The sequence below is a fragment of the Ostrea edulis genome, chromosome 7 (assembly GCF_947568905.1).
Source record: "Ostrea edulis chromosome 7, xbOstEdul1.1, whole genome shotgun sequence".
NCBI lineage: Eukaryota > Metazoa > Mollusca > Bivalvia > Ostreida > Ostreidae > Ostrea > Ostrea edulis.
Genome location: NC_079170.1, coordinates 12,086,993 through 12,189,989, shown reverse-complemented (window position 1 = coordinate 12,189,989; position 102,997 = coordinate 12,086,993). Strand labels below are relative to the sequence as shown.

The window sequence follows — 102,997 nt, the reverse complement described above, 5'->3', positions numbered from 1 at the left end:
GTGATCAATCTTATAACTCCTATAAAGGTGAAGATAACGAACAGTGATCAATCTCATAACTCCTACAAGCAATACAAAACAGAGACTGAGAGTTGGGCAAACACGGACCCCTGGATATACACTTTAAATAGATGATTTCATTAGTAAAATTCAGGAGCTGCCGGAGGTTTTGCCACCTGGGCCCCCGCCATGGACCCACTGGGGGCCCTAAGACCCCTGCCGTACTTTGCGTGCAAATGTAATAATTGTGAGTTCGATATTACCGTTTTATGAATTTAATGAAATTAAATGTGAACATAGTTCCAATGTATATATACCGGTAAATTGGAGATAGACAATCTTTCCGTTTAAGAATTGTGTTACATTATTACGCTGTTTTGCTTTTATAATAAGACATGTATATATCATCATATATTCTCGAAGTAGTGATTTATTCTCGAAGCATAAATCAAATACAATCATGTAGCCAGCCAATTTTTCAATAAATCACAAGTTTTAGAATGTACACACCTAGGCCTATAGTGTTAATCAATGCAGGGGAAATATGTTACATAGTGCTCGAGGATTTCTTATTTCCAACTGTCAGCCATTAAAATATCGATTTATTTCCCGCTTCTCTGTAAGCGTCGACTAAAAGGACAATTATGTGTACAGCGTACGTAGAATAATGAAATAATTTCCTGATTTATCTCACATTCCATGTGACCTTCAACAATGGAATTCACAATGTCTAGGGAGGTGTCTGATTTTAGTTTGTATGTCGTTTGACATCCCATTTGAGAAAGTCACAATTTTTAACCCATGCATAGCGTTCAGGACCGTAGCAGTAAGGGTTAGCTTTCGTTTCCGCACCTATCGCGGCTTGTGACTTCAGTTGTTAAGGTGGAACAGCAAATAAATCCTTTCCTTTTACAACAGTTTTTATAAACATTCTAGTTGTAAATCCTTGAGCTTAAACGGCAAATTCAATCTATTACGGTCGTTATTTTGGAAGTATGTTGAATCAACCAATCAAATTAAATACCGTTATTTTGGTAAGCCTCGTTCTGACGTTACAAACGTTATCGCGTTATACGAGGGCTGCGTTCAAGGTCGGAGCTGCTAGCTTATGGGCTAGGCATGGTGGTTGATTTGTGCCATTATAAAGTCGGTATAACGTAGCGTTGAGATCGAGAATGAAACCTGGGTCTCCCGAAGCGAACGCCCAAACCACAAGGTCACCACGGCCGGTCCTCCTAACACCGTGCTTTATCAGTAGACTACCAAAGAAAAATCTTCATAACATACCATTTCCCATTTTGCAAAACACTAATCAAATGCAGGACTTTGAATGGGTATAAATGAATTCGCCCGATAGCTTGTTTTATTTGATAAATATTGTTCTTTAAATACTTCATACAAAGATATTGTAATTATCGTTATCATAACACTACTCGTATAAGTGTCCCGATACAGCCTTTTATTGTTTTTTTTTTTTTTTTTTTTTTAAAGATGCACAAACATGCGCACATCATCATGCCACATGTAACATTGTGATCAGGTAGACTGACAATCAGTGCCACTCTTTGTAAAGTCATAGTAGCGTGATGTCAAATAAGAAGGATGCATGGATGCATTTTAGAATGTTTCCTCCTGAAGTGTCGGGGGGGGGGGGGGGGGGGGGGGGGAAATCGGTTTAATTCTACGTTATAAGTTGTTTTCCACACATCCTGTGAGTGGTTATAGATGGAAACTTTTAAGGGGATATACTACGTTATAACGACTGACTTCCTTTTAAAACATGAATGGAAATGTAAATATCTGCAATAGTTGTCTATTCTGTTTATATTGTATTGCCTAGCAGAGTAGCTATGTAGGCTAGCGAATCGATTGATGATCTGTAGATCACAGGTTCAAATCCAGCGGGGTTTTAGATGTTTTTCACATTTATTTTCTACTTAAGTTTTATTTTTTGACGAAATAAAGTGAAAGCACCTACGTGTATTTTTTTCTGGCTTAATCGGCTCAGAATCAAGTGTGTCGCCGGTTTACCCGAGTGCGCCGGATCGTTCGAATCACGCATGCTAATAGATCCACTTGATAGTGTTTGTGTACAGGGAATTTACCACTTCCTTTCACTTAAGGAGGCACTCTACATCGTCATAATGGTTGACTTACATGGATGAAAATATTAGTAGTATAACGCGGCTAGATAGGCGGTTCAACTAAGTGCAGTTTTGAGTGCGGGCCGATAGGCGGTTCAGCTGAGTGCAGTTTTGAGTGTAGTTTGGAGTGCGGGGTTTTATAGAGGGGTCAAGCAGTTGGCCAGGGCCACCTGGCGCGGTCAAGCGGGGTTGGCGCGGTCAAGCTGGGGAGGTGGGGAGAGCTGGCGATGTGCAGCAGGCGAGGTGGGGGGGGGGGGGGATAGCGTGTGAACGTTTTGTATTCCTGGTGTATTCCTTTATGTTAAATTTTCAAATAAAAAGAATTAAAGAACAATGGTTGAAAGTTTACACATTTATTCAATGAACAATTAAAAGTTTACACAAACACAATTTGTAAAGTCCCTAGAACGGGGCACTTTCGTTTTCATTTCTCGGAAACGCGGCTATTTTCTGAAAATCGCTTTGACTTTGTTTTGTAAACAATGAGCTCAGCTATTCGGTAGTTCTATAAAACTGAATTCGGCTATCATGCAAAGAGTTTATGCATATGTTCACTATATTGTGGGGTTTGAGTCAGATCTTTCTGCAGGAGACATCATTACTGCCCGTGAAGGACTGCAAAATTTAGGCCGATGCTCGGCGCTTACGGCCTTTGAGCAGGGAGGGATCTTTATCGTGCCACACCTGCCGTGACACGGGACCTCGGTTTTTGCGATCTCATCCGTAAGACCGCCCCATATTTAGTCGCCTCTGACGATAAGCAAGGGGAAGTGAGGACTTATTCTAACCTGGATCCCATATAGTTTTACGCTATATATTTAAAAATAATTCATTTTTACTCTAAAAGTACTTTGGACATCACCTCTATTATGGATATAGCAGAACAGTTTTATAGTATATAAAAACAACTAAATAGGGCCCTATCTCTGTGCACTTCCCACCCTATGAGATCACAACGAAAAAGTACGTCACGACGTACATCTTACAATTCATGTCTATATGTTGTCGTTATATTGACAGGCGTTATCAAGTGATAACCCGTATACGTGAAAAATGTTCTTGTCAAATAATGTATTATTTCAATTTCGTATCAAATCACTCAACATTTTTATATTTGCGCGAAGGTCATAATTCACATTGTGACCTTGAAATCGCCCCTCTATTTTCTCCCGATCCCGATCATCACTACGTTATATGTAAGGAAATCTAATTCTACATAATTATTGCGAGCAGAGTGTAAAGGGGTGACGATATACGGTGTATGGTGGTGTATAAAGTGTATATATATATTTATATTCCTGTTACCAAAGGAAGAGTTAGCACACACTTCTGACACATAAAGAACCCCCCCTCCCTTTCCGCATTTGATTATGTCTGGCCTACTCTTGAAAATGAAAAAAGAGTATCCTGCATTAGCTGCATTTTAAACTTCCCTTTATCGGAGCACTTGGTCTCTCTATAGATCTGGGTTTTTACTATATCAACTATCTTTTTTTCCCCTTTTTTTTTAATATAGGAAGTCTCATAATTGTTCATGAAAAAGTGAAGATAATGAACAATCTTATAATGATTACACAATTGAGAGTAGGGTAAACACGGATCCTTGTTAAAGTAAATATGAGTGGTGGCAACTGCGGTGGCAGTAGTCGTGTTCATGAGAATGTGAGGGGTGGTATGTGGTACATAATTGGTGGTATATGGTGTGAATGAAAATTTGGGTGGTAGTGTGTGGTGTTAACGAAAATGTGAGCGGTGTTATGGTGGTGAAACATGCAAACTAATAAAACTAAATCAATCTCTTTAATTAATATTATGGAAAGAAATGCAAAATTAAGGACCTAAAAAGATAATAGTGTGTGTAGTGTTAAAGAAACCCAAAGTCATGGGAACTGGTGTGCCGATAGTGGGGAGTAGGTGTTATTTAGCGTACAAGTGGTGGTATGTGGTGTTAATAAAATGTGGGTGGTAGTATGGTGGTGACACGCAATTTAATATCGGTAGATCAATCTCTTTCATTAATATTGTTTTGCTAAGAAATGCATAACTTAAAGTGATGGCATGTGGTGTGCCAGTAGTGGTGTACAGTTGGTGGTATGGGGTGTATAGGTGGTGGTATGTGGTGTTTGAGTGGTGGTATGTGGTGTATAGATGGTGTATGAGTGGTGGTATGTGGTGTATAGGTGATGGTATGTGGTGTTTATGGAAATGTGAGTGATTGTATGGTGGTGACACATGCAAACTAAAAACGGTAGATCAATCTCTTTAATTAATATTGCTATGCCAAGAAATGCAAAACTATATAGGTAATGTTGTGAGTAATGTTAAAGAAGATGTAAGTGATGACATGTGCCAGTAGTGGTGTACAGGTGGCGGTATGGGTTGTATAGGTGGTGGTATGTGGTGTATAGGTGGTGGTAAGTGGTGTATGAGTGGTGGTATGTGGTGTATAGGTGGTGGTATGTGGTGTTAATGGAAATGTGAGTGGTGGTATGGTGGTGTGAGTAATGTTAAAGAAGATGTAAGTGATGGCATCTGCTGTGCCAGTAGTGGTGTACAGGTGGTGGTGGTGTTATGTAGTGTATAGGTGGTGGTAAGTGGTGTGTGAGTGGTGGTATGTGGTGTATAGGTGGTGGTAAGTGGTGTGTGAGTGGTGGTATGTGGTGTATAGGTGGTGTTAATGGAAATGTGAGTGGTAGTATGGTGGTGGTAATGGAAATGTGAGTGGTAGTATGATGGTGATACATGCAAACTAATAACGGTAGATCTATCTCTTTCGTTGATATTGATATGTAAAACTATCAATTCTCAGACCTGTATAGGTAGTGGTGTGATTGGTGTAGAACAAAAAGGTGTTAAAACACATGTGTTAGCATCTGATGTGGCATTAGCTGTGTGTAAATGGTGTTTATGGAAATGTGAATGGTGGTACGTGGTGTATAAGTGGTGGTATGCGATGTTAATGAAAATAAGGGTTGTGGTTATGTGGTGTTAACGAAAGTGAAGGTAGGGTGTGTGTGATGTTAACGAAAGTGTGGATGGTAATAGTTGGCTGGTTATTTCACGTCTCCCGAGAAATTTTCACCCTTATATACACCACTTGTGGATGAAATACTATGCTTGGTGGTTCTTCCCGTAGCATTGATGGCTCTTTAGCCAGCAAACGCCTACCACCATAAGGCCTTCCGAAAGACCCGTAAATGCGGTGCATCTGGAGGACCAATCACTACCAATGTTTACGTCTGAGGTTGGCGATGGCATGAGGAGGAATCGAATTCATGAACTTCCGGTTAGGAAACAAACACTCTATCATTGAGCAATGCGACCGGTAATTGCGTGGTGGTGGTGGTGGTGGTGGAAGTATATAAAGAACCTAAAAGCCAGGAATTATTCATTCACTTTTATGCATTCGAGCAGTTAACATGATTGAGTGCTCAGATTGTCATGCTTTATTTTCCCGCAAAGATGCCATGATGCGTCACAAAAGACTAAAACACGGGGACAGCGATCAGGAAGAGGATATTGACATGAGTGATGTCTCTCCAACACAGAGTGATACTGACAGTGACGCAGAGGAAGAGAATATCGTCTTTCGCCAAATGGCACATAAAGCGCGAAAACATATTGCCGGAGAGTGGCAGAAGAGATACGAGAAATACTTGAACCAAAATATGTCAGAAAAGAAAGCTAGTAAGAAAGCAGACGAAAAGACCAAAGGAGAAACTTACCAACAGTTTAAAAGGAGAAACTTACCAACAGTTTAGAAAACTGTATGAGCGGTTCCTTTACGATCAGTATCAGTTACAAGAAGACACAACGCACGAACAGGTGACGGACGCCATCGATGAATTTGTGTCCGACAATCATGGATTAAAGAAATCCATCAAGATGGCTCTTCGCAAACACAAATATTTACTTGAATCTTACCTAGATAAGTATGACAATGATGAAGACGAGGAGGAGGAAGACGAGGAGGAGGAGGAGGAGGAAGACTAACCGATGCGACAGGTGTGATTCTGTCGCATCGGTTAGTCTTCCTCCTCCTCCACGTCTTCCTCCTCAGCATAGGGTGGGAAGTGCACAGAGATAGGGCTCTATTTAGTTGTTTTTATATACTATAAAACTGTTCTGCTATATCCATAATAGAGATGATGTCCAAAGTACTTTTAGAGTAAAAATGAATTATTTTTAAATATATAGCGTAAAACTATATGGGATACGGGTTAGAATAAGTCCTCACTTCCCCTTGCTTGTCGTCAGAGGCCACTAAATATGGGGCGGTCTTACGGATGAGATCGCAAAAACCGAGGTCCCGTGTCACGGTAGGTGTGGCACGATAAAGATCCCTCGCTAGCCTACATAGCTACTCTGCTAGGCAATACAATATAAACAGAATAGACAACTATTGAAGATATTTACATTTCCATTCATGTTTTAAAAGGAAGTCAGTCGTTATAACGTAGTATACCCCCTTAAAAGTTTCCATCTATATCCACTCACAGGATGTGTGGAAAACAACTTATAACGTAGAAATAAACCGATTTAACCCCCCCCCCCCCCCACACACACACACTTCAGGAGGAAACATTCTAAAATGCGTCCTTCTTATTTGACATCACGCTACTATGACTTTACAAAGAGTGGCACTGATTGTCAGTCTACCTGATCACAATGTTACATGTGGCATGATGATGTGCGCATGTTTGTGCATCTTTAAAAAAAAAACAATAAAAGGCTGTATCGGGACACTTATACGAGTAGTGTTATGATAACGATAATTACAATATCTTTGTATGTGGCACGCTAAAGAACCTTCACTGCTCAATGGCCGTAAGCGCCGAGCATAGGCCTAAATTTGAAGCCCTTCACCGGTATTGGTGATGTCTCCTTATAAGTGAAAAAATTCTCGAGTGGGACGTTTAACAGGATATGTACAATCAATCAATCGAATCCAGAAGGAGCTCTACATTTTTCAGATTGCTTCCTACTAAAACTGCATTTTTTTTGACAAAATAAAGTAATTTGAAAGTTTTCAATTTTAAAATATTGTTGCACATAACCTCCACTTTTCATCCATATCAAATCTGGTGTAGCATTCCCCCTTAAATGCCTTTTATATGAAGAACGAACATGCATTATGACTACATGAAGATTATTCAAGGAAATTATACACATTTGTATACAAAATGTTGTTTTAAAAAGTGATGAAAAGACGAAATCTAAATCAAAATGTAAAAGTGTGGTATCGAACCGTGACAAACGAGAGACCCATGAGCCACATTATTCACCTGAATCACCTTGGCTCATATTTAAAGATTTCCCCTATATATTCGCCTGTAAAACTTTGATCCCTATTGTGGCCCCAACCTGGGGGGTGGGGGGGGTGGGGGGGGGGCATGATTTTAACAAACCTGAATCTGAACTATGTCAGGAAGCTTTTATGTAAATGTAAACTTTTCTGGCACATTGATTCTTTACAAGAAGCTTTTTAATCATTTTCCTTATATATTTGTATGTAAAACTTTGATCTCCTATTATGATCCCACCCTACCCACGGGGACCATGAATTAAACAAACTTGAATCAGCACTATGTCAGGAAGCGTTCTTGTAAATGGAAACCTTTCTGGACCAGTTATTCTTTACAAGAAGATTTTTAATGATTTTACATGTATCTATATATTTGTATGTAAAATTTTGATCCCCTATTGTGGCCCCACCCTACCCTCGGGAGCCATGGTTTTAACTGACGTGAATCTGTACTATGTCAAAAAGCTTTCATGTAAATTTGTACTTTTCTGGGCCAGTGGTTCTTAAGAATAAGATTTTTAAATGACCCGACCCTATTTTGCATTTATGTGACTATCTCCTATTTTGAAGTGAGCATGACCCTTCATTTGAACAAATTTGAAAGCCCTTCACCCAACGTTGCATTTTGACAAGTTTGGTTGAAAAAGGCCCAGTGGCTCTGGAGAAGAAGTCGAAAATGTATAAAGTTTAAAGACAGAGAGACGACGGACAATAGGCGATCAGAAGTTTTCAGCTCAGGTGAGCTAAAATGACGGAACCTTGGTATACAATCACGGCAGTATTTATCCAATCTGTGAAAAAATATATGAATATACGTGAAGATGATGAAGTTAAAACATGAATCAGGCTTTCAAAAACAGGTTCCTTAAGTTTTTATTTAGTGAATTTCGACCCCGGGATAGGGGTCACTAAAGATCCTGAATTGTTTTTCAGATTGCAACCTATCAAAATATCATAACTTCATTTAGGGACAGGCCTGTTATGAAGGACTTCAGGGTCAACATCGGTGCTAAAATATGGAAACACTGTTTAAATCAACTTTGGAGATTAATTTCAGCTTCGCAAATAATGAATTTCAGGTTCAAATTGTAAATTTGAAAACTTCACGCATATATTCGTAAAAAACACAATGAAATCATGGGACTTTTTTCGGGAAATTTGTTCTCCCTATAGATGGTTTCTTTCATTATATGTATTGAAAGTCGTCCCATACGGAAAATACCGACCAAAGATTCTAAATTTCGCCATAATGGATTTAATTTGTTGAATCAAAGTAAAATAATTATTATGTAGGAAGGGCATATAGCATGCAAAGGCGTGTGTACAGCTTTCTGGTATATGCTATAAGTAGAAACTTATCACTATTAGTACTCCTTAGTTATGACATACTATATTTCTCCTTAGTTATGACATGATATATTTCCCTCGTGTGTATACACGGGTCTATGATATAAACGGGTTTTATTGTATAAGATCCTGTAATACCGTGTTTTCCGGTTGACTAGCTGTGATCGACCAACCTAGAAAAATAAAATGTTGTATTCACTTGTACCGTCCTTCGAAGTGAACATTTGATTCACCTAAGATTAGGAATTTCAAATGACACAATTGATTGTTATTATTTTGGTTGATCGATGAAAACACGCGTAGCTGCTTGTCTTCATGTTCCACTATCGTGTACACTTGTACTATAAATTGTAAAGAAAGGCTGGCTTCTGTAACAATCTGGAGTAACAATTGTTGAGTTATGGATACACCGAACCCGATCTTAAGGTGACTGATCAGCCATCGTTTGGTAAGATATGCTTGATCTAGCAGAAGATTGTAATGCTTTAAAACATTTAGTCATATAATAAACAAAAACTCGCGTCTTTAATCACTGTTACCTGGGTCTTAAATGCTGTCTAGTTGGCTGTATACAAAGATGGCTGACAAGGCGTTGTTTGGTAAGGTCAAGTAGCCACCAGACGTTGTTAAATTCTAGTAGCCAACAGGCGTTGTTTGTTAAGGTATATTGGCCACCACTCATTGTTTGTTAAGGTATAGTGGCCACCAGACATTGTTTGGTAAGGTCTAGTAGCCACCACGCATTGTTTGTTAAGTTCTACTGGCCATCAGGCATTGTTTGTTAAGTTCTACTGGCCATCAGGCATTGTTTGTTAAGTTCTAGTAACCACCAGCCATTGTTTAAGTTCTAGTGGCCACCATACATTGTTTGTTAAGTTATACTGGCCACCATACATTGTTTGTTAAGTTATACTGGCCACCATACATTGTTTATTAAGTTCTACTGGCCACCATACATTGTTTGTTAAGTTCTAGTGGCCTCCATACATTGTTTGTGAAGTTCTAGTAGCCACCATACATTGTTTGTGAAGTTCTAGTAGCCACCAGGCATTGTTTGTGAAGTTCTAGTAGCCAGCGTTGATGCTTTAAATTATTCAATCTGTATAATAAAACAAATACATGTATTGACATTTTCACGTTTCAACAGCATTCTTAGAGCTTGTTACGAGGAAATTACATGCAATATTATCACGAAATGTCAGTTGGATTTTAAATGTCAAGAAAATACGGACTCCTCTAGAATTGAATCATTTATGGTGCGAACATTTCCCAAATATCAACACGCATATGATAATATTGTAAACATTTATCATGTTCACAATCAACATGTGTAACGCATCTGTATAACGGCCGACTTCCTTAGGAAACTTGAATGAAAATATAAATATCAGCAATACATGCATATTTCTTTTAATTCTAGCCTAGTTAGGTATATCTATCTCAGTAGTGTGTCGACTGCTGATCTTTAAATTGTCTAGCTGGGTAGCTCAGTAGGTTAATGTGTCGATTGTTGATCTGTAGATTGTCTAGCCGGGTAACTCAGTAGGTTAACATGTCGACTGCTGATCTGTAGATTGTCTAGCCGGGTAGCTCAGTAGGTTAACATGTCGACTGCTGATCTTTATATTGTCTAGCCGGGTATCTCAGTAGGTTAATGTGTCGATTGTTGATCTGTAGATTGTCTAGCCGGGTAACTCAGTAGGTTAACATGTCGACTGCTGATCTGTAGATTGTCTAGCCGGGTAGCTCAGTAGGTTAACATGTCGACTGCTGATCTTTAGATTGTCTAGCCGGGTAGCTCAGTAGGTTAATGTGTCAATTGTTGATCTGTAGATTGTCTAGCCGGGTAACTCAGTAGGTTAACATGTCGACTGCTCATCTGTAGATTGTCTAGCCGGGTAACTCAGTAGGTTAATGTGTCGATTGTTGATCTGTAGATTGTCTAGCCGGGTAACTCAGTAGGTTAATGTGTCGACTGCTGATCTGCAGATTGTCTAGCTGGGTACCGGTAGCTCAGTAGGTTAACGTGCCGACTGCTGATCTGTAGATTGTCTAGCCGGGTAGCTCAGTAGGTTAACATGTCGACTGCTGATCTTTAGATTGTCTAGCCGGGTAGCTCAGTAGGTTAATGTGTCGATTGTTGTGTTGATCTGTAGATTGTCTAGCCGGGTAACTCAGTAGGTTAACATGTCGACTGCTGATCTGTAGATTGTCTAGCCGGGTAACTCAGTAGGTTAAAGTGTCGATTGTTGATCTGTAGATTGTCTAGCTGGGTAACTCAGTAGGTTAATGTGTCGACTGCTGATCTGCAGATTGTCTAGCTGGGTACCGGTAGCTCAGTAGGTTAACGTGCCGACTGCTGATCTGTAGATTGTCTAGCCGGGTAACTCAGTAGGTTAACATGTCGACTGTTGATCTGTAGATTGTCTAGCTCAGTCGGTTAACGTGCCGACTTCTGATCTGTAGATTGTCTAGCCGGGTAACTCAGTAGGTTAACATGTCGACTGCTGATCTGTAGATTGTCTAGCCGGGTAACTCAGTAGGTTAACGCGTTGACTGTTGATCTGTAGATTGTCTAGCTGGGTACCGGTAGCTCAGTAGGTTAACGTGACGACTGCTGATCTGTAGATTGCCTAGCCCGGTAGCTCAATAGGTTAACGTGTTGACCGCTGATTCGAGTTCATGCTTTCAAGTCCAGTTTAATTTTTTTCCCGGATTACCTTCCATTAAAACAACAGCATTCTTTTAACTGAATGAGGTAAATTTGAAATATCACTGTATATATATACCCCACTTTCCATCCCTATCAGATTTCTCTGGTGTTAATCATCCTTAACGGTATCGATATCCTAATAGATAGAACTCGAGCTTTTCCACCCGGAGATTGCCAGTTCAATTCACAAGTCGGGGTAGCCAAGGGTGACGCTCCATGGTGTGAAAAGTTTTTCAAAAGTTGGTCAAACCCCAAGATCAAGGTCGCAAGGTCAAATATTTTGGTACCATACGAGGGGTGTCACCACAAAAAATACACATGTGTAATATGAAAACATATCACGATACATTCAAAAGTTGTGGCTAGGGTTCAAGTTTTTGCGGACAAACAGACCAAAAACTACAATTACCGTACCCCGAATCTCCGAAAATGTCAGTGACATACATGTAAAAGATGTAGGACAGATTTGATTGTTTTATGTTAAGATAATGAGATTGGTGAACTGATTTTCAATTTTACTTTTTCTTTTACCGTTATGTTTTTGTGTATTTATGTTTGTTTCCTTATATGTGTACATTATTTGTCTACAGATATTGGGACTATCAAGAACCCTCACTGCTTTGGTCTTGACCGCCATGCATATGCCAACATTTTACAAATTCGATATTGTCAACATCGCGATGTCAACTATGTTAATTCGATACTGTGTTTATATCGCGTAAACTGTTGAAATTCGATTCTGATATGTAGACATCGGAATGTCCAAAATGTTGATTCGACATCGTGTTGACGTGGTCTGCATTGTTATCACTTCTACATTATAGAGATTGTCGACATCACGTTATCGACCCGACATCACGTTATCGACTCGACATCTCAATATCGACTCGACATCACAATATCGACTCGATCGACATCAGGATATCGACTCGACATCACAATATCGACTCAACATGATGTTATCGACTCGACATCAAGTTATCGACTCGACATCACAATATCGACTCGACATTACGATATCGACTCGACATCACAATATCGACTCAACATCACAATATCGACTCGACATCACAATATCGACTCAACATGATGTTATCGACTCGACATCAAGTTATCGACTCGACATCACAATATCGACTCGATATCACAATATGGACTCGATCTACATCACGATATCGACTCGACATCACAATATCGACTCGACATCACGTTATCGACTCGACATCAAGTTATCGACTCGACATCACGATATCGACTCGATCGACATCACGATATCGACTCGACATCAAGTTTTCGACTCAACATCACAATATCGACCCGACATTACGATATCGACTCGACATCACGATATCGACTCGATATCACAATATCGACTCGACATCACAATATGGACTCGACATCATGATATCGACTCGACATCATGATATCGACTCGACATCACAATATTGACTCAACATCACAATATCGACTCGACATCACAATATCGACTCGACATCACAATATCGACTCAACATGATGATATCGACTCGACATCACAATATCGACTCGACATCATGATATCGACTCGACATCACGATATCGACAATGCTGATTCAACACCGTGTTTATTTTTAAAAATCATTTTCTCTGATGACAACACGATGGTTTCCGAAATTTCTTCTTGTAAACATAAAAGTCATTATTTTAGAAAATTATATCTTTTTATTGATACATATGAGTAGAACAATTGCTATAATTAGAATAAAAATTGTCAAACACCTGATTCTTAACATTGTACCAGATCACAAATAATGTGCATTTCATTGTGATTTTGCGCCTGTTTTAGATATCAAATCATAACATGGGTTATATAAAAAAAATCATGTTGCTATTTACAAGAACCCTTTACATTATAATACCTTCATTCTTTATCATAAGACGGGATCCCCCTCCCATAATTTAGGGGATTTTCGTAACTTTGGTATCCGTGATTTTTAGAATCTATCCGATATCATACTGTCTAACATTTTGATATTGCAACGTGTAGCGGTCACCCAGCTAAGTGCTGATCACGCTCACCGTTGCTTAACTTACGTGATCAAGAGAGAGACACTCTAGCACATCAGTAGAAAAGCTAGCTCTCTAGCGAGGCAGTATAAGTTCCCTCCTACACTGACCGCTACATGGTTGACATGATGTAGATGCATGGTCCACGAAGTAAACAGGGTAGGGGGTACATCATTGTACAATGTCGATTCCATATCGTTTAACATTGCGATTATAGATGTCGAAGATGTGATCGATAAAAACAGGATAGTATGTTGTCAAGACAACAAAGATGTTATATACACATCGATGTCGACGATATCGAAAATACATCGTGCACTGGACATACAATGTACCTTGGTAATTCGCCCAAAAGTTGTGACATCTTTATCATGAGTGAACAATTCGATATAACAAAAAACATTTCTATAAAGAATACAAAATTAAGAGTTAGGCAAACACGTACCCTGGACACACCTGAGGTGGGGTGAGGTACAGTACCTAAGAGATGTAAGCATGCCCTGTCGGCTGGCCACACCCACCGTGAGCCCTATATCTAATTAAAAGACTAAACAAAATCTAAACCTTCTTTGCATCAACGTCTTATCGAAAGTTTGCATACAAGCCAATCTGCAGGAGTATGCATGCACTTAAACGGTGTCTGAACATTACGTATTAAAATAGAAACGATAAGGCCTACTCTATTTTCTCTCAAAGCTGCAAATCCCGCTATCCCTGGTGTTTGTTATAAGGAAACTACTGTTATCGTGCAATGACAGAAGGATTATAAATGTCACGAAGGAACTAACTTACAAGGGATTAAATTGTATCTATGTTACGCACATTTGTCAACCCACTGGGTTTTTTTTTTTTTTGGTTGTTGCTTTTCTAAATTGATTAATTTATCTATCTTATGTTATTACTACCATTATTTTGCTTCAGCGTTACATTTATAGATTTTGCACAGAGCTTCTAGAACGATTTATACAAGTAGATAATTTAACATCGTCGGAAACCCACGGTTGATTACGATTCGTTCTTCTCTCCATCTGATGGAGAGAGGAACGAAGCGTAATCAACGGTGGGTTTCCTACAGTGATATTTTAAAAGATCTATTTTATCAACTGTGTTGAAATATGAAGGAGAGGGACCAATCATGGTGTTTGTTGGTTTTACTCGTGGTCTGTACTGTAGATCTAAAGTGGTACTTCACCTACAGCTGGTGATGTCTCAATATGAGTGGAAAATTATCAAAGGGACATAAAATAGAGAAATAAACAAAATAAAACCGCCTTCTGACCCAGTATCATCATTAAAAATCATTTCAGTCATTTTCATAAGACACAAATTCTCATTTTTGTAAAACAGAAAATGACGGGTACTTATAGTTAAAAACTATTCCTTGCCACCTACATACAGTTTGTTCAGGCTGGAACTTATTTACAAAATCCGAATCTTATATCGATCCGTTGACGGGAACGCCCATAACTGCTATCTCTGTATAAAAGTACTCATAATTCTCAACATATTCCTATTGGATATCTCAACAAGATATTACATATACATCTGGATCACATCTCGTTTCATGGCGAAGAATTCTGCACGGATACTCTAGTAATCGAACGTGTTTTATTATTTTGTTGTTCTCGTTTAACGAGCTACACCATTTGACGGACTTTAAAAACGCAACAGCAATTGTTCATAACGTATATTATGGATGAATTATGAGTTACGAATGTTTGCACACTAACAGTATCCCTTTAATGGTGTGTTGTCCTGATGCGTCCTAGTGGTGAAAAGCAGGGCCGTAAATTACATGGAGGCGGAGGAGGCAGCTGCCTCCTCCAACTTTTGAGCCAAAAAAAATTAAAATTTAAAGTTCATTAGAATTTATGTTGTTTCCAATAACTAAGAACATGATACCTCCCTTAAAAAGCATTCCAAATCTTTCTTTTAGAATGAGTTAGTCAAGTAACATCTTAGAAGGCCCTAGAATCAAGGATTTTGCACGAAACGTGTTCAGTGTGCACAAAATGTGCTCAGCGTCTGGGGGCCTGGGCGGCCCCCAGACCCCCGCCTAATTTCCTGCCTCCTCCAAATTGAAGGTTAATTTACGGCCCTGAAAAGTGAAGATAACGAACAGTGATCAATCCCATAACTCCTATAAGCAATACAAAATAGATAGTTGGGCAAACACGGAGACCTTGACACACCAGAGAGGGGCCAGGTGCCTAGAAGGAGTAAACATCCCGTCGACTGTTCACTACCGCCGTGAGCCCTATATCTTTATCAGACAAACAGTTATCCGTAGTCGAAATCAGTGTGCCAAGAACGGTCTAACAATCCGTATGAAAAACATCAGACAGTTTTTGACCCACTGATAAGTTGTATTGGCAACTAGATTGTTATAACGACCATAGAATTTGGGAAATGCTTACTATAAACGAGATTGTTGAAACCCCTGTACCATCAACTTGTTTAGCAGTAGCCTGCCACGATTTAAAAACTAACAGAACAAGCTAATTAATGCGTATCGAATCAGTTGAGAGATATAAACACCATATGCAGGTGATTATGGAATGTTGCTGCATAAATATGGGAAGTTGACGATGGAGAAACTGAAACCATCCCGTCTGAGATTTAAGTTTGAGGTTTAAGATCGTTCGTATAACTATTGACGTTTGTCATCTAGTTAGTTATGTCCATTTAAGGAGGAATGCTATAAACCAGAAAAAATTTATTTGGATGAAAAGAGGAGGTTATGTACAATAATATTTTCAAGTTGACAACTTTCACATTTACTTTATTTAGCCAATAAATGCAGCTTTAGTAGAAAGCATTTTACAAAATTTAAAACCCGGCTAAACTCGAACTCGTGACGTGCTAACATACCGAGCTACTCAAGTAGGCATTGCTATTTTTAATGAATTTAAAAATATTACTGAAATTTATGTTTTCATTTAAGGAATGAAGTTAATTTTGACCTACCGGGGTATGTTATACGATATAATGTAACTTGGTGCAGTTTACGCTTAATAATCCGGAAGTCAGCCATTATGACAATGTAGAGTACCCCCTTAACTTCTTCAATTACTTGACTTGAAACTATTTTTCTTTAAAAAAAACAAAAAATATTTTCAACAAAAGTTGGTTAAATAAATTTTTGAGAGGAGAAAAAAAAACCCAACAATTTTTAATTTTCAATAATCGGACAAAAAAAAAAAACCCTTTCGTCATACAAGTTTACCTTTCTTGTCAGTAAGATAAATGCAAGAGTGGTAATCCAGATTACTAAAACTAAGAGAAATATACATGTATTGTTAATTGCCTGTGTTTACAGCAACAAAAGCCCCACGATTCCAGTCAGTAAATGTTTGCCCAATGCGACGATTCCTTTGCATATCAAGTTACTAAGAGAGCTATTTCTTTTCGATAGTTCTTTCCGGGCCATTGATCTCGGGTGCGCTCTATGTTGCTTCTTGGATAAGCGAGCCCTTCGTTCCTGAATTTGTCCATGCTGTTTTTCAATCATCACCAAGTCCTTATGTTTTATTTTCTCCATCTCAATCTTAAGAAATTTGACTTCTCGTTCTAGATTAGACTCTGCTGAACCACATCTAGATGGCGGTTTTGAATTTCTACTGACGCGCTTCCCCTCCGTTGATTGGTCCAGTTCTTCAATTCTTCTTTCGATGTCTTTTAATCTCCATTCTTTCGATCCCTTTTCCTTCTGAATGTGCTCTTCGCGTATTTTCAAATACCTCATTTCATTTTCATTTTCTTTTTGATCTTTCAATAGTTCCTCCTCTCTCTTTTTCATCATTCTCTCGGCCTCCGTGTATAACGCGTTTGTATAATAACTGATACAACCATTTTCCTCTACGGTCCTCGCAACCAAACTAAGAAGTGATTGAACCTGTTTGTGTGCTCCCATACCACTGAGTGTGTTATCAAACCAGCATATTCTCCATTTACAATTGTTTAAAAATTCTCTAAATTTAGGAGATATACTGGAGAGGTACTTCGTGGGTGAAGTTGAGCACCGTTGTAAATCGTCATATCGTGTGAATATAACCATCATGTAATCGAAGACTCGCTCCCCGAAATTTTCCACAAATTGATTGATTGAATCTTCCTCTTCTTTGGTGAACCTTGATAGCGCATTGAAAACATAAATAAATACGTGGGGACCAGGAGCTGACAACGCCAAACAACGCGTCACTTCCTTCATGATGACGTCATTGGCTGTAGCTGTATCGAAAGATCCCGGGGTGTCTACTATACTCAGTTCATAACCGAAACGACACGTTTCAGCATACTGGCAGGTCTTAGTGACAGACGATTCAGACACGCTTGAACAGAAAACATCTCGATCACAAACAACATTTGCTGTCGTGCTTTTTCCAGAACCCGTCTTCCCCAGAAGCACAATTCGATACTCACTGGTGGTTTTGTCGTCTGAAATAATAATGTAAAAAATAATAATCTTGAATTGAATCTTATTCTACGCAAGTATGAGGTTAAAACCTTTAAGGTTGATAGCCTTTAATTCTACATCCTTAATCTTTACCTTTTGTGAGTTCTGCCATATCTTCATTCGAGAAGTTAAAACACCATGTTCCTTACGGTGTCAGTTGCAATCTGGTCTTTAACACGCTCATGATAAAACGCGTGACTGTTTTAACATCGTCTTTATTTCCTGCTGTATTCTCTATATACTGTAGTATCTTCCTTGTTTTGAAACCCAGCAATCGAAGCTATTTATTATATACTTGTATTTAGTGATGGCGCATGTTTCTAACGTTTGTTTATGAATTAACATATTTTCAACTGCTTCTAACGTAACTAGTAAAACGGAATAAATGGTATTTTAATCAATAGTTGAATGAAATGAAATCTGTAACAGGATACTAGTCTTATAGTTTACCCTGGGTGATCCCTTGTAACAACATTTTTCTGTTTTGTCTCGGACTATAATGCCGCTCCGTCATTTTTCTGTTTTGTCTCGGACTATAATGTCGTTCCGTCATTTTTCTGTTTTGTCTCGGACTATAATGACGTTCCGTTATTTTTCTGTTTTGTCTCGGACTATAATGCCGTTCCGTCATTTTTCTGTTTTGTTTCGGACTATAATGACGTCATTGAATTAATTTCTTTTGACAACGAGTAGCAAACATTTAGACGGCATCCCGGAGTCCGGAACGTCGTGTGTTTTAAATCCCGGCGTCCGGAACGTCGTGTGTTTGTTTAACATCCCGGAGTCCGGAACGTCGTGTGTTTAACATCCCGGAGTCCGGAACGTCGTGTTTGTTTTACATCCCGGAGTCCGGAACGTCGTGTTTGTTTTACATCCCGGAGTCCGGAACGTCGTGTTTGTTTTACATCCCGGAGTCCGGAACGTCGTGTTTGTTTAACATCCCGGAGTCCGGGACGTCGTGTTTGTTTAACATCCCGGAGTCCGGAACGTCGTGTTTGTTTTACATCCCGGAGTCCGGAACGTCGTGTTTGTTTTACATCCCGGAGTCCGGAACGTCGTGTTTGTTTTACATCCCGGAGTCCGGAACGTGGGGTTTGTTTAACATCCCGGAGTCCGGAACGTCGTGTGTTTAACATCCCGGAGTCCGGAACGTCGTGTTTGTTTTACATCCCGGAGTCCGGAACGTCGTGTTTGTTTTACATCCCGGAGTCCGGAACGTCGTGTTTGTTTTACATCCCGGAGTCCGGAACGTCGTGTTTGTTTTACATCCCGGAGTCCGGAACGTGGGGTTTGTTTTACATCCCGTCGAGAATTTTTTTTTTACTTATATTGAGACGTCGCCAGTTATAGGTGAAGTACCACAATGAATAATACATTCTATATGATATATATTTCCCATGGTTCCATACAATTTGTTAAATCATTCAATTTTACATAAACAGCGTAGGCTTATCATTAACTCTAAACAGCTACTTGAATTCACAATGTTATCTCTTCATACAGGTATATCCGTACCATGTACCAACCTTGGCGGAGGCAGCGATGAACGTTATCCTACTCTTCCGTTATAGTAGTAATTGATATAAGATATTCTATAAATTCTACAAATGCTATAAATACACATGCATGTCCAAAACCACTAGAATATATACGTCTTATTTTGGACTCAGTAGCCCCCCCCCCCACCCCCCGGGCTCCCACCAGGACATCTGCATAGACCCACCTACTGGGACTTCAAAGCAAACCCGGCTTATTACTGCGCCCTCTTCAGAACTTTCTAGATTCGCCAATGTACTTTATCAGTAGTAAACAAATTAATAATTAGCAAACTAAAACGTTACGTTACAATAGCCGTTTTGGTTTGACAATAGATATTCGTGGTTGTGGAAGACGTGAGGGAAGTTCTGATTTGAGACAAAAGCGTAACGCCTGCAGTGGTTAAAAACGTTCCAACAGTCTTGGTGTTTTTGAAAAACCCCAACATACAACAGTCATGTGACCTTTGTTTCAAAAATCAAAACAATTTCCGTCAGTACAAACACTACAGCTGTCTAGATCTCATGTCAATTATTTCAATGACACGACCTAATATACACTTAAGCGTTTCCGCCCATCAGTTTATGTACTTGTATGGGTGTCAATCACTGAGAATAGTTTGTTTTGTATATATTGTTTTATTTCCCCTTCGATGTGGTACATTAAGCAATGTCTCATGTTATGTACATTGTTTAAGTTCATACTACTAGTATTACTGTATATTATGTGTGAACCATATCAAACCATATTGCACATATGCACTCATTATAAACATGACATGTTAATCTAGTACCAATGCAGCGTCCCGTGGTATCTTTTGCATTACAGTGGAGTTAATCATATGTACTTATACTACCTTTACTATTATTACATGTAGAGTTGTCATGTACATGTATATATGCAAGGTGAACATAACGAACAGTGATCAATTTCATAACTCCTACAAGCAATACAAAATAGATAGTCGGGCAAACACGGACCCCTGGACACACCAGAGGTGGGATCAGGTGCCTAGGAGGAGTATATATATATATATATATATATATATATATATATATATTCCCTATGTGTATTTCTGACTGTTTTGCATTAGGATACACGGTGGTACTTACATATAATACAAATAAGTATTATCATGTTCAAAATGTCTCATGTATGAACATTGCTCATACTAATAGTGCATATTTTACTCTTGTTTTGTTCTTTTCTTTTTATCGTCATTGCACATTGAAATGTTAACAATCATGTATGCTGTATGCCCGAGAGGGCCCTAATTTGGAAATAAATCATATTCTATTCTATTCATGTAAAGATACATGTAATACCAGCTTTAGGTGTGTGTTTTCCAATACGTGTAGTTGGTTGGTTGTGTATTGCTTAACGTCCCACTCAAAGATTTTTTTCCCCACTCATATGGAGACGTCACCATTGCTGTTGAAGGACTATAAAATTTATGCCTATACTCGGTGCTCATGGACATTGAGCAGGGAGGGGCCTTTATCGTGCCACACCTGCTGTGACACGTGGCCTTGGTTTTTGCGGTGTCATCCGAAGGACCGCCCCCATTTAGTCGCCTCTCACAGCAAGCAAGGGGTACCGAGGACCTATTCTAACCCGGATGCCAACTACGCGTAAGAATCTGTCATGGAACTACGTGTCTTCATTACAGGCCATCTGTTGGCCACAATCTCCAATTTCACGGCACCGGAGAACTACAATTCCAACACGGACGCTTTTTGCCTTCTTTTTCGTTTATTCAAATTGATAGTGCATTTGGATGACATTTGCTGATGAAAATGGGTAACAATCATGACGTAGCGTATCAGGCTTTAATGAATAAATACCAGAAGCCTTGTCCACAATGGATGACGTTGTATCCATGACAGGTGTGTACGGCAATCGTCTTGAACGCGGAGCCACTTCCGTTTTGGTGTGGATTGATAGGTGTATAGATCTTTATTAACCATACAGTTTATAGATTCACAAAACTTAACATCATAATATACATGACATTGTAACAATACAGATGAAAAATCATACCTGATGTACAAGATTCAATGGGAAAGAGATTCTATCTGTTCACAATTTGTTTTTTGAACTTTTACAGTATAATATTGATTTTGGTGACATTGATAAGCTCTTGAAACCAACAGAAACAAACATATCTATTTTCCTCCCTCTGGGGGATATTTTTCTGGAGCTGCGAATATGATAACAATCTCCTTATAAGACTTAACACAGATGATCGACATTTTATATATGTATGCGTCAATGTAAGGTAAACACAAGTCTTTATACATCTGGGTGATTATTTAGGATTTATATATAAGCTATACAATAATCAACAGTGGCTCTATGTTGGCATGGAAAGCCAGGTACCAAACAAAACTAGAAATCTGTACAATTTTGTTTTTCTTAGTTCTTCATATTTGCGTTTTACAAGACATTGTATTAACTATGAATCCAAAAAGGTCATAATTGATATTCAAATGATTAGTATGCATTCTTTCGTAAATAACCCGAAACCGTTCGAATAAATGCTCACTACATTCTTACAAATTTTGCCAAAATGTCCTAGAAATTATCTGTTAAATGTCCACAGATCGTCCGCTAAAATGTCCATAGAGACGATATGCAACTATTTCCCTCAATATACAAATAATATAATATTCCTTTCCGGTGAATAAGATATGCTTTGTGATATATGAATGTTACTATATTTTCGATTTCCGGGAATTGACAAGATCCACAACCAACGCCGCGGCATCATTTGCACAACCCCAAAAAATGGTCAGACCGGCTCCACCGTGCCCGTAGTTATGGACAATCTTAAAAAGAAATAAAACGCATAGAGAGAGAGAGAGAGAGAGAGAGAGAGAGAGAGAGAGAGAGAGAGAGAGAGAGAGAGAGAGGTTTACACTTATCATTTCAGAAAAATGTTGCAAATGCATGTCATAATTCACGAAAAATGTTTCAAATCAACATTGCACACTATAAATTCACTTAAGGTGTTCCCCAGTATCCCCTCGCAGCATATAGTTGTGGAAGGATGCAGTAACACTTATTAGATTTATACAATAAAATGACAATGTTGGAAAACAGAAAATGTCACCATAATGATGAATGCAAATAAATGTAAATGAACTGATTGGTTGAGAGATACATTAACATGTATATGAACTGATTGGTTGATTGATTGAGAGGTACACTTACTTTGGCCTTTGAGTTGTCTGTGTCTCTGTCAATTTCTAACCGTACGGATTCGCGATAAGGACGGAGTCCTGCCCAAGCACCCTGTCTTTTACTGTCCTGAAACCAGGAAACAGAACATGCGGTTACATGTAATTTAACAACCATTCCCTGTGACGATTGAATGAGTATATAGTCAGTCAAGTAGTACTCACAGTCGGTATTTTCTTCCAACCCCATACACGGAGAGAAGTTGGTGCTAACAATAACATTTACCACAAACTTTACTATTCACCTTATCTACACAAACTTTACTATTCACCTTATCTACACAAACTTTACTATTCACCTTATCTACACAAACTTTACTATTCACCTTATCTACACAAACTTTACAATTCACCTTATCTACCATCATGATGACAATTGATCGAAAAGATTGAAAACAGTGCTTTCGAGCTATATTGAATATTCTTTACAAACAGTGCTTTTAGCTATATTGAATATTTTTTATGTCTTTCTGCAGAAATATAGAAGAGTTATCAATCGTTGTTTATTCTCGAGATGGAAGAACTAGTATCACAAGCAGCTTAACAAGAGGCTCATGGGCCTAAAATCGCTCTTCTGATCCATTGTAGAACAGGCAAAAATTCTCACTAACCAAGATTTATCAATTAACAAAGTTTGATGATGTGAAGTCAAATAGTACCTGGAAATTTAAATGTAACTGTCCAAATGTAGGTCACAGTGACCTACTTTTGGTCGACACACAGAAGACTCAAGATGCATCAACTGACAAGTCAAATAGTATCCAAATATAGCCGTCAAATTCCAAAAGAAGGCCACAGTGACGTACTGTTTGGTTGACACACTCCAAAGACTCAAGATGCATCAACTGACAAAGTTTGATAATTGAAGTCAAATAGTATCTGAAATATTCAAATATAGTCGTCAAATTCCAAAAGTAGGTCACGGTGACCTACTTTTTGGTCAACAAACTATGAAGACTCAAGATGCATCAACTGACAAAGTTTGATGATCCTAGCTTTCATAGTGTCCAAAATATGCATCTAAAATTGAAAATGTGAAATTTAAATGTCTGCAAAATTCAAAAAGTAGGTCACTGTGACTTTTTTTTTTATAAATATGTTTCGAGGTTTGATGATTCTAAACGTCTCGGTATCTGAAATAACAACCTAAAATGTATTCATAAATGATTAGCCATAAAATTCAGAAAGTAGGTCATGGTGACATACTTTTTACATGACGCAGTTCAAGGTCCCATGATCCATCAACTGACAACTTTTGATGATCATAGGCTCAAACGTGTCCAATATATGCATCAAAATCCATTTAATAATAATTACCTGCAAAATTAAAAAAAAAAGGTCACCATGACCTACTTTTGAGACAACATGATATTAGGTCCTAAGATGCATCAACTGACAAAATTTGATGATCCTAGTCCTTATACTAAGCAAAATATCAAAGTTTTAACAAAACAAAATTTAAGGTCAACTTTGAAGTGACCTTGAGACCACACCCTTTGCCCCAGGATGATGCCTTGCACAATTTTTTTTTATCTACAACCTATCCTTATCCTTATGCATAAGTTTGGTGATAATTTGCCCAATGGTTCTTGAGAAGAAGATTTTTTAGCAATCACTACTTTTGTTTGCATTTTCCTAATTATCTCCCCTTGTTAAAAGGTCACAACCCTAGTTTTATTACAAATGAAAGCCCTTTGGCCAAGGATACCCTGTGACAAATTTGACAAAAATTGGCAAAGGGGTTCTTGAGATATAGCCCTTTTCCCAAAAAAGTTGACGCACACCGCACGTCAGACATATGGTCATAAGATTCTTCGGCTTCGGCTCAGAAGAGCTAAAAATCTACGAAAGACAACTACAATTTAATTGCAGATGTAATAATGAAAATTATATTGACATATATTTCCAAACCAAGAAAAACAAACTAAAAACGAAACAATAAACCAAGCCAAAAAAACAAAAAACAAAAACAAAAACAAAAAAAAACCCCAACAGGACATATGATCAAAACGTTCACCTGAGTCACCTTAGTTTTCAATAAGATATTTCCCTCTTTTAATCCCTTGATACATTTTGACCCCAACCCAGCCGCATATACGACTATACATTATAACTCCCATGCCGTTTCTAAAATAGTTTTCTTGCGCTTCCGCGCAAAACCACGTCACTACTTCATAAATATGCATTAGAAAATCACCCTTTTCTCCTCACATTGAGTTGACCGGTACTCCTCTACGTTCTTTGTAAGACTTGACATAATTATCCTTCTAGGTGCACCTTTCTAAAGGCTTTGTATATCCTTCCGTCTGTGTATCTCAAGTTGAGAGTTTGACATAATCTTTAAATCAATATCTACTTTTACCTTTAGATTTGGTTTAACCAATATTATTGCCAGACATGTTGACATATACGTCTGATAAACCTCTCTGAGATATAATTCTAGCAGACTTGCCTTTAAACTTGGCATGACCTTGAGACATCGCTCCATGATGCCGTCAATGTCGGCTTGATCGTCCTCCGTGTTCCAGTCCCCGTCCTGTGCTGTTCCTCCTAACACCACCGTCTCAATCCTACGAAATTCCCCACATCATGTCAAATACAATCAATATCATGCAATATATTTGTAACTGGGTTATTTAAAGGGTTTTTAATTTGCTAAAGTCAATGTTTAAATCATGTAATAAAAAAGAAATCAACCATAAAGTTGGCTGCACATAAAAACAACAGCATTTCAGTTTCTTGTTGAATATATTTAAACCTCGGTTTCACAAAAACCCAGTCTTATCATATTCTAAGTTACAAATAAATAATATAATCCACGGGCATTTTTTTTTTTTTTTTTATCTTTGTTTGCTTTTGGATCTTTGATATTGAAAATATTTCAAATTTATGTTTATAAGATTATCACTGCAAACGAATATTGGTTTTCTTTATTTTTAAATACAGGCATATACAAGTAAAATTAAATGTATGGAAAAGCAATGGCAGACCTATGCAAGATAAAAGGTAGCTATAGGACATGCGGGAAAAATGACCTTGAGTAAGAACAAAATACCCTTGTATGAGAAAAATCACCTTGAAACCATAATATAACAATAACAACAGCAAAAGAACAGACAATGGAACTACGAGAGCTGTTCGATGTTTAATGTGTATTGTACCACAGCGCGATAACGCTTTGCACGATTTTGTGGATGATGATACACTTGAATAGTTCTATTTCATTACCTTTCCAACGGTATAAACACGAGCCTTCAGCTCCACATAGTTTTAAACTTATAGTCATTTCGATAGAGCCAGTCTTTGACCATTGTTGTAAAAATGGTTGGGAAACGGGTTGAGAATATTGAAGAAATTAGAGCTTATATAAATGTTCGCACAAAACTCGGTCATTCGGTAATGCAGATTTTTACTGAATCGGGGTAAGTTTATAGGTCTGATAAGGTATCTTACGAGACAGTTCGTAGGTGGAGAAAGAAATTTCGGACTGGCACAGAGTCCGTCAAAGATGCAGCAAAATCTGGTCGACCTGTGACTGTAACAGGCAAGGTAAATGTCTCAAAAGTCAGGGAAATAATTAAAAGTGATGGCAAATACACGATTCGTGATATTGCCAAAGCTGTTGGTATATCGCTATCGTGGGTGTATTTCAATTTGAAGCGTATTTTTAAAGTACGAAAGGTTTATGCCAGATGGATACCGCATATATTGACAGAAGACCATAAACAGGTACGAGTACAAACCGCTAAGCAACTGCTCCAAATGTTCCCCAAATTCAATCAAAGACAATTTGCAAACATTGATACTGGTGACGAAACATGGGTTCACTATTCCACCAGTAAGAAAAATTGGAAACAAAATATGGCTAACTAAACACGGTAGAAGGCCTGTAGTTGCAGCACAAAGAAGGTTCTTTATTGCATATTCTTCTCATGTGATGGTATATCCGTACACATTCCGGTGCCGAAGGGCAAAAATGTTACCGAGATGTTATACAAAAAGGCTCAAGAAATATTATCATAAACGATGCCCTGTGTCAGGATTTAGGCATGTTCGCCAACTTCATGATAATGCTCTATCACATACATCTAAGCTAGTGAAACAACTTTTAAAGTCGGAAGGTTACCGTCTTGCCACACCCACCCATCTTCACAAGTCAAGGGTTATTGATTCGTTACCTCGCACTAACCCTTGACATCAGTCGCTATATAAAAGTTGGGCTCATTAGACCATTACGCAATCTACTACAAATAAAACATCCAATGGAATCACTGCATACATGGATATAAATGACGCGATCTCATACTGCTGTATTGATAAACACACACAGTCGTAATATTTACACCTCTAATTACGTTTATTGATAGTAGTTAAGTTTGGAAACCATTTTGCCTAAGACAATATTGCTTAAACGATTGAAATAGCCATAACTGTATCAATACAAGTGTTTTTATTTGAATTTCTCGCTTCGCGTTGTTAGAAATAGAATCGCATTCTCATTGGCCCCCACTCTTTTGTGGAACCAATCAGAACGAGCCCTACTTTTTGACAAGGGTTATATTAGTGTGAGGTAACGAATCAATAACCCTTGTCTTGTGAAGATGGCACCCACCATACTCTCCAGATCTAGCCCCATGCGACTTTTTCCTTTTTCCAAAACTTAAAAAGTTCTTATCTGGTCGTCGTTACACGTCCGACAAGCCCTTGGCTCAGTCATCAGTTAGTGCCTCAGAGGTCTACCTAAATCAGCGTACCGTGACCTCAGCCATCAGTTAGTGCCTCAGAGGTCTACCTAAATCAGCGTACCGTGACGCATTTCAGAAATGAATTCAGAGATTGAACTTATGTATTTCAAACAGCGAGAATACATTGAAGGGATGCAATGTTCATTTCAGTATATGAGTGGAAGGCTTTTGAGATATCGTACAATACACATTACATATCGAACAGCCATCGTATATCTAATTCATCATATATTTCCCCCAACTCGAGGTTCTTCAAAAACTTACCCAGGCAGTATATATGTGACGTCATTATTCCTATCTATGTCGATGTAGAAGTGCTTAATCCAGGGCGCCTTTACCTGAAATGTTTCAATATATTCACGTTAGCTGTGCTATTATAAGATTTACTGGTGTTATAATTTAAGAATCAAATTTGCTAAATGTCTCGATGAATTTACTTTGTTGTAAGAATTGTACAAAGAACTGCAGGGGGGGGGGGGGGGGGGGGGGATAGCAAGAGCCTGGCTTGAACATATTCTGAACGGAGTTTAAAAAACGGAGCGAATTCAAAGTTTTTTATACAGTATATGCTTGAAATAATTCATAATCCTAGGAAAGAGGCGGACTTCTTAACTGTGACGTCATACCCTGATCACTTGCCCCCTCTTGGACTTAATTTTCGTGTCGTTGAGAAGTTCTGCAGCACCTATACCGACACAGTTCACGATGATGTCATACGACGATTCGATCTAGATAAGAAAATAATTATCGATATCAATCCAATTTCCCCGAAATTCATATATCTAGAACCACCAACATAATCATAATGACAATTACAATCGACGTGTCATTCTTTTTGACCTATATTACTTAGCTATGTCCAATAGATTATTTTTCGTGGTACATGTATGTTTGAAAAGAAATGAACAAACTTAAACTTTTAAACAATTGCGCGTATTACTATATATCATATTATGTAAGCAGCTCATGAATTAAATTCTGATTTTTAGTCATAAGTCAATACAGCATATTCAATCAGATTGGATTTTTTCATAAGATTTGAAATACAGTTTCGTACTACTACAGATATACTGAAAGCAATCTGAAATGGTCTTTCCAAACGTGGGGAGAGATTCTACAACACAATTGTACATACCTCCTGCAAGGACTTTAATTTCTTTGGAATCACAAACCCCCCTCGATCCCGGAATCTGAAAGTGTCGTTTGTAAAAGAAAATCGTTTTCTTCTCTATATTGTCCTTGAAATGAATACGCGTGAACTGTGTTTTGTACATATTTTTGTAATGCTAGCCGTGTAATAAAATAGACTTACGTTCTCATGTAAGAAGACAATAGGCTTGGAACATCAAGTGTGAAAGCTGTATAGAATATGCCAAACCTGCATTTACAAATCAAAGAAAGGTTTCTCATCTTTATATAATGTGCTCATGTAACAGTATGTAAATGGCAATTCAGAGTCTTCGTTTCCATGTACTTCTTGTATACGTATAGAAATAAGTGAAATTAACCAACATATTGTAGATTTGTCCTGTAAAACTTACTCCTTCCCCGGGTAGTCCTGCAGTTCTTCTTCTTCTAGTCGTCTGAACCCTATCACATCTTTGCACCATGGCGGATCCTGGAGCAAGACGAAAACGCTATACATGTAACATATCAAAATATCAATATTCATTATGTGTATTTTGCTTAACTTCTATTGAAATCCAACCTTTGTCATTTGCAGCTATGAAGACACATTTTATTTCAATCTATATATACTTAGATCCGGTTCTTTAGAACTGTTTGTCCTCGTGTGAATATTGGCGTTCCACGAGCTCCGCGATCTATTTTGCGACACTGTTGGAAAATATGTTTTTTCTGGTTTATATTTTCCCCTTTATTTAAATTTAGCACAATAAATGATGCTGACCTATTTTATACGATTGTTTCTTTTATGACTTTGAACTATTTCTCTTCACTAACGTTCAGATTTGGAAATCATTACCAAATATGGAGGTGAGTCAAGGTCCGGTGACTTTCAGCTGTTACGTTTACATAACTTACAAGTCAATAATATATATTTTTGCGTACTTGAAAATATCTATATTTAACAGAATGACAGAAACAATTTTAATATGATAGAAATAATAAAATGACTTTCTTTGGTTTGTTAAACGGGAGACAATGCAGAAAAAATAATGCGGTTTTGCATTTTCCGCAATGTTTGCAACCTTGCTGTCCTGCTGTTTAAAAAACCCACAGAAAGCATTTTGTTATTTAAATGGTACTCAACATCAACATATTTGATATGCCGTGCATGTGTATTTAACTCAGTCTTACTGCATATATGATGAGGGATCAATATTTCGCTGCTTTAAATTTGACAGACTTTGTCCCTCCGTTAGAAACCAATATAGAATTGTTCGTCAGGATTTTGCACCGTTTGGTGAACACTATGAAGTATAGTTTATATATTAATGTAGACAATCACAACATTTCTTACATTTAAGGTCATATGATACTCAAGAATTTGGACACATCAAATGCAGTACGATTTTGCTGCGTTTATGTTGGATTTTTGTTTTAATTATTTGATCAAACAGCAACAATGTAAATCGGTCACCGATACACGAACTGAACCAATCAAAACACGCGATACACGAACTGAACCAATCAAAAGACGCTTCTGAAGGATTTCAATTTTTGAGCAATGTTAGAACATTTCCAAATAGTTAAAGAAAACTCTAACTAATTCTGTTATTGGACATCCTATGTTCAACACTAGACTCCCGTGGGGATCCGGGTTAAAACCGAGGTCCCGTGTCACAGCAGGTGTGGCACGATAAAGATCCCTTCCTGCTCAATGACCAAAAGCGCCCAGCATAGGCCTAAATTTTGCAGCCCTTCTCCGGCAGTGGTGACATCTCCATATGAGTGAAATATTCTCGAGAGCGACGTTAAACAACATTCAATCAATCAATCAACACTAGAAACTCGTCATTCTCCATCAGCCATTCTGCTGTTTGGCAATCTTGTTGATACTCACAGTTTTCACCTCCTGGCAAAAGTTGAACCCGGAAATAAGCTGAACCCCGTCTCTGTAGGCGGTCTCGGACCGGAACAACCCCAGTAGATATCTGTACGTGTCCATACTCCAACGTCTGTGGGAAGAAACCTCAAATGTGGATCTCTGATGGCTTAAAGATACTTGAGGGATATGAATGGTGTTTAAGTTTTGCCTCAATCACACTGTCCGTCGAATGAATTTGAATTACAGCATGGCACTATACAATATATATTTGAATAAGATGTTTCCTATACGTCATCCTCTTTGTAAGTCACTGACCTAGGGGGCCAAGTTAAGATTTTCATCGACCGATGCTTTCTAAGTTAAAAAAATGTCATTTCATTGTCTTCACCAGTAATTCTCGATGAGAGTAGTCAACAATCAACTTGACATTAAAACCTACAGATTTCGAAGAAGAAACAATCTGAATTTCAGCCTACAAATGTAAGGTATAAAACCATTGGTTGTTTTAAGTATTGTGTGGGTATCAAAACAACTGGCCTAGATAGTACACACTGTCAGCTTTCCTTTTTATTTTCATACAAAAGTTTTAATGATACAAATAACCTATACATGTGGATATATGAATTCAGAATTTAGAATACGCGTTTCTGGGTATGTATTGATCACTCCAGCAACATTATGGTTTCTAAGGACTCGCTACCACAGGATGAAACTAAGATAGAATGTTCTGTCGTTAGAGTCTCGGTTAGATAGAATGTGCTGTTGTTAGAGTCTCGGTTAGATAGAATGTTCTGTCGTTAGAGTCTCGGTTAGATAGAATGTTCTATCGTTAAAGTATCGGTTAAATAGAATGTTCTGTCGTTAGAGTCTCGGTTATATAGAATGTTCTGTCCTTAGAGTCTCGGTTAGATAGAATGTTCTATCGTTAGAGTCTCGGTTAGATAGAATGTTCTGTCGTTAGAATCTCGGTTATATAGAATGTTCTGTTGTTAGAGTCTCGGTTAGATAGAATGTTCTATCATTAGAGTCTCGGTTAGATAGAATGTTCTGTCGTTAGAGTCTTGGTTAGATAGAATGTTCTGTCGTTAGAGTCTTGGTTAGATAGAATGTTCTGTCGTTAGAGTCTCGGTTAAATAGAATGTTCTGTCGTTAGAGTCTCGGTTAGATAGAATGTTCTGTCGTTAGAGTCTTGGTTAGATAGAATGTGCTGTCGCTAGAGTCTCGGTTAGATAGAATGTTCTGTTGTTAGAGTCTCGGTTAGATAGAATGTTCTATCGTTAGAGTCTCGGTTAGATAGAATGTTCTATCGTTAGAGTCTCGGTTAGATAGAATGTTCTGTTGTCAGAGTCTCGGTTAGATAGAATGTTCTGTTGTTAGAGTCTCGGTTAGATAGAATGTTCTGTCGTTAGAGTCTCGGTTAGATAGAATATTCTGTCGTTAGAGTCTCGGTTAGATAGAATGTTCTGTTGTTAGAGTCTCGGTTAAATAGAATGTTCTGTCGTTAGAGTCTTGGTTAGATAGAATGTTCTGTCGTTAGAGTCTTGGTTAGATAGAATGTGCTGTCGCTAGAGTCTCGGTTAGATAGAATGTTCTGTTGTTAGAGTCTCGGTTAGATAGAATGTTCTATCGTTAGAGTCTCGGTTAGATAGAATGTTCTATCGTTAGAGTCTCGGTTAGATAGAATGTTCTGTTGTCAGAGTCTCGGTTAGATAGAATGTTCTGTTGTTAGAGTCTCGGTTAGATAGAATGTTCTGTCGTTAGAGTCTCGGTTAGATAGAATATTCTGTCGTTAGAGTCTCGGTTAGATAGAATGTTCTGTTGTTAGAATCTCGGTTAGATAGAATGTTCTGTTGTTAGAGTCTCGGTTAGATAGAATGTTCTGTTGTTAGAGTCTCGGTTAGATAGAATGTTCTGTCGTTAGAGTCTCGGTTAGATAGAATGTTCTGTCATTAAAGTATCGGTTAGATAGAATGTTCTGTTGTTTGAGTCTCGGTTAGATAGAATGTTCTATCGTTAGAGTCTCGGTTAGATAGAATGTTCTGTCGTTAGAGTCTCGGTTAGATAGAATGTTCTGTTGTTAGAGTCTTGGTTAGATAGAATGTTCTGTCGTTAGAGTCTCGGTTAGATAGAATGTTCTGTCATTAGAGTCTCGGTTAGATAGAATGTTCTGTTGTTTGAGTCTCGGTTAGATAGAATGTTCTATCATTAGAGTCTCGGTTAGATAGAATGTGCTGTTGTTAGAGTCTCGGTTAGATAGAATGTTCTATCGTTAGAGTCTCAGTTAGATAGAATGTTCTGTAGATAGAGTCCCGGTTAGATAGAATGTGCTGTTGTTAGAGTCTCGGTTAGATAGAATGTTCTATCGTTAGAGTCTCGGTTAGATAGAATGTTCTGTCGTTAGAGTGCCGGTTAGATAGAATGTTCTGTTGTTAGAGTCTTGGTTAGATAGAATGTTTTGTTGTTAGAGTCTCGGTTAGAGTCTCGGTTAGATAGAATGTTCTGTCGTTAGAGTCTTGGTTAGATAGAATGTTCTGTTGTTAAAGTCTCGGTTAGAGTCTCGGTTAGATAGAATGTTTTGTTGTTAGAGTCTCGGTTAGATAGAATGTTCTATCGTTAGAGTCTCGGTTATATAGAATGTTCTATCATTAGAGTCTCGGTTAGATAGAATGTTCTGTCGTTAGAGTCTCGGTTAGATAGAATGTTCTGTTGTTAGAGTCTCGGTTAGATAGAATGTTCTGTCGTTAGAGTCTCGGTTAAATAGAATGTTCTGTTGTTAGAGTCTTGGTTAGATAGAATGTTCTGTCGTTAGAGTCTCGGTTAGATAGAATGTTCTGTCATTAGAGTCTCGGTTAGATAGAATGTTCTGTTGTTAGAGTCTCGGTTAGATATAATGTTCTATCATTAGAGTCTCGGTTAGATAGAATGTGCTGTTGTTAGAGTCTCGGTTAGATAGAATGTTCTATCGTTAGAGTCTCGGTTAGATAGAATGTTCTGTCGTTAGAGTCCCGGTTAGATAGAATGTTCTGTTGTTAGAGTCTTGGTTAGATAGAATGTTTTGTTGTTAGAGTCTCGGTTAGAGTCTCGGTTAGATAGAATGTTCTGTCGTTAGAGTCTTGGTTAGATAGAATGTTCTGTTGTTAAAGTCTCGGTTAGAGTCTCGGTTAGATAGAATGTTCTATCGATAGAATCTCGGTTAGATAGAATGTTCTGTCGTTAAAGTCTCGGTTAGATAGAATGTTCTGTCGTTAATGTGATAATGTCCTACGGAGGTGGTGAGGGCCTGTCCTGAGACACAGTCAGATTATTATAACTGGATGAAACTAAATGCCATCAGTGAGGTGAAAGGTGACTAAATATGGTTACTTAAAGAGGACTGAAAGACAGAACTCTGTCGCCTTTCCCGACTGTGTGCTCGATCATATAGATATATCTCGATGAAAGTCATGACTTTAAGAATCGCTGTCTAGTTTGTCGGGTATGTTAGGTGATTATAACTACAATGGAAAACCTGGTAATCTGCATCATGGTGAAGCTGTTACGCAAAACTTATCGTGTTTTCTTTTGTAGATAATCACCTCATATACCCAACAAACGATTCTTTATATTCAAAAGAAAAATGAAAATATAATTTAGTGACGTATGAAAAGTACACAAAGTGAAAGCATCCCATGTTAATTCTCATAGTCCCCGCCCACTGTCTTCTCATTTTTACTTGAACTGAAAAATTTACATAATTTGCAAGTTGTGAGGAAATTAAAACATTGGCGCTTCAGGGGGTTATCATAGGAAACAGTTGGAATTATAAATATTTAGAGGTATAGTTACATATATGTACCTAATCTATGGTTACATATAATAATAGTAAGATTTAGTTCTGCATTGTGGGAGTGGGGGGGGGGGGGGGGTGAGGGGGAGGGGTGCTGACTGGGTTAGGCTTGGTGTTAAACTCCCACTCACGTGACGATGTCTATTTGGTCCTGTGGCACCAGGAAAGGTGTCCACAGGCCAGCGGATCCATCTGAGGTGGTACTCGGTGAAAACTTCTCGGCGATGATATGAACATCACAGTTCCGGATGCGGTCCTGTATACAGAGAGCTGTCGAGAGTCCGACTGCTCCGGCTCCTACCACAGCGATCCGGACAGGTTTCATATTCTCCTCGTCACTAGAACAAAATGCATCAGTAACCATGGCTAACTCTAAATTAATAATGGTGTCATTAAATAAGTCCATGTTGATACTTAGAATATTTAGAAAATTGCAACATAGCGACTGGTATATGTATACATCTCGCATATATAAAATGTACGTGTAAATATTCCTTCAAAAATGTTTTAGCTTTTTCAAAAAGTCTTTTTTTTAAAAGAATGTTTTCTCTATAATCGAATTGTGACTGAATATGATATACATAATGAAGTGGTATAAAGAATACCACCTATATCTACGCTGTGTGATGAAAACGAAATCCAGAATGCTTGCATGTCTCATGCAGACAGGAAATTAAATCGTGCATTATCAGGATTAAAAACTATACCTGTACAGAACAAAAGGTGAACTGGTTTTAAAACGAGGCAATGTTATAGCAACACATTCATAAAAACATAATAATGTGCAACATAAAACTCCACAGTCAAAAATTCGAGATTTATTGATAAATTTAAACACACTTTGTATTAAAACATGCATAAGATTCCAAGCGAGCGTTAACTATTTTTTAAGAACTGAAGTGCAGCCTATTTTGATTAAGTACCAGCCATTTAATTCATTTATAATCGGTACATGTTGCTCATAGAAAGATCTTAATCAAGTACATACACTGTGCATTTAAGAATTCCCCTCTGTACTTCAAAGTTCGCAATTCTAAAGAAATGCCATGATTGCTATCGATATGAAGAGGACAAAGTTCAACATACAGTTTGATAATTAAAACGAAGCACAAGAGAGTTATTGACAAACAAAATTCAACAGACACAACACTTCTGAAAATCTCTTACGCGCCACACCAAACTGAGTTCCATCTCGACGGTCGAAATTTAGACGAGACAGAGTAGAGGATCTTATCGCCACATGGAATCGAATTCGATCGAAAGCAGCGATATAGCAATCGAATCATTTGGAGAAGCTAAAAAATCAAATCTTAAAGCATCACTCCTTTTATAGTATCAGTAAAATGGTAAATTTAACGAGTATATATGAAACGTTTTCATTGTACAGAAGAAATCAGTGCATGGATGTTCTCTCTCTCTCTCTCTCTCTCGTCATAACGCGATCGATTCTCTCTCCCTCACTGTCTCTTTCTCTCTCTCCCATACATAATGGTATAAATGTACATGGACATTTAAACATCAATATCAGTAAGTTAGTATAGAAGTTTTAAATAATTACGTATATGATATATCGTTTTATAATACATGAAAGTTTCACATACCCCATTTCTGAAAGTCAACTAAACCGAAAGTAGGCCTTTACATATTGTGTATTTATATCACTGCACTGATGCGCATGAATGCACGTGTCATGTTTGAATTCTTTAAAAGCTTTTCAATAGCCCGATTTCAACAGCATTATACCTGACGATGGTGTAGGTTTAAATGACAATGCAATTTTCGCTACGACATGCTTTAGATTGATGTAATTACTAAAATTTTAGAGCAAATCATTGAATGGAAGAAGAACGACCTATCTCCCCCCGATTCTTGGTCGATAGTACGTGTAGTAGTAAATGTAGTAGTATAGTAGTAATAATGATAGTAGTAGTACATGTAGCAGTAGTAGTGATAGTAGTAGTAGTAGTATATGTAGTAGTAGTAGTAGTGATAATAGTAGTAGTAGTAGTAGTAATGGTAGTAGTAGTAGTATTAGTAGTAATGGTGGGAGAGAGACAGCGAGAGATCATACCACAGAAGTATGTAGAACAAGTACATGTATCTCTCTAGAAAAAAAGGGTCGGTCTCAATTTCCCCCAAGCTGCAGAAATGTAGCTCTCTGAAAAAATGTTTTGACGGAACAGAGATCTCTGTTTCGAGGAAAGAACGATGTTTGTTGTGTCTCTTTTAATAAAAAAAAAAATATCAAGAAAATTAAGCAAAACTGCATGTATTTTCTTCAACTTTGTAAAGTATGATACAACATTTTTAACATATATACTGAGCAACATGTGAATTTAATGGCCTTCGGAAGGTGCTACACTCCATATATCACGATTTCAAAAATACACCAGCTTCCGAGGGCCTTCGCCCTCCCCTGGACCCCCACTTTGCCATGGACGTACCCCCTCCCCCGCCCGAAATGAACGCCACACCGCCTCCCACAATTCAAGGGTTGCAGGGGCGGATCCAGGAATTGTAGTTAGGAGGGGGGGGGGGGCGCCACTTTATGAGGCAGTGGGTCCAGGGGGCGAAACCCCCGAAAGCTCCTGGATTTTACAGATTTTATGGGGCTTGAAATATTTCTCCTATTAAGTCATTTGTACTATTTTTTATCATTTTAATAAGGTGAAATTAATAAAATGACCCAAATTTTAAGGGGTTTTAGGGAAAAATTAAGTTCTCCCAATAAAGTAATTCAAGAAATCGAAGGATTTTGTCATATATTTTTCCGGGAGTGGAAGAAATTATTGCTTCTTTTATCGTTTAGTACACTTTCCGAAACAAGATACCGCGATTTACCTTAAATTTGAAAATTGTAAGGGGGGGGGGGGGGCGCCCCCTCTAAATTCGCCACTGGGTTGGGGAGTGGAGTAGACCGAAATCCCTAGACTTGCGAAGATGAAATGATTTGATAGCATACCATGGTATGACAACTATTTTATATTTTATCTATAAATTGTGAAGTGTTTTTTCCTGCAGTGAAGGACATCGATACTTACAAATAATTCTCTGTCAATGTTGTAGCATATTCATTTTACAAAAATCTAAGCTTGAAGGAATTGTAATTTTAATTTTGTTTAAACATGACACTGTTACTGTGCTGAAACAATGTATAAGTGGATTAAAGTACATTGTAATGCAAAAACCTCGAATATATTTCCAAAGAAGAAGAAATATATATCAATTCAAAAGAACTGAGATTAACGTCAAAGTAATCGCTAACACCAATTACAAAGCTCGAACCCGTAATCAACCGAGTCTGAAGAAAGGACAAATCGTGAAGCAGAAATTGGCGGATAGTACTTAAAGAGATGCCAACGGATGGACACGTAAAAACAAGCTATCGCGTAAACGAGATGGCTGGTACCAGGGGCGGATCATGCAGTAATTGTGGTTACGGGGGCGCCACTTTATAAGGCAGGAGGTCTGGGGACCGCTTTGAGGTGAAAATAATAAAATGACGCTAATTTTAAGAGTTTTGGAAACAATTAAGTTCTCCAAATAAAGCAATTCAAGAAATCAAAAGATTTTGTCATTTATTTCTCCGGGAGTGGAAGAAATTATCGCTTCTTTTATTGTTTAGTACATTTTTCTAAACAAGATACCACGATTTACCTTAACTTTGAAATTTTTATGGGAGGGGGGGGGGGGGGTCTGCGCCCCCTTTAAATCCGCCACTGGGTACCTTCTTAGTATTGTGTTCTGCGAGTAAATCTCACTGTCACACTTTGCAATAATTGATGGTACTGCAAATGTATCTGAAATACATTAAATTCCATTTGAAATACGTTCATATGAAAAAAAAAGTTTTTAAAGCATTGAAAGTTATTCTATCGTGTTTTTACTCTATGAAATGTTATATGTGGGGAGACAAAGACTACTGGAGTTAGAATTGGATAGAATAACATTGTAAGGGGCGAGATGTTGAATAAAAGTATACTTTCAAATAGGTAGGAGGAGGGGGTTAAAACTTCCGTAAGTTTCTGTCATCCGACATCAATTACACTTTCGTGGGAAATGAAAAAAGACAAATGACTGTTAAAAACCACATACTATTACATTATTATGGACACATACACTTTCAATTGTAAATAAACAGTAGAAAAGGTGTTCTTACTTGTTGATCAATTACTTTCAACATTCATCATATTTATGTTTAATGGGGGGGGGGGGGGGGGGGGGGTTCTTGGTAAAACGTATGTGACTAGGTTTTTGTCAGACATTGAACATTTGATCTCGCCCCTAAGGGTAGAAGGGGAACTTTTTAACCGGTCATGACAGGATGTTAAAAGGTTTGTAAGATTTGAATGTTAACTTCTTACGACATGCAAGGGGTACCGAGAACTTATTCTAAACCGGATCCCCACAGGACTCTGTCATTTGATCTGTGACGGTTGACGTCTAATATATTCAGCGAATGCGGTATGAATGTTGAATATATATCATATATATTGTGTACAAGTACTTTATTTTGATTTACAGAGCTAATTCATGCATCATTATGTTTTAATTTAGATCAACAGTGACAGACAGTCACATAGCTTTCAAACATCGCTGCCGTGCAAATCGGTCACCAATTCATGAAATGCATAAATAAAAAGGTGCGTTTTTGAAGGATTTGAAGTTTGGGGTAATGATTTTCCATTGAATTTTTAAGATTAGTGAATAATGTAAAAATAAAGGTGATTTCAAAGTAAAATGTTTGAAGTAAATATGGGATTTATAAATATTTCAAACATTTACAAATAGTTTTTCAAAAATTTTACAATAAAATGTTTTTCATCTGATTATATCCTATGTCGGTGACCTCTGTCCTTAAAATGCATGATGGTCAAATGACTAGAAATTGGCCCCCTCTCTATATCTTTCCCCTTTACTATCATACCGTAGATTGCATCTTCCCAAGTCAAGGGTTTCTGATCCGCACCGCTCCACATTTATAAACGATCAGAAACCCTTGACTTGGGAATATTAAGTATTCCGGAACTTAGGTATGTTATCCCTATTTGGTTTTTTGTTATAGACGCAACAATGGCGCTGAAAATGAAAATAACATCAATGATGCATTAATGTGTTGGAGTTCATAAGAAACACAGCATGTTCGAGCTTCCAGATGACGATGATAATTTCTGGGAGGTATGATCTAAAATATCGCTTCATGTTTACAAAGCAAACATGAATAACGAATGAACTTGCAGGATGTTTAATAGCCTTTACAAATTACAGCATGCAACAGCTGTGCAACACGGAAAAAACCTGCAAATAATTGCTAAACCATTTCGTAAATGATATGGAATTCATTTTCATATTCCGTAATTTAAGATAGGATCGAGTTATTATAGATTTATCTGATTCAAACAATAATGCAACAACATGGCTGGCAGTTGCGGAAGTTTATATTCAAGTTTCGATTTCTTGTCGCATCGTCTCGAACTCACTGTAGTGTAGGTGAGGACAGGGCTATCGTTTGTTTGACAATTCGTCTCACAGAGACCTTCATTTGCATTGAAAAATAAATGAAGTAAAAACTCCACTCTGTCCCAAACTTACCTCAACGTTTTGAAGCAGTGGTTTACGTGAGTCCTTATCTCGCTGCACCGTGTGTTATGTCGGTCATATCAGATCTTAGTGTAAACAAACCAATACACACGAGTGCACGTGTGCTGCAGATATGTTACAGGGCTAGCAGGATTTCTTTTATTGGTAACATGTATCTTAATAAAATGCAAAAGTACTACATGTGTCACAATAATTATAAATTATTTGTGCTTTTTTTCTAACTCTTAATGCAATATTAAAATGGGTAATTTGCTGAAAATTCTGATTGACCGTACTTTGACAACATTAACTTGGTGTAACACCAGTGATTTTTCTTTTACTGTCAATTCCTGACTTCATGTGTAATCCAAGGTAAACTTGATGAGAAGTAATGGAGACAAGATCATGTATGTTTATGCAGACCCAGGGTTTTCTTTAAACCCACTCTCTTATAAGGTTGTCTGGTCAGTTCTAACGATTATCTGTATCGGCCAGCTGAATGGTTAATGGCAAAATACAAGAATAAATTGACATTTATCCTGTAGTTCCAATTTGATGTTTAACATGTAAGACATTAGGCTAGACTGGTCCCCAATTTGACATTTAACTAGTAAGACATTAGGCTAGACTCATAACTGGTCTCCAATTTGACATTTACCAATAAGACATTAGGCTAGACTGGTCTCCCAATTTGACATTTAACTAGTAAGACATTAGGCTAGACTCATGACTGGTCCCCAATTTGATATTTAACTCGTAAGGTATTAGGTTAGACTGGTCCCAATTTGACATTTAACCTACAGTAAGACATTAGGCTAGACTGGTCCCCGATTTGATATTTAACCGTAAGACATTAGTGCTAGACTGGGTTCCGAATTTGATGTTTCATCAGGAGATAGCAGACAGGGTAGACTTGTACAGCTCAACTCATTAGTGGCAGTTTATCTATACCCCCCCCCCCCCCCCCCCCCCCCCCCCCCCCCCCCAAACAACCCACCCACCCCCCGTGTCACACCCCAGAAATGAAGGGTAGACATTCATCTTGTGACAAAATAGTGCTGTGTCTATGCTTTTTAAAGATGAATTTTATCATTTTGATAACTGTAGATATAAAGTTCTGAGATGGCTAGACGTAGTACAGGGTTCGAAATTAACTTTTTCAAGCACTAGTCCGTACGGACTAGTGACTATTGATGTTTACTAGTCCGCAAAGCATTTCACTAGTCCGTCCAGTATATCATATTAAATGATCTTCATTTTATTCAATAGTATTTAATCAAACCAAACACATCACAGTCAGTTCCAGCAATTCAGTTTATGACACCTACAGAAGAAAAAAGACCACCATACTTTATTTTGCATTGAAGATCTTCAGAAACATACAGTAACCTCTTGGAACTTAATACTTTTATAAACGTCCATACATGTAAGTGCGTTCGAGATCGACATTCCCGTTGTTTTCGTGCTCAGTTCTTAGAGTCACAGGAGTTCGAATTTTATCAAATAAGTCAATAAAATTCACTTGATTGACCAAGCCATAAGCTATTGTGTTATGAACTCTGTGTTAGAGTCGTGAATGAAGAGATCATGTGCGCACAAACGTGCATGTTCTTAGACCACACTACTTGCAGTTCTTGCACCTCGAACCCGTTCTCGTTGTACTCGGCATTCAGAAATGGCAGGAATTTGTGCTCATGCGAAGAATGGTGGTCTCGAATGCACTCCATGTGTTTGGAAGATCAGGAGTCATTGTCACGCAAACACTTAACCATGCAGTTTATCGACCATAAGTTCAAACATCTAAGAGACTCAGACAAATCTTGCTAAACTCTTAACCAATTCAAGATTGATTTCCGGATTTTCACTAGTCCGCACGGACTAGTGCTATAGAGAGTTTACTAGTCCGACACGCTTTTTACTAGTCTCGGACTTACGGACATGAGTTAATTTCGAACCCTGTAGTATATTTTGCAGAATTCAATATATGAATGTTATATATCGCCTTCAGTGTGTACTGTTCCTAACATCGTGTCAGATCCTGGGCATGCTTTGTCATTGAACAATAAAAGAAAAAACCCAATGCATGTTCACTTTACATGTTGAATTTTCTTGATAATTAAGGATGTTTTGTTGTATTGATGCATTATTTTTTTGTATGTACATTTTACATTCACATGCTGTTCTTTGTAGGATTTACCGCTAGATGATATAACAAACAGCAAGTCACCCAAACTAAAAAACTCCAATCAAAATGTTCCTCCCCAATGTGATCTCCGGGACAAAGGAACATGCCATTCTGGTGGACCATCTTTCCCGAAGTGTGATCAAATTACACAGGCAAAAGACAGAGAAGACGGATTGTCTGCAGGAAGTTGTGGTTATCAACAAGGTCAAGGTCTTCACAGTACCACCAATCTGTTAAAATCGAGCAATATCAACATGACAGTGGTTAATACCTTTAGCACTAGTGTTGAAAATATCACAAAGAACACTTTCCACCTCCCACCTGTGGACACTTCTAACCATAATTTAATGTACAGAGATAAAGTGCGGAAAACAGATGGAACAGATAAAAGGGAGATGAAGGCAGGGAAAAGATTGTCTTCAGAATCACTTCCAGATTCTTCCAAAAGGATATGTTTATTTGAAGGTAGTAGTTTAGGGGATCAATCTCTTTTACAACTACCGTATTTTGCCGAATATAATACGCAGTGGTATTTTATACGCACCCCCCACTTTGAGCCTAAAAGTTGGTGAAAAAACGCACTTCGGGTGTATTATATGCAGCAAAAATTTTGACCAAGCGGTAATCTTGATTTTATACTTTGTGGTAATTTTCACTTAATATTTTTGCAGAAATAATGAATTCTAAACAAAGCACAATAATTTGCAAACTTTTTGAGATGAGGTCTATCATGATAATTGAATTATTTAGATATGTAAGTATCACATTTTCTGCAATTTTCCGTTTCTGTAGTAATTTTCTTGAGGTCGAATTTTCTAGCTATTAAATAGGTGAACGTGAAAAGACATACAGTATCCGAAGCCTTGGTCTTTGAGTGAAATATTACACTACTAAATGCCGAGTTTCATCCGGAAAAAAGGGTCAAAAACCTATTGTGGTATATAATACGCACCCCTTTCTGGCACAAAAAAATTCTCTAAAAAAAGTGCATATTATATTCGGCAAAATACGGTACTTTCATTTGCAAATCACCGATCTATGGTAAATGTGACGGAGATGAACTACAAGAAAGCCTTATCTAAAGAATTCAAAACAAACCTTAAAGAGGGGGCTCATGGGTTATTATATAGTTAGCGATAATGAAATCAATCAAAACATGGAATTTCCAGACAATGCCCAGTCCTATTGACTTACTATGAGCAGGGTTCCAACTTCGACTGAATACCTTAGGGACCAAGTGGGCCCCTGAATAAGAAATCCTGTTAACCCACATGAAATTTTAGTAGCCCACACATATCATGAAATTGAATAACATGGGTTTTTTTTTTTACAAGAAAAAAGAAACATCAGGTCACATTGCAATTTATTTAAAAAATTAAAATATCAATATTTAAATTCTGTTTCCTTCTCCGTAATTCTTTCAAATACCTCTCTCATTTCCACTCTCATTTCGTCAACCTAGCAAAAATATCAGAGTTCATGGACTTTATTTATGATCTTCGCGGCATCTGACTTTAACACAAGTTTCTTCAGACTTTTTACGTTATTTAAAAATTTCTCAGCTTTACGATGCTGTCAAGTTTATAACTTGGGCAAGCTGTCACAACGATTGCACCTTTTGTGTCATGTTTTGTACATACAGCTCGTCATCCCCTTTTCGCTGTCATCGAGTCATATTCTCCCCTTCTTTCCACTTTGGTTAAAAGGAATAAAAGCAGATGCATTCTTTTCATTTGAAGTAACCCTTGCGTTGCTCAACTTCTGGTTTAAATACATTTTGGAAGGTATGATACCCCAGGAATATCTCGCCAAGTGGCAAAACCTAACCGGAAATTGAACTTCAATTATAATAGGACTCGGATCGGTCGGAAAGAAAATGTTGATCGGACAATTAAGGTCGCCAAGTGGGCGATGAGAACAGAAATTTTGGGTGCCCACAAGCAAAGTTTAGTCGCCAATGCGAGTGGGGGAGCAGTAATTTGGAACTCTGCTATGAGTCATGAGTTATAAGTAGAATTACATTGTAATTAACTTTGTTTTATAGGACCAGGCATAGACCAATCCTCAGAGAGATCAGGGAGTGAAACAAGCATCCTTCAGGTACCACAAGAGAGAATCACAAACCTACAGACACCTGATACATACAGCTGGAAGCAGGTGACCCATGGAGACTCTGGTGGCGTAAACCAACTGGTCAGTACTGGTCATCCAACTTATCAGGTGGTCGCCTCGGCTAGACGACAGACCCCAGGTGTGACCAAAGATGTGAACACAACTCCAGTTGTCAAAAAAGCCAAAAGAAAATTCCCTGGACCCGCTGGTCTTCTCCCAAAACTGGTGAAGTTATCTGTCATGTTTATGAATCCTTATTTTGAAAGAAAATCCTTTCCTTCACCTTGTTCACAAATCAATTGATGTGTGAAACCATTGATATTTGAAACATATCCATTACTATGTGAAATCATTGACTGTGTGTTTGGGGGATTTTATTTATGATTAGAATTTCTTAAGGAGGAATAGCACAGCTTGAGAAGTCTGCTATCGATAGAAACTAGAGGATATGTACAGTAATATAAATTTTGAAATTGAAAACTCTAATTTACTCCATTTAGTGAAAAAATGTAGTGTAAGTAGAAAGTAATTTGGAAAAAATATTTAAAATCCCTGCTAGACTCAACCACAAAACCAGTCAACAGTCAATACATCAACCTACTGAGCTTTCAGAAGGATGGCAGCCATTATAACGATGTAGTATTCCTCCTTAAATTGATGATATACTGATATTTAGAAATACCATTGTTTACAACTCCAGGGGGTATGGTGATTTACAGAAGCATGTCGAGTTGTATGCATCCATGAAATGATCAATCTTTTTCTGTAGTCTGGAAATCCAGAGGGCATTAAGGAGGCTGTTACACATTCACTGAAAACTTCCCCAGAACAGATTCCACTAGAGGTTTGTACATTTCCACAATCATTGAAAACTCCCTCAGAACAGATTTCTGTAGAGGTGAGGAAATTCTGTGCAGCATTCCACACTTTTGCTGATTTCATCTCTGAAAAAAAAAATGTCTTTAGATGTGAGGAAATATTGTACAAAATTCAACACAATTTACCATGTGAATTTTCCCAGAACAAATTTCAATAGAGTATAAAATTCAACACTTCCCATGAAAACTTCCCCAGAACAAATTTCAGTAGAGGTGAGGGAGTTTTGTACAACATTCCACACTTTAGTCATTTAACCTATTTTAATTATGAACAATATTACTTGAATGATGTAAATCTGATATTGCCATAACCTCTTTATGAAGTGAAAATAATTGGCCTATATACACGGAATATTATGTTACATGTACGTAACTATGGTAACGGTACTATTTGTGCATTCTACATACATGTACATGTATATAATGATGTGAAAACATCCTAATTCTATAAACTATTGTCTCCCAGTAGCAATAAAATGTTAAACACATGTCACTTTGCACTATGTAGCTTTAAAATGTTAAACACATGTCACTTTGCACTATGTAGCATGGGTAAGGATTGAATTTGGTTAGATATTCCGAGAGAAAGGGATGCTTTACACCACCCCCACCCCCTTTGGATTAGTTAAAAGATATTGAATAAATTTGATCATGTAACTTATATGGATTTGGAAATATAATGAATTTTTTTAACACAAGATATTTAGGGCTGTTCCAGAAATGATCAAATGGGGGGGTCAGGCGGCAAATGATATTTTTTTGTGTGGGTGGTCGTATTTTTTCATATTTTAATTGGTCCGTGGTTGGACTGTTAAAAAATATTTATTATGGGTAGTGGGTAGTTTCTATTGTTTTATTTTGTGCCACGTGGGTATTGAGTTTTCAGAATACTTTTATTGTCGCTCTTGTCGTGTTGGTTACAAAACGTCAGAGGGAAAATTGAAAACGTGCTTTCGAAATGCTGCTTTCGAAATCGGAAATCGGAAGTAACATAGAACTATTCGAGTTGTCGCTCTTTGCAGCGCATAACTTTCCATTACGGGACTCTTCAAATTAGAGGCGCGTTTAGTAGGGTCCCTTTGGACGTGATGGCGGCGAACTCTGTTCTGTAGATTATTACAGTTTACAGTGCATCGATTTTGGGAATATTTTGAAACCAATAGGTATTCCGTTTTCTAATAAAAATAGGCAAACCTTAGTTGATTTATACGAGGGTACCGATGCGTTATATTTATCAGTCGGTGTGATGGTGATATAGAGGCCTCCGGGCACAGGCTCCATTAGAAGACGAACGATTCGTGGAAAAACATATCCATACCCATTTCATGATAATAGCATCGTTTGGACTCCCAATCTTTCCAACATTCCCGCCATAGATGCCTTTGATTGTTGATGTGACATCGTTTCTTCAGAACTACTGTGATACAATGTCGCACAGGCATTACCGCGTCATTGACTAGAATGTTTGTCCCGAAACCTCGCGAGATTTGTACCGTTTTCATTTTTAAAAATATTTTTGTGGTGGGTCTGGTTAGTTGTTTTTTTTATTAGATGGGTCATTGTAAAATGAGTTTATTAATTTGATGGGTCATGGGGTAATTTTTAATTTTTTTTATGGGTGCTTGGTATATACAAAAGGTGCCTCCCGACCCCCCCATGTATTTATTTCTGGAATAGCCCTTAGCATTTCTTTTATAACTTTATAAAAATTTATATTGTAACAGTTTTTGAGTATAAACATACATGTATTCAAAATAGCACATTCTCGAAGACAAAAGTTTTAAATAAGAATGTAGTTCAGAGCTTATGATGATCGAACAATGAATGACGAATGACCAACAAGTGAACGCTTAATTTAGTGAACAAATTGAGTGGTAAACGATGACAGAACAAATAAACAATGAACAAATGGAGGATAAATAATCAAAGATCATTCAAATGCAATATTAGTTGGCTTTACTGCAAGAAGACGCTTAGTAGGCATTTTACCCACTATTCAGTCAACAGTAATAAAGACAGTCAACATTAATTTTTAAGCCTGAAAAAAATCTCAAATCTTTTGCTGTGATTTAATTTTGTCCCAATGGTGTTTTGGGAGGTTGACCACATACTGGTCTAACGAAAACCTTGAACACAAGAACAATGCCATGCTCTCTTACTGTATATAATGGTAGTTGGTATTAAATTTTGATTTTATAGAAAGAGGGTATGATTCTGTCCTCACAGTCAACAGATGACATTTTCAATGATGACCCGTGGAGGACGTTAATGGAGGAGCTTGGATGCGATGGACAACAGCTCCTCGGCAACTTCTCTATAGCCAACAATCTGATGAAGGTAGTGTTATTGTAGAGAGATATTTAACAATCTGTTGAAGGTATTGTTATTGTAGAGAGAGATCTAACAATGTGTTGAAGGTAATGTTATTGTAGAGAGATATTTAACAATCTGTTGAAGGTAATGTTATTGTAGAGAGATGTCTGACAATCTGTTAAAGGTAGTGTTATTGTAGAGAGATATTTAACAATCTGTTGAAGGTATTGTTATTGTAGAGAGATATCTGACAATGTGTTGAAGGTAGTGTTATTGTAGAGAGATATCTGACAATCTGTTGAAGGTATTGTTATTGTAGAGAGATATCTGACAATCTGTTGAAGGTAATGTTATTGTAGAGAGATATCAGACAATCTATTGAAGGTAATGTTATTGTAGAGAGATATCTGACAATCTGTTGAAGGTAATGTTATTGTAGAGAGATATCTGACAATGTGTTGAAGGTAGTGTTGTTGTAGAGAGATATTTAACACTCTATTGAAGGTAATGTTATTGTAGAGAGATATCAGACAATCTATTGAAGGTAATGTTATTGTAGAGAGATATCTGACAATCTGTTGAAGGTAATGTTATTGTAGAGAGATATCTGACAATGTGTTGAAGGTAGTGTTGTTGTAGAAAGATATTTAACACTCTATTGAAGGTAATGTTATTGTAGAGAGATATTTAACACTCTATTGAAGGTAGTGTTGTTGTAGAGAGATATCTGATGATCTGTTGAGGGTATTGTTATTGTAGAGAGATATCTAACAATGTGTTGAAGGTAATGTTATTGTAGAGAGATATTTAACAATCTGTTGAAGGTAGTGTTATTGTACCTATTAAATGTTTATTAAAATGTGTTATTATGTGGTTTTAAAGTCAGTTGTCTTTTTTTCTCCACTAAAGTGTAATCGATGTCGGATGACAAACTTACAAGTTTTTACCCCCTCTTCCCCCTAACTATTTGAATTTAGAAATTTTTCCAACATCGATTTTTTGATCTCGCCCTTATCCAATGCTTTGTAAGATTTCGAAAATATCTTCTGAGAGATTTATTTGAAAATAACGATATGGAAACTGCGAATGTGAAAGAGACAACAAAACAAAAGCATTGTTCTTAAACGGACAAAATCGCCTAGAGAAACATGTACTGAAATTTCTGATCACTTAAAACTGACAAGTATCTACAGGAATTTAAAGGAGTAACCTTTCAATTTTTATTGGGATATAGAGGCAACTGCGGATCCTGCCTCTTCCTACAGCATTTTCGATTCCGTCTTTTTTTTTTTTTCAATATTCAACACTATTTGAATTCTGGGATATTGCCATCCTGCATTTTCTTTACATATCAGAGCCCGCCTTTTTCACCCTGTATCCTGTCTTTTTATTTCAAATTCCTTTCATACCCCCTCCTATACCTATTGATACTGCGATGGATTATAAGTATGGCACGTTTATTCCTGTTTAAAAGATAAAATTTATAAGGTATCTCATAAAAATTATATCTTCTAAAGTTTACGAGATATCTTGTATCTTTTATAAGACATCTTATATTTTTTTCTTTATAAGATATTACTTTTATACATGTAGATATCTAGTATACAGTATATAAGATAAGTTTACAAGACTTTTTATTAACGTAATCTCAAATCCCCGTTGTCAAATCTAAACTGATATTGAATCTCACGCTGCGTACGGTGCAACTTACATTGAAATCAAATAAATACGGGAATACACCTATTTTCCATTCAGGGAGAAGTGAAACTTACACTTGTTAAGCACGAGATAATATAATGCCAAATACTTGGGAACACCTACCTATGATTTAACCGACCAATCAAAAGCGCTCTTTAAAATCACTCGGGGACTTTCCAATGAACTATCTGGAGCACATCATATACTTGCCAATATGTTTCGTTCACACTTAGGGCTGTTCCATTAAAACATATGAGGTACCCGGGGAAGGCACTTTAAAATTTGGGTAACCACCCATAGAAGCATAAAAATGTAATGAGGGACCACTCGCAGAAGCAATTTTAGATAGTGCGGCACCACCCATAGAAGTGAAATAAATGTGAAATACACTTTTTCTTTAAATTCAATATGTATGAATGACTATTTATAACCCCTAAATTGAGGTCTATTTTCAGATGTTCCCAAGGATGATAGTAAAGAGAAGAGTATCTTGGGTGTCATCACCATTCAAATAACTGGCCATCAATGAAGCTTGATCATAGAACCATCAATTTATTTTATCAAGACTGTCTTTCTTAAACATGATGAACTAAATTAATTTTATATGTCTACCTGTTCATAAAAAGTCTAGTATTGTAAATGTTCAAAAACAACTATTAAAAGTTTTAAAATTGACTGGTATTTTGAGTATTAAAAAACAAGAAAATGTGTCTCTTTACGTAAATAAAATGATGTTCTATGTTTCTTAGTCAATATATAAATTTACAACCTGCAACTTAAGATTTGTGAGGCTCTATTCTACCGTTTTCAACAATTTCGATAAATTCCAATTTCTCGATTCATATTTGTGCGCCATGTTTGATGTACTGAAGTTTCAACTTCCGATTGTCAAGTCATTTGCATATGTCATATAAAGTAGTATTTACATCAATGGACAAGTATGGAGGTGAAAGCTATTTCGTCGGTATTGAAAAGGTTTGAATTTAATATCAAGTTAAAAACCGAACAGCAGAGTGTAAATTCTTTCTGCAACAATATGATTTTCCTTTCTTCGTCGAAGTGGCTCAAGTAACTACATTTTCGCGCCGATTGTCAATGTTTAGCTTTTTCATTAGATCCACCCACGAGATTTCGCGATAACAAGCATGGTGGAGCAGACGAAGAATTTTGCATGCTGTACATTATATTTAATCAAAAACACCTTTATTAGACATGCCCGAGCACAAAGTTGGTACTCCTTTTGGTGTAACTGTAAGTGTAAACAACATTTGGGACTAACACACAGTGCAGAGTTTATTATCGGTTATTCATAAAATTATTTTGCACCATTACGGAGATCCTATGGAATTGTAGCCTCATCCCGAAAACGTCAGAATAAAAAAAATTGGATAGGGCTACATTATTGCAGCTAGAAAAAATCAAAAACCGTTTCAATGGACCACGAGCACGTTTCGTTTTCCATTTTGGACAAGGGAGATAATCCTAATTTCCGGTCGCTATAATTTTAGAGTCAAACTGGAAACGATAACCGGATCGCGGAACTTCATCGACCGAGATAAAATGAAGACAGAAAACAGCGTTTGTTTCACATTCTACTTTCAACCCTTCCCTTCTCTTGTTGCATTCCTCTCAGTTTCGGTAAAAAATAAAGATTTTATCAAAACAACCACCCACAGATGAAGTTTTCTGGCAGTAGGTACCCACCATATATGCAATTTTCTACCAATGACAAGCACCCATAGATTTTTTTTTAATTGCCGTCCCCGGGTACTTCATATGTTTTAATGGAACAGCCCTTACTGTAAATCCACAATAATGAAGTTCATTTGTTGATGAATAGGACTTATTTTCAGGCCAGAAAGAAGCAGCTACACAGAGGAAAGGTTCCCTTGTTGATGTGTGTTATAGACAGCATAGAATGGCATGGTGCTGATCTGAGTGTGTCACTCAAAGACCGCTCAGGTGAGGGAAATGTTCACTATTCCTCTTTAGTTTCAATGCATTATTCCTTTTCATAGACATGTTCTTATTCTAAAATTTGTCCTCTTGGTGGAATTTCACTATCCAATACTTAATGATAATGAATAAATTGTCAAAACTTATGCACATTTATCAAAATTACCAACAGGGGTTAACAGATCTGTTAAAACAAAAGTCTTTGATGTTTCTGTCCACATTGCAAGTTAACAATCACTTTGTCAGTATTAAGTGTTCAGTTCAGGGTGTACAACAAGGCATGTTACATGAATTTAATGTGTAAGATTTTCATTTTAAGTTTGTGTACCATTAGGTGACGTGCAGGGAACAGTACACAGAGACATAGTGAGGGAATACGAGTCCGAATTCCAGGTGGGATCTGCCCTGGTTCTCAGACAGGTATAACATGTACAATATAATGATCATATTCATACTCTACAATATAGTGATCATATTCATACTGTGATGGTAATCTGGCGTGGTTCTCGGACAGATATAACATGTACAATATAGTGATCATATTCATACTGTACAATATAGTGATCATATTCATACTGTACAATATAGTGATTATATTCATACTGTGATGTAATCTGCCGTGGTTCTCAGACAGGTATAACACATGTACAATATAGTGATTATATTCATACTGTACAATATAGTGATCATATTCATACTGTACAATATAGTGATTATATTCATACTGTGATGTAATCTGCCGTGGTTCTCAGACAGGTATAAGACATGTACAATATAGTGATTATATTCATACTGTACAATATAGTGATCATATTCATACTGTACAATATAGTGATTATATTCATACTGTGATGTAATCTGCCGTGGTTCTCAGACAGATATAACATGTACAATATAATGATCATATTCATACTGTACAATATAGTGATCATATTCATACTGTGATGGTATCTGTCGTGGTTCTCAGACAGGTATAACACATGTACAATATAGTGATCATATTCATACTGTACAATATAGTGATTATATTCATACTGTACAATATAGTGATCATATTCATACTGTGATGGTAATCTGCCGTGGTTCTCAGACAGGTATAACACATGTACAATATAGTGATCATATTCATACTGTGATGTAATTTGCCGTGGTTCTCAGACAGGTATAACATGTACAATATAGTGATCATATTCATACTGTGATGTAATCTGCCGTGGTTCTCAGACAGGTATAAGACATGTACAATATAGTGATCATATTCATACTGTGATGTAATCTGCCGTGGTTCTCAGACAGGTATAACATGTACAATATAGTGATCATATTCATACTGTGATGTAATCTGCCGTGGTTCTCAGACAGGTATAACACATGTACAATATAGTGATCATATTCATACTGTACAATATAGTGATCATATTCATACTGTACAATATAGTGATCATATTCATAGTGTACAATATAATGATCATATTCATACTGTACAATATAGTGATCATATTCATACTGTACAATATAATGATCATATTCATACTGTACAATATAGTGATCATATTCATACTGTGATGGTAATCTGCCGTGGTTCTCAGACAGGTATAACACATGTACAATATAGTGATTATATTCATACTGTACAATATAGTGATCATATTCATACTGTGATGTAATCTGCCGTGGTTCTCAGACAGGTATAACACATGTACAATATAGTGATTATATTCATACTGTGATGTAATCTGCCGTGGTTCTCAGACAGATATAACACGTGTACAATATAGTGATTATATTCATACTGTGATAGTAATCTGCCGTGGTTCTCAGACAGATATGACACGTGTACAATATAGTGATCATATTCATACTGTACAATATAGTGATTATATTCATACTGTGATGTAATCTGTCATGGTTCTCAGACAGATATAACACGTGTACAATATAGTGATCATATTCATACTGTACAATATAGTGATCATATTCATACTGTGATGTAATCTGCCGTGGTTCTCAGACAGGTATAACACATGTACAATATAGTGATTATATTCATACTGTACAATATAGTGATTATATTCATACTGTACAATATAATGATCATATTCATACTGTGATAGTAATCTGCCATGGTTCTCAGACAGGTATAACACATGTACAATATAGTGATCATATTCATACTGTACAATATAATGATCATATTCATACTGTGATGGTAATCTGCCGTGGTTTTCAGACAGGTATAACACATGTACAATATAGTGATCATATTCATACTGTGATGTAATCTGCCGTGGTTCTCAGACAGGTATAACACATGTACAATATAGTGATTATATTCATACTGTACAATATAGTGATTATATTCATACTGTACAATATAATGATCATATTCATACTGTGATGGTAATCTGCCGTGGTTTTCAGACAGGTATAAGACATGTACAATATAGTGATCATATTCATACTGTGATAGTAATCTGCCGTGGTTCTCAGACAGATATAACACGTGTACAATATAGTGATTATATTCATACTGTACAATATAGTGATTATATTCATACTGTACAATATAATGATCATATTCATACTGTGATAGTAATCTGCCATGGTTCTCAGACAGGTATAACACATGTACAATATAGTGATTATATTCATACTGTACAATATAATGATCATATTCATACTGTGATGGTGGTTAGATAATAGTCCAGAGCTGTTACACGGAGTAAAAAAAATAGATGCAGCATATGTTTGCTTGTTTTATAAATAAAATCATTTAATGCTGCAAAGTCAATAATATTTACTTGATTTTAATTTTCATTGAGTCCTAGAATGGTCCTATCCATGAATTTAAGTTCTCCTAAATAAGAGAAAAACTGATCAACTAACTGTAAAGAAGGACAACTCTTGAAAGTCTCTAATTAACATTATGATTCATCTCGTAGAACAACACAAATAAGTCATTCTACAGTAAATTCATAACTGATTTAATTCTAACATTGGTTCGATTTTTAAATACAGTTAAGTTTAATTTCAGTTCAACATGCTCAGATATAATGCAATATGTTTGAATATGAATATGACAGGACATTGTATACTTTGAAATGATTCTGAAATTGAATTCAATGTTTTGTTTGGGATTTTAATTATCAGCCATACCTATTCATTATACAGTTTACAAATGCGTAGTGTAGCTCAATGGGAAGCTATAGAAATCTGGAAATGAACGATGAAGGGAATCATTCTTGTCTTTGAATGTGTATGATTGGCAGAAGAAAACAGTATTATCTATGAAATTTTAATTTTAATTTTAGTTTACTGCACATCTTTATCAGTAAACATCGATTAAGTATAAGCAAGTGTTCACAATAATGACTCATGGCTTATTGGTCATTAATTTCAAAATACTGAATGATGGCTTATCAATTGTTAATTTTAGAATATGGAACTATACATATAGTTTTATAGATTTTTTAATTTCATCAAATCAAGTGATGACTTATTGATAATTAATTTCAGATCAGTGTGATTAGTCCCAATCCTAGGAACCATTACCTGAACATAACCCCTGCCAACATTGTTTTTATATACAGCAAGAATGGGGATTCGTGTAAACAAATAAACACCAGGGACACTCGCTTGTCCACCGTGTTACAGGAGGTACAGAGGGAGGAATGTAGGGAAAGACATCAGATAAATCCGTCAGGAGCACTGAACACACCCAACAGAAACTTCACACAAGCCCAGCGATTTCAGAACAGGACTCCTCAGTTTGGTGGAAATTCATCCACTCCTAGCAATCCTAGAATGAACAGAACCCCACAGTTAGGAATGTCATCCACTCCAAGAAACTCGCAATTAAACAGGACTTCACAATTTGGAGGGTCATCGAGTCTCGGCACTCCACAGATTCAAAATAGGACTCCACATTTCAGTGGAAGACCACGGATGTCTGGTGTAACACCACGGATGTCTTGTGGAAGACCACGGATGTCTGGTGTAAGAACACCACTGAATGAATATAATCCAGGAAATTGGGAAATAGATGTTCCACAACAGACACAAAATGTAAGGACACAAGGGGCACCTGCAGTGCACCAGACAGCTGACAGAACTCCATTCTGTCAAACACCAAGCAAGAATGTACACAGTACTCTCAGAACACCAGCAAGTGTGAGTACCTGTACATCAGTGCCCCCTAAAGCTCCTCATTCACAACCCGAAGTTTATACGAAGAATCAGAGAAGTGGATCCTCATGTTATAGTCAGACAAATCTTAATCCACCAAGTACTGGTGATGGTTGTCATAATGTGCCAGTTCTTAATCAGACATCAAACGTGAACAAATCCTCATCGTGTGATCAAAAGGAAAGATTTCAAAATAATGATGACCTGATTTCTAATCAACAGTCCACTCCAGGTCGAAGGTCATTTAAATTTAAACCATCTAAAACCCAAGGTCAAACATTATCATCCAATAGTGTCATATTAAATTCAACAAGTTCTTCAAGTGCACGCAGTCATTCTCACCACACTAGTGTTAATCAGAACTCGGACAACATCACTTCCATTTCCAATCGGGGTGATAAACCAAAGTTTGATGTGGACTCTCTGTGGGGTGAAGGTAGAGTGTTTAAGATACTCTGATGCTTTACATCTTGTTCTGATGTTTTAATGTTCGATTGCTTTCATTTTAATCGGTGTTTAATTTCCTTTTCAGATTTGAGTGATGACATGCTTTCACAGTTGTCAGAAGAATTTTAGGTTGTTACAGTATTGAAATAAAAGCTTTAAAATCAAATTTAAAATTGGATGTTCTCTGAATGCAAGGTGAAGATAACGAACAGTGATCAATCTCATAACTCCTACAAGCTCCTGAATTTGTTTCCATGATCGTAGAGAATTTGAATTTATGAAGTAAGCTACTGCTCAGATCTAATTTGCAGAAAGTTATTAAGTGGTGAATGATAAAACTTAATATTCCTATTGTTTGTAAAAGGGAATCATTTTAGCCTTGGCTGAGCTTTCTAATCAAAATTTGTTTCTTGCCTGTTGTAGTTGTAACCTTTTCAGTTTGACAGGATGAAATTGTCATGACCCCTGTGTCGGCATCACACTTTAAGGAAAAACTTTATCCTGGTCTTTATTTTGTTAACCATGGGGGTAAGGTTCTCAATTGATATTTCATGTATGGATGCCTCCTGAAGAGACTTTCCGTTTCAAAACTTGACCCAGTAACCTTGACCTTGGATTTTGACCTATTTTTCCAAAACTATAATCGGGGCTAAATCTTTTGAATCAAAGGAGATAGGAGTTTGAGACTTCTAATATAATATATGCCTCTAAGACTCTTCTAGTTTGGTACCAAGACATTTAACTTATTGACCTTGGATTCTGACCTACTTTTTATAATAATTGACATTGACTATTCATTTTAAATCAAGGTGAACAGAGACTTGATTTTTAACATTCATAGATGTTTCGACATAATACAACACATGTACATACATCTATGTATTAAAACTTCGAGCTAGTGACCTTGAACTTTAACATTCTTTTCACAAACATTAAATTTGACTACATCTTTAAGCTATGAGGATAGGGCTTTGAATTTTCACACATACATGCCTCAGGACTAGGCCTTTCTTTTGATAACCAGATCTTTGACTAAAGGTATTCCATGTATAATGAAAGGATAATGAACAATTTTGAAGGATTTAGATTAACATAAATGTTTATTGTTAAATAATGATGAAAGTGAAGCAGATGAAATTCACATGACTGGTAACTGATTAGAAGCTGACCTTTTTGCACTTGAGACTTTTTGGAAGAGTTGTGTGCCCTTTGTAAAAATAAGAAAACTCTAATTTTATAAAAATGTGTGTGGTCAATGATTAATTTTATTTCATATTTTCATGAAGAAAAAGTGTATATCTTTCTACCAAGAGATTTGTATGAAAATATAATTTCTTTTTAAAATATTGTAATAAAACATGCTTTTCCCATATACTTCAATGTTAAATTCTAGGTGAAATAAATCAAGCAGTAAATAAAATTTTGAAAATTCCTATGGTGGATTATTTTTATTTGACGAACCCTTCAAAATGATACCATGATTACAAATATTCCACCATCCATTTATTAGATATGAAATATGGTTATTATACATTGAATACAAATTTGGCTGTATCTTTTGAACCAAGGGGAATTGGTCTTTAATATTTCACATTTGCATGACCAGACCAGGCCTTTCATATGGTGCCAAAACGTTTGACCTAGTAACCTTGGTTTAAGCAAGTTATGTTGTCTTCAGACAACTGTTCTGGTTTCCGACAAACCTTGTTCAAATTATCCTTTATTATTATTATTTTATTCATTTATAAAGCGCAAAATTACAAATAGTTTCTATGAGCTGTACAATGTTTGTGCTAATAATCATTGATAATATACTAATAAAAGACCTGCAAGAGCTATAAAGGAAATGATAAAACAATAGAAAGAATTTAAAAGTAAAGAGGATTTAAGCATTTCTAACGGAAGGGCTGTGCTCCAATGCATAGGGAAATGATTGGGAAGTAGTGAAAATGTTTTTAAAAGTCTCCAAGAGACCCCATGGACCAGAAAAGCAAAATCTGTTGCGAACGCTTCTCTATTTCGTATAAATTAAAGTTAACTCAATGACTCCTAGGATTTTACATGGTAGTAGGTAAGCAAATTCTCTAAAATATACAGAATCCAGGGCGAATCAATGTAATGTAAATATTCAGAATCCAGGGCGAATCAACGTAATGTAAATATACAGAATCCAGGGCGAATCATCGTAATGTAAATATACAGAATCCAGGGCGAATCATCGTAATGTAAATATACAGAATCCAGGGCGAATCATCGTAATGTAAATATACAGAATCCAGGGCGAATCAACGTAATGTAAATATACAGAATCCAGGGCGAATCAACGTAATGTAAATATACAGAATCCAGGGCGAATCATCGTAATGTAAATATACAGAATCCAGGGCGAATCATGGTAATGTAAATATACAGAATCCAGGGCGAATCAACGTAATGTAAATATACAGAATCAAGGGCGAATCATCGTAATGTACAAGCATCCTCATGTAGTTCGATTTCAGTTTTGTTCATGGCATTATTACAGGGCCGTAAATTACATGGAGGCGGAGGAGGCAGCTGCCTCCTCCAACTTTTGAGCCAAAAAAAATAAATTAAAATTTAAAGTTCATTAGAATTTATGTTGTTTCCAATAACTAAGAACATGATACCTCCCTTAAAAAGCATTCCAAATCTTTCTTTTAGAATGAGTTAGTCAAGTAACATCTTAGAAGGCCCTAGAATCAGGGATTTTGCACGAAACGTGTTCAGTGTGCACAAAATGTGCTCTGCGTCTGGGGGCCTGGGCGGCCCCCAGACCCCCGCCTAATTTCCTGCCTCCTCCAAATTGAAGGTTAATTTACGGCCCTGTATTATCTAGGAATCTGGGAGAGGCATCAGAATTGATACAAGCAAGCATCCTGATGTAGTTTATGTTTGTTCATAGCGTTATATCCAGGAGTCGGAGCGGGGCATCAGAAGGGATACATATATTTTGAAAAAATGGGAACTATATTAGAAATTCTTAAATAGGATGTAGAAAAGGTTTTCATTTTGAACCATGACTAAAGTGCTTGAATATTTCTGCCATTGTTTATTTATGACCAAAATAAATTTTAATGTTGAAATCGCAAAAGATTGCAAGATGTATCAAGTTTGATGCGTCTGTAATTTTTACGTATTGTAAAGCTGTTTTAGTCATTTTGGTATCCATCGGCAAATATGAATTAGGTAGCTAATGGCTGTTTAAATTCTGTAGAACCAAAGGTGCAATTTGTATAACTTTTACAGTTTTTCATAGATATATAAGAATATTTTTGTATATTTAAGTTTATTCAAATAATGACCCTTTGGAGACGAATAGGGATTCGAAGTTTTACATAGTATGTATTTGAATATTCCCCAAGATATTCTTTTTTGTTTTGTGTTTTGGCACACTGATTTTGACTACGGATTACTCCGTTTACCTGATCAAGACAAATAGGGCTCACAGCGGGTGTCATCGGTCGACAGGGGATGTTTACTCCTCCTAGGCACTTGATCCCACCTCTGATGGGTCCGTGTTTACACAACTCTGTATTTGTATGCAACCTGACCTCCGAAGTCAGAGCTGGGTCATGATATGGTTTGAAGATTGTATTACATGGTTTTAGATGCTATGTCTAATGCATATGCAAGCATCCTCACAGGTTGGATTCATGTTTGTTCTCATTGGGGTTGAAAGCTCGTTCACAGTAGGGATTCAACATTTAGAAGGGTCAACTCCTTCAAATTATACCTATATTTCAGGATCCACAATGATACAATGTGTGAAGTTAATACTCAGGATAGCTTACGTCAAGTAGATTCTATTTAGTTCACACCCTTCTCTACAACACAAAACTGAAGCCACGGGGAAATGTTACGGCTAAGGTGAGCAACAGATGGCCTTATACCTTGTTTTTGATAAGAAAACAATCAACAGACACGTTCATCTAAAGCATTGTCTGTCTGCTTGTGAGACGAGTTGTATATTGTAACAGGCTGGCCTCTAGTAATCGTCAACACGTATAATCACAACTTCTTTACAGATCAAATGTTTATTTTCTTCACATCAACAATCCATAAAGATACACAAAACTGCGTTGGTCCATTATTAAACAATGTCACCTGGGAATCACAATCCGTATATAATCATAACCTTTCACAGGGTCGTATGAGTGGTGGGAGATAGCTCAAGGTTTCAGAAGTATGAGAATAGCATTGTGTAGTAGAGGGGAATAAAAGGGGAATAACTCTGGCAAAGAGAATCTACATAAAGGATACTTGCTGTCAGGAATTAATTATGACTATAATGATAATGTTCAATAACTTTGGAATGTCAGGAATTAAATTGTAAGAAAATAAGATGTCAGGATTTCAATTGTCAGGATTTTACTTGTCAGGATTCTTCAGTTGTCAAGTAATTATAATTTATCCAAATATTAGATAGGAAAGAGGTATTAAAAAGTTTCTTTAAGATGATTAGGATTTCTTGTCAACAAATTCATTTTTGTACCTGAGTTTCTCTCAAATTTTGTCCTGACACTGATGTGCTTGAGACAGCTATCTAACTAAAATGAGATTCTTCCTCCCTTATATAGTTTCAGCAGCTAGGAATTAGCCAATGAAATTACTCGATTTTCCTGACAATTCCTGACAGAAAAAACTTATATTAAATCATGCAATATACACTGTCATTTTTGTACAAAAATGATATGCAAGTAATTCAATAAAAATAATTGAATAACTTGTCTAGTAATAGATGCTGAATTCACTGCACTATATTTTGTGACTTCACTACCAACAAGGAAGAAAACGTATCCTTGGGCATGCACAAAATAGTTCCAAATTAAGTAACAACAAAATGGGACTGTAATGATAACAACAATTAAAGACTGAATCATATTGACTAAATCTTATCATCTATGTGAATTCTAAGTGAAACAACAACACATAGTAGCTATAAGGTAAGTTTGTATCACTTTGAATTAATGCGCCAACTTCACTGTTGATGATGTCATACAATGGCAGCCTCTTTGTACTTAACTCTGTGTGCACCTAAGATAAACATATGTAGGATATATGAATTAAACTGAGGATAGACCAAACAATCTATGGGATATTTCACACAGGTAAGTGTACTAATTAATAGTCATTGATTGTGAATTGTAGGATGCATTTCATTCATAGAAAACATGTGGAAAATAAAATACAGCTGGACCTCATGTTTATATACAACAATAAAAAAAAACCCAATCTCTGAACCAACGCAGTCAAAGAACAATAATAAACCATGACAATTCAACAATGGCATTATAGCTTTCCACTATATACAGTAAATGTACAGTTTTCCCTTTAAATTGGAATTTCACACTCTGTTGTGCAACTATAGATCTAATGCACAAAATATGTATCTAAAAGCCACCCCCTTCCCAAACACACAAGAAAATTTGTTAAGAAAGACCTGTCTATTACACTATGTACAAAAATAATTATACAGCATTTGTTCGTAGTGTAACGACGTTCCCGATCTACCTTCTGAACACTGCAATGGAGAGTGCATTGATTGATAACTGTCAGATATTGGAGGTTTGCCTGTAAGTTCATGCCCCGGGTTTAGAATAGTTTATTGAAAACCACAGCGGTATTAGTTCACTTTTCATATACCGTAACGCATGATTTTGGTGCTGGAAACGTTGGAAGTTTTGGCGGACGAGGAACAATCGCCCAAAATAGAAGTGTCAGATTTGCCATTAATACAAATGATACACTTGTTAAATAAAGCGAAAAAAGATTTCGGACTTCATTGTTGTTGTTGTTGTTGATATAATTTTGCAAACTATTCACGAGGCCAATATGACCAATTATGCGGTATGCATAGAAATAACTGGGTCGTAAATTTGGCTTTCTCTGGTATTTTCACAGTTATCCGTATCAGTGTTATTGGCCTGTACGTGGTAGGGTGTGTATGAGTGACCACCCTCTGGATCACGTGACTCCGTTGTGATATACTGTTCCTGCAACTCTTCGTTCTCGACTGTCCGTCTTCGTACTCTAAACAAATCAGTAGAATATCACATGATTTGATAAAGAAATGATTCAGTAAAGATGAAAAGTGAATGATCACAAAAAGCTTACCTTTTGAAAATGTACATCGTTGCCCCTGCTCCAATAACCAAACCAAGGACCACTCCTCCTGCGACGATAGTACCTCCCAGAATTATTGTACTGATAGAACCAGTTCCTGTAATCAGATAGTACCTCCCAGAATTATTGTACTGATAGAACCAGTTCCTGTAATCAGATAGTACCTCCCAGAATTATTGTACTGATAGAACCAGTTCCTGTAATCAGATAGTACCTCCCAGAATTATTGTACTGATAGAACCAGTTCCTGTAATCAGTACAGCGAAATACATAGATCGACACATGTAAGTTAAAAATTATAGACTTAGGTCAATTAAAGATGTTCGCACCTGAGATTTGGAGGAATGTCAATTTTTTGGAAGTGTATTTTTGATTTTTACAGCGAAGGAGAATTAGGAAATTAAATAGAAAAACGGGGGTCGCAACGCTTGTTAAGTACCGAGATATATATACAGTGTTCTAAACATTACATTTTTGCACTTGGAATTTATTCAATTGTGTGTTGATGTCAACACAATATAAGCAACAGAAATCAATCATTACACATGAAATAGATACATAATGATGTCTTCTAACAATGCAGATAAAAAGACTTTAAATACGAGTAAAGGAAATAGATAATGTCCTTTTTGCACTTGATATACGAAAAACTTCATGATAACAAATTTAAGAGTTTAAAAGAACATGTTAGTTAGGAGTAATGTAAATTTCTAAAATTTCACATAATTTTCAAGGTCTTGTTTTAAAATTTGAAATCTAACTAAAACAAAATCTAAATTATTGGTGAAAATACTTAATTTTCATACAAAATTTCGAGGAAACAAATCTAAACTTTTTTAAGAACCGGTGTTCTGTTTGGAAAAATATATCAACCAAATTAACGAATTACAACATTTGAATTAGTTTCAAGTCTCAACTACTTGTATCATAAATTATAAAACTGAAATACACGTATAGGAGTATGGAAATAGAAGATATATAGTTTTTAAATCGAAGCAGGCTACTGACAAACAAGTTGATGGTGCAGGGGTTCTAACAGTTTCGTTTAAAATCATAATTTCGCAAATTCTATGGTCGTTACATTGATCTAGTTTGCCAATACAACATATCGTTGGGTCAAATGTTGTCTGACGTGTTTCATGCCGATTGTTAGGCCGTTCTTGGTACACTGATTTTGACTACGAATAACTCCGTTTACCTGATTAAGATATGGGGCTCACGGTTGGTGTGACCGGTTCACAGGAGATGCTTACTCCTCCTAGGCACCCGATCCCACCTCTGATATATCTAGTGGTCTGTGTTTGCCCAACTCTCTATTTTGTATTGCTTATAGGAGTTATGAGATTCATCACCTTTCATTATCTTCGCCTTTCATTGGATGAAACAGAAACTGTAATGTCATGCGGATTTAGAACTTTTTGATTAACTAATTCTTCCGCCACAAAATGCAGTCCATGTCAAATCCTTTCAAAATTTGAATTGACGCAAAATGTTTCAACTGAAGAGGGTTCAGTAATAGATGTGTGATATGTTTGCACCAATGGGATCAGTATTGGACCATTACATACTTAGTTGTAGCATCCTGCGCATTTGTGCTCAAAAGCTCAGGAGCTAACTTCCTTAATACAATTCTTTCCTAATGAATAGACTATGTGTTGAGTAAAGTATATGAAAAGGAAAAAATTATTTGTAGATGTAAATTGCCAGAAACGTTTTGTATGATTATTTGATATTAATCATACCTTCACTTTTTGCATCATTATTTGATATTAATCATACTTTCAATTTTTGCATCATTATTTGATATTAATTATACTTTCACTTTTTGTATCATGATAGTAATCATACCTTGACTTTGTGTATCATTATTTGATATTAATCATACCTTCACTTTTTGTCTCATTATTTGATATTCAGCATACCTTCACCGATCTCCTCTGGCTTTCCAAAATGCATCATTAATTGGTTTCTATGGCAGGTATTGCAGCTACACCTTGTCACTGTTGCAACGAAGTGAAATTTCAAACGTTCATTACCACTGATATAAAGACTGAATGCGTGCATAGACAAATTATGTTCGTGATGTAAATTTGCAGTTCCGTTTGAATCAATTAAGTTGAAACATGATGAAAGTTTGGGGTTCTATCTGAGTCGAGCTGACATGTTGGTATCATGTGTTTTACATGGAAATTTTAACTTAACCTCATGAACATTAACAAAGAGTTAAATGCAGACTCAACCGAATCCTACATCTTATAATAAATGAACGTTATATCTAAATCTCGACATTTCCAAGAAATAGATTATTATAAATAGATGTTTTTAAACAAGTTATACTTAAAAGTCTTTTTTAGATATCAGTGTAGAACATGTTCGACTTATTTTTCTGCATGTAAGTACATGCATGTTTAACTTGAGCAAAACAATTGGGTGCACTGTATTGATATTGTTGTTTAAATATGTTGCAGAGAGTTGAAAATGAACTATAACATCTTAAAAGAATCAAGCAAGTTTTAACTCAAGCGGAACCTGAACTGAAATCTCACCAATGACGATGATATGAGATGTGTAGGATAATAAAGGATGGGATACCCGAAGGTACAAATACAGAGATGATTGTACAGTGTTCATCACAGTCTGCATTTGTTGGTAGTAAAATCGTAAGTAGAGACCGACAGCTGCAACTGTCTGCTGATGTAGAATTTGTCTGTCTTAAACACGTTATGTTGGTCGCTATGTCGTGTACGTCAAATGAAGGACTCTTCTTATGAAGATACCTGTCAATTTCTGAAAATAATTCTCAAAAATTTATTTCCAAGTTTCTTTGGTTCAATTGATTTGATAATTCTCAAAAATTCATTCCTAAGCTTCTTTGGTTCAAGGGACGTGGTCGGCTACCAACATCTTAATCTGTGATAGGACCAGTCAAGAATTTTGGGGGTTGTCGCGCAAGGTCCACTATCGGACAATTAAGCCACACTTAGAAATTTTAACATGACATGCACCGTATCAGCTGTTAGATCCATCAACAGTTTGGAAGTTAAATGTATAAACCTTAGCAGGCACCCAATTTTTCTCTCATCGTCGGTGTTTGGTCTCTATCCTTGTTAATTTTCTTTTTTTTTTAATTTGAATAGTTTTCAGTTGCCACATTTCAACAAGATGGGATAACCGCTAGGTCTGTACGGAAGCTTAAAAGAAAGTTAGCACAAACGGTCTGATTTCTGCTGGAATACGGGCAAGTAAGGAATGTAAATTGAATTGTCAATTTCCCCTGCCTTTCGATAGTCTTATAAAAGTTTCCGTATTTTTCAAACAGTTAAAATGTTATTTAAATATGGTGCCCGTGGCATTTGTTGTAAAATTTGTTTTGTAGAGGTAGTTTTTTGTAAGGCATTTGTTGTTTCTGGGCCTTCACTCCACAAAATTCAAAGTGTGGGTTTCTTCTACATTACACTGCTGATCTAAAAACGGAGTCTCCCTCCCTGGAAATTGAGATCCGTAGGCCAGGATACAAAGTTTATCAGTATCCTTAATTAGATTCCATTTCATCATGTTTCATGAATAACTACACCAGTTTGAACGTTGGACTACTTATATGGACATATTGCGAGTTCGAATCTACATTAGATAGGTATTCTTTTTTAAAGATTTCTTTTTCGTACTCTAATTTAATTGAATATTACAGAATATAATATAGATATGCAATGTAATTAGGTACACGTATTTCGTTATACTCGATTTCCGCAATAGCTGGGCTGAACGACTCACATTCTTTGCTCGTTAAGTGCGTCAATATATATACGTTCGGGTACAAAAGAATAGATGGTAATTTTGGGTACCTACATAGATGATAATTTCGGGTATCTGCATGGTCTCAGGAACTGCAAAGAAGGACGCAGTTCGATTTTCACTGCAAGATGGCGGCGGAAGGCTATAATTTGGTAAACTGATAATTTGTGTATAATTTTTACTAGAAATTGCTTAATGATGGTTCTTTATGAGTCGATTCTCTTACACGTGATCGTATGGTTACGGGCACTTCTCTCCAATTCGATTGACTGGGGTTGCAAAATTACAACTAAATCTGCTAGAAGAGTGAAAATGAGGGTAGCGGATCAGAAGTCTTGGCTAGATGACTCCCAAGATCAAAAGCAGTTAAGGTATCCGATCCGTAAGACGCCCATTTAAAAAAAAAGAATTAATTGTTATGTAATACAAAACCTGGTATCAAATGAAAAATAATTATTGTACACAGTGATTCACTGAAATTATGGGCCGTATGCGCTGACATGCAAAGCTGATTTATCATGATTAATTAACTACATTCTGGATTTCATATTTTATTACGCATGCGGGTCATACTTTCTTAAGGCTAACAATTTGAAGGAAACGTCACATTACTAGGAAAGGGCGGGCCTTGCACATATTTGCTCTATACGCACTATCATCAAGTGGTGTCACAGTTGTTTTTGTGAAATGTGTAACGTAGTTCCACCATCTTGTGACGTCATAAGATTTCGCAAAGTCAATGATTTAATAAGATTTATGCATGACAGGAACATACAATTTGTTGGAGTCTTTTTCAGTGTTATTGTAAAAAATCTTGATAACCATATTATTCAAAAGTATAAGTTATTTATGAATAATCAATTATATGCTTCAAAATATTGAATCGAAGGGCAATAACCCCGTCTTTATCAAATTATTTACAAAGTCCATTATGCGATAGATTTCCTTTATTCTTCAATTTTTTAAAAGAAAGAATTTCATGAAATTGTTATGAATACTATTATATCGTTTCAACCAGTTATTTTGAATTTTTTATTATGCTGTTTTAGGAAAATTATAATTTTCTGAGGTTGATATAGGTATATGTGTGTTAATTGTTAAAACATTATCAATATCGCAACATACTTATTTTGTAATTTTTTTGTTACTAAGATGAATTATTTGACCGGTCGCCAGGGGATGCTTGCTCCTCCTGGGCGCCTGATCCCACCTCTGGTGTGTCCAGGGGTCCGTGTTTGCCCAACTATCTATTTTGTATTGCTTGTAAGATTTATGAGATTGATCACTGTTCGTTATCTTCACCTTGCATTTGAAAAATCAACAATCAAATATTAGATTGAATCTATAATTCTAGAGGAATTCATTAAACTTTGAACATTATAGAAATATATTTTTTGTAGAAATTGTATTAAATAAATACAATAAAAATATGGTAAACTAGTTGAAAATGGAGAAAATTATATTTTCTATAAATAAACGGCTATCTATATAAAAAACAATCCGTTGTGAATGACAACAACTCTTATGCTGGTATTTCCCTATTGCATGTCTGTTTGGCAATGATTTCCCTGATATTCACGTTAATTTCATATATATTATAAAACAGTTGTTTCATGAAAATATTATGTTAAACTGTCACTTTAATTATTTTGATTCATTCTTTATTTTGTGTTTTACTTCTGTTTCTGTATGTCTGATCTTTAAAAAGGTGACAACGTATAGTTTGTCCTTCGTTATTGATTAACTTAAACTGTACGTTGAATCCATCATTATAGGGAAACAACTGAGTGTGGAGTCCCATGCCCAAAGTCGTTACACCGTTTTAAAGCTTACTTATTTGACTTTACTAGTACGTCAGTTTACAAAGCGTATACTATTACCTGTAATCTTCTTAAAAATGTGCGTTTCGCTATTTCTGAAGCACGAGTTTGTCTCCTCATCAGTTGCTATGAGATTCTCCTTTTCGATATGGACGCTGATGCATCGTAATGCACGTGACCCACTACAAAAAGGCATTGAGTTAATAAGATGTGCTTCAACTAACAATCATGTTCTGAGATCTCTAGCTACACTACTACACCAGATGAACTGATCTGTTACCGTTATACGTTATCGACCGGAATCTTTAAGCGTTCCGTTCCCAGGCTGAATGGTTTCATTCCCAGAACAAACCGTTTTGTTCCATAGTCAATTCGTTCTCTTCTCATCTAACACTGTTCGTTCTCGATAAAGCGTTCGTTACCTTAAGCTGGTCATTCGGAACCCACTTTGCAGTATCAAGTCATTATTTTATTGTAAGTTCATCATGGCGCTCGGTGTAGTTAGGACGAAGAAAACAAAAATATGTTAATGAAAACAACAAAAGTACCCCTGTAAGCGAACACATTAGAAATTGCTCCAGAACATTAATTTGAGTTTTGCCGTTTTTCCAAATTATCACAGATTAGAGACAGAACGTGAAACCAAAGAAAAACTATTGAAATATTTAAACCTTACTTACGTGTTACATAATTTAGTATTTTAACTATTCCCCGCATTTATGTAATATTATAATTTTCCCATATCAGTTTTACACGCGTTATATTATGATGTTATTATGAACTTCAGTAAAGCGTTACGATGTATTGACGCTTTTTGACATCACTTTACAATCACCATGTACATGTGTAACTATGCAATATTCATTATACAGGTGAAGAACTAAAGAAACTAGTCCCTATCGGCTTTATGATATATAGTATATATATATATATAAAGCACTAAAAATGACCAACGACACGAACAACAGTGAATTGTTAAATTTTCAGGACAACCTGTCCCTTACTCAGGACGATAGAATATTTACATAGAAAAGAAAACTAAATAAAAAAAGGAAACTAAAACTACAACTAAACTACAAAAGCTGATAACAAACAAAACGTCTACATACTAAAATTATTGAATGTAATATGTTGCAACCCTTCGGTCTCAAAACGTTGGGCAGCGCTCGTTCACCGTTCCAGGTTCCCCTGGGGTAGTACTACGCTTTAGAGTCTGTATGCGTATTGCGATACAAGATAACGGTTGATACAATGATAATAAATGTTTACCTTGCCACTACAACGCTGGAGATAATCGCCAATAGGAAGTTCATTTCAATATCTTAGAAAAAGGTCACACATGAGATACGGGTACAATGGATTGAAAATATATCTCAATACTACAATACGGATGGTTTTAGTAAAAAAAAATATGTAATGTCCAATTAACTTTTCATTTCTGTAAAATAGTAATTCTTCGTAAAACATGGTCTATAATTTCCGTTCTGTGATTATTTTAGGTTCATGTTTCCTTAGTAGGGAACGCTAAAAAAGACCATGGTCATGTTCATCAAAACTTATGACTTTCCGAAAACATAAACACTTCCTTCAAAGTTGGAGTAGATTGTTTACACGATATTGCTTTTTTCGTATAATGTTAAACGTTTTTATAAGTTTTACATTACGACCCCTGGGTCAAGGCCTCTGCTGGTGGACTGTTAGTCCCCGAGGGTCTCTACAGCCCAGTAGCTAAATACTTCGTTATCATCTTGAAAATACGGATGTATATCTAATTGCCGTGATAATATTTAGAACTTCATTTCAAAATTAAGGATGATCTCCCTCATGCATAGCTCTTATCCTTAGACGAATTTGACTACAGTCTTTGACACTCTGTTTTTCTTTCTAGTTATTACAAGTTTAATGTTATTTCAGATTTCCAAAATTTCGGCTTGAGCATCACTTAAGAGACATTATTTGTCGAAATGCGCATCTGGTGCATCAAAATTGGTACCGTGTAAGTTTTACATAGTAAATAATCATGTAGACAGGCAAACTAATTAATTAGAGACCGCGAAATTCTTTTGAAACTGCAAATAAACTAATTTTTAAATTCATGCACTTCAATTTGTTTTGTTTTTTGACACAGATGGGTTGTGGAGGCAAATTTTGACTCCCATAAAATAATGACCGGGGGTCTATGCCATCTTTGTGTTTAAGGCGTAAATCACTTATCAAAACAATTCATTCGGAATTCAGCGTTTGTACTTTCGTTTTGATATTGTACTCAATTTTGATGAATTTGTTCAGTTTATTCCAGCGGGTGTGAACTGTTAACAGTAGATGTTTACACCTTCTAGGCACCTGTCCCATCTCTGCTATGTGCAGGGGTCCGTGTTTGCCCAACTTTGTAGTCTATAGTCCATGAATTGTTTCATACTGATTGTTATGCCGTTCTTGCCACACTAATTTTGACTACGGATAACTCCGTTTACCTAATCTGGACATAGGGCTCACAGCGGGTGTGACCGGTCGAAAGGGGATGCTTATTCCTCCTAGGCACTTGATCCCACCTCTGATGTGTCCAGGGGTCCATATTTGCCCAACAATCTATTTTGTATTGTTTATAGGAGTTTTGAGACTGATCACTGTTCGTTATCTTCACCTATAAGGTTAGAGGTCAAAGACTATGCTCTGCACTTTTGCAAAATATGTTTGAAACTGACTTTATTTATCTATAATTCTAAACATTCCTTGATTTTTTTCTTAGATTATGTCATTTTGATGTCGAAACATTGTGATTGGAAAATAAAAATGTGTATGACATTCCTCCGTACTAATGTATATGTCCTAATATGATATCATAAAGTTGTTCGCACTTTACGTTTCCCATTGGAAATTTCAAAACCATATATAACTTTTCAATTTTTTTTTTCGAATACAAATCACGGAACGCATGTAGCCACTAAAACTACTCATATATGCAAAGTGATATACCATAATTAACACCTCTTGATTTAAGCGTTTTTGCAATTGCAGATCACACGTTTTCAAGCCTAACAATTTGAAATTAAGATGACTTTTAGAGATTGCATTGAAAAAGAGCGAGACGTGTACGTGCATTTTTTTATGCCTCACGAGAAATATTATCAAGTTTCCTTCACTTCACTTACCTAACACCAATTCTATATAAATGCTTCTATTTATCATGTTCAGAATTACCTTAAGGCCGATTAAGTCGTTCGCATATTTGGCAAATCAGTTTAAATTAGTTTACAATGTGCGTGATATTACCGGCAATCTTCTCAAAGATGTGCGTTTTGCTGCTTCTGAAGGACGAGTTTGTCTCTCCATCAGTTGCTATGAGATCCTCCTTTTCGATATGAACGCTGACATATCGTAACGCACGTGAACCACTATGAAAAATTACAAAAACTTCTATCTGTGAATAATATGTGATTATCTGATTATGGGTTAATATGTTGTAATCATGCTGAGCTACGAGTGAATATTGTTGAAGTATGAATTAATATGGTGTGCCTAAGTTATGCTGTGAGGGAATACGGCGTTATTATGTAAAACTTATACGGTACCAATTGGGATGCACCAGATGTGCATTTCGACAAATAATGTCTCTTCAGTGATGCTCAACCGAAATGTTTGAAATCCGAAATAACAATGAAGTTTTAGAGCTATTATAGCCAAAAACAGCGTGCCGAAAAAGTGGAGTCACATTCGTCTAAGGATAAGAGCTATGCATGAGGGAGATAATCCTTAATTTTGAAATGAATTTCTAAATTTTATAACAGCAATTAAATGTACATCCGTATTTTCAAGCTAGTAACGAAGTACATAGCTACTGGGCTGTAGAAACCTTCGGGGACTAACCGTCCAGCAGCAGAGGCCTCAACCCAGGGGTCATACTGTAATTATGCTGCGTAATGAGTGAATATGGTGTGATTAAGCTGAGCTGTGAGTGAATAGGGTGTGATTAAGCTGTATTATTAGTGAATATGGTATGGTAAAGCTGAGCTGTGAGTGGATACGGTGTGGTTAAATTGAGCTGTGAGTGAATACGATGTGATTAAGCTGAGCTGTGAGTGAATATGGGGTGGTTAAGCTGTGTTATGAGTGAATACGATGTGATTAAGCTGAAATGTGAGTGAATATGGGGTGGTTAAGCTGAGCTGTGAGTGAATACGGCGTGATGAAGCTGAGCTGTGAGTGAATGCGATGTGATTAAGCTGAGATGTGAGTGAATACGATGTGATTAAGCTGAGCTGTGAGTGAATACGATATGATTAAGCTGAGCTGTGAGTGAATACGATGTGATTAAACTGACCTATGAGTGGATACGTTGTGAGGAAGTTAAGCTATGAGTGAATACGGTGTGGTTAAGCTGAGCTGTGAGTGGATCTGGTTTGGTTTTACAATATTACATTTTCAATGGATGTTTAAATAAACTCGCAATCACGCTATGGCACATGTACTGCAACGTACCGGTTAACACAATGATAATAGATATTTACCTTGCTGCAACAATGGTCGAGATGAACATCAATGTGATTCTTCCGCAAACCATTGTCTATAATTTCCGTTCTGTTTTTAGATTCTATTCTGTTTGATAGAAAAATTAGGAAGAGCTGTCGTCCTGTTGATTGAATGGAAGGTGAATTTTATGAATTTATAGAAACAGACACTTCCTCCTAAGTTGACGTAAACTACTTATATAGTTTTGCTTTATTTGGAATAAAATTAAGTTGATGGTGAAACTGACAGAATAGGAAAACTAATACTTTAGGTACAGGGTAGTTCTATTGATAAACGAATAAAATCAATTAAAGTTCTTAAGTCATATGCTTCATATTTTTCTAAATAACATTCGGTGATTTGGCACACCAGAAGTGAAGTATCTGCCAGATATTAAACGTGGGAACCTAACTCATGAAATCAATATGCATAATCATGCATTTAATATCAGTATAAACTGACTTACTATTCGTATTTGACAAAGTAGTTATAATTCATCAAACGACAATCTGGCCATGAATATACAAAAGTAGAACAAAATTATTTTTTTTACCACCCTACCCCCCAAATACCTATATATATATCTCCAAAGTCTTTTTAAAAATATATATGTTTATGTATATGCAAGAATTTGCTTTACACCAATTAGAGTGCACTTACAGGTATGATTTAAAAGGTTATTACAGTAGCTCTCGCATCTTTTCAGATTTTTTTTGGGCGCAATTTTGATACATGACGTTGCCTTTCAGATGTATGTACATTGTGACGTCATAATACGTTGTTCAACGTTAGTTGCTATGCATTTTAATAAACACGACTGATGAAGGCTGGTGAAACGGCTGAAATATTTCGAAAAGTGTTTTAATGTTTTTTTAGTATATATATATATATATATATATATGCAATCTCTTGTAATTTGAAAGACAAAATCAGTATACGTGCGATACGAATCAGTGTAATACACCAGCAGTATGAAAACATGAAATACAATATAGATACATAAACAATGTAATTAACAAAATTAATGCATAAAACAATTCAGTGTGGTAAGCAAACAATATTGATACATAAACAATGTAATACATGAGCAATGTGAATACAAAAAGCAATTCAGTGCAATATATGAGGGATGTGAATACATAACAGTTCATTTCAATATATTAGAAATGTGAATACATAACAGTTCAGTGTAATATATGAGAAATGTGAATACATAGCAATTCAGTGTAATATATGAGAAATGTGAATAACGATAAACAAGTGGATGAACAAGTGAAGATAACGAAACAGTAATCCATCTAAGGAATCGTATAAAGAATACAGAATTAAGGAAAGGATAAACACAGACCCTTGGACAAAGTTCAGTAGTGGGAGCAAATGTCCCTATTGACCAGTTACTCCCGTCGCACGTTGTATATCTGTATCAGATAAACGGAGTAATCTGCAGTCAAGATTAGTATGGAAATAATGACCTAACAGTTGGTATGAAACATGCCAGACAATGTTCAATCCAGTTATAGCCTGTGTTTACATATTGCATCATTATAAAGACCAGTTAATTTATTAAGTGCCAAATGTATTGTATGATACTTTTTGAAACCCCTGTAATATCAACTTTCTTAAATAAACTTTTGTCAGTAGCCTGCTATGATTTGAAGAAAAAAATCATACGCATGTGTTCTTGCGTATCTAATCAGTTATAAAACATAAAAACCATATGCAGGTGATACTGGGATATTACTACATAAATAGGGGAAGCTGACGATAGAGAATCTGAAGTCATCCCGTTTGTCACCAAGTTGAGTTGTTAGGTTGCTGCTGACATTTTTGTTCAATAGATATATAAATATGAAGCAAATATAGAAGACTCAAGTTCGCCGGGATATAGCGAATAGACATAATGTAAAACACAACATAGTTCAGTGGAATACACGGGTAAAATGAATACATAAAAGAATCCAGTGCAAGACGCGAGCAATGTGAGTATATAAAACGGTTCACCGTACAACATGAAATCTAGGCTTCTCATCTAAATATAAACAAAGAATGAACACATTTGAGTTTTTGAAATAATCCCGTTAGATTTTTTTTTATTTACCTAATAATAGATCAAAATATCAATATCATGTGCAGTGTATGCATGTAAGTAATATGTCATTAGAAATTGTATAACCAAGATTTATACAGGGAAACATAACGTTCAAATTGCCCATAAGATCCACCAATCCTTTTCAGAGTTTCACCGGAACACTCCAGAACGAGGTCAGACTTCAAGCAATTCAAAATATGGCAACAACTACACTGTCAATCAGCGTTATTCACAGACAAGCCTCGATTTTGTGTAAACTTACATGAAGGCTGGAAACACTTTCGGCCAAAAGATAGAAAATTCTACACTGTTATGATTCCTTGATAGAGACGACAGTAGAGTCTTGATAGCTTGGGTAAGAATTAGTCTTGACTTTAAGGCATACAACACACTATTCATATTTACAGATACATTTATTTTTTTTTCTGAATAAGATGAAGATATTGATTAAAGTTAATTATTCATCATATAATCATAAAATACACCATAACACGTGCATATAATTATCTAAATAAAAAAATACACTGCTATATATACGGCAATGCTAGTCCACATCGTTCAAGTGGCACATTATTGGATTTGTAGCAACTTTGTAGGATGTTAGAAAAATCTCGTTTTAGCAGTTTATACGTCATACAGATATTTTGGACGCTCTCCACTGTATCAGGTTCTGATCTGAGAGATTTTGGAGACTTCGACATTGCCGATAGGGGTATGTTATTTCTAAGGTTGTTTGTGAACTAAGACCCGGATGAGAAAGCCTGTTGGAGCCGTAATTTGGTTGTAGAGTGTTGTACACGTGACTGTAGTCGTGTTCACTGTTGCTTCTTTGATTACAATCACACGGAGGTCTGTGATCTATATCTGCATTGAGTGTAGTTTGACTTGCACTGCTTTGTTCGGGACCCTAAAACATAACACCTAAATATCACTAATGAATTATTATGACCTTCATTTTGAAATATGTACTAAGAGATACATTATATTTTAACAGCATGTATGTATATAAAGTACGGTATTTAATGCCATAAATCGGAATTCATTCTTACCTTTAATATTTCGTTTGAAGCTTCGTCAATTTCTGCGTAAAGTTCAGAAGTTAAAGATACTGATGATGTTTTAGTTTTATGTCTTTTGGTCGTCTTGTCCTTTCTGAAAATTTGAAAACCTACACTCATATCCTGTGTTCATCATACTAGTTTATGTGCTTACTGTATTTGGAAATAATTGTATCAATGAATTGTGAAGGTAACGGACAGTGAATAATCTCACAACTCCCACAAATAATGCAAAATAAAGAGTTGAGTAAGAACGAGCACCTGGGATTGATTGCTTTTCTCTTTATCAAGGAGCACTTTTCTAGAGTGGTGATTTTAAGAGACAGGGGATGCTTACTCCTCCTAGGCACCTGATTCCACCTATGGTGTGTCCAGGGGTCTGTGTTTGCCTAACTATGCAAGGTGAATATAACGAACAGTGATCAATCTTATAACTCCTATAACTATCTATTTTATATTGCTCATTAGAGTTATGAGTGTGACCACTGTTCGTTGTCTTCACCCTTCAGACCATATTTGGAATAGTTGCCTATTTAGAATTGATAGGAACTCGCCCGTTTCTCCAACATAGTGGTTTTAATGGGTCTGATGCCATTTTGTTCCTAGATTAGTCAAAAACTTTTGTATTTCATTAAGGAATATCTGATTTGTTTACACAGGCTCAATACATGACCTACACACGCTTGACCATTCAACTTGACAAAGCCTATACATTCAAAAGAAATAAGTACAGTTACAAACCATATCTGCGTTAGATATTCGTTAAATGCATGTATAAACATTTTAGAATTATTACTATATCATGAGAAATTCTATTCTACATTGCGATGGCGTTGCTGTACAGATGTACTGTACCTTTATGACAGTTAGTGATTTGTAGTGACCGCCACGTTGTAATTTGGCAATAAGAATTACTAAAGGGATGTGTAGTCAATATATAAACAATACTAAAGGGATGTATAGTCAATATGAAAGATGAAGATAACAAACAGCGATCAATGAAAGTTGAAGATAATGAACAGTGATTAATCTCATAGCTCCTATAAGCAATATATTTTCTTCTTCTCATGCAGAAGGTTTTGAATAAATTCTGCTTCATATGGATATAGAACTAATATAAGTAATATTAAACGGGTGTGCAGTCAATATATAAGTGATACTAAAGATGTATATAGTCAATATGAAAGGTGAATATAACAAACAGTGATCAATCTCATAACCCCTATAAGCAATACAACATAAAGTATTGGACAAACATGGACACCTGAATATACCAGAGGTGAGATCAGGTGGCAAGGAGAAGTAAGCATACCCTGTTGACCGGTCACACCCGCCATGAGCCCTATATCCTGATCAGGCAAACGGAGTTATCCGTAGTCAAAATCAGTGTGCCAAGAACGGCCTAGCAATCGGTATGAAACACGTCAGACAGCATTTGACCTAATGATAGGTTGTATTGATGAACTAGATCTTTATAACGACCATAGGATTTGCGAAATGCTGACTTCAATCGAGACTGTTGAAACATCTGTAGCATCAACCTGTTTGCCAGTAGCTTGCCTCGATTTAAAATTGACCATACACAGAAGAAGCTCTTGCGTATCGAATGAGTTGAGAGATATCGATATCATATGCATGTGATAATGGAATATTGCTACATGAATATGTAAAGTCGGCAATGGAGAAGCTGAAATCAGCCCGTTTGTCATGCAGTTGAGTTGTCAGTTTGCCATTAATATCTACTTTCAATAAAATATAATTATGAAGCAGAAGTGGATGCCTCTGTTGTGTGTTTTATTTCGAGCTCACAGGGATATATCGAATCGAGATGAATGAAAGTTATCATTGTTGATAGACAAAACGTCGTCGATATATCTAAATGTCGAATTGAAGACTACAGCAATATATTTTTTCTTCTCACGTAGAGGGTTTGAATAAATTCTGCTTCATATGAATATTTATTATTATTATTTAAAGAGATGTGCAGTCAATATATACGTAAGAATAAAGATGTATACAGTCAATATAAATATAATGCTAAATAGGTGTACAGTCAATATAAATGTATACTAAAGAGGTGTATAGTCAATATAAAAGTAATACCAAATAGGTGCGCAACGAATATATCAGTAATACTAAACAGGTGTACAGTCAATATGGACATGTAAGTAATACTAAACAGGTGTCAGTCAATATGTACTTGTAAGTAATACTAAAAAGGTTTACAGACAATTGATAAGAAACCAACCCCGCACACTTGCACAAAAGTTTGGAATGTTCATTCACTATTTGTATCAAATTACAGTAACTGAATGCAGCGTGCAAATAGCAGGGGACTAATTCTATTAAATATGAATACTTTTAAATCCGAATCTGCATACGTTAACACGCTTTAGCATGCTTGTAAAACTGATTGATGACAGCTGTGAAATAGCAAAGGCATGAGACCCATTAACAGAAAATGAATTACCAAAGTAGTAACAGTTAATTGTACGGGATAAAATTTATCACACAGAATGGAGAAATGACTAAGGAGATTACCATGGTAAGGATGTGTTTGAAATGAAGGGTGTATTTCACTGCAGATAGTAGTGCTGTAAAAAAAAAGATTACACATATGACCTATAAAAACAATTACGATAACCTTTACGATCTTTATCGTGTTGTAATGTGAAACTTTACGATCTTTGTCGTGTTTTTATTAACGCTTGGAATAAACTTTCAAATGTTGGCGGTTATTTGTCTAAGATTAATATAGCTAATTAGTGGGAGGACCAAAGTTTAGTATGGAAGTCTATAGGAAAAGAATCGTTACCGTGGATACATATTGGGCGAATGACGGAAGTGGGGATTCTATTTTCCTGAGATTCTTCATTGACAGGTAGGGCCTATTTAACTCTAATCCATACTATATACAAAGTATGAATATCACAAACCTGTAGCATGAAGAACATACTCCAATCAGGAACCCCATTATTCCACTGAACAGTAAAACTCCAGTTAAGGCGAGCAGGATTTCCTCTAGGAATATATTTCACGTATTACAAATATGGTTATACTGTATTAACATTTAAAATGCAATTTATAAGAAAAACAGAGACTAAATTTTGAAAATGAAAGGCGAAGATAACGAAGAATGATCAATCTCACAACTCCTATAAGCAATACAAAATAGAGAGATAGGCAAACACGGATCGCTGGACACAAAATTAAACTCCTTATATCCAAATATCTGTACTTGTTTTGAAATCATGTTTAGAAAATATCTACCTTTCCAATGGTTCCAAATTGTTTCCAGTGACGACATTGTTTCTAACGCATGGTTTTTTTCCACGACGTTGTCGTTATTGCAAATTGGTAATTCACATTTAAGGACGACGCAAATGGACTGTTCATGTAAAAGTACACATAACAAAGTACCAAAACGCCTCTGCACGTTTGCAAATACCTGACAGTTGTTTTCAGCAATGCACTCGTCTATGATGTCAAAAACCTTATTTAAATTCACTGTAAAATGTAATCATTCAGTAATATATTAATATGTTTTCTTTTAAAAACTTAAATTATATTAATGAATTGCATTAAAAGTGAAAATGTGTTTGTATACATAAGTTTCCTGTATATCCAGTATACATACCATTAACTGTACTGGTGTTGAATCTATTAAGTAATATTGTGATCGATGATTTCGGACTTGAGATGCTGTAATGGTAAGTGTGGTATTGATTTATGTCAATGCGTGATAATGATACATGTAGGTAAGTAAAATATTGAGTAAAATCAAGTATCGAGTTCTGAAACACAGCAAATAACTTCTATAAACCTCAATACACTACTTACTGTTGGTTATCACTCTCAGGATTGTCTTTCTTAGTAGTGACGTTCACAAAAACGGAACAATAATGATCTTTGATTCCATCTATAGTAGTCGGAGAATATTTTCATCAGATGATATATATATACATAAGCACAACATTTATGCCTAAACAAATTTTAATTCTTAAGGCAAGATTTTTTTTTATCAATCTCACCTTTCTGAAGAATTTTAATTCTTTTACTCTTTTTGTAACCACTGGTATCGGCCTGTTGAGTTGTGTTGCTATTTATGAAGGTCCGTGAACTATTAAAACCCTTTGAAATATCATATTTACAGGCTGATTTAATTTCCCGGGTTTGTATTGACTTCTGCTAGCATCGAACTGTAACACATAGTTCAGGACCATTGTTCCCTTCACACGTGCAGATCTGTTGAGAATCCTGAGTACGTTGTCTTACGAAATGGCATCTACTGTCCTTTACGCATTTCCAAACATCCATCGCTTTCTCTCCTAATTTGCATAAAAATGCACAATGAAACAACTGTGCTTAAGACTCGATTAAGAACACGAGACTACAATTAAGACACACATTTTAATAAATATTCCTTTCGCACAGTAAATATACATGTATTATCCAGATCAAAAGTATCATCGTGATAGTGAGGGTCAACTGGCAAAGAATAGGATTGCCGTTTCAGAAGATTTTTGTTTTGAAAAATAATCTTCACGATTGTGATCATAAACAAGTGTAAACTGTTCCTTTTTTGTAATTTGTATGAAGACTTTAACATTAATTCTCTGCAAAGAACAAAAAGTTAATGTAGGGGTCATCGATATCTCTATGTGATCAAACTTCAATTCAGTAGCATTCATGAATGTTCAAAATAATGCTACCGGTAGGTATTGACTCAAAATAACCACAAAAACAAAAACCATGTAAAATATACAGGTCTTCTTACCAAGACATCTTGAAAACTAGCTGTCAACCGTGTTAGGTCAGATAAATCTGATTCCATACAAATCAATATTATTGCATGTATAACGATTTATAATCTATCATTATTCTGATGACTTACTGTCTATGTTATTGATCCATGACTCTGTAATGGATATTTCGTACTTACTGTCTCTGTTATTGATCCATGACTTTGTGATGGATATTTCATACTTACTGTTTCTGTTATGTATCCGTGACTCTGTGATGGATATTTCATACTTACTGCCTCTGTTATGTATCCATGACTCTGTTATGGATATTTCATACTTACTGTTTCTGTTATGTATCCATGACTCTGTGATGGATATTTCATACTTACTGTTTCTGTTATGTATCCATGACTCTGTGATGGATATTTCATACTTACTGTTTCTGTTATGTATCCATGACTCTGTGATGGATATTTCATACTTACTGTCTCTGTTATGTATCCATGACTCTGTGGTGGATATTTCATACTTACTATCTCTGTTATGTATCCATGACTCTTTGATGGATATTTCATACTTACTGTCTCTGTTATATATCCATGACTCTGTGATGGATATTTCATACTTACTGTTTCTGTTATGTATCCGTGACTCTGTGATGGATATTTCATACTTACTGTCTCTGTTATTGTTCCATGACTCTGTGATGGATATCTCATACTTCGTTCCGTGTGTATTGTCACTGCCAGATACTTCCCTGTACGAGGATAAAATCAAAAAAAATAAATTTTCATTTTGAAAATAAATAAATTTAGCTGCTTATAACATCAGTCTCGGATTCTAATTATCTTCCTTACCTTAGAATGATAGCCATCATTTTATACATTCATGTACATCAGAATTGTTGATGGTGGTTCAGTAACAAACATGTTATTTTGTCGTATAAATCGAAAAATGGAGACAACATATACAATCTAAACAATTTTAGAAGTGAAAAATAAAATCATATCTCTGGCATTCTATGTAACAATTTCGAAGACATTAAAGAGTAACAATGTTTGGATCGAATTTATGAGAAAAATAAATGTCATAACATATCATGGTCATTGCTCGCTCAAAATCTATCGTTTCTCTGATAGAGAATAGAACGTTAACAGCAAACACAGACTCCTAAATACACCAGATCAAGGACCTAGAAGGAGTAAGCAGGTAACACCAGAGTCTAGTTATCTATCTTGATCAAGTACATGTAGTAATCCTTAGTCAAAATAAGTATGTAAAAATGGTCTAGCAATTTGTTAATAAACATGTGAGACAGGATTCAAAATAATAACAGATTGTATTTGTAAAAAAAACAGTCCGTTATACCGACTGTATGATTTGCAATATGAAGAATTCAAACGGCACCCCTGTAACATCAACTTATTTGTCTGTATCTTACCTCGATTAAAAATATCATATGCAGAACAAGCTTTTGGGAATGGAATCCGTTGAGAAACATAGATACCATATGCAAGTGATAATGGAATATCGTTACTTAGGCATGGAAAATTGACGCTTGGGAATCTGAAGTCATCTCGTTTGCAATAAAGATGCATTGTTTACTTGCCTTTAACATTTATGTTACACGAGCTATCCGGATTTGAAGCAGATACAGAAGACTTTGTGGCGTCTCTTATTTTGAGTTCACTGGGATATATTGAATCGACATATGGAAGAATATATATATATATATATATATATATATATATATATATATATATATATATATATAAGCACTGAAAAAGCCACGGCACTGTTGCTTATTGAAAACTCAAAGAACAAGGTGCGAGTGTGTATATAAACAGGCCCAAAAATATTCCCGTTTTAAATGTGTCTTAAATTAAGCTTGGTCTGTGTTTTAAGTAAGTTAAATATATGGTCAAGCATACTGTATCAACTTAAATCAAAGTGTTTGCTTATTTGATAGCATTATTATGTCATGAATAGCACTTTATATCAATATATATAAGTGTCGTGGCCTTTTCAGTGCTTATATATATATATATATATATATATATATATATATATATATATATAATCCAAATAGAAAGAGTTGATATCACACAGTCAAAATAATTCAATAAAAAAATCAGGAAAATATACAGTTCCAAAATATATTTAAATCACTAGCGCTTTCTGGATTGTAACATCCATTCTCAGGTGAATACAAATTTTAAATCAATTTAAAATTTGTATTCACCTGAGGATGGATGTTAAAATCCAGAAAGCGCTAGTGATTTAAATATATTTTGGAACTGTATATTTTCCTGATTTTTTTATTGAATTATATATATATATATATATATATATATATATATATATATATATATATATAACAGGGGATGCTTACTCCTCCTAGGCACCTGATCCCACCTCTGGTGTGTCCAGGAGTCCGTGTGTGCCCAACTATCTATTTTGTATTGCTTGTAGGAGTTATGAGATTGATCACTGTTCGTTATCTTCACCTTGCATATATATTTATCTATCTATCTGTCTGTCTATCTGTCTATCTATCTATCTATCTATCTATCTATCTATCTATCTATCTATCTATATATATATATATATATATACATGTAAGTCAAGAAACACATCGCTATTAGCGCTTTCGGCTTTAATGCTTCGTCAGATAATTAAATTATGAAATACAATGGCTAAGTACCGTCAACATAATTATCATGAGGTAAGTAATTTTCGTTTGTGACGTCATGATATAATAATATATTTGTTTTCTTTTTTACGTAGATTAGAATTTTGATAGTATGACAGTAATTTCAAGAGATACTTACTTATATTCAGTTTTCCTATTTAGAAAATAACTTCGATTACAAAGTTGATCAATGAGATCGATTTTGTCACATTTGGTCATGACTGCAACAGTCGCCATCAACAATGACTCCACTACAAGCATAGCGATTTTCAAAAGAATATTTCTTTCTAACATACACACAAAATGTCGCTGAAACTTTGCATTTAGTATTACTTCCGCCTTATTGAGAGTTAATTTTTTCACTCTTTTGTTTCATCGTCCCTCGTTATTTGCAGGAAATGATTGAAAGAGGAAGGATGCGAATTCTATTGAATTGCCAAACTGAACGACTTCAATGGTCATTTAGATATTCAGAGGTGTTACACGAGACAACACACCATCAGTATAATTTTCTACATGAATATAACGTATTGACAAGTGCAGATTGTATTATAAGTGTATATATAATACTAGTATATGGAGATGGTATTCAATGGTTCGTTGATGGATATAGATTTTATTTTACGAATGAGACACGGCTTTTGATATTCAAAATATATCGAAAACATCTTGTCTCCCGAATGAAATAAATTCTTTATCCAACAACAAATTTAAATTTCCTTTTATTACATTTACTTCGGTTTTTCCTTAAAGCTCCATGACCCGGTGCTCATGTATTGTTTTAAGAAATGAACAACACTTTTGAGCTGTTCATTGTCAGTATGAACGGATATGGATTTGAGGCAAATTCTGTGAATCGCAGAGAATTTGCCTCAAATCCAAACCCGTTCATATTGACCATGAACAGCTCAAAAGTGATGTTCATTTGTTATATTTATATCCATTTACTAAATCACCATTTGTTTATATTGCTTCTATTTTGTTGCATTAAACAAATAAATTCCTAGCCTCTGTCACAATCGTATGGTGACTGACGTCAACACATAGACATGACGTTACACTTCGTCTCACCCTGCCTTTTTATCAACATCACACAGTGTACTGTATTTTGGAGTTAGGAGACCGCAAGATTGGGATGATAATCTACGTAAGTTCACAATCTTAATCCGAGGTATGACTTGCGAGATGTTGTATTGTTTCAAATCAATACACTCTCTCAGTCGCATGCCTTAAGCTAGTTCATAATCATTTCATAGTCTACATGAAAGTATTGTGTTGCGAGCTGAAATTGGTTGGTTCATAGAAGAAAATGCGATTTGTAATATAAATATTTTGTATGAATTACTTTAAAGCAGATTCATTAGGAATTTAACTTTCCCTTAATTACATGCGTGAAAACAGTTGCATGAAAAAGAAAACAGTGAAAAAATTATTTAGATTGATTGAATATTGTTTAACGTTCCTCTCCAGAATATTTCACTCATATGGAGACGTGATTATTAAGAGAGTAAATACAGCAAGTATGCATAAGTATACAATGTTTGTTAGGCGTCTAAAAGTAGCGCCGCTCCACGCACGTGAGGGGAATCCCAACATGATGTATACAACTCAGACGCATTTGTCCGACTCCAACGAGTTATTAAGATGTCTTTGATATTTTATTTCTCTATATAAACGTATGGACTACAAAGCTCTTACGACAGCATACTCTTTATAAAGGGCGAACGCTAAATACTGTGAAGTTTTCTTTACTAAATTTTTGTACCGTTTTGTTCACATTGTAATGCGCAAATATCAAGTAAACAAGAAACCCTTTTTGACTGCATAGCACTTTGAATTTTTTTCATCACGAATAAGTCTGCATGGCACTTGTTCTATAAATGCTAAAAATAAAAATATCTTACTATACGCATCCATTTGCAGTATATCTGCTTATGTGGTATTCCAACTTATGATGTCTTGATGCAATTTAGTTCTTGCTATTACACGGATGCATAATACGATTAAGTGCATTCATCAAGACCATGTAAAACTTGTTTGTAGCTACTACTTTATGACATCCTTTACAAAAGAAGGGACCCTGTTTTTTTTTTTTTTTTTTTTTTTTTTTTACCAAAATCTTGGTTCCGTCTATAGACCAATCGTTGTCTGTTTGATATCTAATTAACAAATGTAGCATCGGTACAGTGTGTATGTTCCTCGAAAGAAGATAACCCCTATTGTTTAATAAGTCAAATGTCAAAGTCAAACTACTATAATATTGAAAAATATTGTCTGCTCAATATCTTGAGAAGCATTTAACAATAAGTAAACATGAGGACAGTGGTTGTTATTAAGGAGGATACTTTCCTTATCGATAGTCAGGTCACAAGATCAAAGGTCAAGATGAAGTATGATTTCGTACTAACAAATGTTTCTTCCTATCAGTACTCTCAGTACTTTGATTAAATATTAGATGGGATGTGTATCACATTAGAAATGGTTCATGCAGATGTATGTATTTTCGGACGACTGTAATCGTTCAATCATTATAATCTTTAGTCGTACAAATATTATACGAGTGTATTAAGTGTCCAAATTTTAATCCTATTCTTTATGCAATTGTATAATTATTCAAGACTGAGTATACCATAATGTGCATAAAATGGTAAGATATCAGACGGAAAATGACCACTCTGAAATCATTCAAAATATATGATAGGATCCGTATTGATAACATCGAAAATACTGCTGAACATATCCATAAGTAGATTCTTAATATCAAAGCTTAAACATTTGTTATGAAAATTTCAAGCTAATAGGTTTACTATATGTATATAAAACCCCTCTACAAATTCCACTTGTGCACGTTCTACACACATGCACACACACGCACCATCATGAAGTTCAGAGTGCTATATGAAACCATAGCAATCCGTAGCTCATGTATTATGAAAGTTAACTTCGTAAGGAGCATTTTGGTAAACATTATTAAAATCAAAGAATGAACCAGTTTTCATGATTCAAGTTCTTTGTTGTTCAGAAATGTTTGTATTTGAAAACACAAAAAGAAAAGAAAACAAACAAACATTAAAATTAGGACACAAATTGCCATTGACTGCATACATTTTCTATGATATTTGCGTTTGCGCAGGTTTTGATGAGTTGTAGCTATAATTGATTAAAGCTCATTTGATTATTGGCTTTGGAGCTTATCTGCAGACAGATAACGAGAATGTCTGGTAGATACAACTATGGCTTGATTCTTTCCATTCTATTTCACTATGTTACGACGAACAATATGTGCATAAAACCCAGCGATGATGAGATTGGCAAGAAATTACCAGTTTCCCAGTTCACGGTCTTATTTGAAATCGGTCTCTATATGTGTTTAAAAGAATGCGAAACCTACGCCATGTGTTTGTCGATCAACTTCAACCGAAAAATGTTGATGTGTGAATTAAACAGTCAGAAGAAAAATGAGAGCTTGTTATTAGTGGATGATGACGATTTTATCTATAGGGATTTACCAGGCATTGTGAGTATTATGTTTACATACTTTAGTGAAAGACATTAATTGTCAACTAAGGGGGAATAAGTTTTTGTCAATTGTTTTAAAAATATTTTTCATCCCTGATGTGTCCAGAGTTCTGCGTTTGCCCAACTATCTATTTGGTATTGCTTATAACAGTTATGAGATTGATCACTGTTTGTTATCTTCACCTTTCATTCTGAAGCACGGATAAAATGCTGGAATGTATCTGAAAGGAAGACAAATACAACCTATCATTGGGTCAAATGCTGTCTGACGTGTTTCATACCGATTGTTAGGCCGTTCTTGGCACATTGATTTTGACTACGGATAACTCCGTTTACCTGATCAAGATATATGGCTCACGACGGGTGTGACCGTTCGACAGGGGATGCTTACTCCTCCTAGGCACCTGACCCCACCTCTGGTGTGTCCAGGTGTCCGTGTTTGCCCAACTCTCTATTTTGAATTGCTTATAGGAGTTATGAGATTGATCACTGTTCGTTATCTTCGCCTTTCATATGAGAGTGAAAAAATGTGAATTTTTAGTAAATTTTGCAAAACTGATGTTAATTTTTCCATAATGAATTATTCCCTTTCTTACAATAATGTTACAACTATTGTTGCCATAGAAAGAAGATAAACCTTTATGTCAACATGACAATATTTTCTTTAAGTATATATACACAAAATGTAAAACTTTTACGGTACCAATTTTGATGCACCAGATGTGCATTTCGACAAATAATGTATCATTAGTGATGCTCAACCGAAATGTTTGAAATCCGAAATAACTATGAAGATTTAGAACTAAATATAGCCAAAAACAGCTTGCCAAAAAAGTGGAGCCAAATTCGTCCAAGGATAAGAGCTATGCATAAGGGAGATAATCCTGAATTTTGAAATAAATTTCTAAATTTTATAACAGCAATTAAATAGACATCCGTATTTTCAAGCTAGTAACGAAGTACTTAGATACTGGGCTGTAGAGACCCTCGGGGACTAACAGTCCACCAGCAGAGGCCTAGACCCAGGGGGTGAGATATACTGAACACAACAAATTACGATTTTAACAAGAATCATGAATTTCTCATGTAAATCGTCATTAATACGTATTATAATACAACATTTGCCATACCTGTCATATTCGCCATCAATTCAAGTGGTTTGGGTGTATGATTTTATCTATTTAGTCATAATTGACCAACAGTGATCTCGCAGCTTATGTCACTTGAAGTTGAACATGTTGATGTGTAGTGTATTTTATATACATGAAAGGTGAAGATAACAAACAGTGATCAATCGCATACCATATTACGATTCGGTCTTTGTCAATCTTTGCTTTCCTAGTATATCAACTCTAAAACATTTTAAATGTTTGAAGGCATATTGTATTTGTTTCTCTTTTCAGTTTGATTACAGAGACAAAAAATGTGGAAATGTATCATGCGAGCAACACTCCAAATGTGTCCAGATGAAGTTCAACAATTCCTTGTGCATCGCAATAGGTAGTGCATACTTTTAAATGCAACTATCAGGGTAATGATTTTGAAAGCTAACTATTATCCAGTTGAAGTCGATATATGTGAAGCTATAAGCTAGCAATCAATTACAGGTATGAATTTGATAATGAATGTCGTATGCTTGGACCATACAACTAGATTTCATGATTTGTTTTTGGAGGTTGTGCTGAGCCCGTTCCAGACTTAAATAATGGACGGATTGCAAATCAGTCGTTTTCACCTCCATCAGTCACATTCGAATGTAATCCTCATCACAAAGGTGTAGGCACCAACACAATCACGTGCCCACCCGGTGGGAAGTGGTCATCATTGTCATACCGATGTGAACCAGGTACAGATACTAGATTGTTTGTAATACGACACCATATATCGAAGATTAAAGATACAGTGGTAAAAAAACCTTCAGAGTTCTCATTTGAAAATTTGATATGTGATGTAACATATCTCATTTGAGGTCACCTGACGTAGCTGATATAGCGTGTCTTAATTTTAATTCTGCTGATGTGTAAAGGAACAGTTTCATATGCATGTGTAATAATGTTCAACTGAATTATTGAGTATAGGTATGAAGATATTAATGAAATACTTTTCCTTTTCACATATATAGATGTCACTTCGAAGTGAGGGTGGGGGTGAAAGGATGTGTAGATATGTATATGTTTTCTGAGTTGTTCATATTTCTTATATGTACCCCCGTTAAACAAACATATTTTTATCACTTGACCATGTCAAAAATTCTAAGTACTTACTACACAGCCGAAATTAAACCAAGCATCTATAAACTATTTCGCATCTTTTAAAAAAAATAATCATAGAACTCAACATTGACAACTAAATACTAATTCAGCAGTGATTCATTTCATATTAAAACCTGGAGGAGGAACTTGACAGATTTAGAAATTGCTAATTTACATGTTCCTAAGCAGTAAAGAATATCTGCAGGTCCATGTCACTGAATTAAATCAGTGATTATCCAGATTTGTCCCCTACAGTATACAGCTAACCCGGACACGTATTATCCAGGGGGGATAACTTAGGATACTAGATGAAAGAGAAGAAAACACTCCTGATTAGAAATATTAACGTAGTTCCACCCTCTGATGACGTCATAAGATTTCGCGAAGTCAATGATTTAATAAGAGTGATGTATGGCAGAAACATCAATTTTGTTGGAGTCTTTTTTATAGTTATTGTAAATAATCTTGTTAACCACAAAATATTTCAAAAGTTTAATTTTATATATGAATGATCAATTATATGTTTCAAAATATTGAATCCAAGGGCGATAACTCTGTTTTCATTAAAGTATTTATCGAGTCCATTATGCGGAAGATTTCCTTTAATTTTCACAAACATTTTGTATATTTTTTAAAGAAACAGTTTCATGAAATTGTTAGGAATACTATTTCATTGTTTTAACCAGTTTTCGTGAAATTTTGATAATGATGTTTAAGGAAAATTGTAATTTCTTAAAGTTGAAAACAGATATATGAGTGTTATTTGATAAGAAAAAAATATCAATACCGCAACATTCTTATTTTATCATTTTGATTTGTTACTAAGATAAATTATTTGAAGATTCACCAACCCTGTATAATAATGAACCTGTACTTCTAGAGAGATGTAACTAACTTAAAACAAAACAACTAAGGTGTAAGTGTTCAAGTTCACTTGTATTATTATTTAGAAGATATTCGTGTTGACTAGACGTATTCTTTTATTTTGAAAACATTTTATTGCATAAATAAACAAAGGGATAAATTACAAGTTCTAGCATCTCAGAAAATATCTCCCGATGTAATATATATGTGTATATGCATATACTGTGCCCTTGTAGATTATCTAGCATTTACAAGAATTATTGAGAAGTGGAAAAATGGAAATATATCATTTTTTTTTTAAAAGTTCACATTCTTGTTGATATATACATCTGTAAATAGCAACCTACACAGGAAACACGGCATACACGTATAGCAAATTACCTCAAACGCACATTAGAATGTAGACATGCAGCATGTATAGAGAATCGGTGGTTGATTGTATGGAAATGTGGCTTAAAATTGAGAGCATTAAAATCAATTTATCCATACGTGCATTTGTACAAATTTTACTATAGATATACCTGTCTTTACTCATTTATGAAATTGATTAAAACATAAGTTGTACGATTTCAGCATCAACTCTCAACATAAAGCGTGCGTGTATGCACCTAACTATACTGTGCAGTAATAATGACAGTAATCTAGCAAACAACGCATACAATTTATATACTACCTCAGAGATATTGTGAAAATGTATAATACACAGTGATCATTGTCGACTTTGATTGTTGATAACTTTCGATTTAAGTTATTCATTACGTCATTACATGTATTTCAAATTTCAACATTTAAGTGCAATCTTCCTCTTCCATTCATTAGTGTAATCATTATCTTTCTGACGTGTTTCGTATCGATTGTTAGGCCATTCCTGACACACTGATTTTGATTACGGATTACTCCGTTTACTTCATTGAGGTTTAGAGGCCACAGCGGGTGTGACCGATCCAAAGGAGATGCTTATTCCTCCTAGGCACCTGATCTCACTTCAGGGCCCGTTTTACAAGAAGGTCTAGGACCAGGTGTAAGCTTAGTCGGGTGTAAAAATAGGACTAAATCTTAAAACTGGACTAAGTTGTGTTTCATAAAACAGACTACGTTTACACCCGACTAAATTTAGGGCTTAAATTTAGGCATGCTCACGACTAGGTGTAACTCTTAGGCTGTAAACAACTACACGAACAATGGCGACGGTGTTGGTTTTGAAGCAACGCAGACAGTGGTAGATAAGAAGAGAAGGGGTTTTCAGAGACTGATCAAATTGACTGTTCATCAAATTATGATTCTTTAAAAAAATGATATAAGAAATATCTAATTCCTATCATTATAAACTTTAACAATTTTGCTTAAAAGTGGAATCCATTTCATTAATTTATAGTAAAAAATAAAATGACACCTACTATTTGAAAAATTGCTATTTTGTATGAAATCTATGGTTAAAAATGTGTCTGGAAACAAACTTATGGGCAACTCCTGTACATGTATATCTGATGATAATATTGAAAGCTTTCATTTTGGAATTTTTTTTTTGACTTTCATTTATACAAAAATCATTGAATGTAATACGTTACTGTCATATTTTATAATTATTTTGCTTTACAATCAAGGATCGTTAATGGTTGCCGTGTAGATATTTATTCCTTCCAATTAATCACGTAAATTAGTTTATCGGCTTATGTTACGCCCTAATTTTACACCTTTTTGTGAAAAGGGCCCCAGGTATATCCAGGGGTCAGCGTTCGCCCAGCTACCTATTATGTATTCCCATAAATAATTTTGAGATTTATCATTGTTCGTTTTTCTTAACCTTTCAAACAGAACACGTGCTTCTAAAAAAAACTAGATTATACGAAAAGAAAAAGTGTTTCATCGTGTTTGAAATGTTATAACGAGCCCGGTCGGTATTGGAATGCTGTTCTCTTTTCTATGTTACGGTCTCGTATAAAAGTGTCATTATAGAAAATAATAGCAAACAAGCTAAATGATTGATTATCAAACTTACTTCGGTTTCTAACGTTATAATTTAAAATGTTTAATCGTCCCGAGAGGTTTATAACACAAAAAGCAATATTGGTAAAAAAAACCCACCAAACAAGACGTCGCTTTAGTGGCTATGAATTATGCATTGTGTTAATAAATCATGAAGCCAATTACAGTGTCATATTAAAGGGTTGTCCATACTGTGTTGTGGAATTTGATATGATCAATAGACTGTCCGAGGTGAAAAGGTTTAACAATGAATTAATTGCTTGTAACGGTGCAATTGGGATTTCCATTTTCTGGCTCTCTCGCCCGCAGACGATTCTCATCCTAACTTTAAATTCCCAATTGATTAATAAGTTATTACAGTGAAAATTACTGGAGAAAATCAGAAGGCCCATAAAAATGTAGAAGCCTAACATAATCAAAGCCCCTTTCACGGATGAGACACCTAAACTCTCCTAATCGTCAATCCGTGGTGGTTCTTGACAATCCGTTATCACCGTGTACAAACCGTCTATGCATTCGACGTCGTCCGAATACAGCCATAAAATCAATAACTGATCATTCAATTTCAAAAATCATAAAAAAATGATCAATATATGTTATAAAATGAATTCATAAATGACTGAAGAACATCACCAATCATCCCTAAACAGATGATTTTGCTACTGCTTAAAAAAGTTAGAGAAGTTCTGGGAACTTGTCATTCAATATAAATCAATCGTCTACATTCGGAAATCGAAGCAAATGCAAATATATCGATGCACAGTTAATTTTCTTCAACGTACATGCATGTGTAGTTTCCTTAAACTGTGTATTCAAAGCAGTTGATATAATCTGTCAACATCAGACTAAATACTTGCAATATTTTTAAAACTAGATCTAGTATATCCCTACCATCTCACCATTTTTGTCAGCAAAAGACGTGTAGGCCTAGTCCGTTTCGAAACTGTCATGATGTCACGATGACCTAATTCGTAGCTCTGTAAACGTAAGCAATCGGCTGTATGTTTCTGAGTCGTAGTAAAATAGAAATAAAGTTCTTGCTTTTGTGGATGATACCGGATACCATCCTTCTCAAAATGTCATTTGAAATATAAATGCCCCGGCTTTTATATTTCAAACATTTCTCGACCCCAGAGGTTATCCTGCAACATGTACGAAAACACGATCCTTATTTTTTACATTTACGATGCTAACGATAAAACACATTTACGATGCTACCTTCAACAACAGGAGCCGCGATTGTTATCATTAAAGTGATAAATATGGATGTAATTGCATGAGCTAATTATTGCTATTTTACAATAATATTTAGAACAACTCAAATCTCCGCTGCTATATATCCAATGGTATTCAAAACCACAGGAGTGTCAACTGTTATATGTAGAGTTACAAATAATGTATATCCAGAATTATACGATTTGTTATCTTCTCAATGATATCTAGAAGACAACCCCCACATACTTTCAATTTCTCATTATTTAAAGTAAGTGATAATTTGATAATGCATTTCTCTCTCTCTCTCAGCTGTGGACTGTTTAGAGCTGTTTCAGAATGGACAGACACGTTCCGGGGTATACACAATATATCCAGGTGGCATTCTTCTAATGTGCTCTGTAATATGGACATATCAGGAGGAGGATGGACGGTGAGTCAATGCACACGTCAATTATCTTTCTTATCATTGGGACAATGCTAGAAACTGTACATGATATAAACGCACAGAAAGGTAATTTTGAATCAACTCGAAAACGGCCACTTAAACATCAATGGACATGTAAAGATCTGAATAGTGAAAGAGCTAAAACTAGTATACATTATATGTTTATGATACTTTTACATTTCCACGACACGAGAATTCTTTTCGTTGGGAAGAAGTTTTTCTATAGTTTATTATGACGAAGTCTAAACCTAAAAAAGATTTTCCTAATAGAAATCTCGGAAAATGAAAATTTCGTATGTATTCCTAACCGAAATACATTAAAGTAATAAAGATTTCTACAACAAGAAAGGTGGAGACAACGACCAGTGATCAATCTCATAACTCTTATAATTATACAAAATAGAGAATTGGACGGATATATCAGACTTGGGATCAGGTGCCTAGGAAGAGTAAGCATCCCCTGTCGATCGGTCACACCCGCCGTGAGCTCTATATCTTGATCAAGTAAACGGAATAATCCGTAGTCAAAATCTGAGTGGCAAGAATCGGTATGAAACATATCAGACAACATCTGTTCCAATGATAGGTTGTATTGGCAAACTAGATCGTTATAGTGATGGTAGGAATTGCGAAATGCTGAATTTAAACGAAATTGTTGAAACCCCATGTAACATCAACATGTTTGCCAGTAGCCTTCCTCGATAAAAAAAAAAGATCATATGCTGAAAAGACCTTGCGTTTCGAATCAGTTGAGACCTAAAAAACAATATGTAGATGATATGAAATATCATCTACATATGTTTATGTTCCGACGTTAGAAACATTGCCAAAGAGATATATTTTAAATGTGGCAAATAAGAATAATTGATACAGCGAAAAATACTTGTTACTGTAACATTAGCATTAAACAATCATTAGAAAAAGTAGCCTCGTAAGAAAAAGGAATATCACAATACATCATACATATTGTCACATAAAGGTTATTATTTGTAGGTAACTGAATGCATTTATAATGTAAAACTTATACGGTACCAATTTTGATGCACCAGATGCGCATTTCGACAAATAATGTCTCTTCAGTGATGCTCAACCGACATGTTTGAAATCCGAATCTCTCTCTCTGTCTCTCTCTCTCTCTCTCTCTGTGTGTGTGTGCGTGTGCATTTGTTGGCATTCCACCCACTTATTCTGTCCTTAAGTGGGGGACATAAATTCCCTGTTTTAGATTCCTTTAGTAATGAAAGCACTAAAGTTCTAAACTTAAGCTGTTTCATAGTCAAATTTCACTTTTTCCTCCTCTGGTGTTCTCAGGACTACGTATTTGCTCTAATCTCAATTTTGTGTTTCTATGGTATCTATGAGAAGGATTATTGTTGTTTAACTTCACTTTTGCATGATAAAAACTCGAGTTTAAGGACATTGTAAAAGATAGCGATGACAGCATTGAGTGGAAAAAAGAAAAGAAAATATAACAAATGATCCAAAGTTTGCAAGAACATTTCAATAAAGGGATTTCAAAAACTATTTGAAGGATTTTTTTAACTTGAGTATAACATCTAAATAAAACGTTCTTCTGATATATGAAGCTTTCAAACAATTGTTACCTGGCTCTTTATTTTTTAAACAATGGCATAGTCTGTTTAGTTCACCAGAAGATCAAATTGAAATCACAGTCCACTGCACATAATGAAACATTTTTAAACATCGTCATAGTCCATTAAAATCGTTATAACATGAAGCTCAATACACACGTTAATTTTAAGCATTAAGGACCAGCAGGTGCGCTAACACATACTTATTAATCAATCAATATACTACACGTAGTTTTACTAATACTGTTATTAATAATGAATAACAATTTCCTCTTGACTTCTATTTGTTACTTTTATTACAGAAACTATGAGAAAGAGAATTTATATGTAGATGAATAAAATATAATTGGATATAACATCAAGGTACAAAGAGACTTGCTTCATTAGTTTCATTGTCTGTGCTTAAAGCTTTTTTACATAAATGCTAATATAGGCTTCTTTCTTAAATCTCAAAATTAAAACAAAAATTAGTATGTTTTGTCACCAAGGTAAGATATTTTCAAACTTCAGTGTGTGAAATGAGTTTTTCCTCAGATTTAAGATTATTCTCTAGTGAACGTGCCACTAAAATACATTATGGCTCTGTTAAGAGAAATATTTCAGATCTCCCAATACATCTTGCGACTAAGAAAGCAAAATGATGAGGGAATACATTATAGATAAGGGATATTGAAAATAAAGTTGAAATTGCACTAGACGAATAACAAATTCCACTCGTATTTGCACATATTTCAAAATGTCAGAGTTTGCGTTTAACTGTACCTTGATTACTATAGCGTATTTTGAGTATTTGTTTAATTCTTATTTCTAAACCAGTATCGTATATAATGTATGTGTGGTAGGTGAATCCTATATAAATGATTGGTATAGAAAATGAATTGTTTCTGACTGTCAAGGGTTTCTGATTCTGGCAGAAAATTGCTCTCTCTCTCTCTCTCTCTCTCTCTCTCTCTCTCTCTCTCTCTCTCTCTCGCCCCTCTCTTTGTCACGAAAATTTTAGTCCCGAATTACCGTCCAACTTCTATTGTACCAAATATATTAGAATTGATAGAACAACATGTTTCAAAAAGTATACGAAATTTTAATACAAATTATGTGGAAGTAGATTATTTTTAGTGTGACTCTAAGGAATTTAGCTGGAGAACCCTGAACTAAATAAATAGATAGACAATGTATTTTATAAAGCTTAAATGATACTAGTAAGTCCCTACAAATATGGAGTAGGATTTTTGCGACTGTTAGATATGATCCATATCATAGACGTTCATCATTTAGTTGAGTTTTTAAAATAATGAAGGTAAAATGTGCATATGAGTCCTTTGAAAAACCCTCAAATACTTCTGAAAACTCAATTTGTGTGGGGTGTTTTAAAATGAAGTTGGTGGAACATGGCTTAAACGTAATTTCAGAAGAGCCACGAATCCCGTGTTTCTTAAACGTGTATGTAGCTGACGGGTTTACATTAATATTTTCTTTTGAAAAGTACAAAAAGTAGTCTGGTTGATCGACAAATATAGAATTGCTTAGGCTCCTGTGTGAGGTTCATTGAAGTATATTGGGGATGGCAAAACTTCAGCCTATAATGTATTGATGAATCCCATTCAATAATTCATAAACAGTGTACATGGATTTAAACTCATGAAATTCAGATAAGCATTCAAATGATTTAGATTAGCTCATTAGAAATAAGGTGTATTTAAGTTCGTTGATACTAAAATCGATAGAAAATTTTTGCACAATAACATCGCCACAACCTATTTTTATTATCATTTCTATGCGTTATATAACGGAGCTAGCATCCCTTATTCCGGAATTGAAGAATAAATATGTTCAAACATTATCTTATGTGGTAAATGCTATTTTGATAAGAATGAAAACTTTAATTGAATGGTAAAACAAATGGTCTTTTTATATTCCGATATACATTTTGTAAATGAAAATAAAATATGGAAATAGAAAATTAATTTCATTTCTGAAAATACATAATGGTGTGGCAGCAACGCTTCATGCCGGTATAACTTCCATGAAGCGCGTTATAAAGTACGAGTGCGAACGTAAAGGATATCTATCCATACCATTTTGTATATTTCATTAACGAAATTTATTTTTTATTTGGCGTCATTATGTTAAAGCCAAATTCAACGATATTGCCTATAAATATACATATTATAATATGATTACGGTGCTATGGGGCGAGCACAGCCAGTGTTTACTTTCATGTATGGGTTTATCCATAACAAGCACGTAGAATCTTGAAATTCCGAACCTTTCCGAACGTGAAGAAACAGTAGTCAGAACACTTTAAAATCTATAGACATTTGAGTCGCCTAATCATTCAAGGCGGTAAAAGATAAGACAGTAGATGTAAATAATGCATTCTGACGTCATCAATGCCAATGGCCAACTAATAACTGAACTTTATTACAAACAGGATGATATGAGCATTTCCATTATCACTTTCCTATAATTATACAAGAATGTTCCATTATCGCCTACGTACGTCTATCAACTGATTCGATACACAAGTTCCGGGTAAGAATAGGTTATCAGTACCCCCTTGCTTGTCGTAAGAGGCGACTGAATAGGATGGCCATTCGGATGGGACCGCAAAAACCAAGGTCTCGTGTCACAACAGGTGTGACACGATAAAAATCCGTCCCTGCTCAAAGGCCATAAGTGCCGAGCATAAGCCTGAGTTTTGCAGCCTTTCACCGGCAGTGGTGACATCTTCATATGAGTGAAAAGGTCTCAACATTCATTCAATCAATCAATCGATACGCAAGAGCTTGCGCTGCGTATTATCACATTTTTAATCGAAGCAGGCTACTGACAAAGACGTTGATGTTGAGGGGTTTCAGGGGTCAGCATTTGGCATATTCTATGGTCGTTATTACAATTTAGCTTTTTATGATAATCTGGCATTGTGTCAATGCTGTCTGATGTGTTTCATACGTATTGTTAGGCCGTTCTTTATACACTGATTTTGACTGCAGATTACTCAGCTTACATGTATCTAATCAAGATATAGACCTCATGGTGGATAAAACCGGTCTACGGGGGATTCCTACTCCTCATAGACACCTGATCGCACCTCTGGTGTGTCCAGGGATCTGTATATACCCTCCTGGTTGCCAAAGTCTTAAATTCGTATTCCTTATTGGAGTTATGAGATTGATAACTGCTCGTTATCTTCACTTTTTCATTTAGATTCCGTCAAACAATATATATCTCAAAATATTCACAAATAAAAAATTAAGAATAGTTTTCTTTATTATTCTTTCTTGTACATGTACATCAAATAATTGGATTTCAATTTTAAAGTCAAACAATATAATTATGAGTAAGATCATGGTGAACAGAGGTCTTGACAAGATTCGAGAAGGTCACAACCTGCAAAGACTTTGTTTGAAGGAATAGAAATGGCGGTATCCAGAATGGAATGGAGAAAATGTTCGTGATAGTTCACGTTACCATTAGAGCTTGCTTCGCTAGCAACATGTTAGGAAGAAAATTGAGGTCTAATAACGTATTTAACACGTGTATAGGACAGAAGTTGCTCAAAATCCAAATCTTGGCTACATTGTTTTCCCTTCAGTTTACTTTGTTCGAGGCGTCAACGTAATACATCTGTATAACTCGTACTAAGAGTTTTCCATTGACTAGCGTGGAAGAACGGGGTGTTGATTCTCTTCAATCAATCCCACATTATTTAATTATCCGTGTTAAATGAAGATATAGCAATTATAGCGGGCGAAGCTCGAAGTTATCTGTAGCCAAATCAGGTGCCAAGAACGGCCTAACAATCGATATTCTTACTTTGAGCATCATATAAATGAACTAAATTCAAATGTTACTTGTTAATTTCATGTGTGTATTCCAACAACCTATCATATTTTGAATTTTCCCTTCTAGTAATAGCGATTAACTTCTGATTATCCGTCTCGTCTGTGTGTGTGTGTGTGTGTGTGTGTGTATAAAATATAAAACAACCCAATATTTCTAACTTCATCTGCAGGCATCTTAACATTCGCTTGGTTTATATACGGTCGAAATAGCTGCGCAGCAAATCTACTCGGCTAAAACTACACAGAACAGTGAATAGGGATTGTCTACGATTGTTTACGATTTTGAAAATAGATATAAAGAGGTCATACAGAAATGAATGCATGGGATAACTCCTGACTTTTGTGTGCTTATCCTTGGACGAATTTGGCTCCAGTTTTTGGCACTCTAGTTTTCCTTTTAGCTCGTACAAGTTCATTGTTATTTCGAATTTCCCAAATTTTGACTTGAGCATCACTGAAGAGATATTATTTATCGAAATGCGCATCTGGTGCATGAAAATTGGTACCGTATAAGATTTACACATACATTTTACCCTACATTTTTGGCAAGTCGTAAAGACATCTTAAAGAAAGTGTAAAGTTCAACAGCCCCCAGACGTTTTGGCGGGGTTTGCTCCTCTATCGAAACGTATTTTTATTAGAAATTGTCTCTGAGATACGTTGGTTTGTTTTTAATTGTTCTGATGGATCTTTGGAATTTGTTACATGAATAAATATGTGTTATAGGAATAACTATGCATATGTTTTATAAATATCTATTTGAATTTTATTAGGTTATTCAGAATCGCTTTAATGGATCTCTGGATTTCAATAGAAACTGGACAGATTATAAAAATGGATTTGGATCACCCATCGGAGAATACTGGATAGGTGAAGTTAATCTTTTTTTGCATTTTGTTTTCAAATAATGCTAGCCACTTTCAATTTCAATCGTGAACCATTAATTTGAAAATCATTGATTTTACTGATCAAATATTTAGCAACACGTCGAATAAAAACAATAATTCAATGTTTTTGGACACATCCATTCCTCGCTCAATACCAGGGACTAATGTCTGATTGCATGTTTAGTAATCCCTTCCATGAAAGGTGAAGATAGCGAGCAGTAATCAATGAAATGTAAAGATAACGAACAGTAATCAATCTCATAACTCCTATAAGCAATGCGAAATAGATAGTTGGGCAAACACTGACCCCTGGACACACCAGATGTGGGATCAGATGCTTAAGAAGAGTAAGTATCCCCTGTCGACTGGTCACACGCACAATGAGCCCTATATCCTGATCAGGTAAACGGAGTTATCCGTAGTCAAAATCATTGTGTCAGGAACGGCCTAACAATCGGTATGAAACATGTCAGACAGCATTTGACCAAATGATAGGTTGTATTGACGAACTAGGTCGTTACAACGACCACAGAATTTGCGAAATGCTGATTTCAATCGAGACTGTTGAAAAACATATACAATCAACTTGTTTGTCAGTAGCTTGCCTCAATTTAAAAACTGACTATATACAGAACAAGCTCTTGCGTATCGAATCAGTTGAGAGATATAAACACCATATGCAGGTGATAATGGAATATTGTTACATAAATATGAGAAGTTGACGATGGAGAAGCCGAAATACTCTCGTTTGTCATACAGTTGAGTTGTCAGTTTGCCGTCTACTTTAAATAAAATATCTAAGTATGAAGCAGAAGTGGAAGACTCTGTGGTGTCTTTTATTTCGAGCTCAAATAGATAAATCGACATATGAATGATCGTTATTATTGTTAATATACAAAACGTCGTCGATATATCTAAATGTCGAATTGAAGGCCATAGTGGGAATTTTTTTCTTCTCACGTAGAATTTTTTGAATAGATTCTGCTTCATATGAATATTTAAATAGGTCAGCAAACTAAGGAGCACAATTCATGCCCATGGGGGTTGATAACTTCCATAAGCAATGCAAGAAAGATAGTTGGGCAAACACGGACCCCTAGACACACCAAAGGTGAGTTGAGGTACCCAGGAGGAGTAAGCATCCCCATATATACAGCTGCTTTACTGCGATCTCCTCTCTGTACACCTGCTTTGAAATTCCACAGGAAACGTGTCGATAAAATGATGAGAGTATACCAAACAGTTTTGTGAACACATTTTACACATACTGTGATCAGTCATCCAGACTTGGTTAAAATCATTTTTCTTCTACACCCAAGTACTCTCAATTTGAACTGCGGTTCTTAAATCACACCATTGATGTATTAGTTAGTGAATTTTCTTCCAACAGTCTATCGGAATTCCATAGTCATAATTGTTTCACCTTTATTAGCGGATTTTTCTTTCGGTGTTCTTATGAAGCAGACTTTCTACATTAGAAGAAAAACGTCATCAGATGCACCAACGCTGTGTCATTTATATTTATATCAGCATTAATAAGTCAATTCGATGTTCCCCAGTCAGCATGGAATATAATACATCTCACAGTATTCAAGATGAAAGGTGGAGATAACGAACAGTGATCAATCTCATAACTCCTATAAAGAATATAAATAGAAAATTGGGCAAAGACGGATCCCTGGATATATCTGAGGTTAGATCAGGTGCCTAGGAGGAGTAAGAATCCCCTGTCGACCGATCATACCCGCTGCGAGCCCTAACTTGATGAGGTAAACGGAGTTATCCGTAGTCAAAGTCTATGTACCTTGTGATAGCCGTATTTCTCTCATATTTACGTAAATAAGATACATATATTCCATGAAAGAAAGGTGTGAGAGATATTTCCATATTTCATATCACGTGACGTTTATATTTCATATTCCATGCCGTAATAATCAATACACAACTAGCACAGAGGCGTATTTAAGGGATCGCAGCCCCCCCCCCCCCCCAATTTGTTTTTTCCAACATAAGGACAACTTCCCCCAAGACAACTCGCCCTCAAGACAACTCGCTCCTTCATCGGGACAACTCGCCGCTAAGACAACTAGCCCTCAAGACAACTCGCCCCCTCTTCGGGACAATTCGCCCCCTTCACATCATACATGTTTACAATTATTATTTTTGGTCTAAGTCCAAGAAGTGTTTTAGCAAAAATTAATGAATTTCTTATAGATAGTATATACCTCACAGACAATAAGACGTGTTCACATAAACATCGAACTTCGTGTCTTTTTATGCAAGACGAAATATTTTAGTGAAAATCCAGTCTTTGGGTTCGGTAAATTCATCATCACTTTTATATACATGTAAAATATATAATTTCAGCGGAAACAAGTTAGCGTTTGGTATAGGGAGAGTATTAGCTTGGTCTACAGCTGACGTAGTATAATTATCAATAATCTGCGTCTGTTGTTAAATCTAATTGTTTGATTTCACCAAAGCTGTTAAAAATTTACTTCAAACATTATGAGGTACTCATCATCAAATTTCTTTACACTTTGAAATCGCCGCGTAAAAAGAATAACCCCGGGTAAAAAGAATCCGTAAAGGAAAGCCGTTATAAAATTTCTAAAATGGGAATTTTATTATTTTTCAGCGGGAATTAGGTGAGAAACGCATTAAAATATAATTACATATATCAGAATATTCATGCTTCACCTTTATACTTATGCATACTATATCGATAAAAAAAAACAAAAAACACTCACCCCCCCAAAAAATACCCCCAAACATTTCTCAGTATTTGGAGACATTTAATTAATTACCTGAAGATCAGTAAATATAATTTTCCTTGCCAATTGATTTATGAAAAATATAACTTTTTTCTGAAATGTAATAATCAAATCTGTGTATAATTCTATTAGAATTTACCATTCGTGTTAAAGTATGAAATAAAAAGACGTATCTTTATAGGGTTAAAAGTGTAAATAACACACACACACACACACACACACACACACACACACACACACACACACACACACACACACACACACACACACACACACACACACACACACACACACATGTAACGCGTGTCAAATGAACACCTTAACTTCCCACCTGCAACTGAACACTTCCACAGTTATTGGTATTTTAGTACGAAAATTTACTATTTGGTACTAAAAACAACATAGAAGACATTGCTGCGGTCGAAATTTGTGAAATATCGTTTTATTCACTCCTTGAATTTTTGCTTATCAAGTGAACACTTTCCTTTACACACGGTCAATTGAACACTTTCCTTTACACACGGGCAATTGAACACTTTCCTTTACACACGGGCAATTGAACACTTTCCTTTACACACAGGCAATTGAACACTTTCCTTTACACACGGTCAATTGAACACTTTCCTTTACACACAGGCAATTGAACACTCTGACACACACGGGCAAATGAACACTCTGACACACACGTGTAATTGAACACTCTGACGCACATGGCCAATTAAATACTCTGATACACACAGCCAGTTAAACACTCTGATACACACAGGCAATCAAACACTCTGAAACATCCAAACAATCATTCTCACCACGCTAAATAAATAAGGCAAAATCTCTAAAGCTTACAAAAAAGCGTGAAACGATGATATAAATCGAAATTGGGATGGGATAGACAGGGAATCCACACATTTCGTTGAAATTATCGCCGCAAGAAAATAAAAAAAAAAGGGGGGGGTAGTATTGATTGGATGATTGATTATATAGTTTACGTCCCGTCGAGAATATTTTATTCATATTGAGACGTAACCAGCTTTAAGCGGAGTACCACGAA

At 35.8% G+C, this 102,997-nt stretch overlaps 4 protein-coding genes and 1 long non-coding RNA gene across 13 annotated transcripts; 1 reads left to right on the top strand and 4 right to left on the bottom strand.

Moving 5' to 3' along the window:
• Positions 1-13,190: 13,190 nt before the first annotated feature.
• LOC125653677 (GTPase IMAP family member 7-like) lies at positions 13,191-18,287 on the bottom strand. Its single transcript, XM_048883240.2, has 2 exons — positions 18,105-18,287; positions 13,191-17,992 (listed from the first exon to the last, which is right to left on the bottom strand). Exons 1-2 carry the CDS (start codon positions 18,121-18,123, stop codon positions 16,869-16,871), a joined length of 1,143 nt encoding a protein of 380 aa, XP_048739197.1. The 5' UTR covers positions 18,124-18,287; the 3' UTR covers positions 13,191-16,868.
• Positions 18,288-21,484: 3,197 nt separating this feature from the next.
• LOC125653676 (D-aspartate oxidase-like) lies at positions 21,485-40,052 on the bottom strand. Of its 9 annotated transcripts, none has more exons than XM_048883235.2 (12): positions 39,960-40,036; positions 35,535-35,662; positions 34,499-34,705; positions 30,557-30,671; positions 29,073-29,149; positions 28,844-28,909; positions 28,667-28,721; positions 28,158-28,259; positions 27,796-27,869; positions 25,239-25,356; positions 22,761-22,856; positions 21,485-22,375 (listed from the first exon to the last, which is right to left on the bottom strand). In XM_048883235.2, the coding sequence occupies exons 2-12, from the start codon at positions 35,651-35,653 to the stop codon at positions 22,262-22,264; spliced, it is 1,143 nt and encodes a 380-aa protein (XP_048739192.1). In that variant the 5' UTR covers positions 35,654-35,662; positions 39,960-40,036; the 3' UTR covers positions 21,485-22,261. The 9 variants fall into 9 exon arrangements, with proteins under 9 accessions (XP_048739192.1, XP_048739191.1, XP_048739196.1 ...); XM_048883234.2 differs by lacking the exon at positions 39,960-40,036 and adding an exon at positions 35,969-36,078; XM_048883239.2 differs by lacking the exon at positions 35,535-35,662 and having other exon boundaries at positions 39,960-40,050.
• Positions 39,403-55,887, top strand: LOC125653674 (uncharacterized). The gene is made up of 9 exons (XM_048883233.2): positions 39,403-39,545; positions 42,138-42,597; positions 44,177-44,469; positions 45,014-45,088; positions 47,322-47,459; positions 50,987-51,095; positions 51,424-51,509; positions 54,606-55,710; positions 55,807-55,887. Exons 1-9 carry the CDS (start codon positions 39,507-39,509, stop codon positions 55,848-55,850), a joined length of 2,349 nt encoding a protein of 782 aa, XP_048739190.2. The 5' UTR covers positions 39,403-39,506; the 3' UTR covers positions 55,851-55,887.
• A 7,899-nt stretch (positions 55,888-63,786) lies between these two features.
• On the bottom strand, positions 63,787-68,867 carry LOC125653667 (uncharacterized). The gene is made up of 3 exons (XR_007362013.1): positions 68,747-68,867; positions 67,538-67,659; positions 63,787-63,865 (listed from the first exon to the last, which is right to left on the bottom strand). It is a non-coding gene; the product is annotated as an uncharacterized LOC125653667 (long non-coding RNA).
• Positions 68,868-73,012: 4,145 nt separating this feature from the next.
• LOC130047811 (uncharacterized) lies at positions 73,013-79,311 on the bottom strand. The gene is made up of 7 exons (XM_056143328.1): positions 79,165-79,311; positions 78,974-79,052; positions 78,771-78,835; positions 78,404-78,640; positions 78,070-78,154; positions 75,125-75,227; positions 73,013-74,982 (listed from the first exon to the last, which is right to left on the bottom strand). Exons 4-7 carry the CDS (start codon positions 78,438-78,440, stop codon positions 74,707-74,709), a joined length of 501 nt encoding a protein of 166 aa, XP_055999303.1. The 5' UTR covers positions 78,441-78,640; positions 78,771-78,835; positions 78,974-79,052; positions 79,165-79,311; the 3' UTR covers positions 73,013-74,706.
• Between the last annotated feature and the right edge of the window lie 23,686 nt (positions 79,312-102,997).

Bases quoted from the DNA above. Each gene is read 5' to 3' on its own strand.
- LOC125653676 (XM_048883235.2), bottom strand. From the start codon at position 35,653: ATGATTCGATTGCTATATCGCTGCTTTCGATCGAATTCGATTCCATGT. The intron at 28,722-28,843 runs GTAAGTCTATTT...CGACACTTTCAG, and splicing joins TTGTCTTCTTACATGAGAAC to ATTCCGGGATCGAGGGGGGT. The intron at 27,870-28,157 runs GTATGACGTCAC...GAAACATTTCAG, and splicing joins AGAGGGGGCAAGTGATCAGG to GTAAAGGCGCCCTGGATTAA.
- LOC125653674 (XM_048883233.2), top strand. From the start codon at position 39,507: ATGTTCGAGCTTCCAGATGACGATGATAATTTCTGGGAG. The intron at 42,598-44,176 runs GTAGTAGTTTAG...TTTGTTTTATAG, and splicing joins AAGGATATGTTTATTTGAAG to GACCAGGCATAGACCAATCC. The intron at 51,510-54,605 runs GTATAACATGTA...AATTAATTTCAG, and splicing joins CTGCCCTGGTTCTCAGACAG to ATCAGTGTGATTAGTCCCAA.
- LOC130047811 (XM_056143328.1), bottom strand. From the start codon at position 78,440: ATGTCGTCACTGGAAACAATTTGGAACCATTGGAAAG. The intron at 78,155-78,403 runs GTAGATATTTTC...ATATATTCCTAG, and splicing joins AATTTGGAACCATTGGAAAG to AGGAAATCCTGCTCGCCTTA. The intron at 74,983-75,124 runs GTAAGAATGAAT...GTTATGTTTTAG, and splicing joins CTTCAAACGAAATATTAAAG to GGTCCCGAACAAAGCAGTGC.